This window comes from Euleptes europaea, chromosome 6 (assembly GCF_029931775.1).
Source record: "Euleptes europaea isolate rEulEur1 chromosome 6, rEulEur1.hap1, whole genome shotgun sequence".
NCBI lineage: Eukaryota > Metazoa > Chordata > Lepidosauria > Squamata > Sphaerodactylidae > Euleptes > Euleptes europaea.
Window position 1 is genome coordinate 10564616 of NC_079317.1, and position 142892 is coordinate 10707507.

Consider the following 142892-nt stretch of genomic DNA (forward strand, 5'->3'; position numbering starts at 1 on the left):
TTGAGACATGGAGCCCTTTCCAGGAGATAAATTAATCACGGAGCACTAATTTTCACCTAGCACCTTTATACTAAACTGAACGACAGTAGTATTTTTCTTTTCAATCTCTTCACGGAGCACTAGGAGATGTTTCGCGGAGCACCAGTTTGGGAACCGCTGCAATGAACAATGAAATAGGATTTGGGATGGAGAACCAACCAGAAATAGGATTTGGGATGGAGAACCAACCAGAAACCTAAAAAGCAGAACTGACGCAAAGCATACGTATTAACACACCTTAAATGGTGCAAGATTATATAGTAGGATCCAATTCACAGCAAACTATACAGAGTACAAAGAGGGAAGGCATCTTGGCCATCTTCTGGGCATGGAGTGTGTAGGGGAGGAAGTTGTGAATTTCCTGCATTGTGCAGGGGGTTGGACTAGATGACCCTGGTGATCCCTTCCAACTCTATGATTCTTTGATTCTAGTATAGACCACAGTCCAAGTAACTTTGTGAATTATTTTGTACAGCCCTACCCTATCGCCCTCTTAGAAAAGCCCTCTTGGATTTGATTTTTTTTTTAAAAAAAAGTTTCTAGGGGTTAAGAGCTACCAACCAGCATAGCAGAAAAAAGTCACACGGAGCTTCAGACCATGTGGAGCTGCAAGTATAATGCTTCATTTAAAAATTAACAGTGCCAAGGCAAAGGTTAGGCAGCATGTTGCGGCTTGCATACTCTGAACCGGTTAACTGGCACGAATCCTCTGATCCGGTGCGTCCCAAACATCATGTGAGCAGATTGCACAAATTGAGCTGCTTTGGACTTGTTGTTTCCTGCGCCCAGGGGAATTCTGAGCCCTGCGTAAAACCCGTTCTGCTTTACGAGCACTCTTTGGACAGTCCTTGACCCTGGGGGGAGGTCGGTGTAATTTTTTTTGGTTTTGCATGCTTGTTTTCATTGGGAAACTTTTGGACTACTACACCACCATTCTGAAGGCGGTTGGTTAGCGATTGGTACAGCTATTCGAGAGCATTTTTTGTGTGAAACGATTCCGCAAACTTTTCTGAAACTGGAGAGTGGTTAAGAGTGGTGGTTTGGAGTGGTGGAGTCTGATCGGGGGAACCGGGTTTGATTCCCCACTCCTCCACATGAGCGGTGGAGGCCAATCTGGTGAACTGGATTTGTTTCCCCACTCCTACACAGGAAGCCAGCTGGGTGACCTTGGGCAAGTCACAGCTCTGTTAGAGCTCTCTCAGCCCCACCTACCTCACAGGGTGGGGAGGGGAAGGGAAGGTGATTGTAAGCCGGTCTGAGTCTCCCTTAAGTGGTAGAGAAAGTCGGCATATAAAAACCAACTCTTCTTCTTCTTAACCACTACACCACGCTGGCTCTCCATGAGAACATGATCATGAGAACACAGCTTGTTCCTAGACCCTAAGAAGAGCCATGCTGAATCTCATCAAAGGCCCACCTAGTCCAGCATTCTGTTTACACAGTGGCTGACCGGCTGCCTCTAGGAAGCCCACAAACAGGAGGACCGCAACAGCATCCTTCCGCCCGTGCTCCCCAGCAACAGATATAAAGAGGCATACTGCCTCTGGCACTGGAGGGAGTAGATGGTCATCATGAATAGGAGCCAGTGATAGCCCCCGTCCTCCATGAATTTGTCCACTCCCCTTTTAAAGCTTTCCAAGTAGGCTATCACCGCATCATGGGGCAGCGAGTTCCCCAATTTAACTATGTGCCGTTCGAAGAAGCGCTTCCTTTCTGTTCTGAATCTCCCACCCTACAGCTTCGGCGGATGACCCCCGGCTCAACGCCTAGGCCCACTGAGACCCATCTCTTGACTCCACTTGTCCGACCCTTTTGCGTGTGGCCTGTCGGTGCATTTCAAGAGATGGCAACCCAGGCAGATGCTGTGCCCACAGTTGGGTGAATGCCCATAGCAAGGGGAAGGGCTAGTGGGCTTGACAGGGTTGCCAGCTCCAGTTTGGGAAATACCTGGAGATTTGGGGGGGTGGAGCTTGAGAAGGGCGAGGTTTGGGGAGGGAAAGATTTCATTGAGGTATAATGCCATAGCATCCACCTTCCAAAGCGGCCACTTTCTCTAAGTGAGCTTATATCTGTCGCCTGGAGATCAGATGTAATAGCAGGCGATCTCCAGCCACCACCTGGAGGTTGGCAACCCTTGTGCTGGACCTGCTTTCCCTCTACATACCTGTACACTGCTGTGTCTTGTATACAACCTTATATCTTCCCTCACATGTCTGGCAGATCCTAGTCCACTGCCCCTTTTGGGGAGGGGAGAGAGGAAGGGAAAGAGTTATGTCAGTGTTTGGTTCTCGTGGCCCTTTCTTACATGCCCAAGGTAATGCCGGTCGCCACTTTGGGGTTAGGGAGCAATTTTACTCCAAGCCAGCTTGGCCAGGGATCCTGGAGGGGTTTTGTTGTCTTGTGGGCATGGAGTCAGGGTCACTGGGACTGTGGAGGGAGGTAGTTGTGAATTTCTTGCATTGTGCAGGGGGTTGGACTAGATGACCCTGGGGGTTCCCTTCCAACTCGATTCTATGAAAGTAGCCCTGAGCAAAACCTGCATCCAGAGTCCTTCAAAACGTTCAAGACGAAAAGGATGATGCTTTCTACCTTGCTTCTTCCTGTTGTATTTCCTGCATGTTGACTCTTTGCCCTCTCCGCATAATGAGTCATTCCTTGCTTAAGTCTGATTGCTTAGTCTGGAAGCTCTGCTCCAGAAATATGAAGTAAGAGTGTGAACTTTATGCAGCGACAGAGGTCTGGCAAAGCATGTGAGTCACTGCCTGCTGGGGGTGTAAACCCCCCCCCAAACATACCTCCCCAAGAAGAGGCAGGTCTTAACCCACAAGTGCAACAGGTTATGATGTCTGAAGGTAAATGATATGGAGGAGGAGGAGGAGGAAGAAGAGTTGGTTTTTATATGCCGACTTTCTCTACCACTTAAGGGAGACTCAAACAGGCTTACAATCCCCTTCCCTTCCCCTCCCCACAACAGACACCCTGTGAGGTCGGTGGGACTGAGAGAGTTCAGAGAGAACTGTGACTGGCCCAAGGTCACCCAGCTGGCTTCATGTGTAGAAGTGGGGAATCATACCTGGTTCTCCCGATCAGAATCCATTGCTCCAGACCACCGCTCCTAACCACTACACCACGCTGAAGAAGAAGAGTTGTTTTTTCTATGCCGACTTTCTTAGGGTTGCCAACCTCCAGATACTAGCTGGAGATCTCCTGCTATCACAACTGACCTCCAGCCGATAGAGATCAGTTCACCTGGAGAAAATGGCTGCTTTGGCAATTGGACTCTATGGCATTGATAGTCCCTCCCCTCCCCAAACCCTGCCCTCCTCAGGCTCTGCCGCAAATATCTCCCGCCGGTGGCGAAGAGGGACCTGGCAACCCTAGACTTTCTCTACTTTTTAAGGACAATCAAACCAGTTTACAAACTCCTTCCCTTTTCCACCCCACAACAGACACCTTGTGAGGTAGGTGGGGCTGAGAGAGTTCAGAGAGAACTGTGACTGGCCCCAGGTCACCCAGCTGGCTTCATGTGGAGGAGTGGGAAAACCAACCATAGCATGTGTGTATGCAGGGGGAAGGCTAAACTCATTTCTTCAAATTCACCATGGTTCTTTTTTTAAATATATTTTTTTATTTTCAAAAGAATAAGGAAAAACCTTAAAAGAAAAAAGGGTAAATGAAAATTGGAGATTACAATAATACTTCAATACTGGCTTCATGTGGAGGAGTGGGGACTCAAACCCGGTTCTCTAGATTAGGGTTCGCTGCTCTTAACCACTAGACCACACTGAAAGACTAAGAAGATTGTATTCCAGCCTAAATGTGGTCTTTAAAGCACCACAAGGCCCCTTTGAAATCATAAAGGAGTAACGCTTAATGTTACAGGAAAGAATAGACTGTTAAGACCATAACATAAAGAACTGAAGCATTTATTCTTCAGGAAATTTGCTGATTCTTGATGTGAAATTGGGGATGGGAACACATGAACCCATGAACCTGCCTTATACTGAATCAGACCCTCGGTCCATCAGAGTCAGTATTGTCTACTCGGACCGGCAGCAGCTCTCCAGGGTCTCAGACAGGGGTCTTTCCCATCACCTACTTGCCTAGTCCCTTTAACTGGAGGTGCCGAGGATTGAACCCGGGATCTTCTGCATGCCAAGCAGATGCTCTACCACTGAGCCACAGCCCCTCCCCTTAACTGGGGTCCACAGTATAAGACTCTTAAGTGTGCGTGTCTATGAAGGTACTTCTAGCACTGGCTCACAATGCGCTTTTTTCTCTGTAACCCCCATTTATGAGGCTTGCCCTATGGCAAACTCATCTGTACATGAATAGCTAGGGATTAGACTGCAGTTGCCCTGGAGCAGGTGTTCATACTAGTTAAGCCAGCTGTGGTCTCCTGCCTGCTTGCTGTTTCTCCCTTTCCTCCACTGACAGAACGCAACCCTCCTCTCGGTCTTCCTCTTCCCCGAAGCTGAGTTCCCTTTCGCATAACCCTCCCCTTTGACCGCAGTCCCCATTTGCTAGCCATCCCTGCAAAGCAGCTATATTTTACACTCCGAGGACAGAGATTAAGGGGAGGGGACGGGTCTCTGACTCTAAAAACTCCCGGCCAAAGCAAAATGAGGAAGGGAAGAACTCTGGGTCAGGACTGAGGAGCTGGTGTCTTGGGCTGTTTATGCATGGGAGGTTTTGCCTTGGATTTGCCACTCGCTAGATGCACATTTTTTTCCCATCTGGATTCTCAAAATTCAAAAATGAGCCCCCATGCAGAGTTTTGAGCATTCGGGGAAAATGTGCATCTAGAGCAGGGGTGGGGAACGTCAGGCCCGGGGGCCGTATAAGGCCCGCGTAATCATTTGGTCTGGCCCTTCATGGGTCCCGGCAGATCTCTAGCTCAGAAGTATGCTTCCCTGCCTGAATTTCTTGGGCCCAGCTGGGGACAGCAAAGCTCAAAAGCGAGTCGCTCTATGTGGCAGGCACTTGGAGCCGTCTCCGGTCGTGCCCCTTGGCTAAATGTTTGACCAAATATAGCAGGCTAATTTTTAAGTTGATAATTTTGTATGGCCCGCGAATGATGTTATAAATATCCAAATGGCCCTTGGCAGAAAAAAGGTTCCCCACCCCTGATCTAGAGAGTGGCAAATCCAAGGCAAAACCTCCCATGCATAAATAGCCCATGTATGAGCGCACATCAAGAGCTCCAGTGCGTAAATGCTATTGAGGCGAATCTGTAAAGGACCTGTCTAATCTATATTTTTAATGCTGGGCAAGATTTTTTGAATTAAGTACCCAAAGGTCAAGAAAAAAATATCCAAGGCCCAAAGTTCTACAATCTAAAGGTTATGTCAGTACAAAATGTGTATATATTTATTACAGGCTGACAGGCCGCAGTTAGAACAGAATATGGAGAAACTGAATGGTTTCCATTTGGCAAAGGTGTTAGACAAGGATGTATTTTATCTCCCTATCTCTTCAATCTATATGCAGAACATATAATTAGGAAAGCTGGATTAGATTTAGATGAAGGTGGAGTCAACATTGGCGGGAGATCAGAGAGAACTGTGACTGGCTCAAGGTCACCCAGCTGCCTTCATGTGTAGGAGTGGGGAAACCAACCCGGTTCACCAGATTAGAGTCCCCTGCCCATGTGGAGGAGTGGAGAATCAAACCTGGTTCTCCAGATCAGAGTCCACTGCTCCTAACTACTACACCACGCTGGCCTGATTTGGATTGATACCACAGCACTGGTCAGGGGGGGGGGAGGCCTAGGCCTCTACTCCTATGTCATTTTCTCACCATGTTCCCAGAGACCTGCTGTTTGCTTTTTCTGGGTCTCTGCCAAACTGTTTTTAAAAACGCTGGGGAGCTCTGGACATGAAATTCCCAGCTCACGCTTGGTTTGGCCCTAGCCAAACACTCCAACCCTAGGAATGCTTATTTGGGAGTAAGTTCAAATTAATTCCAACCAGACGTATCAAGTAATCCTCAGCGTATGCATTTGAAAGTAAGTCCCTGTTATAGTTATCATATGTTTCAGATGGTGACCCAGCAGCCAGAACAGGTTCCGAGGCTAAACCATGACTGAGCTCCATGCTCAGTTCTTCCCATTTGTTGAGAAGAAGAAAAGTTGAGGGGGGGTGGTGGTTATACCCCGCTTTTATCTACCTTTAAGGAGTCTAAAAGCAGCTTGCAATCGCCTTCCCTCCCCCTCTCCTGAACAGGCACCTTGTGAGGTAGGCGTGGCTGAGAGAGTTCTGAGAGAACTGTGACTAGCTCAAGGTCGCCCAGCAGGCTTCATGTGTAAAGGTCCCCTGTGCAAGCACCGGGTCATTCCTGACCCATGGGGTGACGTCACATCCCGACGTTTCCTAGGCAGACTTTGTTTACGGGGTGGTTTGCCAGTGCCTTCCCCAGGCATCTTCCCTTTACCCCCAGCAAGCTGGGTCCTCATTTGACCGACCTCGGAAGGATGGAAGGCTGAGTCAACCTTGAGCCGGCTACCTGCAACCAACTTCCGTCGGGATCGAACTCAGGTCGTGAGCAGAGCTTGGACTGCAGTACTGCAGCTTAACACTCTGCGCCATGGGGAATCAAACCTGGTTCTCCAGATTAGAGTCCGCTGCTCTTAACCACTATGCCATGCTGGCATAGGAAATGCAATCTGAATTACAGACAGTAGTAACAGTCAGTAACAACCGTCAGTCAATCAGTCATCTATTGACCACTCTCCTATAGCCCAATAAGGCCAGCCTAACACTGATAGGAAGAAAGTAGATTCCTTTGAAATGTGGTGTTGGAGGAGAGTGTTAAGGATACTCGGTTTGCAAGATCTGAGCAACGCTGTTAAGGATAGTACGTTTTGGAGGACATTGATTCATAAATAGGGTTGCCATGAGTCAGAAGCGACTTGACAGCACTTAACATACACGAAACACATTTTGGAGTCTGAGAAGGAAAATCCAAATGGCATTCTCCCTACCATGCCCTCTTCCCATCAGTTCACAGCTCCTGCTCATTTCAGTGGGGCACGCATATATGCACACAAATATAGCAGCGAACCTCCAGGTGGGGCCAGTAGATATCTAGGAATTACAACTCATCTCCAGGCAACCAAGATCAGTTCCCCTGGAGAAAATGGCTGCTTCGTAGGCTGGGTTATATGGCACTGTACCCTGCTGAGGTCCTTCCCCTCCCCAAACCCTGCTGTCCCCAGGCTCCATCCCCAAATCTCCCGAGATTTCCCAACCCAGATTTGGCAACCTTAACAGCAGTGGATTGCGCTCCCTGGGTCAGATCTCCATCTTTCCCCTCAACAACAGCCAAATCCCACAGCCTAAAGCAGCCACCTTATTGTAGGTCACAGTATGATCACCCCGAACTGCGAAAAAATCAGCTGACCCTGCACATTTGAGACATATGGGGTAGGCTTAAACCAGGCAGTCTCCCGAGCTTAATTTCTGAAGAGAGAGGCGCTACAGTGCAAGGCTTCCTGGAATTTAGATACGTTTCCGACACAGAAGGCATTTATCGCTTCTGACATGTGACCATCTTACCGTTAAGGTTCTTGCTGTATTTAGTACAGACAGTGAGATGCTGAAATGTATTCAGTGTTACGATGTGCCGCGCAGGTTTCCTGTGGTTTCCAGGACCAATGTGACTTTCAGTAGGAAGTCTGTAACAGATGAAGGGGGCTCAGCCTTCACCTAAACCCAGATGCGTGCATCTGGAAGACCTCCTCTGTCCTGAAGGGAAGAAGAAGAGTTGGTTTTTATATGCCGACTTTCTCCACCACTTAAGGGAGACTCAAACCGGCTTACAATCACCTTCCCTTCCCCTCCCCACAACAGACACCCAGTGAGGTAGGTGAGGCTGAGAGAGCTCTAAGAGAGCTGTGACTAGTCCAAGGTCACCCAGCTGGCTTCATGTGGAGGAGTGGGGAATCAAACCCACTTCTACAGATCAGAGTCCACCGCTCCAAACCACTGCTCTTAACCACTACCCTAAGCAGTTTGCACATGCTCAGAAAAACCCTTTGTTATGACCCCACAGGAGGAGCGACTCCTGCATAGGAAATAGGCTAAGTGGCCCTGACTTAGCAAACTTTATACCCAGATTTTGTGTGTGTGTGAGAGATCGTTTGCAGACCATGAAAGCAAGGCAATGTGCACTCTGCACACGTTCAAAAACATGCTTGTATAATAAAAAATAATTGAACCTGGCAGCTTTACCTTCTACCAGGGAAAGTCAACCAAAGTACTTTATTTGCAGGCCATGGCAGTAAGTCAATGTGCATTCTGCACATGCTCAGAAATGCTCTCTTTTAATTAAAAAAAATGACCCTAGCAGATTTACTTTCTTCCTGGGAAAGTCAACCAAAGTACTTTATTTGCAGGCCATGACAGGAAGGCAACGTGCACTCTTCACATGCTCAGAAATGCTCTCTTTTAATTAAAAAAATGACCCTAGCAGATTTACTTTCTTCCTGGGAAAGTCAACCAAAGTACTTTATTTGCAGGCCATGGCAGGAAGGCAATGTGCACTCTGCACATGCTCAGAAATGCTCTCTTTTAATTAAAAAAATGACCCTAGCAGATTTACTTTCTTCCTGGGAAAGTCAACCAAAGTACTTTATTTGCAGGCCATGGCAGGAAGGCAATGTGCACTCTGCACATGCTCAGAAATGCTCTCTTTTAATTAAAAAAATGACCCTAGCAGATTTACTTTCTTCCTGGGAAAGTCAACCAAAGTACTTTATTTGCAGGCCATGGCAGGAAGGCAATGTGCGCTCTGCACATGCCTAGAAATGCTCTTTTTTATTGACCTGGGAGAGCTTCACCTTCTACCAGAGAAAGTCAACTGAAGTAGATTGTTTGCAGGACATGGCAGGAAGGCAAATGTGCGCTCTGCACACACTCAGAAATATGCTTTGAAAAAATGGACCCTGGCAGCTTCACCTACCAGGGAAAGTTAACCGAAGTAGTTTATTTGCAGGTCATGGCAGGAAGGTAACATGTGCGCTCTGCACACGCTCAGAAGCACTATTTTTTATTAAAACAAACTGACCCCTGGCAGCTGCACTTCCTACCTGGGAAAGTCAACAGAAGTGCTCTATTTGCAGGCCACAGCAGGAAAGCAACGTGCGTGCTGCACACGCTCAGAATCGCTCTTTCTTACTGACCCCATACGGAAGGCTATGCTGGATCAGACCAAGGCCCATCAAGTCCAGCAGTCTGTTCCCACAGTGGCCAACCAGGGGCCTCTAGGAAGCCCACAAACAAGAGCCAGCGTGGTGTAGTGGCTAAGAGCAGTGGACTCTGATCTGGAGAACCGGGTTCGATTCCCCACTCCTCCACATGAGCAGTGGAGGCTAATCTGGTGAACTGGACCACTCCTACATGTGATGCCAGCTGGGTGACCTTGGGCTAGTCACAGCTCTCGCTGCCCCACCTACCTCACAGGGTGTCTGTTATGGGGAAGGTAAGGTGATTGTAAGCCGGTTTGAGTCTCCCTTAAGTGGTAGAGAAAGTCGCCATTTAAAAACTATCTCTTCTTCTTCATTCTCCTGCCTGTGTTCCACAGCACCTAGCAGGCCTGCTCACCTGATCCTGGAGAGAATAAGCATGCATCATGACTAGTATTTATTTTTACTAGCAGCCACGGACAGCCCTCTCCTCCATGAACACGTCCACTCCCCTCTTTAAGCCTTCCAAGTCGGCAGCCATCCCCACATCCCGGGGCAGGGAGTTCCACAGCTCAACTGTGCATTGTGTGAAGAAAGAACTCACCTTCTCCCAGCTAAAGAATGGCGTTCCGCTATTATTATTATTATTATAGCAAAAAATTGGAAACAAGTAAAAAAAAACTTCAATTAAAGACTGGAGAGAGAAATTGTGGTTGTATATGTGGATGGCCAAACTTACCGATTCTTTACATGGTAAAGCTATGGAAGAGTTTAAAAAAACATGGCTAAGGCCCATCGCATTTTGGGATGAACTGGCAAAAATGAATTGTACAAGTATCGTTAACGAATCATCGATAAAATATGTCGCTTATCTATAACTAGTATAAGGCAATTCTAAATTCTGTCAGAACACTTCTCAGGACGTCCAGCGGTGGTGGGATACACCTGTAAGGTGGGTGGCGGGTATAGGGGCACTGTTGAGTTCACAATATTATAGCAGGAGATGAAAAGCTGCTGATACGGCAAACGGGGGTTCGTGGGGGGAGAGAGAGACCTGCAGATCGTTATTCAAGAAAACAGTTTATTCTGGCAGCTGCGACCCAGAGCACTCTACCGAGTAAAAATCTCTGAGCCCCGATCATACTGAGGAAGGGATATTTATCCAAATTCAAGATATGACAACCCATCAACATTCAGGGTAGGCTGATAACACTCCAGACATCGAGGCAGCAGTGGAGTAATAGTTTCAGTTCTATCCAGTTTCTCCTATCAATGTTTATAGTTCACTCTGACTCTCCATGACTCTTAACTCACTTCCTTAGCACACAGACATACAGGGATATTCTGCCCAGCAACAAGCTATTCCCTGGCTGCCCTAATACATTTTACAGAAAGGAAAAGAGATTATTACAAATTGCTAAATCAGTGGATCTTCCATAGTCAGGGGAAGTCTACCTTGCTGTCACACTGCCGTTCAAGTGCTCTTTTTGTAATTTTTTTATTCTTTGGAATTTTTTTCCCTCCTTTTAGTTATTGGTTTACGCGATGTATAATTTGTGATGTTTTCTTTTCTGGGGAAAAGCAATAAAAATTTATACCCCCCTCAAAAAAAAGAATGGCGTTCCCTCCTCCCCCTCCCCAGAAAGAAAACAAAACGCCGGGCCGGGGGGGGGGGCTCCACGCGCGCAGCCCCACCTCTTTGGGAGGGAGGGAGGGAGGGGCGGGGGCTCCGGTGACGCGCGGGGGCCGGGCAGCCAGGCGGCCTGGGAGGGGCGCAGGCCGGGCTGGAGACGGGAGAAGCCGCCTGGCCTCGCCCCCTGCCCGCCAGCCCTGTGGCCTCGGCCAGCCCTCCCTCCCTCCCCCAGTCGCCTTCCTGCCGCCCCTGCCCGCCCGAGCGCCTCCACCGCCGCGCCGCGCCAGCTCCATCCCCACCGCGCCGGGCCATGGAGTCCGGCCCGACGGGCGGCGCCGGAGACAAGAAAAGGTGAGGCGGCCCCACCGCTCCTGCGCGCCTCGGCTCCGGCCAGCCGGCCAGCCTGCCCCGCCGCGGCTGGGGGCCGCTGGAAGCGTCGGGGGGCGGCGGGGAGGGAAGGAAGGGCAGGAGGGGACGCGTCTCCATCGCTGCGCCTTTGCGCCCTTGCGGACGCGCGCAGGGGGGAGAAGGGGAGCGCCTCCCCGGGCGCCGGCGAGCGCGCCCACGCCCGGGAGGACGTCAGGACCTAAGGAAGGCCCTGCTGGATCGGACCCGGGCCCATCCAGTCCAGCCGTCTGTTCCCACAGGGGCCAACCGGGTGCCTCCAGGAAGCCCCCAAACAAGACGGCTGCAGCAGCACCGTCCTGCCTGTGCTCCACCGCACCTAATAGAATAGGCATGCTCCTCTGATCCTAGAGAGAATAGGTGTGCAGCATGGCTAGTAGCCATTTTGACTAGTAGCCGTGGATCGCCCTCTCCTCCCTGAACGCGTCCGCTCCCCTCTTCAAGGCTTAACCTGAGAAAGGCCCGGCTGGATCAGATTGAGGCCCATCGAGTCCAGCGGTCTGTTCGCACAGTGGCCCAACCGGGTGCCTCTAGGGAGCCCCCAAACACGACAGCTGCAGCAGCACCCTTCCTGTGCGCCACAGCACCCAGGGTAATGGGCCTGCTCCTCTGATCCTAGAGAGAATAGGTGTGCAGCGTGGCTAGTAGCCATTTTGACTAGTAGCCGTGGATCGCCCTCTCCTCCAGGAACAGGTCCGCTCCCCTCTTCGAGCCTCGCAAGGACATAAGAAGGGCCCTGCTGGATCAGGCCGAGGCCCCTCGAGTCCGGCGGTCTGTTCACACAGCGGCCAACCAGGGGCCTCTAGGGAGCCCCCAAACAAGACGGCTGCAGCAGCACCAGCCTGCCTGGACCGTCCTGCCCGGGAGGTTTCGCCTTGGGTCGGCCGCTCTCCGCAGGGACGTTTCCCCCACCCGGAGTCCCAGAGCTGAAAAATACCCCCCCCCCCGTGCAGAGTTTGGAGGATGCGGATGGGGAAAAGGTGGCTCCGGGCGTCAATGGCCGCAGAAGAGGGACCCGCTTCCTTTGCGCCTTCGCCCCGCGTCCATCTCCCCCCCTTCTCCCTAAAAAAAAGGGGGGGTTGCATTGTGACTCAGTTTCTTCGTCTCGAGGCTATGGATCGCCCGGTTGTGTTCCCCCAAAAAGATGCTTCTCCGTTTTGGGGAGGGGGGGAAGGGTCTGTTGGGGCTTGGGAAGACCCCCCCCCCCAATGGGGCCCGTTTAGACGGGAGTGATTCTGGATAGGATTGCATTGTGGCTCGGCTGCTTCGTTTCGAGGCTGTGTAGGTCGCCCGGTTGTGTTCCCCAAAAAAAGATGCGTCTCCATTTTGGGGGGAGGGGGGGAAGGGTCTGTTGGGGCTTGGGAAGACCCCCCCCCAATGTGGCATCCTTCCTCCAGGTTTCTTTGCCACCTCCCATTTCTCTGTGCCTTTTGTGTTGTGTCTAGTAGCACCCTCTCTCCAGTTTTTTCTTTGGGGGGGGGCAAACTTCTTTAGTATTCCCTCTCTCCTTCTTCCTAAACCTCTTTCTTCCCCACGCCCCCCCTTCACATCCTGACCTTCTCTCCCTCTGCCTCTACCCTTTTCTCCATCCTCCTTTCTCTAGAGAGAGCATTCTCACGGTTTCATTTCTTCCCCTTCCTCCCAACTTGACGCCATTTTGTTGGAGGGGGTGGAAGGGTGAGTGGTGAGAGCTGGGGAGGGGGGAATCAGCGTGAGGATCTAGGGTTTGCAAGAGGAGGGTGTCGGGTGTTATGCATCGTGCAACTTTCTCGACCAGTTAATTTGAATCAAGGCCGAGACGCTTCTTTTTCTTTTTTGCTCACAGGCTGGTAACGTTGATTTTCCAACCTGCTTTGAAACCAGAAAAGCTTGTAGGTGTTCTGATAGAATTGTCTCTGATTTCTTAGGTTTGCCCAGTGTGGAGTTATGTTAATAATGTGTCTGAGCCTTTGTAAGTGGATACGAAATGAAACTCCCCCTTCCTTGATTGTGGCCTGTCTTTCTTTTTGCAATGTGGACAGGCCTGTGTTTGGCTGTATTTGTTTCCAAGTTTCAAGAGGGGTTTTTTTTTTGCAAGCAAACTGAAAGAGAGCGATTGCGTGGAAGAAGGTATGCAAGTTTTGGGCCAGAGAGACAAAAAAAAAATACTCTGCCGTTTAGTGAGCGAAAGTGGGAGACCGCTGAAAAGTAGAGGCTGGTTTTTCAGGTCGTCGTTGTTTTTGTAGTGCAGAAATGGTCTCAGACAAAAGAGAGGAGAATCGAAGTTCCTTTTGTAAGTGGGAGTTTTTATCACAGCTTTAGAGAGAGAAATGTGGTTACAATGTCAGTAAAATGTTTGGGTGCAATATTACAAAGTGACTGTATTGCCCCCCCCCCCAATGTTTCCGTTTTCTTTTAATGTCAAGAAACGGACCTGTGATTTCTCATATTGTACAATTTGGTCTGGGTTGGTTCGGGAACTCCTTGTTGAAAGGTGGGCAGAAGAACAAGGCAAGCCGTTTCAATAATGATAAATTCATCTTGTGACCTGGCCCGGCTCTGGAAGTAGACTCCACCAAAAAGTTCAAATCATGGACGTTGATCTTTGTTCCATATTGCTAATAGCTTTTTCTTTTCCCTTCAAATAATGTGGGAACAAAATTGATTTCTTTAAAAAAGTCCCCTCAGATTTTCCTTTCAGTCAAATGTGATGTTTTCCCATAATGATGTTTCCCACATACTCTCAGAGATGTGGGTGTTTTTCCTACCTTTTGTAACTGTTTATGCTGTAGTTGTGGTAGAAGGGAGGAATGGATGCAAATCGCATGGGAAAGATTGCCCTGCCCTTTGCAATAGGATGAATAATAAAGGAAGGAGGATGCTCGAAGAAGGACAGTAGTCACCATTTCCCTTTTGTGGGGGCAGAAGAGGCTATTTTGAACTCTAGAGTTGCCTCTAGAGACTTTTACTTAAATTACTGGTTCCCTTGGGATGCTGAGAATTTAACGTTGGATCTTCCCAGACTGGTTTCTCTTGGATTTCCCCTCAAACGACTGCTGGGAAATGTGGGTACTACATGTCAGTGGAAGTACCGGTAGTAATTTGTTGATGTGCTGGTGTACTTTGGCTTTTTGCATTTTTGGAGATTGCAAAGCATTGCTTGGTCTGTTCTTTAAATTAGACCTACTCCGCTGTCCGCGTGGTGTAGTGGTTAAGAGTGGTGGTTTGGAGCAGTGGAGTCTGATGTGGAGAACGGGGTTTGATTCCCCGCTCCTCCACATGAGCGGTGGAGGCTAATCTAGTGAACTGGATTTGTTTCCCCACCCCTACACAGGAAGACAGCTGGGTAACCTTAGGCTAGTCACAGCTCTCTCAGCCTCAACTACCTCACAGGGTGTCGGTTGTGGGGAGGGGGAGGGAAGGGGATTGTAAGCTGGTTTGATTCCCCTGTAAGTGGCAGAGAAAATCGGCATATAAAAACTAACTCTTCTTCTTTTTGGGGGGCAATCGGCTTTCTTGATCTCCAAACTGCAGGAGGCAACGTTTATTTATTTATGATTTATTTAGTTCAGTTATACCCTGCTTTTCTCCACAGTGGGTACCCAAAGCAAAACGTCATTCTCCCCTTATCCATTTTGCCCTCACAGTAACCTGTGAAGTAGGCTAAGTTGAGAGTGTTTGACTGGCCCAAGGTCACCCAGCAAGTTTCCATGGTAGAGTGGGGATTCAAACCTGGGTCTCCCAAATCCTAGCCTGACACTCTAACCACTATACTACGCTGGTTCTTATGGTGGTGCAGTTTGAAGAGACTAAACGAGTTTAAGGTATAAAATGTTTTAAGTTTCAAGAGTGTTCCTGGATGTAGGCCAAATAAGTGTTGCGCTGTCATATAGTGACATGGTGTGGAATATTCTGGCTTTATACCACATAAGGGCTGCTTCATGCTTTTAAAATGCATTTTTAAACTAGATTTAAAAAAACCAAATAAAATATGGTACAAGAGTCTAGAACAGAAATTATTAAATACATAAACAACAAAATATACAGGCACCATCTAACTGCACATTCTAGACAAAATAATCTATTTTTCAAACTTTTTGGGATTTTTGGCTCAGACGAATACACTCTGACAGCTTCTCCAGCCATACCTCCTTTTTTGGGATGATATTTTTCTTCCAGTTTTGGGCAAGTATTAACCTTGCCAATGTTACTGCATTAAGAACGAATTCAAGGACTTCTTTCAGAGGAAAATCCACACAATTCAGCAAGAAAACCTTAGGAGATAATGGTAACTCTTTCTTTATACCTTGTGAGATCGCTGTATCACTCATGAACACATGAAGCTGCGTTCAATATGAATCAGACCCTTGGTCCATCAAAGTCAGTAGTGTCTACTCAGACCGGCAGCGGCTCTCCAGGGTCTCAGGCAGGGGTCTTTCACATCACCTACCTGCCTAGTCCCTTTAACTGGGGATGCCGGGGACGGAACCTGGGACCTTCTGCATACCAAGCAGATGCTCTACCACTGAGCCACAGCCCCTCCCCTCATATTCCAGAATTCCACCACTCTCCTGCATTCCCACCATAAATGTATAGAATCATAGAGTTAGAAGGGATCACAAGGGTCATCTAGTCCAACCCCCTGCACAATGCAAATTTGCATTAGCTGCTCCACATATCCAACAATTCCCTTTAGCCCCTTGATAAATTTTTGCCAATTTGGGGGGTGACAATTGACACTGGTATAGCATTTTTATTACATTTTCTTTGATAGCGATGTTTGCAGAATATGCTTAACCCTCTTCTTAACATGAATGCCCAAACCTTTGGATTCACTGGGGCTTTCGGTTCTTTTGTCCAGAGCTGTACAATTTTTTTTCTGTGGTTTACTCTCAACCTGTAGTGGCTAGCTATAAATCTTAGAGAGTACCTTCCTTTTGCCGGCGCATGCAAATTTTTCAAAATCTTGGCAGCTGGGTTCTTTTTTCCCCCTTACTTAGCTGCATTTGTATAAGAAACTTTTGATCTGTAGATACTGGAACCAAGGAATCTACCCATTGCTTAACGATGATACATCTGCAAAGGTTACAATTGTTTGCCTATTAGGGACTCAAAATTTATAATCAGACATTCCCAAATCTTCCCAAACTTTAAAATCCCCTTCCTTTGCGGCCTGACTGAAGTCTTTGGATCTTGTAACAGAAGCTAGTGGTGATATTATGGGAGCTAATTTAGCTCTAATCTTTGGCCAGACTTCATCTAGGGCAGGGGTGTCAAACATAAGGCCCGTGGACCAGCTCTGGCTCCTTGAGAGTTCTCATCCGGCCCGCGAGCCAGCTGAGGCAGCCACCCCCCTCCAGTCCCAATCTGGGCTGGTGAGGCATGGCCCGACCTGACCAAGTGACATTTATGTCATAGCCGGCCCTCGTAACAAATGAGTTCAACACCCCTGATCTAGGGCATTCATTACAGTGTATTTGTTTTAGAAACGTATTCTGTTTCATACACAGTGTGCACCCCCTTTTTCAAGTGTACCGTAAAGATATACATGCATGCTTATCAGGTGGACATGCTAGGGAGGCAGGATGTGGTTTTGTACCACGTGTGCGCGCCACGGTGTGCACATGATTTCCACTGAACATTATGTGGAACCGCTTTCAGAAAATGCGCTAGACTTAGGAAGATTCAGTTACTTGTTTGTGATTTGTTGACCCACCAGAGGGCCTCCTGAGATCATCTAACACAAACGTCTTTGCCGACTCAAGACTGAACGTGCATCAAGCTTAGCACTTTGTCAATAACCACTCAGCTGGATACCCTGAGCTGAAAGTTTATATGATACGGATATGATGGGATATAGTCATCTTTGGCTACTCCAGGAACATCTGGAGAGTCTTCTTTAGTTTGGGCGGAACAATACTTGCATCATGTCTTCTCTCTCAGATGTATGTTGACATAAGAAGCTTCTTGATATGGAATCAGACCGTTGATTCATCTACCTTGGTATTGTCCTCTCTGACTGGAAGCTGCTCTCCAGGGTCTCAGGCGGAGAGAGGTCTTTCCCAACACCTGCTGTCTGAGATTGAAACTGGGAATTTCCGTTCACAGAGCAGGTGTTCCTCCACTGATCCAGGGCCCTTCCCCAATCTTTTGAAACTGGTTTGTGCTTCAATCAACACATAGTTAAATTGTGGAACTCCATGCCCCAGGATGTCCTATCTTTAACAACTTTGTTCAGGTCTTGCAAATTGAGGGCCCTGGCTTCCTTTATTGAGTCAATCCATCTCATGTTGGGTCTTCCTCTTCTCCTTAATTCATAGGGTGGCTATAAGTCGCAAATGACTTGATGGCACTTCAGACACACACAGACGCATACGGCAACAAAAAACCAGGTGAATCATGTAAAACAATTATATCAGTAAAGAAGCACAATAAAAACCAAGTGAGTGTTCTGATGCGTATTCCATAGGTAAAGATAAAGGTAGTCCCCTGTGCAAACACCGGGTCATTATTGACCCATGGGGTGATGTCACATCATGACATTTACTAGGCAGACTATGTTTTTGGGGTGGTTTGCCATAGCCTCCCCCAGTCGTCTACACATACACAGTTAAAAATAAAACCTCCGGGAAGCAGTTTAGTTGTCAGTAGGCCCAAAAGCTCTCTGCAAGAGCAATGTCTTGACCAGACATCTAGAAACAAGCAGAGAGGGGACCAGCCAAGCTTCTTGAAGGAGAGAGGTCTAGCCACCCATGGCTCCACCACCGAAAAAAGCCCTCTCTCGTGCCCATTTCTGACAGAAGGGGACATGGAACAGGGCGTTGAACGAAGACATCAGTGAATGGGCAGGTTCATACAAGGTATTCTTCAGCTGTTTGAGCCCCAGGCAAGATAGAAGAAGAAGAGTTGGTTTTTATATGCCAACTTTCTCTACCACGTAAGGAAGAATCAAAACCGGCTTACAATCACCTTCCCTTCCTCTCCCCACAACAGACACCCTGTGAGGTAGGTGAGGCCGAGAAAGCTCTAAGAGAGCTGTGACTAGTCCAAGGCCACCCAGCTGGCTTCATGTGTAGGAGTGGGGAAACCAACCCGGTTCTCCAGATCAGAGTCCACCACTCCAAACCACTGCTCTTAACCACTACACCACACTGGCTTCAGAGATCGGAACCCATGTTTTGAATGGAGCTCGGAAACAAAGTGGAAGCCAAGAAAGATGGTTCAAGGTCAGAGTTGTAGATTAAAAGTAGGAAATGGTTAAGGGTTCCATAGTCACAAGCTTCCACACTTGTGATTGTTATGATTTCATCCTTGTGAGCTGCTGACTTCTGCATCTTTGGGTTTAGGTAAAGATTTCCATGTGTTGTGGTCAGTTTTTATTAGCTCTTTTGACGCAACTGGAAGTTTACCTAAGTTTACATTAGTCATAACTGGAGAGTGACGTTAATGTCAGTAATTTAGAGCAAATGTATGACTTGTTGAGACTTAATGGGGGAACTCTGGGAATTGAGGTGCTTCTTTTCTCTCAGCAATTACTCCTCTCCTTGAAGCCAGCGGTCCCCCTTCTCTTCACCTTTAATCTGCAGATGAGTGGCTGTTAATCTGGTTTTCCCCCTCAATTAGAACCTGAAACCCTTCAGATTGCTTTTTCAGGTTCTGATTTCAGGGAATGCACATTCCTAAAGATGGCTTCTGATTGATTATTCTGGAGCATTGATAGTGTGTGTTGTGTGTTAAGTGCCGTCAAGTCGCTTCCGACTCATGGCGACCCTGTGAATGAAAGTCCTCCAAAATGTCCTATCTTTGACAGCCTTGCTCAGGTCTTCCAAATTGAGGGCTGTGGCTTCCTTGATTGAGTCCATCCATCTCTTGTTGGGTCTTCCTCTTTCCCTGCTGCCCTCAACTTTTCCTAGCTTTATTGTCTTTTCCAGTGACTCTTGTCTTCTCATAATGTGACCAAAATACGATAGCCTCAGTTTAGTCATTTTAGCTTCTAGAGTCATTTCAGGCTTGATTTGATCTAGAACCCACTGATCTGTTTTTGTTTTTTGGCAGTCCATGGTATCCGTCACACTGTCCTCCAACACCACATTTCAAAGGAATCTACTTTCTTCCTATCAGCTTTCTTCAGTGCCCAGCTTTCACACCCATACATAGTAATAGAGAATACAATGGCATGAATTAGTTAAGCATTGATAGAAGTCTATTCAATTATGCATGGCATGGAGAGAGTGGGCAAGGAGAAGCTTTTCTCCCTCTCCCATAAGACTAGAACGTGGGGTCATCTGCTGAAGCTGGAGGGTGAGAGATTCAAAACAGGTAAAAGGAAGTGTTTCTTCACACAACACATCCCTGCCCCAGGATGTGGTGATGGCTGCCGACTTGGAAAGCTTTAAGAGGGGATAGGATATGTTCATGGAGGAGAGGGCTATTCATGGCTACTAGTCACAATGAATACTAGTCATGATGCATCCCTATTCTCTCCAGGATCAGGGGAGCATGACTATTATATTAGGTGCTGTGGAACACAGGCAGGAGAATGCTGCTGCTGCAGTCTTGTTTGTGGGCTTCCTAGAGGCACCTGGTTGGCCACTTCGTAAACAGACTGCTGGAATTGATGGGCCTTGGTCTGATCCAGCATGGATTTTCTTATATTTTTAAAACTTTGGATATCCTCAACCACAAGTTTCCCCACAATAGGGCTATGGGTAAGGAATGCACATTCCTAAAGCTGACGTCTGAGTGATCATTTTGGAGCATTGGTTCATTATGCACCAATCTGAAGATTACCCTGAAATAGTGGTAGCGTTAAAGCAAAAATTACAGATTTTACGCTCTCATGCCCCAAACGGTCGAAGTTATTTTTAGCACACCGTTCTGTTCTTACAAACGAGCTTTCACAAGAACCTTGTCGAATGTCCCCTTCTCATTTTAGACACTGGATATGAAATTTTATTTGAATTCTATCTTTCGAGGATCTGAGTAACCTCCCTCCCCACAGAAAGCTTTTATGTTATCAAAGGTGTCTGTTTTACGTGTGGTATTTCAAATCCATTAGAACTGAGGGCTTTAATTACCAGTATGAGTTATGCTGATCGCAAAACAAGGACTCCAATGTTCTTAATCCCTGATAAAGACCTGAGATGCTTGAATATGAAGTAGCATGGCACCTTTGAACCCAAAGGGCTCCCAGGTATTCTTCAGAAACATGTGCAAGCATTTGCCCATGACTTTCCATCTAATTTCCACTATGTGTGTGTGTATAAATAGTTGAATAAGAGCTGCAATCTGTAACCTGCTTCCTTTTAACTAATTCAAGCATTTCTTTTGGCATTGTTAAAAATTTGGTAGCTTTTAGATGTTGCTTTTGTTTTAAATTTAACTTAGCTATACCAGGAATTGGACCAGGTGTGATTGGAATCTAGAGAGCTACAAGAAGCAGGGACTTGATTATTGGGATTTTTTACTTTATAATGGCACCCCCCCCCCCAAACACACACCATATAGCAAACTTTTTGGAAGTTTGCCCAATCTGAAAAGGGTTTTTTACTTGTTATGTTGGGGGAAGGGCTGCTGTTTGAGAAATGGACACTTCATTGGATGTATTGGACTAGTTCGACGATTGTTTTGGAAATGGGACCACAGCTTGAGATGAAATATGGACTAAACAGGGACATTTTATTGGATGTATTGGACTAGTTTGATGATTGTTTTGGAAACTGGACTTCAGCTTTAGACGAAGTATGAGCTCTGGTGAACAGGGGGCAGGTGGGGGCACTTAGGGAGGTCAAAGTGAGTGTGGTTTAACAAAAACCTTTAAAGGTGATTCACTTTTGAAAAAACTGGCACAAAAGTACATTTTGAATATAACATAGTTCTTCAAGGCTAGTTTTATCTGTGCAAATTAATCCACCAAAGTCTAGAGCGTGTACCATTTTTTACTGAAGAATTGGTTTTCATATGCCAACTTTCTCTACCACTTAAGGAAGAATCAAACCGGCTTACAATCACCTTCCCTTCCCCTCCCCACAACAGACACCCTGTGAGGTAGGTGGGGCTGAGAGAGCTATAACTAGTCCAAGGTCTAGACAAACTGGTCTAGACTAGGAGTCGGCAAACTGCTCTCGAGCTGCATGCGGCTGTTTGGCCCATTGAGTGCGGCTCTGAACTTGGTTCGGAGCCCCTGCTCTCGCACCCGCAGCCGGGCTGTGGAGCCGGCGCGCCTGAGAGAGCGAGAGAGAGAAAGAGCAGGCGACCGGGCACGCTGTCTCTCTCCCACCCCCCATGGAGAATGGCCGGGTCCCCCTTTCCCTTGCCCTCAATGGTTGGGAGGCTAAAGCCTCCCCTCCCCTCTAGCCGCGCGATTGCTGGGCGGGTGGCTCGTTGGTTCCTGGCCCCCCCTGCCTATCAGCTGTTGGGCGGGGCTGGCTTCCTTTGGCGGCGTGTCCCCGGCAGCGGCGCTGGGCCGCGGCGCCCCGTCTTCTGCGGCGCCGACTCCGTTCCCCCGTCGTCTTCTGGGCCTGCGGGTCCGTGTAGGGAAGAGGCACACTTTGGAGCCAGCAGGGGCTTGTTTGGTAAATGGAGGGTGGCTTTCTTGGTGGTAAACCTGGACTCCCGAGGAGGGGAAAAAGTCCCCCTTCAGAGGCCAGGTCTACCAATTGGCTTCTATGGGCCTCCAGAGGCCAGGTCTACTGCCAAGAAAGCCAATGGGTAGACCTGGCCTCCCAATGGGACTCAGCCGGAGGCCAGGTCTACCAATAGGCTTTTATGGCGGTAGACCAGGCCTCCAGATGAACCACTGGCAAACCACCCCGTAAACAAAGTCTGCCTAGGAAACGTCGGGATGTGACGTCACCCCATGGGTCAGGAATGACCCGGTGCTTGCACAGGGGACCTTTACCTTTTTTAATTGGTTTTGGTGTTTGTACAGGTGTGGAGGAGATCGTTGAGTTATATGTTTTGTGTACGTAAGGCTCCTTTGGGGGAGGGGAAGACTGTTGTTTGCTTTGTGAAATTTGGTTTTGTTAGCCTTCCTGAATGTGGCAATGGACCATGGAGATATGAATCAAATAAAATTGAATTGGTGAAGTTAAAAAAGGGCCGGTCTGCTAGCACGTGCGTTCTCGGTGTCTCTCTTTCATTCTGAATTGGGCCTACAAGCAGACATAGTTTGAATCAGTTGTTCCTCGGAGTTCTGCATGAGTTTTTCTTCCATTAGAGATGACCCGCTGCCAGCCCTCGCAATGTCTGGGTCTTCCCATTCCTCTGTTAACTGGATTCTTCCCTCTCCCCTGAGCTCAGCCTGGGAGAAATCCCCGTGCATAAGGCAAAGTGTGGGGCACACAAGCTTGGTTTCTCTCACAGTCAATTACAAAGCAGCATGTCCAGAGGCGGGGATTGAAATGCTTCCTGCTTCCTCAGATCTCTTTCTGCACACAAGAAAGGCTTTTTGAAACCGAGGCTTGGATTCCCCCCCCTCCTTTCAGATTGCCCCGTTTTTTGTTGTTGTTTTCTTAAAACACATTTTTATGTGGCAGTTGGGGTTTTTTTTGGGGGGGGGGTTATCTCACAGTAAGCACTACAAGTAAGCCGATTAAAAAGCAGCATTTAGAGGGGCGGGGACTTGACTTGAACTTGGAGTGCAGAGATTCCCAACAGGAAAGTGTGGGTCCAGCCAGCAACGAACCTCAGGTGAAACTTCCATGCATAAATGACCATTAACACACCGTGATGGGACAGATCAGAGGAGAAACCTTCTTTCTGTTTCCCCAGGCAGGCAAAAGTGTCACAGCAAGCACACAAAAGCTTTCTCTTTTCCCCCTCATTTTGAGCTGTGGCTGCAGCAACCGGTCCCTTTGTAGCACCAAATGTGAGAAGTTTATTTGCTCCCAAAATGCACCCCTGGGCTCCTTTTGACTCTGTCCTCAAGATGGGGTGATCCAGCGACTGGAAGGAGTGGTTTTGGTGCTGTTTCCTAGGAAGACTCGCTGAGCTAGACGTTTATCACGTTGACGAGAAACGATCTTTGTCATTTGACATAACCCACATCTGTGAGCTTGGACTAGCAGTATGGATATTAGGGGTTGTGGCGAAGCTGCGTTAGAAGTCATGGGAAAACCACACCTGGGTTCTAAAGAATATGATTTTGCTCGTTCTCTTGGGCTTTGGCGTTAGCTTCATTTATAAAGAAAGCCCTAGACCAGGGGCGTCAAACTCAATTGTTACGAAGGCTGGATATGACATAAATGTCACTTGGTCAGGCCGTGCCGTGCCTCGCCAGCCCAGATCGGGGTGGTGGTGGCTGCCTCGGTTGGCTAGCGGGCAGGATTAGAGCTCTCAAGGGGCCCGATCCGGCCCGTGGGCCTTATGTTTGACACCCCCTGCCCTAGACTTTATTTAGAGCAAAGTGGAGGAGGTTAGGTGAATGGGGGGCACTCAAGATCGAAAAGTCTTGAAAGAGACTGAATAGGTTTACCAGAAACTGCTCAGTTTTGAGCTCTGCCACAGATCTTACTTAATCTTTAAGTAACTCATTCTCCCATATGTAGAGAAATGATTAGGACTTTGATGGGGGCAGTCTTCATCTGAATCCATTTCATCTGTTAGTCTTTGGTTTGGTGTAGAGTGGTAAACTGCAGTCAAAAGCTCTGCTCACGGCCTGAGTTCGATCCCGACGGAAGTCAGTTTCAGGTAGCCGGCTCAAGGTTGACTCAGCCTTCCATCCTTCCGAGGTCGGTCAAATGAGTACCCAGCTTGCTGGGGGTAAAGGGAAGATGACTGGGGAAGACACTGGCAAACCACCCCGTAAAACAAAGTCTGCCAAGTAAACGGGATGTGACATCACTCCATGGGTCAATAATGACCCGGTGTGTGCTAGGGTTGCCAGGTCCCTCTTCGCCACTGGCAGAAGGTTTTTTGGGCAGTGTCAGGCATATCAGTGTTGTTCACTTTGTTCACATCCTGCCATCCAGACTCAAGGAATGTTATCCCTACTGAACCGCAGCCAAGGTTGCAAGGACTGTTATGCCTACTGTTATGCCTACCACTTTCTGTTTGATGTTCTGGGAACCTACTTTGTTCTGGGAACTGACTTTTGTTTTCAATATGTAATCTCCCACCCTTTCTGTGCATATATCACCAAGTTTCAGCAAGACAGCCCCATAGCTGTCACCCTTTCCTTTATGCTCTGTTATTCTATTTGACCAGTAAAGACCAGCTTCTTTGGACCTAATTGTCTATGTCGTGGTTTCTGGTTCATTTGGACCAAGGGCTTACAGGCAGAGCCTGAGGAAGGTGGGGTTTGGGGAGGGGCTTCAATGCCATAGAGTCCAGTGGCAAAAGCGGCCATTTTCTCCAGGTGAACTGATCTGTATCAGCTGGAGATCAGTTGTAATAGCAGGAGATCTCCAGCTAATACCTGTAGGTTGGCAACCCTAGTGCTTGCACAGGGGACTACCTTTACTTTTTTAGACCATGGGTGGCCAACTTGTGGTAAAGGTGCCACAAATGACCCTGGAAAGTACCCTGGTAACCAGCCGCTGCCACTCAGGGACTTGCTGAATGATGGCGGCTGGTGACCACAGTGCTTTCCAGGGAACCCTTGGTCTAAGGGAGTTTCCCAGCAAGGAAATGCATCTCCCCCCACCCACTTCCTTCCACCACAGGGGCATGTCATTCCTACACTCCTGCCTGCTTCTCCTGTACTATGCTGCTGTTTGTTCTTCAGCCCAAGAAACTCTTTAGAGGAGAAGACATCTCAAGGCTGCAGTGCTCCTTAAGAGCATGATAAATAAAAAGCAACGATGCTTTTCCAAAAAAAAAACTTAGATTTTTTGAATTTAAATTGGGTTTATAAAAATTTAAATTGAATTTTTTTAATTAAATTCTTTTTGAGGAAAAATATCTGAAGATGGTTTAAATCAGGGGTGGGGAATGTCAGGCCCAGGGGCCGTTTAAGGCCTGCGAAATCATTTGGTCTGGCCCTTCGTGGGTCCTGGCAGGTCTCTAGCTCAGAGGGATCTAAGACTGGTGATCCACCTCGTCCTGCAGACAGGAATAGCCTCTATTCAAGGTAGATGTGAGTTTGTTTTGCCGAGAAAAGGAACATTTTCCCCCCTTGCAAAAGAGTCGTTAGCTATAAAGCTGCTAGGACCACCCAAGAAACTAATTTTTAAGTTGATAATTTTGTATGGCCCGCGAATGATGTTATAAATAACCAAATGGCCCTTGGCGGAAAAAAGGTTCCCCACCCCTGGTTTAAATAGTTTTCTGTTTAAGATACATTATGGATTGTTTGTACTTATGTAGCATGAGACTGTATATTAATGCAATGTTTAATTTTTTTAGTAAATGAATTCCATTAATCCATTAGTAAAACATTTTTTGCAGTGAGAATAGTTCAGCAGAGGAATTGGCTACCTAGGGAGGTGGTGAGCTCCCCTTCTCTGGCAGTCTTCAAGCAGTGGCTGGACGATCACTTGTCAGGGACGCTCCAGGCTGATCTTGCATTGAGCGAAGGGGTTATAGGCTAGATCAGGGGTGTCGAACCCATTTGTTACGAGGGCCAGTTATGATATAAATGTCGCTTGGTTGGGCCCGGCCATGCCTCACCAGCCCAGATCGAGAGTAGGGGGGTGGCTGCCTTGGCTGGCTCATGAGCCAGGTAAGAGCTCTCTAGGGGCTGGATCTGGCCCACGGGCCCTATGTTTGACACCCCTGGGCCTATATGGCCCCTTCCAATTCTATGATTCTGTGATTCTCCTACTTTTATATTTCCAGTCTGTTGTTTGCAGCCTTAAAAGACAGAGTAGCCTTGGATAAAAAGCCAAGAGTCTAAGGAAGCGGAGTATGAGGGAATATGACTGTAATTACCCTTATCTTCTCATGGAGTTTGTCCAGAATCCTGTATGCTTTGTCTGAGAGAACAGGCCAGAGCAGCATACGATATGGCGTTGTCCTCTGACCGGCACATTTCGTACTCGATCAGAAATGTTATTAAGCCCGGGTTTCCCTGAAGGTCAGAACAAAATACCAGAGAGTTGGCTGAGGTCAAATAAAGCCCGTCGAGCTGATAAAGAAAACAGAAGCTATGGCAAGCAAACTGATACCTTTTGGATCAGCGTCTGTCGATGAAAGAGCGTGTGAGGGTATTAAACCTGAGACAACTCATTGTTGGGACGTAGCTGGCAGTCTTTTCCTTCGGCATGGAATTTCCCTGAGCTCAGAAGCTTGCTACTCTTCCAACAACAGGCTGTGGTCCAGTAAAAGATCATCTTACCTCTTTCACGGACTTATTCTCTGCAACTTCAAAGGAATTGCTGTACTATTTGGCACAGCGTGACTGAACTGCCATTAGGCCATGAAAGCTATCTAACCACCTTATTTTCCGAAACCAGCTGGGCAATACCTTTTACTAAGAAACCATTACAGAGAAAAGCAAATAAGATGCAAGTTGCGAGGCTGAGAAATAGACCAGAGTTGGTCCCAGAAACAGGTTTTTTGAAACCTGGTGATAAGAGCCCCGTGGCGCAGAGTGGTAAACTGCAGTACTGCCGTCCAAGCTCTGCTCACGACCTGAGTTCGATCCTGACAGAAGTCTGTTTCAGGTAGCCGGCTCAAGGTTGATTCAGCCTTCCATCTTTCCAAAGTCAGTAAAATGAGTACCCAGCTTGCTGGGGGTAAAGTGTAGATGACTGGGGAAGGCAGTGGGAAACCACCCTGTAAACACTGTCTGCCTAGTAAATGTTGGGATGTGACGTCACCCCATGGGTCAGTAATGACCTGGTGCTTGCACAGGGGACTACCTTTACCTAACGCCCAGGATAAATAGTAGACTTTGCCTCTTTATTCTTTATAGGACATGTGTTTTTTAGAGTCGTGTGTCTATTCTGCACCGTTAGGATTGTAAGAAAGGCTAGATCCACTGTAGTAACCATAGAAAAAAAATGTCTGGCACAAGGAAGGAATCTTGTGAATCTTTTCCTTTATTGCCAGTGTCTCTTCGAAACCATTGGGGCTTAGATCCAATTTCTCCAGTCTTAATTTTGACTGGAGTTAACTGTTCTTTACCAAAGATAATGCATTTGTCTAATGAATATCCAATATGATTTCGTATGTCTCTGATTACTAGGCTCCTTAATCCCTATGACTGACTTCACTGGGACTAATTTGGTATAAGGGGTTTCCGACTTGCAATCAGATTTTTGGTGGGCGGGGAAGAGAAGAATGTGATTTCAGGGTTGAAACGCATTCTAATTCAGAGGTGGGAAAAGGCTTATGAAAATGCAGAACTACACATGTGATTTCAAAAAGCTGATCTGATTTTTTAAAAAAGAAAATGTGTGTACTTTGAGGACTGCATTGAACTCCAGGGAACTTTGGATGAAACAATACGAGTGTGTGAAGTGCTGTCAAGTCGCTTCCGACTCATAGCCACCCTATGAATCAGTGTCCTCCAAAATGTCCTATCCTTAACAGCCTTGCTCAGATCTTACAAATTGAGAGCTGTGGCTTCCTTTGTAGTCAATCCATCTCGTGTTGCATCTTCCTCTTTTCCTGATGCCTTCCACTTTTCCTAGCATGATTGTCTTTTCCAGTGACTCTTTGTCTTCTCATCATGTGACCAAAGTACGACAGCCTCATTTGAGCTTCTAGGGTCAGTTCAGGCTTGATTTGATCTGTAACCCACTGATTTGTTTTTTTGGCAGTCCACGGTATCCGTCACACTCTCCTCCAACACCACATTTCAAAGGAATCTACTGTCTTCCTATCAGCTTTCTTCACTGTCCAGCTTTCACACCCATACATAGTAATAGGGAATACGATGACATGAATTAACTTGATCTCGGTTGCCAGTGACAAATCCTTGGATGAAACAATACAGCCTCTATAAAGGTGCATAATTGGTTCACGTCCTTTGTATTCAGTTTTTCTAAATATCTGTCTTGCAGCTCCACAACCCTTCCCCCTCCCCCTTCTGGTCTGCCCTGGAGCATACCTGAGAGAAGAGAGGATTATTCCCAGGGTTATTTACCTGAAGAGGGTCGGAGAGCCTGGTTAAAATCAGTGTAATCTCAAAACTCCCTAGAATTGCCTATGGCCAATATGGCCCCGGGGAATTTCCCTCTCTGCATTTCCTAGGTCCCTACGTGACCTGAGTCTTTTCATCATAATTTTGTGAGATTCTTTCGAGGTCAACTCTCCCCCCCCACACCAGCTCACTGCATCTCCCAGTAGCCTTTGTACAGGTTTCATAGTCTTTGCCAGTGGCAGATTGCACTTAAATAACCTCCTGAAGATGCCCTTAAATCACCCCCTGAACATGCCATCTGCTGATTAAATGACTAGATACTATGGCAGAACTCTAGAACGGGAAGATGAAAAACCCAGGTTACAGAAAATCGGCTCTTGTTTTACAGTTGGGGATGGGGGGAAAAGTGCTCCAAGCATGCAAAAACAAAACGGCAATCCTATATTTTGTTTTGTTTGTTGCTCAACATACTGTTTGTTATTCAATATACTCGATCTTGGCAACCAAGATCAAGTTAATTCATGCCATCGTATTCCCTATTACTATGTATGGTTGTGAAAGTTGGACAATGAAGAAAGCTAATAGGAAGAAAGTAGATTCCTTTGAAATGTGGTGTTAACCAGATTTGCGTCCGCCGCTCATGTGGAGGAGTGGGGAATCAAACTCGGTTCAGATTAGAGTCCACTGCTCCAAACCACCACTACACCACACTGGCAGGGGCTCCCTAGCCTACATTGTTTTATCATGTCCACAAAATAATATTGCACGAAATAAATATATCAATCCCTGGATAAAACAACTAAAGACTCTTTCTGAGAAGCGGATACTGGGTTATCTGCTGTCAAATAGATCGGTCAATTGCGTGAGAGATGTGGCAACTTTTCTCTTTGTAGTGTCAAGGAAAAATTAAATTTTCATTTCCTCTTTTTAAAGTGTGAACTGGTTGATGGATAGCCAGTGGCTGTTAAATCTAGGGAAAGAAAGAGAAGCTGGGACCTTCTGCATGCAAAGCAGAGGCTTTGCCGCTGAGCCGGAGCTCTATCCAACCTGTGTATTTTAACAACTTCCTCCAAGGAGCTCAGAAACGTTGTACATGGAGAGGGTTTTCCTTTGCAACATGTTGGTGTAGTAAATTAGACAGAGGCCATCTGTGCAGGGGTATTTAGTTTGCAGTCCCTGCTGGACTGCAACGAGGCTTCCTTTGCATTATTCATGATTTTACTGACCTTCAGATGTGAATTTGCTTTGACCTCTTTCGTCCCACCCCAGTTCTAGGGTCCTGTTTTAGGACGAATTTAAATACTGCTTCGAGGAAAGAGCAACACAGATTCCCCCCCCCCCCCGTTTCCATGCATAGCTCTTAACTTTGGGTTTCTCTCCCCATGCCCATTTTGGCTTCTCCCCCCCCCCCCACATGTCTGTTCCTCTGCTCCAACCCCTTCCCTCAAAGCAAAGCACAAAACATGAAATATGCAGTAAGACATCGAAGAGAGGCTGCAAAGTTTGGAAGGCAGCTCCCGGCAGGGAGCTGTTGAAGAAAGGTGGGGAGGAATACCCAGCAGAAGCACACGCAGTCCCTTTAAGAGCTGACCCGCCCCCTCCAAGTAAAGTGCAACAAGGCTGCGTTTTCAGGGGGAGGGACTCAGAAGCTCCGTAATTCACTGGGGATGCATAATTAATCAAAAGGTACCCCTGGAATTTCTTCGGGGAGGAGGAGCCCTCATGCATATAAGTGTTTGAGAATTCGGAACAGAAAACTGCGCAGCAAACCAAACACTAATTTCCCCTGCATAAATGACCAGAGAGATGCTGGCTGGGATGGGGAAGGGAGCAGTGATTTACTAGTAAGCTTTATGGTACAAGCAGGGATCCACTCCTCGGTCTCTCCAGTGTAAGTCGTAACACTCAAACACGACACCGTACGCTGGCACTCTTACTTCCCCCCCCCCCCCCACAGAATCTGGGACACCTGATTGCAGGGTGTTGCATATTTCTCCGGTCCGAGGCAAAACATTGGCACTGCCTTAATACTCTGCCGTCCACATTATAATTTGCCTCAGCTATTAATAACCCTTCCATTTCGCGGTGTGAGTAAGCACACCGCAGGTCCTCTGGTAAATAACCTTGAAGTCATGAGCCGTCTTGACGAGAGGTCTCAGGCTGTAAGATGTTGGGCAGATCTTTTGGGCCTAGTCCTTGGTGCTCTTTGGGAGGAGCTGCCGCCCACACTGTCCTTGTAACACTCAGTACTGTTGCTTCACATCGACTGTTTTGTCTAAAAACACAGCGTGGGAAGGACTCATCTGACTCGCTGCCTGCCAGATAGATAGGCACGTTCTGCCCAAAGTCTTGGCTGGGTGCCCATGGCTTTCTCAGCAATGTCATGCGGGTATTAACCCTTTCAATGTGACGCTTTTAAACCGGTGGAATACACAGTGTCATAAACAGTGAACTGCAGTGAAGGATTTGGTTGACCTCGGGCTAGTCACAGTTCTGTCCAAACTCTCTCAGCCCCACCTACCTCACAAGGTGTCTGTTTTGGGGAGAGGAAGGGAAGGCGATTGTAAGCCACTTTGAGACTCCTTAAAAAAAGATAGCCCTATGTCGCAGAGTGGTACAGCTGCGGTACTCCAGTCCAAGCTCTGCTCATGACCTGAGTTCGATCCCGATGGAAGTTGGTTTCAGGTAGCCCAGCTCAAGGTTGACTCAGCCTTCCATCCTTCCGAGGTCGGTGAAATGAGTACCTAGCTTGCTGCGGGAAAAGTGTAGATGACTGGGGAAGGCAATGGCAAACCACCCCGTAAACATAGTCTGCCTAATAAATGTCGAGATGTGAGGTCACCCCATGGGTCAGGAATGACCCAGTGCTTGCACAGGGGACCTTTACCTTTAAAAAAAAAGGTAGAGAAACTCATGGTATAAAAAACAATTCTTCCTCCTCTTCTTCCTTCAAGACCACCCTGTGAACGTCAATCAATTCTATCTTGTACTGTCTCGTCCTCCTTCCTTTCGGCCCTGTCCTTTTCAATCTTTTCCCCCAGCTCTCCGCACCCTCCTTGGCTTGGTATCTTCTCCAGCCTCTTCTCCTACACCGCCTGCTTCTTCTTGAGCAGCAAGATCGGTTCTCACGAACGGGCATCCTGATGATATGAATTACCAGATATCTGTTCCTCAGAAATGGTGGCATAGTTCACCAGGCTGAATCCAGCTGAAGTGAGTCTGCCAGAGGTAGATCTGGAAATCTTTTGAGGCCTAGAAAGCCTAGTGGTAACATTTTCCCCTCAATTCCATGGGTTTTCCTGCTTATCTCCCTCTCTGGGATCTGGATAGCTCAGCCAACGGCAGCAGGACGTATCTGCCTACCCTTTCCTGTGTGGCATCAGCCACTCGATGTCAAGATCAGCATGTAGGGCTGTGAAAAAAATTCAGTACCTTTTGGGTTTATTGGAGACAATTTTTTTTCAGAAAACCCAAAATAAGGTTGGAGTGTCAGACTGGAAGCTGGGAGACTGTTCTCATGAAGTGTCAAAAAAGCACTCTTCTGGCTAAACTAACACAACTTGTTAATATGAAATCAACAGATGAATTTGAGTTGAGATGGCAGCCTTTTTTACGATTATTATTTAGGTGGTAAATAAATTAGTTACAAGGTTGAACGTGATTTAAAAGAGAATTTCTAGAGGCACATAAGATGTATAAACGTTCAAGATACTTTATAGAAGATATGGTATTAGATTTTTATTAGTTTAGCTGATGTAGAGGCTTAATGGGCGAAATATATTCTTGTTCACCTTAGAGAATCTTGAGACAAAGTAATGTTTCGCATAGTATAATATTTGGGAACTCTTCTTTTTCACTATTTAAACCTCAATTATGTAGATGCTGGGAGCATGCTGTATCTTTTATTTCATGTTTCCTCCTTCCCTTCTTTTCCTTTCTGTACCCCCTATTTTTATCAAATATTTTTTTTAAAAAAAGCAGCCTCCTCTCCCCAGATAGCTTTTCATTGTGAAATTGCAATCTGTGCCTGTCTATTGGTCATTTTAAAGGAGACAAACATAGTCGACTCTGGTCATGCAATTCCCTGAACAACTGTGGAACCAGCCCTGCCCCCCTCTTATTACAAGAGATTTTATGAAAATGGTTCTCCTATTTTCATAGAATCATAGAGTTGGAAGGGACTGCCAGGGTTATCCAACCCCCTGAACAATGCAGGAAATTCACAACTACCTCCCCCCCACACCCCCAGTGGCCCCTACTCCATGCCCAGAAGATGGCCAAGATGCCCTCCCTCTCATGATCTACCCAAGGTCACAGAATCAGCATTGCTGACAGATGGCCAACTAGCCTCTGCTTCAAAACCTCCAGCGAAGGAGAGCTTATCACCTCCCAAGGAAGCCTGTTCCACTGAGGAACCGCTGTAACTTGTTAGAAAATACTTCCTAATGTCTAGATGGAAACTCTTTTAATTTAATTTCAACCCGTTGGTTCTGGTCTGACCTTCTGGGGGAACAGAAAACAACTCGGCACCCTCCTCTATATGACAGCTCTTCAAGTACTTGAACATGGTTATCATATCACCTCTCAGTCTTCTCTTCAGGCTAAACATACCCAGCTCTTTCTACCTTTCCTCATCGGACTTGGTCTCCAGACCCCTCACCATCTTTGTTGCCCTCCTCTGGTCAGGATAGGACTCGCAAGAATGGGTTTAAAGTATGGGCAGAAAGGTACCAGCTGGATATTAGGATTTTTTTTTTTTACAGTAAGAGTTGTTCAACAGTGGAGTTAGCTAGGGAGGTTGTGAGCTCCCCCTCTCTGGCAGTCTTCAAGCAGCGGCTGGACAAACTTATCAGGGGTGCTCTAGGCTGATCCTGCTTTAAGCAGGGGGTTGGACTAGATGGCCTCTATGGCTCCTTCCAACTCTATGATTCTATCCCTGGCCAATCTGTCCCGAAGTTGGGTGTGACTTGATGACAGTTGACACACGTGCACACACATAATTGAGGGAACAATGCAGATAAAGAAGTGTGTTTTCTGTAGTTTGGTTCCCCCCAAGATGTTCATGGTTAGGTTACTGCATTTTTTAATGCACAGTCCAGATAGTATTCATCTTGTCGCACAGCGGTATTTTCTTGGTTTTTCTATCCCATTTCAGTCTTGATAATTTAAAAGACATAATGTACCATTACAGCACCAGGCTGTCCTGTGTGGGGCAAGTCAAGTAGAGATTGAGGCTTCCTTGAAGTAAGTACTGTCCCTTCAAAATGTAATCTTTAACATCTCCTTCCAGCTTAACGAATTACAGAATGTTCTGTCCCTCAGTTATTCATGAATCAGTTGTATAACATTTGCTGTGGTTGGCAGGGCTGTTTTGTACCTTTCAGTAAAACAAAGACACTGATAATCAGTGACTTTTTTTTTTAAGGTGGTTATTTTGCGAGATCCAGCGTGGTATAGTGGTTAAGAGCTGTTGTTTGGAGTGGTGGACTCTGATCTGGAGAACTGGGTTTGATTCCCCACTCCTCCACATGAGTGACAGAGGCTAATCTGGGAAACGGGGTTGGTTTCGCCACGCCTACACATGAAGCCAGCTGGGTGACCTTGGGCTAGTCACACTCTCTCAGCCTCCCCTACCTCCCAGGGTGTCTGTTGTGGGGAAGGGAAGGTGATTGTAAGCCAGTTTGATTCTTCCCTAAGTGGTAGAGAAAGTCATCATATAAAAACCAACTCTCCTCCTCCTTCCTGTTACAGTCTGAAAGAATAAAGATATGGGCAGTATGTATGGGTTGCTACAAAGTAAAAAGTAATATTTAATCCTCCCCCCCATTTTTTTCTTCTGGTGATTGAAGCACAAAAACAAAGCAAAGAAAAACTGCCGTGAGAAACAGGATCTTTCCTAAAGGGAATTTGTTTCTGAATAGGCATGGAATAGAATATTGCCTGTCTGGATGTATTTGTCTAGGGAATATTAAATATTGTGTGAAAGCCTACCAACAACAGTACTGCAGCAGCATCCTGCCTGTGTTCCATGGCACCTCATATAATAAGCATGCCCCTCTGATCCTGGAGAGACTAGGTATGCATCATGACTAGTATCCATTTTTACTAGCTGCCATGGATAGCCCTCTCTTCCATGAACATCTCCACTCCTCTTCAAGCCTTCCAAGTTGGCAGCCAATAGTTGCTATTTTGCCCATTTTCTTTTTTCTTCTCAAAATAGAAATTCCAGAAAAATGGTAGACCAAACTGGAGACTGTGTCTTTCTCTCATTTTCTCCCCAGCACCTAATGTGGTTTTAACAGGGTTGCTTACAACTACCACAGAGTTGGTAGGTGGGCACATGAACAGAAGTGAAACTTCAGAAAGAAGAACCTGCGACCTTTCCATCTTATGTTCAAGGAAGAGAAACAGATGACAAGTTAGGATTGTGTGACAAAAAATATCACTAGATACTTAATTGGGGAGGGGCTGTGGCTCGGTGGTAGATCATCTACTTGGCATGCAGAAGGTCCCAGGTTTAATCCCTGGAATCTCCAGTTAAAGGGACCAGGCAAGTAGGTGATGTGAAAGACCCCTGCCTGAGACCCTGGAGAGCCGCTGCCGGTCTGAGTAGACAGTACTGACTTTGATGGACCAGGGGTCTGGTTCAGTATAAGCCAGCTTCATGTGTTCAATTCCCTGAATTCTTTGAATCAGATTTCTGTTAAGCAACGCATGCATTCAAAAATCATAGCTACTCACTTTCTCCATGAGTGAGTCACAGTTTAAAGAAATGACCAAGGAAGGAAGATTTGAGTACCTGTGAAACACAAACTGTATTGGGCAGGACAGTAACTAGGAAAAAGTAGCTCAGCTTGGCAACTGCTGTGCTCAGAATGCTGCCCGCTGCGCGCTCAGTGGAACAGGCTTCCTCGGGAGGTGGTGGGCTCTCCTTCCCTGGAGGTTTTTAAGCAGAAGCTTAATGGCCATCTGTCAGCAATGCTGATTCTGTGGCCTTAGGCAGATCATGAGAGGGAGGGCACGAAGATTGGCATCAGTGCTTGGCTCTCGTGGCCCTTTCTTGAATGCCCAGGGTTGTGCCGATCACCACTTTGAGGTCAGGAAGCAATTTTCCTCCAGGCCAGATTGGTTAGGGATCCTGGAGAGTTTTTTTGCCATCTCTGGGCATGAAGTAGGGGTCACTGGGAGTGTGGGAGGGAAGTAGTTGTGAGTTTCCTGCATTGTGCAGGGGATTGGACTAGATGGTGGTCATTTCCAACTCTATGATTCTATGATTCTCCTATGCTGTTGCTTCTTGCACCCTTTGTGTCTGGGTGTTGTTGCCGTTTATCTTCTCTCCTCCCACCATTCCTGCAAGGTTGTCCCTGCTGCCTGCCTGGGATGGAGCTGCGTGCACAAACTCCAGGGATAGGACAGCTTTGCTGTATTCAATGTAATTGGGTCCTATTCGTAGGGTTGCCAACCTCCTGGTACTAGCTGGAGATCTGCTATTACAACTGATCTCCAGCCGATATAATTCAGTTCCCCTAGAGAAAATGGCTGCTTTGGCAACTAGACTCTGTGACATTGAAGTCCCTCCTCTCCCCAAACCCCGCCCTCCTCAGGCTCCACCCTAAAAAGCTCCAGGTATTTCCCAGCCCAGAGCTGGCAACCCAACTATTTGTAATGCCGCCAATCAGAATATTGGCAGGTGTTCAGGGGAAGTCGCAGGTAACAGTCAAAATTGGATCACTGATAAGAATCAAGATCGATCACCAATCTTTTTCTCTTTTTTTACTGTTAACCTGCAATTTCCCTGCAATTGAATTGGACTGTTTAAGAAGAAAATTGTTTTTTATGAAAGGCCTAGTTTCCTGAACTTAGTTTTTGTTGTGTTAGTCGTACAACTTGTGTTCTGGAGCTAGATCAGTTGTATTTTTGTTAGAATCATAGAATCATAGAGTTGGAAGGGACCACCAGGGCCATCAAGTCCAACCCCCTGCACAATGCAGGAAATTCACAACTACCTCCCCCCTCCACACCCCTAGTGACCAGAAGATGGCCAAGATGCCCTCCCTCTCTCTCATCATCTGCCTAAGGTCACAGAATCAGTATTGCTGACAGATGGCCATCTAACCTCTTCTTAAAAACCTCCAGGGAAGGAGAGCTTACCACCTCCCGAGGAAACCTGTTCCACTGAGGAACCGCTCTGACTGTTAGAAAATTCTTCCTAATATCTAGACGGAAACTCTTTTGATTTAATTTCAACCCATTGGTTCTGGTCCGACCAACAGAAAACAACTCAGCACCATCCTCTATATGACAGCCCTTCAAGTACTTGAACATGGTTATCATATCCCCTCTTAGTCTTCTCCTCTTCAGGCTAAACATACCCAGCTCATAAGAACATAAGAAAGGCCCTGCTGGATCAGGCCGAGGCCCATCAAGTCCAGCAGTCTGTTTACACAGTGGCCAGCCAGGTGCCTTTAGGAAGCCCATAAGCAAGACGACTGCAGCAGCACCATCCTGCCTGTGTTCCACCACACCCAAAATAATAGGCATGCTCCTCTGATACTAGCTCCTTCAACCTTTCCTCATAGGACTTGGTCTCCAGATCCCTCACCATCTTTGTTGCCCTTCTCTGTTGTTATTTACTTGATGTTATTGAATACATTTTGTGCAAACGATTAATTTTTGTTACATAGCCAGCATGCTGTATTTGCTATTTGGATGATTTCGTATTACAGCAGAGGTTTACTTTTGAGATGGTATTAAACTTAACTAGGACTTTGTGTACGGACATCATGTGTACTTTGTGTGTGAGAGAAGAAGGAGGAATGAAGCAGCAGAGGTGGTTTTTCCATATGAATCTACCCTGACCCTCTGGTCATCTTCAGAGGCCTTGCTATGGGTGCCCGTGCTTTCTTGAGGCTAGACCGGTGGCGACCCAGGACAGGGCCTTCTCGGTTGTGGCACCAAAGCTTTGGCACTTCCTCCCCAGGCAGATTCATTTGTCTTCCTCTGTCATGGTCTTCTGCCAGCAGGGGAAGGCTTTTTCGTTTGGGGGACCCTCAGTAAACTGTTTTTGGTATTCCTCCATATTTCTGTGTGTTTGTATGTCTATACCCATTTCATTGTGTTGTTACATTTACATTTACATTTACATATATATATATATATAATATTTATATATACACACACACACATTTTAAATGCTGTTTTAATGTGTTTTACTGCCTTGATGTTCACTGCCTTGGGGACTCTGTTTGGGTGGCATCTGTCATACAAATGTTCTAAATAAATCAGCATGCATTGTGTGTGTGGTTGTGTGTGTGCGTAAAGTGCTGTCAAGTCACAGCCGACACAACACATAGTCAAATTGTGGAACCTAGTTAAATTGTGGAACACAACGCATAGTTAAATGGTGGAACTCCTTGCTCCAGGATGTGGTGATGGCTGCCAACTTGGAAGGCTTGAAGAGGGGAGTGGACGTGTTCATGGAGAGGGGTATCCATGGCTACTAGTCCAAATGGATACTAGTCATGATGCATACCTACTCTCTCCAGGATCAGAGGAGCATGCCTATTATCTTAGGTGCTGTGGAACACAGGCAGGATGGTGCTGCTGCAGTCGTCTTGTTTGTGGTCTTCCTAGAGGCACCAGGTTGGCCTCTGTGTGAACAGACTGCTGGACTTGATGGGCCTTGGTCTGATCCGGCATGGCTTTTCTTATGGAGGATGGGGCTATCCATGGGTACTAGTCCAAATGGATACTAGTCATGATGCATACCTATTCTCTTCAGGATCAGAGGAGCATGCCTATTATCTTAGGTGCTGTGGAACACAATGCTGCTGCAGTTGTCTTGTTTGTGGGCTTCCTGGAGGCATCTGGTTGGCCACTGTGTGAACAGGCTGCTGGACTTGATGGGCCTTGGTCTGATCCAGCATGCTCTTAGGTTCTTATGTTCTTATAGCGACCCCAGCAAGGGGCTTGCAAGGCAAGTGAGAAGCGGAGCTGGTTTGCCATTGCCTTTCTCTGCAGAGTCTTCCTTGGAGCTCTCCTTTTCAAGTACTGACCACCCTGCTTAGCTTCTGAGATGTGATGAGATCGGGTTATACCACACTGCCTTCTCTCCCTGAGCATGCATTGCACAGTGAAAAAATTTACATTGGTTATCCATTCCTGATTTCCTGTTTACTCCTCTACTTGCTATAGGTAGTGCTAAGGGACTAGCGCTGATCAGTTGCCTACTTGGGCCTCAATGCTGTCGCTTGACTGTTTGCCCTACAGGATCAGTTCAGAACGCAGAAAGGAGAAGTCTAGAGATGCAGCCAGGTGCCGGAGGAGCAAGGAATCTGAGGTCTTCTGCGAACTCGCTCACCAGTTGCCTCTTCCCCATCATGTGAGTGCACATCTCGACAAAGCCTCTATTATGAGGCTAACTATCAGCTACCTGCGCATGAGGAAGCTGCTTGATGCAGGTGAGAGTTTGCAGACGGTTGTACCGGGAGGATGGGTGAAAACTAAACTTGGTGGCCAATGAGTAGACATTTAAGCATCCGCACCATGATTATATGAAACCACATTGCTTACTAGAGGCTGATCTCATCCCAGAGAGCTAGTGCGGTGTAGTGGTTAAGAGCAGCAGATTCTAATCTGGAGAACCAGGTTTGTTTCCCTACTCCTCCACATGAGCTACGGAGGCTAATCTGGTGAACAGGATTTGTTTCCCCACTCCTCCCCATAAAGCCTGCTGGGCGACCTTGGGCTGGTCGCAGTTCTCTCAGAACTCTCTCAGTCCCACCTACCTCACAAGAGCCAGCATGGTGTAGTGGTTAAGAGCAGTGGTTTGGAGCAGTGGACTCTGACCTGGAAAACGGGGTTCGATTCCCCACTCCTCCACATGAGTGGTGGAGGCTAATCTGGTGAACTGGATTTGTTTCCCCACTCCTCCACATGAAGCCAGCTGGGTGACCTTGGGCTAGTCACAGCTCTCTTAGAGCTCTCTCAGCCTCACCAACCTCACAGGGTGTCTGTTGTGGGGAGAGGAAGGGAAGGTGATTGTAAGCTGGTTTGATTCTTCCTTAAGTGGGAGAGAAAGTCGGCATATAAAAACCAGCTCTTCTTCCTCTTCTTCTTCCTCAAGGTGTCTGTTGAGGAAGGGAGGAAGGGAAGGCGATTGTAAGCCAGTTTGAGACTCCTTAAAGGTAGAGAAAAGTGGAATATAAAAACTTTAACTCTTCTTCTAATTTGCGGTTTATTAGTGGGCTAGTCCTAGCATTCTTTTATCCAAGCCTTTTAATTAACAATTTTTAAAAGGTTTTTCCAGAGAATAACACACATTTCTATACTTTAGCCATAGATTAGAAAAAAGATTACTGTCACTGAAATTGGCAAAAAACAAACAAACCCACCCCATTCTCCTGAATGACTTGCTTCTGAGGCCACAACTCCAAAATGGAATATGAATCAATTGGAAAGAAAACAAAATGTTAAAAGAGATAATATCTATTTTTTAAAATAAAAAAGAGAGGGGGAAATCAAAGTTTATACCCTGCCGTCCTGCACAATGACCACCAAGGTGGCCAACAAATTACAACAAACTTAGAAAAAGAAGGAGGAGGTGGGGTTTTTTTGGTTCTTGTAGGTTATCCTACAGGGTTTTTTTTTTTGTTTTGTTTTTATATGCCGACTTTCTCTACCACTCAAGGAAGAATCAAACCGGCTTACAATCACCTTCCCCTTCCCACGACAGACACCCTGTGAGGTAGGTGGGGCTGAGAGAGCTGTGACTAGCCCAAGGTCACCCAGCTAGCTTTGTGTGCAGGAGCGGGGAAACAAATCCAGTTCACCAGATTAGCCATCCTCCGCTCATGTGGAGGAGTGGGGGAATCAAACCCGGTTCTCCAGATCAGAGTCCACTGCTCCAAACCACCGCTCTTAACCACTACACCATGCTGGATCTCATAATACAATTACTCCCCCCAAAACACACACACAGATTGACACTGGGACCTCATTGTCGCTGGAGACATGTTCTGAGGCTGGAAGGGGTTCTGAGGCTGGAATTGTTAATTTCATTGTGTTCTTGTGGGTCTGGAAGGACTTCTAACAATATTATAGATGTGTTTGCTTTTAGCTGTTTTGGTTTTGTTATCATAACCAGCCTGATGAAGCCCTCGGGTTTGAGCGGTGGTATAAGAATCTGCACAAATGCGTAGGTTGTGTGAATTGGGCCACCTTGACCGGCGACAACTTCCTGTTCTTGCCGTATTATTTGTGATGCACATTGGGCGAAAGATACAGGACGACACCTGGAATCCAGCCCGAAATGCAAGCAGCGACGACGACTCAACTTTGTCTAATGCACGCCCTTCTAGGTGACCTGGAGGAAGAAGCTGAAATGGAGACGCAGCTGAATTGCTTCTACTTAAAAGCCCTTGACGGATTCGTCATGGTCCTCTCGGAGGATGGCGACATGGTCTACATGTCTGAAAACGTCAACAAGTGTATGGGACTCACGCAGGTAGGAAACGCGCCTCTCCCCTTTGTTTTTTGTCCCCCGCTGTGATTGTGGCCCGTTGACTCCGAGCCCCACAGACTTAAAAATGGCGGGACTTGGATCATGTCCAGCATTTCCTCTGCCGCCCAGACTGAGCTTCCTCTGTCTCTTACAGTTCGAGCTGACTGGACACAGTGTGTTCGATTTCACTCATCCGTGCGACCACGAAGAGCTGAGAGAAATGCTCACGCACCGGAATGGTGAGAAAGAAGCGCTTGGGGTTTTCTTTTTAATGTTCCTCAGGCCAGATGGCTCCTTTTTAATCTTCTCATTGCTGACTGCCACCAGTAGTTTAAATAAGTGCTTGATTGAACCAGATTAATGGATAACCTGATCAGGATCCCCACATTTGATTTACACCGTAAGCTGCCCTGAGTTCCGCACTGTAGAAAGGCGGCTAACAAATGTTTTAAATAAATAATTCTGCCACAACCAAGTCTACTTTTAGTATTAATATCGATGGCCCAGGCTAGCCTGATCTCATCAGTTCTTGGAAGATGAGCAGGGTTGGCCCTGTTTAGTATTTGGATGGGGGGGCCACCAAGGAAGTCCAGGGTTTCCATGCAGAGGCGGGCAATGGCAAACCACCTCTTGCCTTGAAATCCCTGCGGGTCGCCATAAGTCGGGTGCGATTTGATGACACTTTATAAACACACACACCCAAACAAACAGTGGAGGGTCCAGTTCAGGCTCTCGCTAGGTGTTGTGGTCTAGTTCAGCCTCTTGTTCAGCCAATTTTTTTTTCATGTGGTGGTGCAGAGGGAACAGGGCCCCTGCCTCACTGCAAAGAAGGGATATGATGTACAAGAGGCGCACCCCACTTTGGGTGTACTAGTGTGCCCTGCCTCAAGTCAACAATGCAGTTTCATCAGCGTTAAAGATGGATCTGATTTCCAGATATACTGGCAAGCCACAGAAGTGCGTTAAATGCATCTCTGATATATAAATCAGATCAGCGTTTTGTTTCAGAAATTCTGCAAAACAGCATAGTAGCGATCAGCACAGGAATGGAGGTACATGTGTTTGTGTGTTAAGGGTCATCAAGTTGCTTCCGACTCATGGCGACCCTATGAATCAATGTCCTCCAAAATTTCCCATCTTTGACAGCCTTGCTCAGGTCTTGCAAATAGAGGGCTGTGGCTTCCTTGATTGAGTCCATCCATCTCTTGTTGGGTCTTCCTCTTTTCCTGCTGCCCTCAACTTTCCCTAGCATGACTGTCTTTTCCAGTGACTCTGGTCTTCTCATAATGTGACCAAAATACGATAGCCTCAGTTTAGTCATTTTAGCTTCTAGGGTCAGTTCAGGCTTGATTTGATCTATAACCCACTGATTTGGGTTTTTTTGGTACATCTTACAGAACAGCATTCATACAGATATGCTTCTACTAGTTTGGCGGAATACAGTACTTCTGGAGGTTTCTGTCAGTTCCCTGCAGCCCGTTTAGCCTCCATCTCTAGGTGTTACGAACGGCTCTAGCAATGTTGACAACTCTGCTTTTTCTCCTTGGTCATTATAGTTCTTTTTCAGGCGGGGGGAAGGTGTGTGTTCACAGGCCAATTTGGGTGGGAAACATGAAACGATTTAACACGAAAATATTTCCCAGGAGGGTCTGCGCGCTTGCTGTCTTCTTGGTCCGCTGTTGTGCGACATGTTAAAGGAAACGACTGTTACTCTCGCTTGTCTCAGGCCCCGTGAAGAAGGGAAAGGAGCCAAACACAGAACGTAGCTTTTTCCTCCGAATGAAGTGTACGTTGACCAGCAGAGGACGAACAGTCAATATAAAATCTGCCACGTGGAAGGTAGGTCCGGCTTTTTACTCCGGTGAGTAGTAGCTTTGGGGTCCACACAAGCTGTGACTCAGTGGCAGAGCATCTGCTTGGCACCCGGGAGGCAGGGCCAGACACAAAATGATTGCCACAGCTTAACTTCAGCGACACAATGCAGATCCTTCTGCTGTGGTGGCAGCTGCTGCCAAAGCAACATTTTTTTACAAAATCTGCACAGCCAATCAGAAGCCTTGGCGGGCAAAAACCCTACCTGGCCCCACCCACTTCCTAAAAACATTTGGCAGGCACCAGAAAAGGTGTCAGTGTGCACTTTGGCACCTATAGGCACTACATCTGGGCATGGAGTAGGGGTCACTGGGGGTGCGCGGGGCGGGGAGGTAGTTGTGAATTTCCTGCACTGTTCAGGGGGTTGGACTAGATGACCCTGGTGGTCCCTTCCAACTCTTTGATTCTACATTGGGGTCCCCTGATGTAGATGTTTGCTTTTCTGCCTGTGCCATGAATTCCTTGGTTGCGATCCCTAGTCCAAAATTTCCTAAACTTCCCATTCTTGTGCCATAACGAACCCATAGCAGTGCACATCCTTATGTTTATCAGGGCTTTTCGGGGGGGGGGGGTAGAATGTTGCATGCCAAGTCCATGCGTATGTGGTCCCAAAATTAGTTTTCTCTGTAGCCACTGAGTGAGCCTGGAGTGGGCGGGCAGGAGCCTAGGCCTGGCACATGCGCAGCTGGGCCCTCATCCTTCCCAGAGTTCATGAGCTGCCACTTATGATGCTACCTATGGTACCCATGCCACAGGCTGGCCGACCCTGGTTTACATATGTGCACGTGCCTTCATTCTTACGTACAGCACATCTTCATCTCCGTCCATAACTATTGTTTTCCCCCCTCTCCCCTGCGCCCAGGTACTTCATTGCACGGGGCACATCCGTGTCTACGACAACGGCAGCAGTCAGACCGTCTGCGGGTACCAGAAGCCCCCCATGACGTGTCTGGTGTTGATCTGCGAACCCATCCCTCACCCGTCAAACATCGAAGTCCCCCTGGACAGCAAGACCTTTCTCAGCCGCCACAGCCTTGACATGAAGTTTTCGTACTGTGATGAAAGGTAAAAATTGAGCTGCTCTTTACCTTTTCCAAGGGGTTCCTTGGGATTGCCGGTCGTCGGACCTGTGTATTGCACCTGGCCTTTTCTTGCTCGGAGAAGGAGAAGTCCATCCTTGAATGGCTGGTGCGTTCTCCCTTTTGGAGAGGAGACAGTGTACAGCTTCCACCACTGGATGGCCCCCCGCTCCTCCCTCCTCTTTTGGCAGTTTTCTTCCTGCCTTAGTAAGGGAGTTTTGGCATCTTCCTTCCTTCCTTCCTTCCTTCCTTCCTTCCTTCCTTCCTTCCTTCCTTCCTTCCTTCCTTCCTTCCTTCCTTCCTTCCATCCATCCATCCATCCATCCATCCATCCATTCCTTGGCTTACATTGTGCTCCCATCCTCTATTTTTTCTTTCTTTCTCTCTTTTTTGCTTTTTTCCTTCCTTCCTTCCTTCCTTCCTTCCTTCCTTCCTTCCTTCCTTCCTTCCTTCCTTCCTTCCTTCCTTCCTTTCTTTCTTTCTTTCTTTCTTTCTTTCTTTCTTTCTTTCTTTCTTTCTTTCTTTCTTTCTTTCTTTCTCCCTTCCTTCCATTCCTTGGCTTACATTATGCTCCTGTCCTCTATTTTATCTTTCTTTCTTTCTCTCTTTTTTGCTTGCTTGCTTGCTTCCTTTCTCTCTTTATCTGTTCCTTCCTTCCATTCCTTGGCTTTCTTTCCTTGGCTTACATTGTGCTCCTGTCTTCTATTTTATCTTCACAGCAACCCTGTGAGGTAGGTTAGGCTGAGAGTGTGTGATTGGCCCAAGGTCACCTAGCAAGCTTTCATAGAAAAGTGGGGATTTGAACCTGGGTTTTCCAGATCCCAGTCCGGCACCTTAACCACTACACTGCGCTCTCGCTTTTTCTTTTAACCAGCTCCCAAGTGCTTCTGTTCATTAGCTGCTTAGCAATGTGAAATGCTTTCCACAGTAATAAAGTGACAGGAAATTCATTTTTAAAGACTGGCTTACCCATTGCGTGCGCTTGTAGCCATAATGAGGCAAATATTATTACATTGCATCAGGGATGTGTTTTGTACTGGGGCAGAAATAGATTGCAAGGGGGAACCAAGAAGACCCTGAGGCTTTTTGTCTGGAGAAGAAGCTTCAGTGACGCTCTGTTGTTGTTTCCCCCCCCCCCGGGCAACACTGCCATCAAGTGGTTGAAAGAATTAAGGCTTCTCGCTCAGCTTAGAAAAAAAACTCGTTTAAAGGCAAGATGTGTCCCGGCGTCTCTTATTCAAAGCATTTGCTTGCCACCTTTCCTTGCATTGGCAGCGGCTTCCTCTAAAAATCACATAACTACTAGCATACGGAAAAAACGCTGATTTAAAACCAGGTCATTGGCACAACAGCTTTTAAGCAGAGAATCATGGAGTTGGAAGGGGCCATACAGGCCATCTAGTCCAACCCCTTCGCTCAATGCAGGATCAGCCTAGTGCATCCCTGACGAGTGCTTGTCCAGTCTCTGCTTAAAGACTGCCAGAGAGGAGGAGCTCACCACCTCCCAACTCACTCAGCCTTTCCTCATAGGGCTTGGTCTCCAGGCCCCCGATCATCTTCATCGCTCCCCTCTGCACCCGCTCCATTCTGTCCACATCCTTTTTGAAGTGGGGCCTCCAGAACTGCACCCAATACTCCAGGTCCGGCCTGACCAATGCTGTGTACAGTGGGACTATGACATCTTGTGACTTGGATGTTATGATCTTTACTGTGCGACTGAAGCTAAGCTGTGGCAACCATCTCGTGGCTAGGCCCACCACACTGCATCCGAGAAGCCCTCAGGCTCAAAAAGGTTGGGAACCCCAGAATAGAACCTGGATTCATATCCCCACTTCCTTTGAAACATACTGAGTACCCTTGGACCACTCTTTCTCTGTCAGCCATTCCTATCTCTCTAGTCATGCTGCATACCTATTCTCTCCAGGATCAGAGGAGCATGCCTATTATATTAGGTGCTTTGAAACACAGGCAGGATGGTGCTGTTGCAGTCGTCTTGTTTGTGGCTTCCTAGAGGCACCTGGTTGGCCGCTGTGTGAACGGACTGCTGGACTTGATGGACCTTGGTCTGATCCAGCAGGGCCTTTCTTATGTTCTTATGGTTCCTGTCAGAATAAGATGGAGAAAGGTGGAGCCTTGGAGGTCAGGTGGGATAATGATAACACTAGAAAATGCTATAGATGAATAACCTCTCTTCTGCTTTTGCATCAAGAATTACAGAGCTGATGGGGTACAATCCTGACGAGCTCCTGGGCCACTCCGTATATGAATATTACCACGCCCTGGACTCTGACCATTTGACCAAAACGCATCACGACAGTAAGTCTGGAAAAAATGGGCCTTGTTGCGAGACACAGGCCGTTTATGCTTGGTAATTAGCAGTGCGTTCCAGGCTGAAGTGTCCCGCATATTTTTTTGATTTCTTCATACTGAACCGTCATTCCAGCCATCACTGCAAAGCCGGCACATACCTGCTTCGCATTCTTATGAGCCCCTTTAGTGCGACCTTTTGTATTTGCTCCACCCCCACATCAAAGCATTTACTGAAGGAACCACGAAAAATCGCTGCGGCTTAGCTATGCAAACGACCATTGCTAATGACTATGCAAACAAAGGCACAAAGGAGCAGGTGAGTGGGAGGAAGTGCAATTTGTTTGACTTTCTCTGCTTGCATCGGGACCGTGAATAGTCATTTTAAAGGGCGGATTTTAAAAAAGCAGCTTTGAGCGAGCATCAAAACCGACCCTGTATAAATGGCCGTAGAGTTGGAAGAGACCACCTAGTCCAACCCCCTGTGCGACGCAGGAAATTCACAACTACTTCCCCCCACACCCCCGGTGACCCCTACTTCATGCCCAGAAGATGGCAAAATACAAAACAAAAAAGCCTCCAGGATCCCTGGCCATTCTGGCATGGAGGAAAATCACTTCTTGATGCCAAAGTGGCGATTGGCATTTCCCTGGACATGTAAGAGAAGGCCACGAGAGCCAAACACTGGGAGTTACCGCACTTTGTATTCCCAGCGATGTATTAAGAGTTTGAAAATGTTATAAAAAACATCGCTTTAAAAGGGTTTTTGGATACCAGGGCTTATAAATGGTTGGAAGACGTCGTCACAGCTAAAGGGGCCCAACAAAGTGCAAACAGTATTTTTTATAACCTTTCCAAACTCTTAATACAACGGTGGGAATACATAGAAAGTGCGAACAGTATTTTTTATAACATTTTCAAACTCTTAATACATTGCTGGGAATACAAGTGCGGTAACCCCCACTGACACAACCCTTCCTGCCCTCCCTCTCACAATCTGCCTAAGTTCACAAAATCAATATATAAAGAGGGGAGTGGTACCTGAACATAAACCAATAGAAACCAATACAACTATATTGTATTTCTGTATAAAAGCTTATATGTGTAATGGAGTTAACCATTAATGAACGTGGTATTGGTTTAAGTTCACAGAATCAGCACCACTGACAGGTATTGTGTGTGTTGCACTAGTGCAGTGGTCGGCAAACTCATTAGTCAACAGAGCCAAATATCAACAGTACAACGATTGAGATTTCTTTTGAGAGCCAAATTTCTTAAACTTAAAACTATATAGGTAGGTACACTGTTTATTAACTTAATAAACTTTAATTAAAGTTTTAAGTCTGAATTAAACTATAGGTACACTGGGGGGGATGCTAGTGTTGCCAGGTCTCCAGCCACCACCTGGAGGTTGGCAACCCTAGTAAAGGTAGGAAGGAAGGAACTGGGAAAGGAAAGAGAATGAAGGAACTGGGGAAGGAAGGAAGAAAGGGGGAGGGGTGGAGAAAGGAAGGAAGGAACTGGGAAAGGAAAGAAGGAAGGAACTGGGGAAAAAAGGAACTGGGGAAGAATGGAAGGAAGGAAGAAAGTGGGGGAGGGACAGAAAGAAAGGAAGGAAGGAACTGGGGAAGAAAGGATGAAAGGGAGGATGAAAGAAAGAGTGGGGGAGGGACAGAGAGAAAGAAAGAGGAAAGGAACTGGGAAAGGAAAGAGAAGGAAGGAACTGGGGAAGAAAGGATGAAAGGGAGGAAGGATGGAAGGAAGGAAGAAAGAGAGAGAGAGAGAGAAAGAAAAAGAAAGAAAGAAAGAAAGAAAGAAAGAAAGAGTGGGGGAGGGACAGAAAGGAAGGAACGAAGGAACTGGGAAAGGAAAGAGAAGGAAAGAACTGGGAAAGAAAGGATGAAAGGAAGAAAAGCAGAGGGGGGAGAAAGGAGAGGGGGAGTGGGAGGACGGTGGGGGACAGCAGGCCTTTCTCTGGCGGACGCGTGGCTGTTGAGGGGCCGCCTGGTCCTCCGCGAGCGCCCTGAGGAGGAGGAGGAGGTGAGCGAAAACGGCCAGGGGAGAGGCACCTGAGGAGGAAAACGATGGCGGCGGTAGCCTGGAGCTGGACTTTTGGGAGCCGCCTGAGGAGGAAGGCAGTGAGGAGGAGCTGCTGCTAGAGCCTAGAGGAGGAGGCCCCGCCTCGTTGCTGCTGGCCTCCCCGCCGCCTGCCAGCTGTTGGAGGGACGAGAGGGGGGGAAGAGGAAGAAGCCAGCCGCGTGCGTGCAAGGCAGGAAGCCTTCAGCCCTGCTGACGCGCGCACGGTGGGGGGGGGAGGTGTTGTGTTGGCGCTCTTCCCTGCTGCCCCCCTCGAAGGCCCCTGCCAGTGGCCCAGGGGATGACAGGGGGGCGGTGAGGCCAGCGGCAACAAGGGCGGGCCTCCAGGCTCCAGCAGCAGCTCCTCCTCACTGCCTTCCTCCTCCTCGAGCCCCTCAGGCGGCTCCCAGGCCTTCGAGGGGGGCGGCAGGGAAGAGCGCCAACACAGCACCTTTCTCCCCTCCCACATGAGCACGCGCGGGGCCCAGCAGGGCTGAAAGCTTTGCGCCTCACACAGGCATGCCCGCGGCTGGCTTCTTCCTCTTCCCCCCTCCCTCGACGCCCAACAGCTGACAGGCGGCGAGAGGAGGTTTAAAGGGCGCCGCAGCGTTCCTGCACACTGCGGCTTCTGGAACAGTTTCGGGGAGAGCCGTGCTGGCCTGCATTTCAATGGATGGGCCCTGGAGCTCCCCCCGGCCATTCTCCATGGGGGGGGGGGGGAGAGAGCGCACGCTCTCGCTCTCTCTCAGGCGCACCGGCTCCGAACAGGAAACTCTCCTCCGCTCGCTCTCGCTCTCTACAGCGCAAAGGAAGTAAGCGCAGCCCGGCTGCCGACGCGAGCAGGCGGGAGAGCAGGGGCTCCAAACCAAGTGGCAGAGCCGCACTCAAGGGGCCAAAGAGCCGCATGTGGCTCGCGAGCCGCAGTTTGCCGACCACTGCGCTAGTGTGTTCCACGCTGCTTGCCACTATGTTCTTTTCCTGCCGGCTGCTAGCATCATGCATATAACTGCCCGTGTTTTCATTGTGAAATATTCTCCCGGCCTTGTCTGGCCTCATCAGTGACTCCGATCTGTTTCTGCTTCTAGTGTTCGCCAAAGGGCAGGTGACCACCGGGCAGTACAGGATGCTCGCTAAGCAAGGGGGCTATGTCTGGGTTGAGACGCAGGCAACGGTTATCTACAACACTAAGAATTCCCAGCCCCAGTGCATCGTGTGCGTGAACTACGTCTTGAGGTAAGCGTTGCCGTCATTCAGGAGGTTTTGCGTTTGCTCCGGTTCCAAAGATCTGGAAAGCTCTCTCAAAGTTTCAGATGGGTAACTGAGTTGGGAGAGCCAGCATGGTGTAGTGGTTAAGAGCGGCGGACTCTAATCTGGAGAACCAGGTTGTCTTCCCCACTCCTACACACGAAGCCAGCTGGGTGACCTTGGGTTAGTCACAGTTCTCTGAACTCTCTCAGCCCCATCTACCTCACAGGGTGACTGTTGTGGGGAGGGGAAGGTGATTGGAAGCCGGTCTGAGTCTCCCTTAAGTGATAGAGAAAGTTGGCATGTAAAAACCAACTCTTCTTCTTCTTCTAGGTTCTAGTCCAGAAGCACAAATACCAACAAGATTTCCAGGGTATTAGCTTTTCAAAGCTCTCTTTTTCAGATACGACAAAGAGCGCTTTGACTCTTGAAAGCTTATCCCCTGGAAATCTTGTCGATCTTTAAGGTGCTACTGGACTCAAATCTTGCTGTTTTACTGCAGATCAATGCAGCTACCGATGGAAAACTGTAACAGGTTCTGTTAGAATCATAGAGTCGGAAGGGGCCATACAGGCCATCTAGTCCAACCCCTTTGCTCAATGCAGGATCAGCCTAGAGCATCCCTGACGAGTGTTTGTCCAGCTGCTGCTTGAAGACTATCAGAGAGGAGGGGGAGCTCACCATCCCCCTAGGGAGTTGATTCCACTGCTGAACTACTCTCACTGTAAAAATTGTTTACCAAATGTCCAGCCGGTACCTTTCTGCCTGTAATTTATTCTCATTATTGTTCGTCCTATCCCCTGCTGCCAAGAGGAACAGCTCCCTGCCCTCCTCTAAGTGACAATCTCTCAAATACTTAAGGAGAGCAATCTTGTCCCCCCTCAACCTCCCTCGGGAGCTGATTCTACTGTTCACACAAAGAAGTGGTGTGAAGCTCAATGGGCTGAGTTTTCAATCCCAGTTTTTCTGACAGATGCTTTGGTGTTGTGGGAAATTTTTTTCCCAGAGATCAGAAAATTCTGAGACCAATTTCGTCTACCGAAATAGGCAATTCCGGCTCTCCAGCTGCTCCGCAACATTTCCTTTCTGTCTTCCTGCAGTGGCATCGTCCAGAAGGACCTGATCTTTTCGCTCCAGCAAACGGAGTGTATGTTGAAACCGGTGGATTCGTCGGAGATGAGAATGACCAAACCACTGGGCAAGGATACCCTGGAGGACAGCGACAGCCTCTTTGAAAAACTGAAGGAGGAGCCGGATGCGTTAATCTTCCTGGCTCCCGCCGCAGGGGACACTATTATATCGCTAGATTTCGGCACTGACGGTGGGTGTGCGTTTAGTTCAAGGAACTTGCTCATAAAGTCTGTTAAAGTCAAGTAACGTTATTTGGGCATTGCAGATAATGGGGTGGGGTGGGGGTGGGGGAAGGAAATTAATCCAATCTCTTCTATGGGGCAATATCCCAGCACTCACTCGGTGCAGGATATTCCATCTGTTTCAAGCAGCAGAGTTCAAAACAGCCGAAACTATAAATGTGGAGGAATATGAACAGCACACGTATTAAAATGGAAGAAAACTGTTTTTAATAAATGTTTATAAAGTCTTTTAAAATAAACAACATTTTCCTTTAGCGGTTTCTATAACATTTACCTCATCTTAACTGAAACATTGTTACATCGTGCGAGAGGCAGTTGGCAGCGTCAGTTGATTACAAGTAACTGTCACCAGAAGGGAGGGGCTGATTCTAAAGGAGCGCAGAACCCTCTGTCAGTCAAATTAGGCTCCAAGGTTTAATTCAAGGAACCTGCTAAAAAAACCTTTTAAAGTCAAGTAACGTTATTTGGGCCTTGACGCACCTGACAGTGGTGTTTTTATCATCATCATCATCTTTACTACAGGCAAAGGCCAGCGTAAAATATAAAATATACATCTTATGATAAAACTATGCAGTTCCTGCTTGCAGCATCTCATCTGTGCTGATTAACCTGAAGATTTACCCATAAGACCTTTATTCATCATTAATGTTTTCCATTTCCAGCAGACATAAGACCAAAATTTGGCTACCGAGTACGAAATAAAAGTCACCCTATCTTCCAGTAAATATTCCGCCAAAGAGGCCTCAGAGGTGTAAGCGTGTACAAACTGAGATAGCAGGGGAGTGATTAAACGATTTCTAGCATCATCGTAAGACTCGCAATGAAACAATATATGTACTAGCGCCGTGTTGGCGAACCTATGGCACGTTTGCCGCTGTTGACACGCGGAGCCCTCTGTGGGCACGCACAGGTCTGCCATGGAGTGGCTCGCTGCGGTTGTGTGAGAGGGCCGGGCGCACGGCAGCAACGTCCGCCCCCTCCCGAGCCTCCCGTCTTGCACTTCAGGGGCTCCAAAAGCCCGGTTGGCATCTGGGCCCCTCCCTCTCGCTCAGCTGTTTGTCGGCTCCTGCTTGCCTCTCTGGCCGCCTCGCCCTCCGCCCATGCGCCCTCCGCTGCAGCCGCCGCGTCCTTCGCGCCCGGGTTGACCCGGTTCTCCTTTCTTTCCCTCCTCCCCCCCAACCTCCCATTCATTCTTTCTTTCTTCCTCCCTCCCCACGTTTCTGTCCCTGCGCCATTCCCGGCGGCTGCCCGCGCCCCTCCCCCGCCCGCCAAGATTTCCTTCCCGATCTCCTCCCCCATCTCCTTGCCTGATTCTCGCCCCCCCCATGCATGCATGCACACTCACGTTCAGCCCACAGCCTGCGTTTCTCTGTCTCTCTCTTCCCCCCTCCACCCTTTGCATCCCCCGCCTCCATTCCAGGATTCAGGCACTCGACCCCCTGCCCCTCCCCTCCCCCCACTGCCTTTCTCTGTCTCGCTGCTCCCCTCCCTCTCTGCTCCTCCGGGCCCCTCCGCCATCCATTTTCCTCCTCACCCCTTCCCTCTTCTCCACCCCCCTCCATCTGCCTGCCTCCGCGCTCCCCCCCCCCACATCTGGGTCTCCCAAGATGCGCTCTCATCCAAGCATGCTCCTGGCTCGCCTGGCCTCCCCTGTTCCCTTCCCCCTGGTATACTCCTCCCCCCTTTTCCTTTCTCCCCATCAGCTTCCAGATGCCCATGGGCACTTTCTAGCTGCCCTTCCCCCTGCCCAGTTTCTCCCTCCTGCCTTCCCCCTTTCTCTATAGCAGCTTGGGCAGTTTCCTACTTGGTGTTGAGAGCCGATGCCTCTGGGGCAGCAGGAAGGGAGAGAGGGGAAACAGGCAAAGGCCTGGCCTAGAGGTGCTGAGGCAATGCTTGGGGGGCACGGGGTGAAGCTGGGGAGTTTGGGAGCTCTTTCTCAAAGAAGAGAGGGGCTGGGGCTTTGGGGCTTCTCTTCTGAAGCTGACATGGGGGTGGTGACCCTTGGCGGGCAAGGAGCAAATCCCTTTTGCTGGGAAGATTTGGTGTTTGGGGGATGACCTCTGGTCTGAGCAGAGAAGGGAAAGGGTGCATTCACCCTAGATTGGTTTCAGAAAGGGAAATGCACTTGGGGGGCTCTGGGAGGGGCCATGGCTCAGTGGTAGAGCCTCTGCTTGGCATGCAGAAGGTCCCAGGTTGAATCCCTGGCATCTCCAGTTAAAGGGACTGGGCAAGGAGGCGATGTGAAAGACCTCAGCCTGAGACCCTGGAGAGCCGCTGCCGGTCTGAGTAGACAATACTGACTTTGATGGACCAAGGGTCTGGTTCAGTATCAGGCAGCTTCATGTGTTCCCGGCCGTGATGCTGGGTCCTCCTGGGCTGCTGTGGTCGGCGGGGCATTCGGCTTCGTCCCTTTGGCCGGTGACTGCCAGGGTTCCTGCCCTTCACACTGCTAGCCCTTCAGTGTTGTGTAGGAGGGTCTGTCCAGGGCTGCCAACTTCCAGGTGAGGCCTGGAGATGTCCTGGAAATACAACAGATCTCTTCATGTATACCCTGCCGTTCTCTACTGTGGGGATCAAAGCAGCTTGCGTCATTCTTCTGGCCTCCTTTTTATCCTCACATCAACCCTGTTATCTCATTGCCCAGTGGTTGCTGCCAGGCCTGGCCCCAATGAGTCCTACCTCAAAGGTCAAAACAGCACTGCACTGCAGCAGCCGTCTGCATATCATGCCTCCTAATATAGCACCAATTCCTACAGAAAGTCAAATGTCAGGCTGAGAAAGTAAGAATGCCGAATAAGCAAGTATATTTTTCAAAATGAAAGATTCCTACGGTTCTTGTAGGTTATCCGGGCTGTGTAACCGTGGTCTTGGTATTTTCTTTCCTGACGTTTCACCAGAAGCTGTGGCAGGCATCTTCAGAGGAGTAACACTGAAGGACAGTGTCTCTCAGTGCCAAGTGTGTAGGAAAAGTAATATATACTCAGAAAGGGGTTGGGTTGAGCTGAATCATTGTCCTGCAAAAAGTATCAAAGGTAATGTGCTAATCATTGTCCTGTAAGTATCAAGATAATGTGCTAATGAGGATGTGGTATGTTAATATGGAACCATTGTATCCTGAAGTTATCTGTTAATGTGTGAAATCCAAAGCTAATCCGCATGGCTATTGTTGACTGTAGTCTTTGTTAGTCTGGAGGTTTTCAGGACAGGAAACCAAGCCTTATTCATTCTTAAACTCTCTTCTTTTCTGTTAAAGTTTATGAATGTTTATGAATTTCAATGGCTTCTCTGTGCAATCTGACAAAATAGTTGGTAGAATTGTCCAGTCTTTCAGTGTCTTGGAATAAGACCCTGTGTCCTGTTTGTGTCAGTCCATGTTCAGCCACTGCTGATTTCTCAGGTTGGCCAAGTCTGCAGCATCTTTCATGTTCTTTTATCCTTGTTTGTATGCTGCGTTTTGTGGTCCCTATGTAAACTTGTCCACAGCTGCAAGGTATACGATATACTCCTGCAGAGGTGAGGGGGTCTCTTTTGTCTTTTGCTGATCGTAGCATCTGTTGTATTTTCTTGGTGGGTAACAAACAAGGATAAAAGAACATGAAAGATGCTGCAGACTTGGCCAACCTGAGAAATCAGCAGTGGCTGAACATGGACTGACACAAACAGGACACAGGGTCTTATTCCAAGACACTGAAAGACTGGACAATTCTACCAACTATTTTGTCAGATTGCACAGAGAAGCCATTGAAATTCATAAACATTCATAAACTTTAACAGAAAAGAAGAGAGTTTAAGAATGAATAAGGCTTGGCTTCCTGTCCTGAAAACGTCCAGACTAACAAAGACTACAGTCAACAATAGCCATGCAGATTAGCTTTGGATTTCACACATGAACAGATCACTTCAGGATACTATGGTTCCATATTAACATACCACACCCTCATTAGCACATTATCTTGATACTTACAGGACAATGAGTAGCACATTACCTTTGATACCTTTTGCAGGACAATGATTCAGCTCAACCCAACCCCTTTCTGAGTATATATTACTCTTCCTACACACTTGACACTGAGAGACACTGTCCTTCAGTGTTACTCCTCTAAAGATGCCTGCCACAGCTGCTGGCGAAACGTCAGGAAAGAAAATACCAAGACCACGGTTACACAGCCCGGATAACCTACAAGAACCAATGAACTCTGACCGTGAAAGCCTTCGTCAAAGATTCCTGTATTTATTGAATTGCTGCATGTCAAAATTCATGCTGCTAGTTTAGAAACACTCAAGCGAGTCTCTGCAGAGATAGAGTACAGTCCTAAGGCTAAAGGGGAATTCTGCACGGGGGGGGGGGGAAGATAAGACACACAACAGCAAAAATCACATTAATTATTTAAAAGCATGCCAAATGCAAACTTTTACCTTTCAATAAAAAGTTGTTTGTATCATTGAAAGCTCTGTTATTGTGTTTGTCTTTTAAGGCAAAAGATGTTAATGTATGAGTTGTTTTTTCTAAACTAAAACCTCAGTATTCAGGTTAAATTGCTGTGTTGGCACTTTGCGCTAAATAAGTGGGTTTTGGGATGCAGTTTGGGCACACGGTCTCTAAAAGGTTCGCCATCACTGTACTAGCGTCTCCACCACCTCCTTAGAGCAAGAACATTTGTGCGCCTCTCTCGGGCAATGAAGAAACCTTCCCGAAAGTACAGCTGATCGAAGGGCATCAAATCAGGCTCTAGAAAAGGCCCATCTTAATGTAGGGGAAGTAATTGAAGTTAGGAAAGGAGCTGAATAACTGCCTATCTATGACCTAAGGTTTTTAAAAGAATTAGAGAGAAGAGCATTGTGGTGTTTTTATTTCTTGAAGGAGGGCCTCGACACCCGGTGCGACGCTTCTTAACGCGGCCGATGGTTTTCTTTTGATTTCTGTAGATTCTGACGAGCAACAGCTCGATGACGTTCCTTTGTATAACGATGTCATGCTCCCCTCGTCCAGTGAGAAATTGCAGAGCATACATTTGGCAATGTCCCCGCTGCACGCTTCAGAAGACACAAAGCCGCTGCGGAGCAACGCAGATCCAGCGCTCAACAGGGAAGTGGCGTCCAAGCTGGAGCCCAGCGCGGAGCCGCTCGAACTGGCTTTCTCGATCCGCCAGACGCAAGAGCAGCCGGCCACCCCTTCCGACGGGAGCACCAGCCAAAGCTCACCCGAGGTTAGTTGCCTGGGAATCGGCGCCAGATCTTTCGCTCACCACTGGAACCAGTTGTTTGCCCTGTGAATAAAAGATTTTTATTTTTCAGTGTTAAATCTTTACCAGCTTTGTATCCTGCCATTGTTCCCAAGAGCATCACGGGGGGGGGGAGAGGGGAGGGTCCCACTTACCCCCACAACAGCCTTGTGGAGTAGGTTAGACTGTGATGCAAGTCACAGGCCGAAGGTCGCACCTTATGTTAAGCAGGGCTTCAGAAAAGTCTCTCTGTTCCTGGCGCAGTGGTGCGGCCATGCCACACTGCCTCTGAGTCAAAAGTCAGCTGGGTTTTTCTCTTTCCAATCACTTAGCTTTTTCTTAAAGGGTATAGTACAAAATACAATTACAACATAAGATCTTAAATGAGGACTGGTCATTAGTGTTTAAGGATGTAAATCATAACTGTTCACCTCACTTCTTCCAGAAACCCTTCAACAGAACTTTCTCCTTGCCAGACTATTTCCACTGGTTAGAAATTCGTAAGCTCAGATGAGCTTTCTTATTGGTGAGATGTAATGCCCTAGACTCAGCTGAGACACAAGGACGGTACAATAAAATTGCTGCAGAAGGACAAAAATGCCCATTTGGTCTGGATCAAATAGACTCGCTAGCCTACATTGTTTTAGCATGTCCACAATATGAGATTGCACAAATAAATATATCACTTCTGGGATAAAACAGCTAAAGATACTTTCTGATAAGCGGATACTGCATTATCTGCTGTCAAATAGATCGGTCAATTGCGTGAGAGATGTGGCAACTTTTCTCTTTATAGTGTCAAGGAAAAATTAAACTTCATTTCCCCTTTTTAAAGTGTGAAGTGGTTGATGGATTGCCAGTGGCTGTTAAATCTAGGGAAAGGAAGTTATTTGGGGTCATCATAACAGCCAAAGGCTGATACCAGAGTGGCAGAAAATAACATATTTTGTTGCCTTACTGAATTTTGCCAACTGCATACCCTGCTGTACCAATATAGCAAGCTAGGTTGGAGGTACTGCTAGATACTTCCAGGGTCCTCTGTAAAAGCAAGATTCGAATCCAGTAGCACCTAAAAGAGCAATGGGATTTGGCCTTCAAGGTGCTGCTGGACTCAAATTTACTCCTCTACTGCAGACCAACACAGCTGTGTGTGCCGTCAAGTCACAGCTGACTTATGGTGACCCCGTAGGGTTTTCAAGGCAAGAGACATGGGCTGAGAGTTCTGAGAGAACTGTAACTGGCCCAAGGTCACCCCACAGGCTTCATGTGGAGGAGCGGGAAATCGAACCCGGTTCTCCAGATTAGAGTCCACCACTCTTAACCACTACACCATGCTGGCTCTCCCAACACACCTGAAACTTTAAGAGATTTGCAGCATGATTGGGTGTGATGGTGGCTTGTATCATAGAGCTTCCCGCATCAAAGTTTGAAGCCTTTGTCCAGCCCAAGGAACCTTCTTTCAAGGGGAAGAGGCCCTTCTGCCTGAAGCAGAGAGACTTCCCATTGGCAGAAGGCTCCCGAAGCTGATCGAATGCTTCATAGAATCATAGTGTTGGAATGAATCACCAGGGTCATCGAGTCCAACTACCTGCACAATGCAGGAAACTCACAACTACCTCCCACACCCCCAGCGACCTCCTACTCCATGCCCAGAAGATGGTTAAGGTGCCTCACTCTCATGATCTGCCCAAGGTCATAGAATCAGCATTGCTGACAGATGGCCATCTAGCCTCTTCCTAAAAAAAAACCCCAGCGAAGGAGAGCTTACCACCTCCCGAGGAAGCCTGTTCCACCGAGGGACTGCTCTAACTGTAAGAAAATTCTTCTTAATGTCTAGGCGGAAACTCTTTGGATTTAATTTCAACCCGTTGGTTCTGGTCCGACCTTCTGGGGCAACAGAAAACAACTCGGCACCCTCCTCTATATGACAGCCTTTCAAGTACTTGAAGATAGTTATCATATTACCTCTCAGCCTTCTCTTCTCCAGGCTAAACATAATTAGCTCCTTCAGCCTTTCCTCATAGGACTTGGTCTCACCATCTTTGTTGCACTCCTCTGTTCCAGCTTGTCTATATCGTTCTTAAATTGCGGTGCCCAAACCTTTATAATTTGCCAAGAGGAATAGTAGGATACAAATAGGTATTTCCTCCCAAAGTGGAGTCAAATTAAATTACTTAAATTACTTCTCCTTGGCCTCATCCCCATGGTAGGAAGCTCTGAAATCTGTGAATTTTGGGAAGGGGGAGGAATTCACGGCTGGCGAAATTCACCTTCCTTATTTTGGGTGAGGGCGCTTTCACATGGTACTGACGAGAGATGTCGTGATTTCCTTGACAGCCCAGCAGCCCCGACAACTACTGCTTCAGCGTGGACAACGAAATGGCCAGCGAGTTCAAGCTGGAGCTGGTGGAGAAGCTCTTTGCCATCGACCCGGACTCGAAGAACCCTTTCTCCATGCAGGTGGGCGCGGGAGCAAATGTGGTTGATTGTGGGGAGGGGCCGTGGCTCAGTGGTAGAGCATCTGCTTGTCATACAGAAGGTTCCAGGTTCAATCCCCGCCATCTCCAGTTAAAGAGACTAGGCAAGTAGGTGATGGGAAAGACCCCTGCCTGAGACCCTGGAGAGCCACTGCCGGTCTGAGTAAACAATACTGACTTTGATGGACTGAGGGTCTGATTCCTGTGTTCATGTGCTGTTGCAGGCGGTTTATGATTTACCCCGTGTACTTCCTGTTGCTGTGAAGTCGGGTGTTTGGGGTCAAAACTCTTTTTATACCAAGCTAGAACATGCTTTCAGTTCTGCGTAAGTCTCAGTGGGGCGAGGGTGGCAAATGCCATGGCTGTGCTGTGGGAATGCAGATGACACGCTCCCAGTGCTCATGTTGAATCTTAGAATCATAAGAGCTGAAAGGGGCCATAAAGGCCATCTAGTCCAACCCCCTGCTCAATGCAGAATCAGCCTAGAACATCCCTGACAAATGCTTGTCCAGCCTCTACTTAAAGACTGCTGGTGAGGGGGAGCTCACCACCTCCCTAGAAAGCTGATTCCACTGTCAAACAACTCTTACTGTAAAAATATTTTTGTAATATCCAGCCAATACCTTTCTGCCCACAATTTAAACTCATTATTGCGAGTCCTATCCTCTGCTGCCAACAGAAACAGCTCCCTGCCCTCCTCTAAGTGACAGCCCTTCAAATACTTAAAGAGAGCAATCATGTCCCCCCCTCAACCTCCTCTTCTCCAGACTGAACATTCCCAATTCCCTCAGCCTTTCCTCTTAGGACTTGGTGTCTAGAATGCCCTACTTCTCCTTTAAATTAATCCCGTAGTTTTTTTAAAAAAAAAATAGTGGTGCAGGAGTGACTAAATTTAACCCCTTGCCTTAGAATCATATAGTTGGAAGGGGTTAACCAGGGTTATCTAGTCCAACCCCCTGCACAATGCAGGAAATTCACAACTACCTCCCCCCTACACCCCCAGTGACCCTTACTCTATGCCCAGAAGATGGCCAAGATGCCCTCCCTCTCATGAACTGCCTTCATGGAGCCCTCAGTGTGGCTAGCGACATGTTACGCAAAATGTCACTAAAGACATTTTTTGACATTTGCGTATGTTGCTCTGGTAAGTAGCAGCCCAGATCTTCAAGCCCTGGACAGCTCCTGCTGCTCTCCTTCTCCACTCCCTTCAGTGGGGCTTCCTTATATTAGTTGCCTTATAACTGCAAACTTTATAAGAACAGCTGTGGCTTAGTGGTAGAGCCTCTGCTTTGCATGCAGAAGGTCCCAGGTTCAATTCCCAGCATCTCCAGTTAAAAGGACCAGGCAGTAGGTGATGGGAAAAACCTCTGCCTGAGACCCTTGAGAGCTGCTGCCAGTCAGAATAGACAGTACTGACCTTGATGGATCGATGGTCTGATTCAGTATAAGGCAGTTTCAAAAGTGTTCAACAACCATCAGTGCCCTATGAGGAGCGGTGAAAACGTTTAGGGCTCTTTAGCTTGGAAAGAAGGCGGTTAAGGGGAGATATTATAGAAGTCTATAAAATTATGCATGGTATGGAGAGAGCAGACAGGGAGAAGCTTTTCTCCCTCTCTCATAATACTAGAACACAGGATCATCTGCTGAAATGGTGAGAGATTCAAAACAGATAAAAGGAAGTATTTCTTCACACAATGCATAGTTAAATTGTGGAACTCCCTGCCCCAGGATGTGGTGATGGATGCCAACTTGGACGGTTTTAAGAGGGGAGTGGACATGTTCATGGAGGAGAGGGCTATCCATGGAGGAGGAGAGGGCTATCCATGGAGGAGAGGGCTACTAGTCAAACTGGATACTAGCCATGACGCATACCTATTCTCTCCAGGATCAGAGGAATGGGGCTGTTATATTAGGTGCTGTGGAACACAGGCAGGATAATGCTGCAGCAGTCTTCTTGTGTGTGGGCTTCCTAGAGGCACCTGGTTGGCCACTGTGTGAACAGACTGTTGGAATTGGTAGGCCTTGATCTGATCCAGCAGGGCTTTTCTTATGTTCTTATCACTACAACTGTTACTTCCGTGTCGCTGACCTGTTGTTGTTTTGCCTTTCAGGAAACAGATTTAGACTTGGAAATGTTAGCGCCCTACATCCCCATGGACGATGACTTCCAGTTACGTTCCTTCGACCAGCTCTCTCCGCTGGAGAGCAGTTCGTCAAACCCTCCTTCCAACGTTGCCAACCCTGCCCTATTGACGTCTGCTCCGATGCCATCCGCTGCCACAGACGAGATAAAGCCCGCGCCCGGCAAACATCCGGACGACTCAAAGATGCTCGCCGTTCCCGTTCAGATCACTTTAGAAAAGATCAGCCCTCCAGCCTCACCGTATGTGGAGAGTCCGAGCCGAACCGCGTCGCCCGTCAGAACGGGGAAGGGCATGGTGGAGCAGAAAGGGAAATCAAGTCCGGGAACCCCAAACATATTAACAGTCACGTTGGGTAAAAGGTAGCTTCAAAAAATTGCTTCTTTTTAATTTTAAAAACATGTCGAAACAAAGCGTGTAAGGGAGGAATTAAATTTTTGTGTGCGTGTTTAAAGGTCTCGTTAAGAACTAACTCTGTACAGCAAGGAACGATGGCTTTTTACTGGTGTTGTAGATCTGCTAACGTATGTTTTTTTAGCACATTTTATGTACGCGGTGCTGTATCATTCCTCTAGAGATGACCGTTGTACCCAATTTACAGATGGGGAATGATAACTGATGAGTTGAGTGTCACTTTCCTAAACGCCCCACCAAAATTCAGGGTAAATGAGTCTTGGAGACCAGGCCTAGTTAAATTGTGGAACTCCCTGCCCCAGGATATGGGGAAGGCTGCCAACTTGGAAGGCTTGAAGAGGGGAGTGGACATGTTCATGGAGGATGGGGCTATTCATGGCTGCAAGTCAAAATGAATACAAGTCATGCACACCTATTCTCTCCAGGATCAGAGGAGCATACCCATTGTATTAGGTCATGTGGAACACAGGCAGGATGGTGCTGCTGCTGTCGTCTTGTTTGTGGGCTTCCTAGAGGCACCTGGTTGGCCACTGTGTGAACAGACTGCTGGACTTGCTGGGCTGATCCAGCATGGCTTTTCTTACCTTCTAATTCTAGATCCAAATTTCATGCTCTTAATATGTGGCTAACTGCCATCCCTGCTTTTCCTTTCATTGCAGTTTATTCTAAAAGCCCAAAGTTAAACATTTCTTTTTGTCAGTTTCATAACATGGTGCACAGATTGTTGTTCGTCTTTGATATATATGCAAAGATTCTGATTTGCATGGTTTGAAATTCCATTGTGCATAGGGTTGCCAGCACCGCCTTGGCAATAAGGGGCGATTTTGAGGGTAGCGCCTGGGAAGGGTGGAGTTTGGGGAGTACGTGGTATCATTTCTGGATAACATTCTAGGAATTTTCCCCAGTCTCTATGGTAAAGACCATAGAGGCATGGGGAAATTTGTAGAGTGTCATTGTGGATGCCATTTGCTGTCTATTTCTCCCCACATACTCTTCAGTTTCTCAAGGGTGCAGGATTGGGGCTGAGAGAAGGGTTTACCCTCTGTGGGCGGGCAGATGGCAAGCCAAGTTGTGCACCCATAGCAGGCTGGTACTAAGATGATGGCTACCACATAAATTCATGCAGTCTTTAAATACACCTAGCCTGATAAGGGTCATGGACAGTTGGCATGTTGGACTCTGGTCCCACTAAACGGGCACGGGAGCATTAATATAATTGGTCTGTCCTGTATTTTGTGACAGTCAGTTTACCGTATTACACCGTAACTCTGTCCAACTTTTACAGCTTTCCACCAGCTTCTTGATACACCCATCGAGAATGGAGGGTCAGTTCTGGATAACATTCTAGAGCCAGCATGGTGTAGTGCTTAAGAGCGTTGGACTCTGGAGAATCAGGTTTGATTCCCCACTCCTCTACATGAGTGGCGGAGTCTAATCTGGTGAACTGGGTTGGTTTCCCCACTCCTCCACACGAAGCCAGCTGGGTGATCTTGGGCTAGTCACAGTTCTCTTAAAGCTCTCTCAGCCCCACCTACCTCACAGGGTGTCTGTTGTGGGGAAGGGAAGGGGATTGCAAGCCGGTTTGATTCTCCCTTAGAGAAAGTCGGCATGTAAAAACCAGCTCTTCTTCTTCTTGCTGTTGTTGGGGTAAGTGGTGAAACCCACCTTTATTGTTCTGCCAGCGAACAACGTTAACTGCAGAAGGTCAGCCTATTACTTTGAAAAGGGGGATTGGGGAAGAGGAGAGGAGATTCAGTCTGTTTTGCAGTACCCTTAATTAGTTGCACCTCCCCCTAGAGAAATCGAGCCACACATTGGAACTGGTGGGATAGTTCAGGGTCTGATAGGGCTGGCATTACGTTGAGCAAGCTGTTCTCTAGGGGACGTCTTGCCTTTAGAATGCCAAGCGACTCCCAGATGATGCGCTGGGACCGTCACATCTTTGTGAGATTCCGTATTCAGGTACAGAAGGGTGTATGTGTGTGTTTGTGCTGAGACACCTTCTGCTAACACATGTAGGAGATTTGTACCTTTTGCTAGCAAGACTTCCAATCCTCCGGTTCAAAAAGCTTGTCAACGTATCTGTTTCCTGTAACTCCGCCTTGGCCAATGTTGCTGTCTTTTAACCGCAGTCCGATCAGAAGGAAACACGGCAATAGTTTGGTGTTCCATGGCAGAAACAGGAGCGGTCCTCAGATGTTTTCAGAGAGCCAGAATGGTGTAATGGTTAAGAGCGGTGGTTTGGAGAGGTGGCCTCTGATCTGGCGAACCGGGTTTGATTCCCCACTCCTCCACATGAGCAGCGGAGGCTAATCTGGTGAACTGGATTTGTTTCCCCGCTCCTACCCGCGAAGCCAGCTGGGTGGCCTTGGGCTATTCACACTCTCTCAGCCCCACCTACCTCACAGGGTGTCTGTTGTGGGGAGGGGAAGGGAAGGTGATTGTAAGCTGGTTTGATTGTACCTTAAGTGGTAGAGAAAGTCGGCATATAAAAACCAACTCTTCTTCTTCTGTAGTATTTTCTTCAGTCCTCTAGTGATTTTGCCCCCTCATCAATGCCACTCAGATATCCCTACCACACAGACCCAGTAGTTGGCTCCCTGTAGACCATGGCTTGCAACCTGAAACATACACCACAACCCTCCAAGAGCAAATTCCTCTCTTCTCCTGATAAGGTGTGTCTATGGTTTAGTGTAATGGCTAGGAGCAGTGGAGTCTAATCTGGAGAACTGGGTTTGATTCCCCACTCCTCCACATGAGCAGTGGACTCTAATCTGGTGAACCAGGTTGGTTTCCACGCTCCTCCACATGAAGCCTGCTGGGTGACCTTGGGCTAGTCACAGTTCTCTCCAAACTCTTTCAGGCCCACCGATGCACAAGGTGTCTGCTGTAGGGAGAGGAAGGGAAGGAGATTGTAAGCCGGTTTGATTCTCCTTAAAAGTTGGAGAAAACTGGCGTATAAAAACCAACTCTTCATCATCATCATCATCATTGTGTCTGGTTGATACTAACCAAAGTACCCTCATAAACTACCTTTTTCCTGAATTCAGAAAGGAACTAAGGAATGCTTTCTTGATGCATGAAATGATTCTAACAAAGGAAAGTTGGCTCTTCCAAAATAACTTATGTGGATAAGGTCTCATTTTCTTTCTTTACTGGTACAAACAGAGCTGAAAAGAAAAAGTTAAGCCAAAAGGTTTTGAACAGGCTGTAAGGGGAAGGTTGGGCATTCACAAATCAGAATGTGATGAAACCCTGCTTTTGAGATGGATTTAGAATCACCATAACAGTTCCTATGGTTGGTGGTAATGGTAGAATACAAAAATATTGTAATAAACTTAATCCATATTAACCACGGTGTTTGTGTAATGATAAACCGTGGTTAATTCTGACAAGGAAAGGAAGAGAGGAAACTTGCTCTGGAGAAAGAGCCAGTTCCTTTGGGGAGGGGCCGTGGCTCAGTGGTAGAGCATCTGCTTGGCATGCAGAAGGTCCCAGGTTCAATCCCTGGTATCTCCTGTTAAAGGGATGAGGTGAGTAGGTGATGGGAAAGACCTCTCTGCCTGAGACCCTGGAGAGCTGCTGCCGGTCTGAGTAGACCAGTCATGTCCAAAGTCCGGCCCGGGGGCCAATTGCGGCCCCTGGGCCGGTTTAATACGGCCCCCCAGCCTGTTTTGCAGAGAGAGAAAAGGGGGCGCGTGGGGGCTGTGCCTGTGCTTTGCATCCCCAAACGAGGGGGCGACGCTTGGGCGGAGGGTCGCCTCGATTGGCTGTCTCAGCCCCACCCCCCGGAATGAAGGCCAGCGAGTCTGAAACCCTAGAGAGGCCACTTCCTTCTTACCCAGAGCCCGCGTGTGGGGACGCGGCCTTTGTTGTTCTGACGCGTGGAAAAGCAGCAGCAGCTCCTCCCGAGTGGGTCAAGGGGGATCCTGAGGATGGGTTGGGGGGGACCTGAGAGTGGGAAAGGTGGCGGGGGGGAAGGGAAATGCAAGGGAGGTCGGAGGCTGGCCCCAATCCGGGAGAGGAAAGACACACACACACACACACACACACACACACACAGAAAAGCCTGGGAGTGGGGGGGCTGCTCCGTCTGGCTCTCCTTTTTCCTCCTTCCTCTCTGCAGGCCCTTCCCTGCATTGCGGAGGCCTCGCGAAGGATCCAGATTTGTAGGGTGGGAGGAGGGGAGAGACTGGGTGGGTCTTGAATGGGGGGATTGTGAGTCAAGGAAAGGCAGGGGGGAGGGGGCTGCATTTGGGGGCGGGAAGTGTTTGGAGTCAGACCCCCCAGCAGGTTCTCTCCAAGGCAAGTGGCTGCTTCAAAAGAAGGGATGGGGTGGGGGAAATAAATGATTCCTGGCATGTATCGTGTTTGGAAACGAGGCGCGTTCAGATGGGGCCGAGTCTGCAGAGGACACCCGTGTTCATTCTGGAGGTCAAAGCCCCGAGCAGAGAGCAAAGAGGTCAGAAGGAAAGAAGAAGAGAAGGGTTGGTTTTTATATGCCCACTTTCTCTACCACTTAAGAGTGGCTTACAATCGCCCTCCCCTTCCCCTCCCCACAACAGATACCCTGTGAGGTAGGTAAGGCTAAGAGAGCTGTGACTAGCTCAAGGTCACCCAGCTGGCTTCGTGTGTAGGAGTGGGGAAACAAATCCAGCTCACCAGATTAGCCTCCACCGCTCATGTGGAGGAGTGGGGGAATCAGACCCGGTTCTCCAGATCAGACTCCACCGCTCCAAACCACCGCTCTTAACCACTACACCACTCTGGCTCTCATGGGGAGAAAAACTCCACATTCCTCCCTGCACGGGAGATGTCAGAGTGATTGAATCTTGGACTCCATGAAAATAAAAACCAGTTTATTTCCTGGCTCAGATGAGGGGAGGACAGAATACCCCCGGCATGGTTGAAGGGAGAGAGTTGACAGTCCCAGAGAGGCACATGAGCGGGGTGGGGGGGCGGAGGGGGGAGGAGAGTTCCTGCTCCCTCCCTACAGAAGGAAGGTTGGAGATTTAGAAGCTGGGGGGCGTCCGGTGAGCTTAAAGGGGTTTTGGGGAAAGGAAGGAATGTAGCCATGGTTTTTGTGGTGCAGTCTGTGGTTATGGGCATAATAAGTATGCCGTTTGCAATAAACTTTGCATAAAATAGTTAATTTGCATTTAATTAATTTAATTAAGAATGTCAGGCAAAATGGTCGGCCCTCACGCATGTTCACTTCATCAAATCTGGCTCTCTTTGAAAAACGTTTGGACACCCCTGGAGTAGACAATACTCACTTCGATGGACTGAGGGTCTGGTTCAGTATAAGGCAGCTTCATGTGTTCATGTGTATTATTGATTTGCGGCTGCTGTTTTTCAGGAAGCCAACATAATAGCTGCACCAAATAATGGCTGAAATAATGTAAGTCTGTAAGCTGCTGTTGGACTTCTTATTTTGCTACAACAGCCTAACTCAGCTATCACTTTGCAACAAACCCAGTCAGCCAGATTTGTGTAATGGCAGAACTAACCAGCTCAAACCCAAATGACGCCCTCCTCACTCCTCCCCCAACTGAAGGAAAATAGGCTCACCTGGAGAGATGGTGACTTTTTCCTGCTGAGAGGAATGGATGAAAGCAGCAGACGGTGTGTCTGAACACTGAACATGAGTCAGCAGTGTGATGCGGTCGCTAAAAAGACAAATGCGGTCTTGGGCTGCATCAACAGAAGTATAGTTTCCAGATCACACGAAGCGATGGTATCGCTTTACTCTGCTCTGGTTAGACCTCACCTAGAGTACTGTGTTCAGTTTTGGGCACCGCAATTTAAGAAAGATGTAGACAAGCTGGAACGTGTCCAGAGGAGTGCAACGAAGATGGTGAGGAGTCTGGAGACCAAGTCCTATGAGGAAAGGTTGAAGGAGCTGGGTATGTTTAGCCTGAAGAGGAGAAGACCGAGAGGTGACAGGATAACCCATCTTCAAGTACTTGAAGGGCTGTCATATAGAGGATGGTGCTGAGTTGTTTTCCGTTGCCCAAGAAGGCCGGACCAGAACCAACGGGTTGAAATTAAATCAAAAGAGTTTCTGTCTAGACATTAGGAAGAATTTTCTAACAGAGTGGTTCCTCAGTGGAACAGACTTCCTCAGGAGGTGGTAAGCTCTCCTTCCCTGGAGGTTTTTAAGAAGAGGTTAGATGGCCATCTGTCAGCAATGCTGATTCTGTGACCTTGGGCAGATGATGAGAGGCAGTGCATCTTGGCCATCTCCTGGTCACTAGGGGTGTGTGGGGGAGGTAGCTGTGAATTTCCTGCATTGTGCAGGGGGTTGGACTTGATGACACTGTTGGTGTCTTCCAACTCTATGATTCTATTATTCTAAGTTCTTTGTTCATCAAGCACTTCAGTATTATGTTGGGTTAAGCAGGGGTCGTAAGTCCTAGAAAGCAGGGCAATTTGAACCACGTCAGCAAAATTTCCCCAAAGCTTTCTCCAGTTTTCAAATATCTTAATATTGTCGTGTCGACGGTGGACTAAACTGGGTTGCATTTAGAAGGAATTGGCCACGAATGGAGGTGCCAATAATGTTTCTGGCAGTCGCAATGGAGAATTTCACAGGTCACCTTTAAAAGAAAGTAGTGTTAATCTTTAGAGCCTGGTGACTGATGTTTGTGATTTGATGGGGAGGGCTGTGTGCAGATCAGGTTTTAGAACAGGCTTGTCCAAACTGCGGCCCCTGGGCCGCACGTGGCCCAGGACAGCTATGAATGCGGCCCAACACAAAATCGTAAACTTACTTAAAACATTATGAATCAGCTATCATTCGTGTATTTTATGTGCAGCCCAAGACAATTCTTCTTCTTTCAATGTAGCCCAGGGAAGCCAAAAGATTGGACACCCCTGTTTTAGAATGTTTGGCAGCTTCAGAAAAGAGACAACTAAGGGGTGACATGATAGAGATTCATAAAATTATACACTGAGTAGAGAGAGTTGATGGAGAGAACTTTTTCTCCCTCTCCCAAAGTGCTAGAACTCAAGAACATCCGATGAAGTTGATGGAAAGGTAGGCTTAGGACGCCCTGACCTGGATGGCCCAGGCTAGCCTGATCTCGTCAGAAGCTAAGCAGGGTCAGCCCTGGTTAGTATTTGGATGGGAGACCACCAAGGAAGTCCAGGGCTGCTGTGCAGAGGAAGGCACTGGCAAACCACCTCTGTTAGTCTGTTGCCTTGAAAACCCCATAAAGGGGTCGCCATACGTTGGCTGCGACTTGACGGCACTTTACATACACACAGATTTAGGACAGTCAGAAGGAAATAATTCTTGTTGGCAACCCTAAACACTGTACACTTTCCACCAGAGGGAAGCCCTGAAGAGCAGTGCTTGATTTCTAAAGCAAGAAATCTCTGGACTTGGATGTGCATGAAATTAAGGTGTATCTTCTGCCCTCCCCAATCCTAGTTACATAGAGGCTAGTAGCAGAGAAGAAGAGGAACCCTTTCTTTTGGTATTGCTTCATGTGGATCAGGGTTCCATCCTGACATAAATGCAGGTTGCGGATCTGTTGAGCTCAGACTCACTTACTGGGGAACCCACGTTCGTTTGTTTATTTCTAAGCAAGGGAGCTTTGTGATCTCAAAACCACGATTCGGGTGGGGTGGCTTTTAATATGACAATGGTCTTCTTGAAGGGAGTCGAACTGAACAGTGTGAATCTGTCTTCCTCAGTAAATCGACCGCAACAAATGAAGACCTCAATCCAAAGATCATAGCTCTGCATAATATCCAGAGAAAACGGAAGATGGAGCAGGACAGCTTGCTTTTCCAAGCGGTGGGAATTGTAAGTTTTCAGATATTCTTTGGTTACTATTGCCATTAGAACAATAAAGGTGTTATGTCTTTTTTTTTTTTTTTTGCTTTAATTTTTCTGAACGGGTCACACAAAGGCTGTTAATGCAGAGCTGTTTCCCCACGTGTTTCCGCATGCTTTGCCCATGTTTTCCGGATACTGTTTTAGCCAGAATCCGGAAAACATGGGCAAAACATGCGGAAACAGGTGGCGAGCGTGAGGCTTTGCATGGTATGGAGAGAGTGGACAGGGAGAAGCTTTTCTCCCTCTCTCATAATACTAGAACGCGGGGTCATCTGCTGAAGCTGGAGGGTGAGAGATTCAAAACTGATAAAGGAAATATTTCTTCACCCAACGCATAGTTAAATGGTGGAACTCCCTGCCTCAGGATGTGGTGATGGCTGCCAACTTGGAAGGCTTTAAGAGGGGAGTGGACATGTTCATGGAGGAGAGGGGTATTCATGGCTACTAGTTAAAATGGACACTAGTCATGATACATACCTATTCTCTCCAGGATCAGAGGAGTAGGCCTGTTATATTAATTACTGCGGAACCCCAAGCAGGATAATGCTGCTGCAGTTGTCTTGTTTGTGGGCTTCCTAGAGGCACCTGGTTGGCCGCCGTGTGAACAGACTGCTGGACTTGATGGGCCTTGGTCTGATCCAGCAGGGCCTTTCTTATGTTCAGTCAATCTCGCCCCCCCCCCAAGATTTGTTGAAACAAACTGTATATTAATTGTACATTTATTGGACATGTACAATTAATATGATTGCATTGAGGGCCACGTTTAGTTAAAAATATGTAAAATCAACTCCGAAGCAGTCTGGGAGTTTGCATAGTAGCGATTTCCGGGTGGCTCATGCCCTGCTTTCAACGTTTCACATTCAGACTTCTGTACAGACAGAGTATACAGACTTGCTTTAAAACGAGTCCTCCTGACCATGAGCAGTTGGTTAACTTTGACTCAATAGCAATGACTACCTGTAACAAATTTTCCTATATGTGTCTCTCTCTTTCTGTGGTTTTTAAGGGTGCTTTGTTGGCGCAGTCGGGGGGTCCCGGAGCAAACGTCTCGCTGGCTTGGAAGCGCGTAAAAGGGTGCAGGACGAACGGACAGAATGAGGTGGCCGAGAAGACCGTCATTTTGCTGCCGTCCGGTGAGTATCTGTGGGCACTAATTTAATCAACAGCAACAGCCAAGTGGTGCCGGTAAAACAGGGCCGTTGAGGGTTTCTTCCTTTTGGGCTTCCCATGGAATCTCCACCCGGGGTCGCCTGGTGCTAAAACAAACGGGGAAACCTGCGCATTTGAAGCTTCTATAAATCTGGCGATCAGACCCCCTGTCTATAGGGAATGTGGCAGGTAGAACGTTCATATGCTCCATAAAAGGGATCCGCGGCTTACCTCTTCCCCGTACAAAGTGGGGGGAGTTTTTTTTTTAAGTATCAAGAAGGGGGCGGGGTGATGGAGCAAACCATTGTGGCTGGGTGGGGGGGGACAGCTACAGAGGGACCTTGGTTTTTGTCGGACAAACAAAAGGTGTGTTTGGCCTTGAAAAAGGAATGGACTTCACCATGGGTGTTTGCGAGTGAAGGGGCTGGGTGCGAGTTAGGAGGTTTTCCATTGAATCAGATAGGGCTTACTTTTGAGGAGACCTGTGTGGGATTGCTCCAGATGTCCCAAGTGCCATTCCTGACCTGATTAGCCACTAATCGGCAGGGCTGTATTTGCTTCATGTAACGGGAGGGGCTGTGGCTCAGCGAAAGAGCCTCTGCTTGGCATGCAGAAGGTCCCAGGTTCAATCCCCGGCATCTCTGGTTAAAAAGTCCAGGCAGTAGGTGACGTGAAAGTCCTCTGCCAAAGACCCCAGAAAGCTGCTGCCAGTCTGAGTAGACAGTATTGACTTTGGTGGACCGATGGTCTGATTCAGTATGAGGCAGCTCCATGCGTCTTCTTATTGTGGGGGAGAGAATTAAAATGCTGTCCGTAGCAATTTAGATTCTCTGCTATGAAAATCTGGATTTTGCAACCTTTAGTGGACATGTTCATTTGCTTAATTTCTTTGTTTTGTATCAGTCTAATTTGGTTAGTTTATGGATGGGGCACTGGAGTAAGCAGGGCACCAAATCCCTGCCCTTCTGGCTGCTGTAAACCTTAATCACCCACCCCTTCTGAGATATTACCTGGCACACACAGCTTCAATCCATAAGAGCTGGAAACTTTGCTTTAATAAATAAACAAACAGGAAGTGGTTCTTCTCCCTCCCCCCAAACCCACTTTGCCTCCCCCCCCCCACTTGTCACCGAATTGCAATTCAGTTATTGGTTAGGACCCCAGCTATATCTGTAGCAGAGCACCGAATAATAAAACCATAAAAGTTGGAAGGGACCCCAGGGTCATCTAGTCCAACCCCCTGCACAATGCAGGACACTCACAACTACGTTCCTTCCCCCCACACCCCAGTGACCCCTACTCCAGTGTGAGAGCCAGTGTGGCGTAGTGGTTAAGAGCAATGGTTTGGAGCGGTGGAGAAGCGGGTTTGATTCCCCTCGCTTCCACAGGAGTGGCGGAGGCTACTCTGGTGAACTGGATTTGTTTCCCCACTCCTATACACGAAGCCAGCTGGGTGTCCTTTGGCTAGTCACACTCTCTCACTCCCACCATACCTTGATCGCGGGGAGGGGAAGGGAAGGTGATTGTAAGCCGGTTTGATTCTTCCTGAAGTGGTAGAGAAAGTCGGCACATAAAACCCACCTCTTCTCCTCGTCCACGGCCAGAAGATATCATCAAAAACCCTCCTGGATCCCTGGCCAATCTGGCCTGGAGGAAAATTGCTTCCTGAGCCCAAAGTTGCAAATGGCATTACCCTGGGCATGTAAAAAAGGGCCACGAGAAGCCAAACACTGACACAAGCTTATGCTGCTTGGGTTGTTCCTTGTTCGTTTTTGGTGAGATCAGTTTAGGACTGGTGCTCCCCACCCCCCACCCCTTCCCTCGTTTCTGCGAGAGTGACGAGCTGTTTTTTTCCCTTCCAGATATAGCCAGCAAGCTCCTAGGGCAGTCAATGGACGAGAAGGGGCTCCCGCAGCTGACCAGCTACGACTGTGAGGTGAACGCGCCCATCCAAGGCAACCGAAACCTGCTGCAGGGCGAAGAGCTGTTGAAAGCCCTGGATCAAGTCAACTGAGCCCCCCCCCTTCCCCGGCCTCGCACTGTCGTCGTTCCGTTTTATTGGACACGGGTGATTCACCACCTAAAAAAAAGCAGCCTATTTATATTTTCTATATCTGATTTTAGAAGCCTGGCTACAAAATACTGCACTAATTCAGTTAGTTTGGTTCGGATCCCCTTTCTACTTTGGAGTTTTTTCTCTTCCTCTCTCTTTTTTTTTTAAAATAAAATGCATTCTTTACATAAAAGAGCAGTAGCTCCGCAAACTGCGTTTTCGTAAATCGTAACTTTGGTACTGGAGCGTTGGAAACTTGGGACAGTTTTTAGAACACGCTTGCAATTTTTTGCAGCTTTTTACGTAGGCACCTTTTTAATTATTATTTATTTTTTTATTTTTTGACCAGGAGTTTGTTACTGAGAAGATGTTCCATTGGTGAAGCAGGCTCGGCCTTTTTAACCTGTGGGGGTCCGTAGGCAAGTTGAAAAAACCGACTTGTGATTTGTAGCTCTACGACGTCTGGATAAATTTTTTACTTCTTTTACTTTTTTTAAAGAAGGAGAAAAATTATTACTAAACGTTGCTTTGCTGCAGTGCATTTGTAGCCACAATCGCACAATATATTTTCTTAAGAAAATAAAAAAATAAAATAACCAGCAAGTTCCTCATGCAATATATTCTGCATTTGTAAAGCTAGTTTTTAAAGGAGAACAATCTTTTGAATTTGTTTTCTCTCTTCCCTTTCTGTTCTTTCTCATTGCGTTTATGGCCTGTGAAATCACGTTGCAATTTTTGGAGTAGCACTATCATTTTAGTCAACGTTGTACTACGAAAGAGTTCTTAAATGCTGTGTTTAATGTCCGAGTGTGGTTGGGAGAAAAATAAAAGGAAGGGCTTGATCTTGAGAAGCTAGCAGTGTTTGCGGATTTTTAGTTCATAATTATATAAAAAAAAAGATGTCTCAAAGTGTTTAAATGTGGTGCGGAGAAAGAAATGATAATCCTAGGATTCTCGGACACACCCAATGAAATCAGTTGTCAGGAAGGAGGCGAATGAAAGGACCTCTTTACGCAAGGCATTAAGTAACGGCCACTGGCAAAGGGTTAGACACACGGCTGTAGCAATCGGCAACAACAGCTAATAAATGCCTCAATTTTCAGAGGCAGCGTTCTTCTGCCTAAGCTGTTTGCCAGGGGACAGAATAACAAGGGAGGGATTTCCCTTCATGTCCTGCTAGGCTTCGTTGAAGCATTGGGCTAGTCACTGGGGGGAAAGAGGATTCCGGATGTTCCCCTTTCACTAAAAGAAAAGTGCATTTTAAAATGATTTTTGAATTACCCATTTTGCCAGTGCGGAGAGACCTCCCCATCCCCCGGCTTATAGCTGTGAAAGTTCATGCTGAAAATTGTGTACCTGATAACTGACTCTTAAATGTTTCCCGTTACCTTGTCTGGTAGAGGTGATGTTTCGAGCCGATTGTAAAACATGCTTTTTTCCCCTTGCTAGCGGAGTTGCCTAGTCCAACATTGAGTCGTTCAGTGATTTATGATGTTTTGGGTTTTATGCACCTTGTTGCTATTAATATCTGTATATTTTATTTTTATTTTTTTTGTTAACCGTAGATTTCAGTAATGCTGAATATATTTTAGGAACCTTTTTTTAAAAAAAATAAGGGAATATGTCACAAAACATCTTATTTTCCTTCTTTGTGCTGGACAATATTCCCTCCCCCATTCTCTCTTTTTTTGTGGTTGGGTCTAACACTAACTGTATTGTTTTATTACATCAATAAACTATATGTGGACCAGGCTTGCAACACTGTGTTGTAGCTGCACGTGACAGTGTGCTTCCAGGTGCCTCCAGATTGTGACTTAGATCCTCCTGTAGCCCACGGAGTTGTTGAAAAGTTGTGCTAGACAGTGATACAGGGTTAGCTTTCACCAAGCCGTCACTATCAATGCTCTTGCTTTAATACTATGGAGAAGAAGAAGAGTTGGTTTTTATATCCCGCTTTTCTCTACCTTTAAGGAGTCTCAAAGCGGCTTACGATCGCCTTCCCCCTCCCCACAACAGACACCTTGTGAGGTCGGTGGGGCTCAGAGAGTTGGAGAGAACTGTGACTAGCCCAAGGTCACCCAGCAGGCTTCGTGTTGAGGAGAGGGGAATCAAACCCAATTCTCCAGATTAGAGTCCACCACTCTCAACCACTACGGCATGCTGGAATTATCAAGACTAAATAGAAGAAGAAGAGTTGGTTTTTATATGCCGATTTTTTCCTACCTTTTAAAGGGAATCAAACCGGCTTACAATCTCCTTCCCTTCCTCTCCCCACAAAAGACACCTTGTGAGGTAGGTGGGGCTGAGAGAGTTCGGAGAGAACTGTGACTAGCCCAAGGTCACCCAGCTGTGATTCCCCACTCCTCGATATGAAGCCTGCTGGGTGACCCTGGGCTAGTCACAGTTCTCTCTGAACTGTCTCAGCCCCACACACCTTATAAGGTGTCTGTTTTGGGGAGAGGAAGATGAAGGAGATTGTAAACCAGTAGAGAAAGTTGGCATATAAAAACCAAACCCCCCTCCACCTCGGACTAATGACCTGATACTGTATAAGGCAGTTTCATATCATAGAATATAGAGTTAGAAGGGACCACCAGGGTCTCTAGTCCAACCCACTGCAAAATTCAGGAAATTCACAACTACTTCCCCCTCACACCCCCAGTGACCCCTACTCCATGCCCAAAAGATGGCCAAGATTCCCTCCTTCTCATGAACTGCCTAAGGTCATAGAATCAGCATTGCTGATAGATGGCCATCTAGCCTCTGCTTCAAAACCTCCAGGGAAGGAGAGCTCACCACCTCCCGAGGAAGCCTGTTCCACCGAGGAACCGCACTAACTGTTAGAAAATTCTTCCTAATGTCTAGTCAGAAACTCTTTTGATTTAATTTCAACCCGTTGGTTCTGGTCTGACCTTCTGGGCAACAGAGAACAACTCGGCACCCTCCTCTATGGGACAGCCCTTCAGGTACTTGAAGATTGTTATCATATCACCCCTCAGTCTTCTCCTGTTCAGGCTAAACACACCCAGCTCCTTCAACCTTTCCTCATAGGACTTGGTCTCCAGACCCCTCGCCATCTTCGTTGCTCTCCTCTGGACACGTTCCAGCTTGTCTACATCTACATATGTACCGTCAGACAATGAGCGAAGTCTCTAGAGGGTACTGATGCCCGGAGGCTCTGAAGTCACCTACTGTTCCATCACCAGATTCTAACGCAACTCTTCAGGTTGTCCGAGAATGAGCATTCGTGAAATCAGTACAGTAAAATGATCCAGGCAGATTTCAAAGAAACTGCTGCACGGTTTAGCACAGCGTGGATTGCTGCCACTGATCAGTCACTCGATATTCTGGCTGCTACACTATATACACTGGGACAAGGAGAGGAGATGTCTTGCTCCTCTGCTTTATTGGGGCTAAGCACATTGTGCAGCATCACATGACCATATACCATACTCCCCAGAGGTCTGCTCTCCCTAGATTTGTTATGTGCCAGTCTGATGATATGAATTGTTCCCAAAACATATTTTCAAGTACAGTCTTTGCTGGTTGGGTACTGAGGCCATTTTCCTCTCTACCCCAGTCTCCTTGCAGGCTCTCTTATTCAGCTACCTATATGGCTTCTGCAGCTTCAAAAAAAGTACTGTAAAATAGTACAGTGGTTTGCCATGGAACTGTGTGTGTTAAGTGCCGTCAAGTCGCTTCCAACTCATGGCGACCCTATGAATCAATGTCCTCCAAAACATCCTATCTGAGCCTTGCTCAGGTCTTGCAAATTGAGGGCCGGGGCTTCCTTTATAGAGTCAACCCATCTCTTGTTGGGTCTTCCTCTTTTCCTGTTGCCCTCAACTTGTCCTAGCATGATTGCCTTTTCCAGTGACTTCTCATAATGTGACAAAGTACGACAGCCTCAGTTGAGTCATTTTAGCTTCTAGGGTCAGTTCAGGCTTGATTTGATCTAGAGCCCACTGATTTTTGGGGTGTTTTTTTTTGGCAGTCCAGGGTATCAGTAACACTCTCCTCCAACACCACATTTTGAAGGAATCTACTTTCTATCAGCTTTCTTCATTGTCCAGCTTTCACACCCATACATAGTACTAGGGAACATGATGGCATGAATTAACTTGATCTTGGATTCCAGCGACACATCCTTACTCTTAAGACTCTTTTCTAGCTCCTTCATGGCTGCCCTTCCCAGTCTCAATCTCCTTCTATATTGAACTGTAAGCATTCATTTTCAGGTTCAGTCTTTTAAAAAAACAGGATTCCTCATCCCACCCAACAGCTTACTCCAGTTTTAGTCTTGTACACTTAGAAACCACCTCTATACCCAGCTCAGTGGGGTAGAATAGGAAGTGGCCACTGAAAAGGCAAAATATTTTTCTCTCTTCTGCATGCCACTTAACAAGATTTCCACAACTACTACCTGAAGTAAAATGTATGCAAGAATTGAAAATACTGGGGCATGCACAGTGTATGCCCATCTGAATGGTTTTTTCAGCTTTCAATAAGCATGATCAACACAAACAGTACTGAAAAGAAGACCTATACGTGGTTCCATATTAACTCCATACTATCCTGTTAAGTTTTTTAGGAAACAGAGATTCAGTAGTCTGTAACTCAACTGAAATAATCTAGCATTTTATAGTATGAACACACGAAGCTGCCTTCTACTGAATCAGACCCTTGGTCCATCAAAGTCAGTATTGTCTACTCAGGCCGGCAGTGGCTCTCACGTCACCTACTTGCCTAGTCCCTTTAACTCGAGATGCCGGGGATTGAACCTAGGACTTTCAGTTTGCCAAGCAGATACTCTACCACTGAGCCACAGCCCCTCCCCATAAATGAATACACTTTTCCATGATGTCATTCTTTAGAAAAACTAACTGCCTTGATGACGCCATAGGTGGGCCACTCCTAGTGTTTTCTTGCCTGATCTATTTTTCAAACCAGTCCCTTTTTTTGCCCTTTCTTTTCTTCTCCAGATCCACAGGTATGTCCTTCACAAGCCTTTAATTTAACCTGTGATCAAAGTGCCTCAAAACCCAGGTGATATAAGAATAAAAGCACAACTTTTCCTACTTTTAACTTAGATCCTTGTATTAAGGAAGCAGTCAATCTGTCTCATTTTGCCAACCAGGCTTTGAGCGGCAGGTCAAGTCTAACTCCTCGGGCTTCGATCTGCTTGCGGTGCTCATATAGGGCTGAGCGGGGCAAGAGGCAACATACCAAGAACCGTCCGCAAACTGTCTGAAAAATTACCCTTCCATCAAATCATATGCCTAAACAAAGTGACAAAATGCACACAGTCTTTAACGTCAGTTGAGAAGAGAGAATTTTGGCAGCTGCAGCTTTTCTTGTCACTACATGCCAACGGGTTGGTTGAAACCTATTTTTCCCTCCCTGTAATCCACCTTAAGCTCTCTTTTGGAGAGAAAGGCATGATGTAAATATTGAACACATGAAGCTGCCTTATACTGAATCAGACCCTTGGTCCGTCAAAGTATTGTTGACTCTGACTATCAGCGGCTCTCCAGGGTCTCAGGCAGAGGTCTTTCACATCAACTACTTGCCTAGTCCCTTTAACTGGAGATGCCAGGAATTGAACCTGGGACCTTCTGCATGCCAAGCAGATGCTGTACCACTGAGCCACAGCCCTTCCCCTATTCTAAATCAAAGTTGCATATTTTAAAACCAGCTAGATTCAAGTCTGGTAGCACCCTGGAGACCCACAAGCTTAGTGGGGTATAAGCTTTTGAGAGTCAAAGCCCCCTTCCTCAGAAGTGTTGATTTTCGAAAGCTTATACCCCTCAAATCTGTTGGGCTCTAAGGCGCTACTGGACTCGAATCTACCTGTTCCGCTGCAGACCAACACAGCTATCCTCTGAAACATTTCAGAACCCATACATTTTATTCAAACATTTTTATGCCACCTATCCACCCAATCAGGGTCCACAAGTCGGCAAACAGAAGAAGCACTACAACAATTAAAAATACAGTTAAAATGATAAAGGTCAATTAAAACACACTAACAACTCGAGAAGGAGAGCCAATCACCGTTATTGTGCTTGCCCACAATCTGTAAAGTAGTTTAGCATCCCCTTGTTGGCATCTTAATTATATGAATCCAGACTTTTGTACTCACCTGGGAGGAAGCCAGTTTGCTTTGGGCTGGGCAGGAAAATCCAGTAGTATGCGGTGGACAGAAGGGGTCCCCCACTCTTTAACTTCCCGTGAACTGCTGTGGTCCAAAGAGGCTGCCGCTGTCGGAATTGAAGATGCTTCCCCGGGATGCAGGAGGGAGATGCAAATGAGTGGAACGTCTGGGCCGCCGCTGGCCAATCCGATCCGCCCGGCCACGCCCCCCATACGTGCGGCTCGGCACCCCAGCGCTCTATCGGTGAAGATGCTGCCTGGCTTGGCTAACCTACGTGTGTTTTCGCATGTTTGAATTGGCCTGCCTGGGATTGCCCAGGACGACAGAGCCTGCTCAAGCTGACCTTTCCTCGGAGGGACAGCTCGGGATTTTTCCATCCCTGGACGCAGCTGTTTTTGTAGAGGGTGTCTGCTGGCTGCAGGAACCCAAGCCAACACACACACAAACACACAAAGTTGAAAATGAGTTCAGGTGGGAAAGCTTGGTGGGGGCCCTGTAAGGAAGGGGGAATTTGCACATCTGAATGCTCAACCTTGGATTGTACTGCTTAGATGAGGGTAGGGTTTGTAGCAGATATCGTTGGGTATGATTAAAATGCTGGGCTCGACCAGAACGGATAGTGCTTAAGTAATTGGTTTGCATTGTGGCCATGGTGGCTGTTTATGTTTGATCGTCTACAATTTATTCAGCACGATTTATATTTTGGTTAACCTCCAGGTAGTGGCTGGAGAGCCAGCGTGGTGTAGTGTTCAGGAGAGACTGACTCTACTCTGGAAAATGGGGGTTTGATTCCCCACTTCTCTGCATGAATCCTGCTGGGTGACTTTGGGCCAGGAAGAGTCAGTTTTTGGGGAAGGGAAGGTGATTCTAAGCCCCTTTGAGACTCCTTAAGGTGGAGAAAAGTGGGATATAAAAACTAACTCTTCTTCCTGCTATTACAACTGATCTCCAAGAGACAGAGATCCGTTCACTTGGGAGGAAATGGCCTCTTTGGAAGGTGGACTCTGAGGCAGTATACCCCAATGGAAATCCCTCTCCAAACCCTGCCCTCCTCAGGCTCCACTCCCAAAATCTCTAGGCATTTTCCTGGAGAGAGGCCTCAGCCATAGAGTCAGCCCTCCAAATCAGTCATTTTCTCCAGGGGGCAGATCTCTGTGGTTTAGAGTTCTGTTGTAATTCTGGGCGATCTCCAGGTCCTATCTGGAGGTTGGCAGCCCGACAAACAGGAACTGTTTTCATGAAACACAGGTCTCAGGAAAGGAGGGATGTCGTTGGTAAAGGATGGGAAGACAGCAGGAGTGCAATACTTTTTCCTTTATTGTGACTAGCCAAAATATCACAAAATATAAGCTGCTGTCAGAGAAAGGAGGGATAGAAATGTTTTAAAATAAATAAAATGAGTGCAAGCTTTCATGTCCCTCAGAACTGACTCTTGCCCATTTTTTTAACCATACAATATGGACTGTAATTAAAACCTTATCCATTTAGAAGTGGGAAAGAGGAAGACCCAACATTAGATGGATTGAAGGAAGGAAGGAAGGAAGCCCCGACTCCGCTTAACAGAGACATAGGCCATTTATGCAGGGCCAATTTTGATGCTCGCTCAAAGCTCCTTTTTAAAATCTGACCTTTAAAATGCCTATTCACGGTCCCAATGCAAGAGGAGAAAGTCAAACAAATTCCACCCCCCACTCGCCTGTTCCTTCATTTGCATAGCCATTAGCAATCGTGGTTAGCATTGCTAACCTGCCGGCTGTGATTCTTCATGCTTCCTTGAGTGGCTGCTTGGAGGCGGGGATGGAACAGAAAAAAAAGGTCGCGTTAAAGGGGCTCTTAAGTAATGCGAAGCAGGTATGCGCTGGCTTCGCAGTGGCTGTTTATGCTTGGTAATTAGCAGAGCGTTCCAGGCTGAAGTGCCCCACATATTTTTTCAGTTCTTCACACTGAACCATCATTCTAGGAGTCACTGCGAAGCCAGTGCATACCAGCTTTAAATTTTCAAGCGCCCCTTTAACGCAACCTTTTGTGTTTGCTCCGCCCCCGCCTCCAAGTATCTACTCAAGCAAGCATGAAGAATCATAGCGGAGGGGTTAGCTATGCAAAGGATGATTGCTAAGTGCTATGCAAATAGAACGCAGGAGCAGGCGACTTGGGTGGGTGGAATTTATTTGACTCTATCCTCTTGCATCGGACCCTGAATAGCATTCTAGAAGAAGAAGAAGAGTTGGTTTTTATATGCCGACTTTTTCTGCGGCCACTGATGCTTGGTAATTAGCAGCGCGCTCCAGGCTGAAGTGCCCCGCATATTTTTTTTTTAGTTTTGCATGCTGAACTGTCATTCAGGAAGTGACTGCGAAGCCGGTGCACATCTGCTTCACATATCTTAAGAGCCCCTTTAACACGACCTTTTGTGTTTGCTCCGCACCCGCAGCAAAGAATCCCCTCAAGGAAGCATGCAAAACGACAGCGGCCCGTTAGCTATGCAAACGGCGGTTGGCTAATGGAAGGAACAAAAGAGCAGGCTGTGTGTGTGGGGGGGTGGACTTTCTCCTTTTGCATCGGGACCGTGAATAGGCATTTTTAAGGTCGCATTTAAAAAAAGTGTTGAGCGAGCATCAAAATTGACGTTGCATAAACAGCCTGCCATTTAAGGGAGAATCAATTACCTTCCCTTCCCAAAACAGTCATTCTAAAGGTCGGATTTTAAAAAATCAGCATTGAGCCAGGAGCAGATTCAAATGGCCGGGGCACTTCAGGCTGGACCTGTGCTGCTAATTACCAAGCATAAACAGCCCTAAAAACAATGGCCATTTATGCATGGTCAATTTTGATGCTCACTCAAAGCCCTTTTTTAAAATGTGACTTTAAAAATGCCTATTCACGGTCCCGACAGAAAAGGAGAAATTCCACCCCCCTGCTCCTTGGTTCCCGTTTGCATTGCTATTAGCATGTGAATAGGTAACGCGCCTCTGTTGTTTTGCATGGTTCCTTGAGGGGGATTGTCCGCGGCAAATAAGAAATGTGGCGTTAAATGGGCTCTGCGGCAATGCAAAGCGCAGAGAAAATAGCCACGGAAAAGGGAAAAGAGAAACAGTAAAGAAGCATTGGTTCTTGTAGGTTATCCGGGCTGTGTAACCGTGGTCTTGGAATTTTCTTTCCTGACGTTTCGCCAGCAACTGTGGCAGGCATCTTCAGAGTAGTAACACTGAAGGACAGTGTCTCTCAGTGTCAAGGGTGTAGAAAGAGTAATATATAGTCAGAAAGGGGTTGGGTTTGAGCTGAGTATTGTCCTGCAAAAGTATTGTCCTGTAAGTATCAAGATAATGTGCTAATGAGGGTATGGTATGTTAATATGGAACCATTGTATCCTGAAGTGATCTGTTAATGTGTGTAATCCAAAACTAATCTGTATGGCTATTGTTGAATGTTAGTTTTGGATTAGTTTTGGATTACACACATTAACAGATCACTTCAGGATACAATGGTTCCATATTAACATACCATACCCTCATTAGCACATTATCTTGATACTTACAGGACAATACCTTTGCAGGACAATACTCAGCTCAAACCCAACCCCTTTCTGACTATATATTACTCTTTCTACACCCTTGACACTGAGAGACACTGTCCTTCAGTGTTACTACTCTGAAGATGCCTGCCACAGTTGCTGGCGAAACGTCAGGAAAGAAAATTCCAAGACCACGGTTACACAGCCCGGATAACCTACAAGAACCAATGAACTCTGACCGTGAAAGCCTTCGACAGTAAAGAAGCAGTTTATTCTGGTTTTGAACCAGGATAATCAAGGGAAAGCGCGAACGCAGTCCCCCACTACCACAAATTATGCAGTCGAGTTTCCCGCATTTGGGGAAATCGCAGGGGTCAGCACACCCGCAGTGCAATGGATGAACCTCATCCTGGGAAAACCACCTTCGTGATCATGGTGTCTCCCCTGCCAGGTAAGTATGAGTGGGGAAAGCACGGCACCCCCTCGCCTCTCCTGATCCCTGACCCGCGAGTCACAGTGGCTACGGCCGCACCCCCCTCCCAGTGATCTCATCCGAACACGCGTCAGTAACGCTGCTGCGCTCCAAATTGCAGGATGTGTCCTGGAAGGGGGGGGGCTAGGGGAACCCCGCTCTGCGCCCCTTTTTGTGTCCCCACAATGCTCTGCGTGGACGTTAATCTGCATACCAGGCCCGCCTCTCCCTGCTTCCTTTTGATGCAATACGCAGATCGCTGCGTCCGTTTTACTGGCTTTTTTAGGGCTGCGCAAGAGCTCATCTTTGTTATGAGCTCGTATGCAACATATTAAGCAGGGAAATCATCAGAGAAACAATACGTTTTATAGTATTTAAGTATTTCAGTATTTAAGCTCATTTTTGTTATGAGCTCGTATGCAACATATTAAGTAGGAAAATCATCAGAGAAACAATACTTTTTATAGTATTTAAGTATATAAGTATTTAAGCTCATCTTTGTTGAGCTCGTATGCAACATCTTAAGCAGGGACATCAGAGAAACAATACTTTTTATAGTATTTAAGTATATAAGTATTTCAGTATTTAAGCTCATCTTTGTTATGAGCTCGTATGCAACATATTAAGTAGGAAAATCATCAGAGAAACAATACTTTTTTTAGTATTTAAGTATATAGTATTTAAGATTATAATCTGCCTTTCTTTCTGAGACTCCGGGCAGTGCAAATCTATACGATCAACAGGATGGGACTATATTACAAAAACAAACTTCCAAGCATCTAAAACGAGTAGGGAAAAGAATCTACATCTCCTGAAAGTACGGAAAAACGGCTAGATCGGCTCATACAGGCAAAGGTTTCCCCCCTCTTAATTGCCTTTTTAAACCATGTTTCCAAAGCGGGTACAAACGAGCCTTCCGATAGGAGGAAAACTCAGTTAGGGCGGAGCGAACAACCAAACTGGGGACGTTGGTTGGTTGAAATCGCCTGCTCCCGCCCCTCTTCTAGCCATCACTAGATCGGCTCATAGGGTTAAAAGCCTCCCCCCCCAAATTGCCTTTTAAAAACATTTTCCAAACGAAGAACCAAACAAGCCTTCCGATAGGAGGAAAGCTCAGTTAGGGCGGAACGAACAGCCGAACCGTCACTTTGAATGAAAAGGGCAAGAGTCCAGTCGCACCTTAAAGACTAACAAAAATATTTTCTGGTAGGGTGGGAGCTTTCGAGAGCCACAGCTCACTTCTTCAGATAGAGCTAGAATTCTACAGCTAGAATTCTACAGATTCTAGCTCTATCTGAAGAAGTGAGCTGTGGCTCTCGAAAGCTCCCACCCTACCAGAAAATATTTTTGTTAGTCTTTAAGGTGCGACTGGACTCTTGCCCTTTTCATTCAAAGTGACGGTTCGGCTGTTCGTTCCGCCCTAACTGAGCTTTCCTCCTATCGGAAGGCTTGTTTGGTTCTTCGTTTGGAAAATGTTTTTAAAAGGCAATTTGGGGGGGGAGGCTTTTAACCCTATGAGCCGATCTAGTGATGGCTAGAAGAGGGGCGGGAGCAGGCGATTTCAACCAACCAACGTCCCCAGTTTGGTTGTTCGCTCCGCCCTAACTGAGTTTTCCTCCTATCGGAAGGCTCGTTTGTACCCGCTTTGGAAACATGGTTTAAAAAGGCAATTAAGAGGGGGGAAACCTTTGCCTGTATGAGCCGATCTAGCCGTTTTTCCGTACTTTCAGGAGATGTAGATTCTTTTCCCTACTCGTTTTAGATGCTTGGAAGTTTGTTTTTGTAATATAGTCCCATCCTGTTGATCGTATAGATTTGCACTGCCCGGAGTCTCAGAAAGAAAGGCAGATTATAATCTTAAATACTATATACTTAAATACTAAAAAAAGTATTGTTTCTCTGATGATTTTCCTACTTAATATGTTGCATACGAGCTCATAACAAAGATGAGCTTAAATACTGAAATACTTATATACTTAAATACTATATTTTTTGTTAGTCTTTAAGGTGCGACTGGACTCTTGCCCTTTTCTACTACTGAAGACAAACACGGCTACCCACTTTGATTGGGTGAAATCGCTTGCTCTCGCCCATGATCCACCCACCATGATCCATTGGCTCATAGGGTCAAAGGTCCCCCCTCCCCACTTAATTGCCCCGTGGCGCAGAGTGGTAAGCAGCAGTTCTGCAGTCAAAAGCTCTGCTCACGACCTGAGTTCGATCCCGACAGAAGTCGGTTTCTGGTAGCCGGCTCAAGGTCGACTCAGCCTTCCGAGATCAGTAAAATGAATACCCCGCTTGCTGGGGGTAAAGGGAAGACGACTGGGGAAGGCACTGGCCAACCACCTTGTAAAACAAGAGTCTGCCTAGGAAACGTCGGGATGTGACGTCGCCCCATGGGTCAGGAATGACCCGGTGCTTGCACAGGGGGACCTTTACCTTTCGTTGCCTTTTTAAAACATTTTCCAAAAAAAAGCAGAACCCAACAAGCCTTCCGATAGGAGAAAAACCTATTTAAGGCGGAGCGAACGACCAAACTGTGGCTTTGATTGGTGGGAGCCGCCTGCTCCCGCCTCTCTCCAAGCCGCGACGGAGTCTCTCTTAAAAGGGCATTTCCGCAAAGGGAGGGCGTGTCTTTCAGGTTTCGGTCCCAGCTGCCGCCCTTGGCGCTGGCGTTTCATGGGTTAATGCGCCTCTCGCGCTTTTCCTTCGCCGTCTCGTGCGCAGGCGCAGCCGGGGGGGGGCGTGTGCGGAGGGGGCCCCGGGAGCGGAGGAGGGCGGGCGGCTGCCCGGGCCTGAGGACGGACTGCGAGGCGCTGCTGAGCGCCTTCCGGGAGGCCGACAGCGTCCGCTTCGAGGACTTCGCCTCGCTGTGGCGGCAGCGCCGCTTCCACACCCTCTTCTAGTGAGCCCGGCGGGGGTGGCGTTGCCAATCTCCAGCTGGGGCCGGGAGATCTCCCGGAATTGCCACTCCAGGCGGCAGAGATCAGTTCCCCTGGGGGAAGTCGGACTCTAGGGCGCTATACGCTACTGAAGCCCCGCCCCTCCCAAGCCCCGCCCCTCGATAGGCTCCAGGGATTTCCCAACCCAGAGTTAAGAACGTAAGAAGATAAGAAAAGCCCTGCTGGATCAGACCCAGGCCCATCCAGTCCAGCAGTCTGTTCACACGGCGGCCAACCAGGGGCCTCTAGGAAGCCCACAATCTAGACAAGTGCAGCAGCACCATCCTGCCTGTGCTCCACCGCACCCAAAATAATGGGCATGCTCCTCTGATCCTAGAGAGAATAGGTATGCAGTATGACCAGTATCCATTCTGACGAACAGCCATGAATACCCCTCTCCTCCATGAATATGTCCATTCCCCTCTTAAAGCCCTCCAAGCTGGCAGACATCACCACATCCTGGGGCAGGGAGTTCCACAATTTAACTATGCGTTGTGTGAAAAAAATGCTTCCTTTTATCTGTTTTGAATCTCTCCCCCTCCAGCTTCAGCAGATGACCCCACGTTCTAGTGTTATGAGAGAGGGAGAAAAGCCGCTCCCTGCCCACTCTCTCCAAACCAGGCATAATTTTATAGACCTCTATCATGTCTCCCCTCAGCCGCCTTCTTTCCAAGCTAAACAGCCCTAAGCGTCTTAACGGCCCCCCCCCGTAGGACAGTTGCTCTAGTCCCCTAATCATTTTATTTGGCAACTCTAGAACCTCTTGGCTTTGCATACTGGGGCTACAAAGCTGGGGAGGCATCTGGCTCTGAAGCATGTGCAGAGTATTCTCTCTTTGGGGAACAGAACCTTGCTTAACGCAAGGGACATAGTTACATGGGGGAACTCCCTGCCCCAGGATGTGGTGATGGCTGCCAACTTGGAAGGCTTGAAGAGGGGAGCGGACAAGTTCATGGAGGAGAGGGCTATCCATGGCTACTAGTCCAAATGAATACTAGTCATGATGTATACCTTTTTTTTCAGGATCGGAGGAGTAGGCCTATTATATCAGGTACTGTGGAAGACAGGCAGGATGGTGCTGCTGCAGCTGTCTTGTTTGTGGGCTTCCTAGAGGTACCTGGTTGGCTGCTGTGTGAACAGGCTGCTGGACTTGGTGGACCTTGGTATGGTCCAGCATGGCCTTTCTTATTTTCTTATATACAGGCTTCCAGGTCAGAGGATGCACCTGTCCATAATAAGGGAGTGTGGTGTACTGGTCAGGGTGGTGGGCTTCAGATCTCCCTCTTGTCATGAAGGCTTCTTGAGGGGGTAGTCCTTGGGACAGCCACCGTTAATAGGCCTGGCCTGCCTTGCAGGGTGGTTGTGTGGAACAGAGAACTGCGTTGCCCCATTCTGAATTTCTTCAGGATTTTCTGGAGCATTTCCCGAGTCTCTGCTCAAGGGAGGCAACAGTTGGGCCCGACCCCTCTCCTGCATTTTTTATTTTTAGATTTAGGATGTTTATTAAACACTTTTCCTTCCTTCCCCTTGAGCATCGCGGGGCCAGTTTGCCCTTGTTTTTTCTGTTGTTAGTCTTCAGAGTTTTGTTGTATATTATCTATGAGCTCAATCCATGATGTGCCTTCTTTTTTGCCTAGTGGGAAAATAAGACCCCTGGAGCGGAATAAATTCACCAGAGAGGCCCTGGCTCTCGTCTGGCCGTATTTCCTGCCTCCCTGCAGTTTCCAAATCCAAGTCGGTGCTCTTTATATGCTCTATGGGTTGTACAACGTGCAGCTTTGTCAGCCGAAGCAAAAGGTAAATTCAACCAGAACCTGTTTGCCTCCCATCCATTTTCTCTTCCCATACCCCCCCCCCCAAATACCTGTGATTTTATTCTGTTGTATCTTAACTACAGCAGTCTTGGGGATTTTAAATAAGGCTAGTTTAGTACAGTAGTTAGTAGGTGGTGAGTTCAGGAAGTCCTGGGTTCAAATCTTGCCGTTGTTACAAGTGTGCGTACAAGTGTCACAACGTTGTACACACACACCAGCTTCTAATTTGGGCCAGTGAGCATGCTGCAGGCTTGCCAGCCAAGGCAGGCAGCCCCCCTAAACTGATCTGGGCTGGCGAGCCTGCTGCAAGCAGGTACACATGGCAGATCTGGGCTGGTACACATGGCCCGGCCCGACCAAATGACGTTTATGTTATATCCGGCCCTTGTAACAAAGGAGTTCGACACCCCTGCTTTATTTTCTACTGAGAAGGCTTCCTCTTGGCAGTCTACAGTTTATTTCTTAAACTTAAGATCCTTTTACATGGTGTTTCTTTTCTCGTGGGGGCGAGGAACCTTAACACACTTCCCCCAGTTTCTTTCTTAAACTGCCCTGAGGTCACTCATTTCACCAGAGCTATCTCCCAGTAATCTCTTAGGAATCACTGTATAAACTTTAGGGCTGTTTTCCTTATAAAACTGGTTGTGGATCCTGTCCTGATCAAAAAACAAACAAACCCAAAATGTGTTTCTTTTTACTCCTGAGGAGAAGATCCTCCACCAGACAGCTCACACTGCTGTTTCTAAGCTCTGTCTGTTCACTTCTCTCCCAGACAACTCTCAGATCTTAACTGTCCGAGTTCTGATTGCCACTCTCCGAATTCTTTTCCAACTCCCTGTCAATCACGGGGGTTCTATGACCGGGACAACTCTTCGGAATGCAGCTGTCCGTCAACAGCCCCACCGACAGAACTGGTCTGCAATAAATCTGTATCAAGGATGGGGAACGTTTTCTTCCAGCAAGCGAAGTGAGCCAGTTGTCTGCTCCCATTCCCTGAACAACTTTGGAATCCGTCATGCTTCAGTGCCCATGTGGCGCTTATGTGTATACACATGCACACCTACTGATGCTAGTCACTTAGACCTAGATGTGCTGGCACAAATGTTTGTGGCTGTGGAAATTTTCCCATTTTGTAGTGGAGTTTCAGTGGCTGCTTTACTTATTTTCCTTTAAAGAATCATCGGCAATGTGTAGTTCTGCGTAGATATGAAACTTTTTGTGAAAAACTGAAATTCTGTACATGCAGTACTTACTTCCTTGTCAAGCCTATACTTATTTTGCTGCTTTAACAACGTTAAATGTGTCATCTGTAATGCATATAGTATTATAGTATATGCAGTTGTACTAATGGGTATATTTGTGGAATTTAAAAGTATAAATGCCTTAACATATTTTCTTAATGTAACACACACACACACCCATATTTCCCACTTTTCCGTTTTTGGGGGAAAGCCCTTGTTCTCTTTTTGTTTTGATTTTTTGGGTTTTTTCCGTTCTGGTCCTTCATTGGGTAAGATAAAATTAATTTTTTAACACTTATGATGGCTGAATATTTCTAATTTTATATAAATTATAATAAAGGTTTATATTTTTATATATTTTCTATATTTATTGATATGAACTTATTGTATTAGCATTGCTTATTTATTCTACAATATACAGATACATGTATCTGTAGCTGATGAGGCCATATGCGAAACGTGATCTTGATCTAGACGACACGTCCTGATATCTTCTCGCTGTGGCCTTTGCCTCAGACCTCTTCCGTCCAGCTACCTATAAACACAGGAAAAAGTCTGTCACGGACAATATATATATTGATTTACCTGAATTACAGGACATTTATATCCTCTATTGAATTTTCGTACCATGCTGGATTGATATTGTAATTTTGTGTTGTGAAATTTTGTACGTGTATCTTATTGTACTTACTTATTGCACTTACCTGCACCTTTATAAATAATTTCCCATTCATATTTTGTGAGTGGTGTTTGGATCTCTTCCAACCTCCAGGTACTAGCTGGAAATCTCCTGCTTTTACAACTGATCTCCAGCCGATAGAGATCAGTTCACCTGGAGAAAATGGCCGCTTTGGCAATTGGACTCTATGGCATTGAAGTCCCTCCTCAAACCCCACCCTCCTTAGGCTCCGCCCCAAAAACCTCCTTCTGGTGGCGAAGAGGGACCTGGCAACCCTAGCTGCACCTTAGAGTCTCACTTGCCTCTCTTCCCAGCACCAGGAGACAGTAGTTTATTAGTTCTTAGCACTGGCGAAGGTTTCCAGCTCTGGGCTGGAAAATCCCTGGAGATTTGGGGGTGGAGAGGACAGGGCTTGGGGAGGAGAAGGACCTATGCCATAGAGGTCACCCTACAAACCCGTCAGGGAGGGACTTCAGTGGGGTATAATGCCCTAGAGTCCAATTGCCAAAGCGACCATTTTCTCCAGGTGAACTGACCTCTGTCATCTCGAGATCAGTTGTAATAGTGGGAGATCTCCAGCCACCACCTGGAGGCTGGCAACCCTAATGGGAGACCACCTCCTGTCTAGAGCCCTGTATGAGGGAGGGCTGTTGTTCAGAGATAGAGCATCCAGAAGGTCCCAGGTTCAATCCCCAGCATCTCCAGTTAAAAGGAGGAGGAGGAAGAGGAGTTGGTTTTTATATGCTGACTTTCTCTACCACTTAAGGAAGAATCAAACCGGCTCCCAATCACCTTCACCTCCCCACAACAGACACCCTGTGAGGTAGGTGAGGCTGAGAGAGCTCTAAGAGAGCTGTGACTAGCTCGAGGTCACCCAGCTGGCTTCACGTGTAGGAGTGGGGAAACCAACCCAGTTTACCAGATTAGCGTTCACCGCTCATGTGGAGGAGTGGGGAATCAAACCCGGTTCTCCAGATTAGAGTCCACTGCTCCACGCCACCGCTCTTAACCACTACACCACGCTGGCTCTAGTAGGCGATGTGAAAGACCCTTCTCGCCTGAGACTCTGGACAGCCGCTGCTAGTCTGAGTAGGCAATGTAGACCGATGTCTGATTCAGTAGAAGGCAGCTTTATGTGTTCATGATGTGGGAGAAAGCAGGAAATGAAGAAATGGCTTCCATGCGGTGTCCTGAATCTGCTTCTTGGATTCTGAGCGTTACTTGAAGGGGCAGGTTGCCCTGCTCCCATCAGCCCTAGTTTCCAAGGCCTATACGAGCACGCTACTACCTTTACCCTGTCCTTAGCAGGGTTGAATTCATTCCCAGGACAGCAGCTGCCATTTGTTTTATTTCTGTGCCGGGCAGTTCTCCTGCCAACCTCTGTTCCACACAAGCATTTCCATGCCTTGCAAATAGAAACGAAGCACATCCCATACAGGAGAAATTCTAAACGGCTCTCCTGTACAAATATGCACTCATGCTTCCCGATTTCGTCCCTACTCTTTTGTAGAGGGGAGAATGGTCGTTCTTAATATTACCAGCAGCAGAGTTGGATGAGACAAATCATCTGTTGTCCCTAAAAGAAACTTCCTATTGTTTTGAGGGAAGGGAGGGGCTGTGACTCAGTGGAAAAGCCTCTGCTTTGCATGCAGAAGGTCCCAGGTTCAATGCTCGGCATCTCCGGTTAAAGGGACTAGGCAAGTAGGTGAAGTTAAACACCTCTGCCTGAGACCCTGGGAGCCGCTACCAGTCTGAGTAGACAATACTGACTTTGATGGACCAAGGGTATGATTCAGTATAAAGCAGCGTCATATGTTCATCTACAACGCCATCTCATTTCCTGCAATGGTCAACCAGATTCCCCCGTTAGGGACACAGAGACAATAACTTAATCTTTTTGCTGCCCAGACGAGCAACTGACAGAGGTATACCTACAATCTTTTCACATGGATGTTCCATTCCGTCATCATGCCCAACTAGAGTGGGAGATTGTGCTGAACAATTATAGAGGAAGAAGAGTTGGTTTTTATACCTTGATTTTCTCTACTTTTTTAAGGAGAACTCAAGCCCCACCTGCCTCACAGGGTGTCTGTTGTGGGGAGGGGAATGGAAGGTGATTGTATATGATGACTACCACTTAAGGGAGAATCAAACCAGCTTACAATCTCCTTCCCTTCCCCACAACAGACACCCTGTGAGGTGGGTGGAGCTGAGAGGGCTGTGACTAGCCCAAGGTCACCCAGCTGGCTTCATGTGTAGGAACGGGGAAACAAATCCAGTTCATCAGATTAGCATCTGTCGCTCAGCTGTTAAGAAGTGAGCAAGAGTCCAGTAGCACCTTAAAGACTACAAAATTTCTGGCAGGGTTTGAGCTTCCAAGAGCTTCCGCAACTCACTTCTTCAGTATCTGAAGAAGTGAGCTGTGGAACCTCACACCCTGCCAGAAATTTTGTAAAGTCTTTAAGGTGCTACTGGACTCTTGCCCTTTTCTACTGCTAGTGACAGACTAACACAGCTACCCATCATGAGCTGTTAAGACTGTTTCCCTGTTCACTTTTACCAGAATAAGCCTCATGGAATCCAGCAGGCCTCTTAGCCTCCAGCAAACTCGCCTAAGGGATTGGTCCATAAGCATATGCAAGGAATTAAGAGTCCCTTGCTGTGCACAGTAAGCAATTTTCAGAAAGTTATTACTTTGCAAGAATTCTGGGTGTTCATATAATTGCCCTAAAGTTATTCCCTCATAATTAAAATCACCCTAAAAGATATTTTCTTTCCCCTGGTAATGTTTGGGTTTGCTTATGCTGATCACACGGTGCTTGCATCACCAGGTAAAGACACCACACCAGGATGCTGACATCCGCCCTGCCCTCCCCGAGGTGTGTTTATGCTGGTGTCAGCGAGAGAACTGGTTCAGTTACACAGCCTCCCTAATTACAAAGGAAAGCCACTAGCTGAAATCCTGTTGCTAATGGCATTATTTGGCTCCCCTGCCTTTTTGAATCGAGTTCCAGACTTGGAAACAAAAGCAGGATTCAGATCATTTCTGGGATCTTGTGTGGTTTAGAACAGTCATAGCAATATTCTATCTAAAGAGCCTGATTTTAAAGATGGTTGACTAAGGAGGCTGAAAGTAAAGAGCCAAACAAGACACCATGTGGAACAGCTATGATTAGGATCAATGACATGCTTCAAATTAGTTGTTTTCTGCTGTGCCCTTCTTCCCTAAGGTCACCAACAGTCCTGGAGGGGGGAAAAGGGCTGGTCTTTTTTAACAAGATGCTTCTCCCTTGCTTAACGGAGTGTTATTTACCTCCACGCCATGAAAAGATTCAGCTGCCCATTTCCACGCATGAAGTCTTTGTTGAAGGGCCAGAGATTCTTTCTCCAGGCCGGTTGGCTACCCCACCACCATCAAGCCTAGCCACCTCCAGCAGGACTCCAGAGAGACAGCATACAGATCTATGGAATAAATTGTAGCTGAGCCTCCACCCCACCCTTCCTCGCAGGTACCCTTTTAAAGCCTGAGCTGGCCCAGGGTGATGGGCAGGATCACTCTCTTTTTGTTTTTGGGAGCACCCCGGATCTTCTGTGAAATGCTTCTTTCAGGGTTGCCAGCAGGGCTAGAGACTAGTGTCCCACCACTTTAATACAGGCTCAATGCAGCAAACATGGGCAGCTGATACTTTTCGGGGCAGAGAGGTAAACATACTATTAAGCCTCTATTAAAGAGGCAGGAATTTTTTTCTCCAGGCCTGTTGGCAAGCCTACTTCTCTCCCCCCCTTCCCATGCTGCATCTGTCTCTGCACCACCCACAGCAAAGCTAATTGCAGCTTGGGAGGGATCTGGCCATTTTTAAATTGGAAACCCTCCTCTAGTCCTAATTGCTTTCAAGACTGCTACCTTGCTTTTTAAAAACCCAGTGGCAGAGTCTACTCCCAATTTAAGGTCGCTGGCAAAAACAGCCCTGCCACCTTTTTTGGGGGAGCACTCTTCTGCCCTGAAGTGAGCGAGAGTCCAGTAGCACCTTAAAGACTTTACAAAATTTCTGGCAGGGTGTTAGCTTCCACAGCTCACTTCTTCAGTATCTGAAGAAGTGAGCTGTGGCTCTTGAAAGCTCACACCCTGCCAGAAATTGTGTTAGTCTTTCAGGTGCTACTGGACTCTTGCTCTTTTCTACTGCTAGTGACAGACTAATACGGCTACCCATCGTTGGCAATTAATTTCTATACTGGAACTTCAGAAACTGGAGCCTATTTTCCTTTCACACTAAAGCCATACTCTCTACCCATCCATCTCATTAACAGCAAACTTAGTTCTAAAAATAAGAGAATCATATTCAACTTCAAATAACTTTTATTACCAAAATTTCAAAATAACCAGACTAAGAGTTTTAAACATTTTAAAAATAGTTTTGGTACTTTTGTTACATTTTCCATGCTCTCTTGAAATGTTTCTGTCAGAGGCTGCCTGACAACAGATTCAGACTCTGACGGAGGCCAGACCCAGGGACAGAGTCCTCCTTCCTCACCCACACTGACAAACAGCTGATGACGATGTATTGCCAAGATATACCTTAAAGTCACCGGCTACAGAGCAGCCTAAAGAAGACCAGACGCCGGCCGACCCAGGAACATCAAGGAAGCTGCCCAGGGAGCCTGGAGACCATGAGGAACAGATGTCTCCTGGGACTCGTCGAAGGAAAATGGGCCGGGTCCTGGCAGAACAACGCCGGCGTTCAGCCAGGTTGGAACAACAAAGAAGGAACCGGGACAGCCATGAAGATAGTGAGTGAGTCTTTACAGAAGCTGCAAGTATTTAGGAGGGCTGAGTCAGCAGAAGCTGTGGAAGCAACGCGTGGCGAACCTGCGGCACTCCACTCTGGCTGGCGGTGTATCAACTCGGACTGCTTTCTCAACCCTGAATTCTTCTGGACTCCCTGCCTGACCTTGGACCGGCCCGACCTTGACTCTGCCTTTTGCTCTGACAGATTGCCCTTCACCCTGACTGACCTTTGGACTGTTACTGGACTGCGTCTATTACTCCCATTCCCAATTAATACAGCTTCCAGCTGTAGAAGCCTCAGCTTCAGAAACCCCAGCCTGTTGCCCTGCCTGCTGCAGGCCTCTTCATAGCACTGTGCTGCTACAGGAGCACCCCGCCCTGGTGGGCCAGCACAGTTTCTCTCTCTTTTTTTGCTCTGAAACAATGAACAGAAGAAACAGAAACCCACCGAAAAGCACAGGTATCTGAACAGCAAAACAAACGCTCTCTCGGCAGATGTGCACTTGAACATTTTGATTGAGCAAAAAAAGAAACATTTCAAGAGAGCATGGAAAATGTGCATTCCCAGGTACAGCTGAGAGCAAACCAAGACCTCCTCCCCACAGGAAGACCCCTCCAGTAATGGCACTGACTGAACGGAGGCAACAGAAGAGCAGGCTGAAATTGCTCCCATAGTCCAGTCCAAAGATAGTTAGTCCGCTTGTTCAATGGTGGGGCCACCGCCTGGGGCCCCAGCAGCCATGGCCCCCTGGTATAATTTGGTAACAAAGGGGTTGCAGAGCCTCTCCAGTTCCTTTTGCTTGTGCTCAAACTCCTCCTTCTCCGCCATCTGGTTGCAATCCATCCAGCTGATGACTTCTTGGCACTTCTCTAGGACCTTCTGCTTGTCCTGGTCTGCAATCTTGCCTTTCAGCTTCTCGTCCTCCACCGTCTGCTTGATGATGTACACGTAGGATTCGAGGGCGTTCTTGGACACCACCTGCTCCCGGTTGGCCTCGTCCTCGGCCTTGTAGTGCTCCGCTTCGTGCACCATGCGCTCGATGTCATCTTTGCTGAGGCGGCCCTTGTCGTTGGTGATGGTGATCTTGTTCTCTTTGCCGGTGCTCTTGTCCACGGCCGTGACGTTGAGGATGCCGTTGGCGTCGATGTCAAACGTCACCTCGATCTGGGGCACGCCGCGAGGGGATCCCCGTCAGGTCAAACTTGCCCAGCAGGTTGTTGTCCTTGGCCATGGCCCGCTCGCCCTCGTACACCTGCACCAGCACACTGCTCTGGTTGTCTGAATAGGCGGTGAAGGTCTGCGTCTGCTTGGTGGGGATAGTGGTGTTGCGCTTGATCAACGCCATCATCACCCCGCCCGCCGTCTCGATGCCCAGCGACAGAGGCGCCGCGTCCAGCAGCAGGAGGTCCTGCACGTTCTCCGACTTGTCGCCAATCAGGATGGCGGCCTGCACGGCAGCCCCGTAGGCCACGGCTTCATCGGGGTTGACGCTCCTTGCCGTTAAAAAAGTCCTGCAGCAGCTTCTGGATCTTGGGGGTGCGGGTGGAGCCTCCCACCAGCACGATCTCATTGATCTGCCCTTTGTCCAGCTTGGCATCTCGCGGGGCCTTCTCCACGGGCTCCAGAGTGCCACGGAAGAGGTCGGCGTTGAGCTCCCGGGTGATGGAGGTGTAGAGCGCCGTCATCACTGTGCACGCCTACTTCAACGACTCCCAGCGCCAGGCCAAGGACGCCGGCACCATCACGGGCCTCAAGCTCCTGCGCATCATCAACGAGGCCACATAGCTGGGGGTGGTGCGGTTGCCCTGGTCGTTGGCGATGATCTCCACCTTGCCGTGCTGGAAGACCCCCACGCAGGAGTAGGTGGTGCCCAGGTCGATGCCGATGGCCGGCGCCTTGCCCGACATGGTCGCTGCTGGCTCTCGCTCTCTCTCTCTCTCGGGGGAGCCGCGCCTCTCAACCGCCTCTCTCGCGCTCGTCAGCCGCGCTCTGCGCCGCCGCCTCAGAAAGCCGCGCGCGCTCTGCCGCTGCCGTCGCCTCAGGCCGCCTCAGAAAGCCGCGTGCGCTTCTGGGCCCTGCCTGCGCGCCTCTTCTCCCGGTCCGGGCCAGAAACCTCCAGAGGAGACGAGGGAGGCGGAGGACTGACGTCGTCGGCAGCCAATGGGGTTGGCGGGCGGGCGGGCGCGAGACGCCTTCTGGGCGGCCGTTATGCAAAATAGCCCAGCGGGCGAGGGGATTTGCTTTGAAGCGCGCGCGCCGCCTACTGGCTTCCAACGGCAGCCGGAGGGTTCGAGGCGGTTGGCTGAGGCGAGGGCGGGATTCGTTCTTACCTCAGCCGCCCTTGACCATGTGCAAAGTGTCTCGCCACGAAAGCACTGCTTGGAAATAAACTATCTCCTTCATATAACCCCCCCCCCATCTTTCCCCCCAAAGCGGCTTGTCTTCGGTCCCGTTTTTTTTATCCTCACAACAACCCTGCGAGGTAGGCAGAGTGCGTGCCTGTCTGGCCCAAGGTCATTCATCCACTGGCTTACGTCCTGTCCCGTTTTTTATCCTCACAACAACCCTGCGAGGTAGGCAGAGTGTGTGCCTGGCGGGGCCTTACGTATAAGCTAAGCAAGCTATAGATTAGGGGCCCACTCTCTTGGGGGCCCCCAAAAAAATTAAAGGAAAAACAACAACTGTTTGCATTATTAAGTTGGTTATGAATAAAAAATCATTTAAAGTTAGAGCTTAATAATTATTTCACTATTAATATACTTCTTCTTAATTGTATTTCAGTGCAACAATTACGTGTGGAGGTCGTGCATCAGATAACTTCCCTCTGGACTTCTCTTTGCAAATAAGGTTGCCAACTCGGTTGGGAAATTCCTGGAGATGTTGAGGGGTGGGAGCTGGGGAAGGCCGGGTGTGGGAAGGGGAGGGACTAGGGTTGCCAACCTCCAGGTGGCATGTGGGGATTTGAACCCCAGGTCTCTCCTGTCCTAGTTTGGTGCTGTAACCAACACACCACACTAGCTCTTTGTGGCATGGCTTCATGGCCACTTAAATAGTGTTGCCAACCTCCAGGTGGTGACTGGAGATCTTCCGCTATTACAGTTGATCTCCCAGCGACAGAGGTCAGTTCTCCTGGAGAAAATGGGTGCTTTGAAAGGTGGACTCCACAGCATTATACCCCATTGAAGTCCCACCCCTCCCCAAACCCTGCCCTCCTCAGGCCCCACCCTCAAAATCTCCAAGTGTTTCCCAACCTGGAGCTGGCAACCCTAGCAGGGACCTCAGTGGGGTATAATGTCATTGTGTCCGCCCTCAAAGCAGCCATTATCAGGGGAACTGATGTCTGTAATCTGGAGATCAGCTGTAATTCCAGGAGACCTCCAAGGCTGCCCCACCTGGATGCTGGCAACCCTAAATTTGTCCTTCATATATGGTTTCTCAGAAAGGAAAGTCTCTAAAGGTTGAATAAATTAACCTGCTGAAGGTTTTATAAACAGGTGGCAATGGAGGCACCTCTATTAAATAAATTTGCACCCCACAACAAGGGGTTGCCAGAGTAGCTTCCGACACCATAGTTGTTAGAATGCCAGACTAGGGAGATGTGGGTTCAAATCTCCACTCAGTCATAATGCTGACTGGATAATGTGGGTCAATAGCATGGGTTGCCAACCTCTAGAAATGTACAACAGGCCAAAGGTGAATGTATGACTGTCAGTATCACTCTTGCCCAATGTAATGGGACTCTTTGATGTGTAATGAGTAATTGTGAATAACTGCTGAATTTGCAATATTTGGAATATATTTGATTGTACTTCACTATATACTTGGAAAATATTTGATTTGTACTTTATTATACAGCCTGAGCTGCCATATTTGTTGTATAACCTCCAGGTGGTGGTTGGAGATCTCCTGGGATTACATATGATCTCCAAGTGACAGAGATCAGTTTCCCTGGAGAAAATGGCTGCTTTGGAAGGTGGATTCTATGGCATTAGAAAAAGGAGGAGGGTTGGTTTTGATATGCCGACTTTCTCTACCACTTAAGGAAGAATCAAACTGGCTTACAGTCACCTTCCTTTCCCCTCTCCACAACAGACACCCTGTGAGGTAGGTGGGGCTGAGAGAGTTCAGAGAGAACTGTGACTGGCCCAAGGTCACCCAGCTGGCTTCATGTGTAAGAGTGGGGAAACAAATCCAGTTCATCAGATGAGCCTCCACCGCTCATGTGGAGGAGTGGGGAATCAAACCCGGTTCTCCGGATCAGACTCCACCCCTCTTAACCACTACAACATGCTGGATCTCAATGAAATAACTGTGGGAGGGTGTCTTCGGGACAGTGAAACAAATGTAGTCGATGACAGGCCTTTGTAAATCTAGGAGCCAGACATTTACAATTTATTTTAAAGTATGTTTTGTAGATGCCGAAGTATACGAGTGGATGTGTTTCGTAGCTGCAAGTTTCAAAAGCAGCACTCCCTTTTGGAGAAAAGTGGCATGGGTCCGTGAAGCCTTGTGGTTATGTATTTTTATACACTGCCCATTCTTGAATCGTTCCAGATGGTTGTCTGTTCTGCTAATAAGAAAAGCAACACACAGCATCATCTTAAACCCAGTTGCACCCTACCCCCTAGGACTTCAATGGGCTTAGAAGGGTGTAACCCCGCCTAAGTCGGCACTATTATTTATGTTCAAGCAAAAAATGTAAACAAATACTTCAGCAGAAAAATGTGTGGGTGAAAACCTGGTATCAATTTACATATTTACTCTAACCGAAACACTCCATTGTGACAGAAAATTGGGATAAAGCCATGTGCGTTGACGTCTCCCAGTGACTGCTGACGGCTTTTAATCAGGATTTTCAAATCAGCGCTGGTTATACTTTTCACAACTAACTAGTTCCTTCCCCAAGTCGCTCAAGCATTGACTAGCGTGGTGCTTTGCAAACAAAATCACCACACAGCCATACCATGCCGTTCCTCACAGCAGATGAAGAGATTAAAAATGCTTCCCCCTAACTAAAATTTGTTCCATTCTGAAACAAATAACAGTTCCTGCTCCAATAATCTTAATTCATTCCAAGAAGTTTTCTCCAGACTCCCAAGTAGTAGAATTCCTGAATTAGAATTAGTCCTGGCAATAAGCACTAGTTTAGATGGATTTTTTCCCCAAAGAAAGGGAGTTTGGCACAAATATATGGAGGATATCAACAGCTACTGACCATGATGACTGAACAGAGCCTCCATGTTTAGAAGCAGTATACCTCTGAATAACAGATGGTGGGGATAAACGTGAGATTTTCATGCCTTGTTTGTGAGCTTAACAAGAGCATCTAGTTTCCTGCTGGAATCAGAATGCTGCCCTAAATAGATCTTGCTCTGACCCAGCAAGGCAATTATTATGTTCATATATTCTCAGTTTAATACCCATGATTCTTGCTGAATTATAGAATCATAGAGTTGGAAGGGATCACCAGGGTCATCTAGTCCAACCCCCTGCACAGTGCAGGGAATTCCAAACTACCTCCCCTCCCCATACCCCTAGTGACTCATACTTTATGCCCAGAAGATGGCCAAGGTGCCCTCCCTCTCATGATCTGCCTAAGGTCACAGAATCAGCATTGCTGACAGATGGCCATCCAGCCTATGCTTAAAAACCTCTAGGGAAGGAGAGCTTACCACCTCCCGAGGAAGCCTGTTCCACTGAGGGACCGCTCTAAATATGGGACTGCTCTAATATATTCTTCTTATTGGTCTTGTTTATAAAGCCCTAGCTGTGATTTTTTTTTTGTTCCAATGATGTGCAGAGGGCGCTTTTTTCAATGGGCTTATTGTGCATTGTCCAAAGAAAAAGAAAAAAACCCTTGGTTCTTGTAGGTTATCCGGGCTGTGTGACCGTGGTCTTGGTATTTTCTTTCCTGACATTTCGCCAGCAGCTGTGGCAGGCATCTTCAGAGGAGTAACACTGAAGGACAGTGTCTTTCCTTCAGTGTTACTCCTCTGAAGATGCCTGCCACAGCTGCTGGCAAAACGTCAGGAAAGAAAATACCAAGACCACGGTCACACAGCCTGGATAACCTACAAGAACCAATGAACTCTGACCGTGAAAGCCTTCGACAAAAAATACCCTTGTCCATAATTTTGCTTGTGGACCATCCCTATCAAGGGATTGGCACCAAAACATGTTATGATAGACCACAGATGCATTTTGTGAATAACCATATGCCAGTCACCCCTTATGAAACGTTGCTGGCACCATGCTAGTTATGAAACTACAGAAGGGCTGTGGGAACAATCCTCAGCAGGTCTGTTGAGAATTAAGTCCCATTATATTCTGTGGGGCTAGTTCTCAGGAAAGCGTTCTTAGGGTTGCAGTCGTAGACTTTCAAAGGTTCCTTAATAACTACGTTTTTGTTACGATGGTCATTCCATCATGTGGAGTAAGGGCAGATAAAAAAAAATTGGTAGAAAACCTTGAAAGGTAAAAATAAAGCAAGAGTGAGGAGGAAGATTATTTATTATTAATAATACCATTAATATTTATTATTATGTATTAATATTTATTATGTATTAGTATTATTAATAATATTCTTATTATGGCTTGTTGATGGCAGCAGGAAAAAAGGAAGACCCAACATGCGATGGATTGACTCAAGAAAGGAAGACACGGCCTGCCATTAGCAAGACCTGAGCAAGGCTGTCAATGGTAGGATGTTTTGGAGGACATTAATTCATAGGGTCACCATAAGTCAGAAGCGACCTGATGGTACTTAACACGCACACACACAAATTAACAATGTCTCATGCGATCCTACGCCAAGTTCCTCCGGCCTGTGACTGGAGTAACTTTGCATAGGATTGCATTGTTAATGAGAGTTGTATATGAGCAAGGATGACCCCATGTGGTAGCAATGGGAATATGGCAGGAGTTTCTCCAAGCATGAAAAGAAGTTCTTACACTGGGTTACAAGAGAAATCAAATGCAATAAACATTAGATTTAGCCTAGGCAATTTGAATTCATGGGTGTTCGGGCTGCCAACCTCCAGGTCCCAGCTGGAGATCTTCTGCTATTACAACTGATCTCCAGCCAATAGAGATCAGTTCCCCTGGAGAAAATGGCATCTTTGGCAATTGGACTCTATGGCATTGAAGTCCCTCCCTGCCCCAAACCCCTCCCTCCTCAGGTTCCACCCCCAAAGCCTCCCGTCTGTGGTGAAGAGGGACCTGGCAACCTTAAAAAAAAATTTATATTGGCAGTTTCAGGTGGGTAGCCAAGTTGGTCTGCAACAGAAGAGTGAGATTCACATCCAGTAGCACCTTTATTGGCAGTATATTTCCCCTTTCTTTTGAAACAGCACCCTGACCTAGATGGCCCAGACTAGCCTGACCTCATCAGCTCTCAGAAGCCAAGAAGGATCGGCCCTGGTTAGGGCTTGGATGGGAGACCACCAAGGAATACCAGGGCCGTTATGCAGAGGAAGGCAATGGTAAACCAACTCTGTTAGTCTCTTGCCTTGAAAGCCCTACTGGGTTGGCATAAGTCTGCTGTGTATTTACAGGTACTTTACACACACATCTAGGCAGCAATTTATTTATTTATTTATTGAATCATACTTCTACCCTGCCCTCCCCCAGCCAAGGCCGGGCTCAGGGCGGGTTACAACATTTAAAAACCTTACAATATGACTATAAAATATATAAAACCATTAAAACCATTCCCTTAATTATAAAAAGATGGCTGTCATATAAGTAAAGTGCCCACTGTCCCAGATGATGCTGACCATAAATTAATAGCTAAAACTAGGTCGGCTACCCCCCACAATACATTGACTGTAAGTTAAAAAGAAGTGGGGGAGGGGGGAGGGAGGCCAGCACTGATCTCCCTTGGTCTCACCTGTGGCTGTCCTCAACCATAGGCCTGGTGGAACAGCTGTGTCTTACAGGCCCTGCGGAACTCTTTCAGGCAATCCCATACTGCCCCTGAATCCAGGAAATACACAACAGAATAAAAGTGTAGCAAACATCACCAGTCATTATTTTCATAATACTTCCTCCTCCATAACTGAACATGAGAACATAAGAAGAGCCCTGCCTGGATCAGACCAGTAGTCCATCTAGTCCAGCATCCTGTCCCACACAATGCCCAAGCAGTTCCTCTGGAGGCCAAAACAGACAGGGCACAGAGGCTGAGGCCTTCCCCTGATGTTGGCTCCTGGCATTAGGATTCAGAGGCTTACTGCCTCTGAACGAGAAGGTTCTCTTTAGTCACCATGGCTAGCAGCCACTGATAAACCTATCCTCCATAAATGTGTCTAATCCCCTTTTAAAGCCATCTGCGCCTGTGGCCATCACTACATCCTCTGGCAGTGAATCCCACATTTTAATCTGGAGTGGTGTGTTCCAATCTTGCCCTTGCTTCTAAGGCATTCTTTAATTAGGGTTGCCAACTGGCCTAGAGAAAAATATCCTATGCCTTTCATAGGTGCTTAATGGGCTGTTATTTACCTCCGTGCCATGAACGGCCACCTGCCCATTTCCATACGTGACGCCTCTATTAAAGGGACAGGAGTGTTTTTTTTCCTCTGGGCCTTCTAGCAACCCTGTCTTTAATCATTCTGAACTAATGCACATGCCTGCCTACATGCTTTGGGGTGGAAATGAATTGCAGTGCTTTGTTTTAAGTGTCATTACTTCTGTGAACATGTGGACACATGAAGCTGCCTTATACTGAATCAGACCCTTGGTCCATCAAAGTCAGTATTGTCTACTCAGACCAGCAGCAGCTCTCCAGGGTCTCAGGTAGAGGTCTTTCACATCACCTACTTGCCTAGTCCCTTTAACTGGAGATATCAGAGATTGAACCTGGCACCTTCTGCATGCCAAGCAGATGCTCTACCACAGAGCCACAGCCCCTCCCCTTTATTGTGCTTTATTTTGTGATGCTGCAAAGGTGTCGTTTAGTCTTTAGGGCAGACAAAAAGCAGTACTTCTTCACACATACATTCTTGAGGGCAGCATCTCCCATTAGAAGGACCAGGTAGAACATAATGCAAAAGATCTTGAACACCCTGGAGAGCTGCTGCCAGTCAGAGTAGACAATGATGACTTTGACAAAGGATCTGACTCAGTATAAAGCTGTTTTATGTATTCATCTTATGGAACTCACTGCCACAAGATGAGTGAGGGCCATTACGGCTAATAGCCAGTGTACAGCGGCACTATATGTTTGAACACCAATTGCTGGGGGATGGTAGGAAGAGGCTTTTCTACTTGTGGGCTTGTGTGGTGGGGAGATACTTGGAGAGCTGCCGTGGAAAACCAGGGTGCTGGACCAGCTAGGCTTTTGGTCTGATCTAGTAGAGCTTTTCTTATCTTTTGGGATATAAGCTTCCGTGAACATTTGCCAGCAGGGGTGCCGGGATCACATCCCAGAAGACACACATTTACCTTTGCAAATGCCAGTAAGTGGAAGAAAAGGCCGACGTAGCCGCTCTCTGACTTCCTCTCTGACTGCAAAAACAAGCAAGACTCCGTTTTCCAACTGCAGGACCAAGATGATGAAAGAACCAGGGGAAGGAGCTTCCTTTGGCAGAGTGGACTTGAAAGCGTACTCTTCCAGCTGCAAGCAGGCAGCTCTACCATGAAAACAGGGTGAGGAGCTTTAAAGCAGTCATCAAAGTGCTTCCAATTTTATCTTGAGCGCGATCAAAGGGCTCCGCTGGCAGAAACAAATGTCATTTGTTTCAATGAAGTTCACAGTACTTCACATCGGAAGAAAAACTCTGTTTAAAAACAGGCTTAGGATAAGCCGGGACTAAGGTTGTTAGCTTTTCTCTAGACATTTAATAGTTTCATGGCAGCATTTCAATATGTGCTAGGATTGCCAGCTTCCCCCTGGCCACCGGCGGGGGATGGAGGGGGTAGAGTTGCCAGATCCAGGTTGGGAAACTCCTGGAGATTTGGGGATGGAGCCTAGAGAGGACAGGGAACTCAGTGGGGTACAATGCCACAGAATCTACCCTCCAAAGCATCCAGTTTCTGCAGGGGAACTGATCCTTGTAGTCTGCAGATGAGCTGTAATTCCAGGGAATCCCCAGGTCGTCCCACCTGGAGGCTGGCAACCCTAGTCTAAAGCAATGTCCCAATACCATTTGCAAAACTGCCCTTTATCGCTGAGAAGTAAGGTTGCCAGCTGGAGAGCTCCCTCTATTACAACTGACCTCCAGGCAACAGAGATCAGTTCATCTGGAGGAAATGGCTGCTTTGGCAATTGGACTCTATGGCACTGAAGATCCTCCCCTCTCCAAACCCCGTCATCCTCAGGCTCCACCCCCATAATCTCCAGGTATTTCCCAACTTGGATCTGGCAACCCTACCAAGTAAGATTGCCAACCTCCAGGTAGTAGCTGGAGATCTCCTGCTATTACAACTGATCTCCAGCTTAAAGAGATCAGTTCCCCTGGAGAAAATGGCCGCTTTGGCAACTGAACTCTATGGCATTAAAGTCCCTCCCCTCCCCAAACCCCGCCCTCCTCAGGCTCCGCCCCAAAAACCTCCCGCTGGTGGTGAAGAGGGACCTGGCAACCCTACTTATTCAAGGAAGACGCTTTACCTTTCCTTAGGAGCTGAGTTTGCAGTCCCCAAACCCGTCCTGTTTTGGTGGAAGCCACAGTAGGCCTCGCCTGTTTCCAATTAGCTGCCAGGTGGGGCTCGTCCACCAAAACATTGTAATGCTGGAGGCTTTAACACAACACAGGCTTCTGTGACAAATAAAATCAACGTCTGTTTGTCATCTGTTTTACTCCTTAAAGACCAAAGAGAGTCTTGCTGGTACAGAAAGAACTTACTTTGCTTCCCTGACTCTCAGGCTGCCTCACACTGGGGTCAGGGCTGTAGCCACTCTTCCCTGGGAGATCGATGGACCTGTCCTATTTCCAGGGGGCTCCCCTCCCCATGATGAAAATCAGTTATTTCTGCTTAACGAATGGAAACTTCTTTTGGCCCGCAATCACAAGCTTGGGAAATTCTGGGATAGTCAACAAATGGTAAACAGAAGATACAAAGGATAGTCCGGGAGTGTGAGAACCATAAAGGAAATGTGACCCCTACATCTGTCTTAGATGGGTTTGCATCCGTTGTCTTATTTTGTGTGTGTTGCTAGATATAAGGGCAGGCCTTGAGCGGCTCCTGGCTGCAATTCCGTACATCCCTACAAGACAGCAAGTCTCACAGAATTTTGCTCAACATCCTTCCAGCTAAATATGCCCTGCTCGAAAAGTTAAATGATATAACCCCTCTTGGGCTTCATACCAGTGTGGGATACAGCAGTCAACAAATTTTAAATTGTGGTCACCCTACTTTCTTGTAAAGGTTGGGAGGAAAAAATGATCCTGTCAATTTAAGGGGCTGTTAATTACCAGGACGGGGGGGAGGGATAAAAGTTCTGTCCCTTTCATAGAGACATAATATCTGCAAATGGGTTGCTCAGGCTTTTCACGGCATTAGGGTTGCCAACTGCCAGGTGGTGGGTGGAGAACTCCTGGGATCACAACTGATCTCCATACCCTGAAAGGACTTGTCCTTGCTCTTCTGGCTCTATTGATTCATTAGCTCATGCCCTTTTGGAATGCCGCTTTTATGAGGAACTCCGATCATATTATATCTCTCCCCTTTTAAAATATAAATCTAATGCCTCTGTATCTGACATAATGCCTTTTTTATTCAGTGACAGGGATCCCAAGGCTACATTGTCAGTGGCAAGATTTCAGTCCTTATGTCCCACAAACATTAGATTTAAAATTACGCTGCTCAAGATCAATAGATCAAGGAGCTTCTAAGGGATAAAGGAAAGGACAACTGATCTCCAGGTGACAGAGACCAGTTCACCTGGAGAAAATGGCCACTTTGGAAGGCAGATTCTATGGGATTATACCCCATTGAAGTCCCTCCCCTCCCCAAACCCCACCCTCCCCAGGCTGTACCCCCAAAATCCCAACCCGGAGCTGGCAACCCTACATGGCATGGAGATAAATAACATCCCATTAAACGCCTCTTAAAAGGCCAGAGTATTTTTCTCTAGTCCTGAGTTGTTATCCCAGCACCTTTTTGCTGCGACCACGCCAAATTTTCTCCTGCACCATGTTTTAAGACAAGGTGACCCTTGTCTTAAAACAAGACCAAATAGGGACCCTCAACACAATGTTGCAGATAGTTTTCTACTTTGCTCCTTGTTAGCTTCCTAAATTCATCCATCTATGGAGACAGCCCTGAGGGACTGGAATCATGGGCTAAATGAAAAGCAAGCTAAAAAAGGGCAATCTGCAAGATATCGTTGTGGGTCCCCATGGTTGTAAGGGCCTGAGGCAGAATTTTGGAGTTACTGTTTCTGAAATCAGGGAATAGGAACATGGCAGACAGTTCTTGGAACCCGAGAATTCTGAAATGTATTCCTATAGGGAACCTGTTCTATGGAGCACAGGGGTTGGAGGATATGGAAGGGGCTTGGTCTCTGCCCTCCTCTCCCCCGACCTTCCCCCCCGCCCATTAGTTTGTTTGCTGAGTGGGGACTAGCTTGCCAACAGACAGAATAAGAGACTCTGCCTGCATTCATCAGGTAGCTAAAATACATGAGGGGTAAATGACATAAGAACATAAGAAAAGCCATGCTGGATCAGACCAAGGCCCATCAAGTATTCCAGGTGTTGTCTCACCATAGATTTGTGCAAGGGCAGTATGATAGCAGCAGTTTTATTCTCTATTCCTTGTCTAATTATGGCCAGCATGGAATTTGCCTTTTTCCCAGAAGCCGCACACTGGATTGGCATCGTCATCGAGCTATCCACTACCACCCCAAGATCCCTTTCTTGGTCTGTCGCCGCCAGCACACATCCCATCAGTATATATGAGAAGTTGGGATTTTTTTCCCCAACATGCATCACTTCACACTTACTCACACTGAATCTAATTTGCCATATTGATGCCCACTCCACCAGTTTGGAGAGATCCCTTTGGAGCTCTTCACAGTTCGATTTTGTTTTAACCACCCTAAATAATTTGGTGTCATCTGCAAACTTGGCTCACTGGAAAAGACAATAAGGCTAGGAAAAGTTGAAGGCAGCAGGAAAAGAGGAAGACCCAACATGAGATGCACTGACTCAATCAAGATATCTACACAGGGGCCAGACAGTTTACTATTAGATATAGTGATGCTTCATAACATTACACTGGAAACCATGTCTAATGGCAATGTAGTCTGAGATCCCCACAGATGTATAGTTTCCTTCCTGCTCCTCGTGTTCTTCCCAAGTTAGCCTTGCAGAATTAAATGGAGTCATGCACTGTTCTCTAAAAAGGTAGATGTGAATGATATCAAGATGGCAATATGTACAAGATAAATAAAAATAAACAAACCGACACTGATTTCAAAAGGCCAGAGAGCCAAACTACATGTACAGGAGGGCACGGGACAATCCACGGCTGCAGATGCCATTTTAGATGCGAATTTAGCAGTTTAAAAATTGCCGCAAGGGCCCTTTTCTGATCAGGCCTGCGTTGCAGCGGCACCATGAGATCCTGTTCCCAACCTCTTTTCAAGCGCCAAAACAGCCTCCCACAACTATTTTGGCACTTGAAAAGGCACTGGGGGGGGGGGGCGGGAACCATAAGATTTCATGGTCCACTGTGCCACTGGCCCGATCAGGAACAGGCCCTTGTAGCAATTTTCAAACTGTTAAATTCTCATCTAAAAAGGTGCCGGCAGCCGCGGATTGTCCCATGGGCACCCCACCCATAATGGGTAGAGTTTGGTTCTAAGCATCTGGGATTGTGGACAACGGTTGTTTCTTAGCACGCTGCTACCCCTGCGCTTTAATTAGAGCCGAATTTTCCTATGAAGAAAAAGACACATGGAGAGATGAAAGCAAGCGTCCTATGTCAGTGGAACTGAAAACCTGTTTAATAGAAGCCAGTGAAGGAGTAACACTACAGTGAGGCCTTTAAAATCTAGAGTTTAAAAAAATGCTTTGATTCAAAAGCAGGAAGGGGGGGAAATAAACTGACATGAGGCAAAAAATGCAATACTTTAAAAAAAATTGGCAATTTTCAATGTCAAGTACTTTAAAGGTGCTAAATGAAGGTGCACATGGTGTGTTTTTTTTTTTTTAAATCAGGCGCTTTCAAATGGGGGGGCATTTAATTTCATTTCCATGCTATTGGTGGCTTGCTTTGGTGCTCTCTTTTGCGTTCACCAATTTGTTCTGCGCTCATGTTCGTTTCAAATGCTTGGCATTATAGTGAGATCTCATATCTTTCCTCAGGTTAAATTTGGCTCCGCAAACACCACAGGTATATAGGTGAACATCAAGGTGCTGCTCCAGCTGTTCGTTATTGGGGAAAATCTGAAAGCAGACCTGGCAGATAGTCTCTCCGGCTGACAGGTGGGATATCATGTGCCGTACGTGATCATGTTTCCGGAAGTTTCCTTGGTCGCAAATGGAGCAGACGTACCTGGCCATGCCTTTGTGCATGTCGTTGTGAAGGCGCAGCTGGCGTTCCCGTAGAAACTGCTTCCCGCACGTCTGGCAGACAAACTGTTTTTCCTTGGTGTGCACGGTATAGTGTTCCCGCAAGTGACAGCGCTGATAAAACCCTTTCCCGCAAAGGCTGCAGAAATGTTTGCGGCGATGATCCCTCTCGTTCTCTTCCATCATGGTGTTCTTGAACAGATCGTGCTCTAGGCAGCTGGACATGTGCTCAACCACTAAGTTTTCTGTTTCAAACCGCAGGCTGCAGTTAGGACACCGGAAAGGGCAGGCCGAATCTCTGTACAGCTGTTTCTTCGGAAGGCTGTTCATCTGGAAATGGCCGTCCCCAAACTCGTCCAGCATTTCCACATACATCATCTCTTGCATTTCGGATTGTTCCTCTGAGGTCTCTTCCAAGTCCAGTTTCTCCTCGTCGTTTCTTAAGCCATTAGTTGACAGGTCTTGGGGCTCTCCGCACGTCTGCGCATGGTCCTGCAATTGTCGGCCTTTGACCAATATCTGGCCACACTTCCCACACGCGCATATATTCTCTATGTGTTTGGATAAGTAATGCGAAGAGAGGTCTTCTTCTGTTATTGTCAGCCCGCACAGTTCGCAGGACGCGTTTTCAGAATCCTCCTTATCAGGGCTGACTTTGTTGTTCAGGGCTCTCGTGTTTCTCAGATATTTCCTGTCATCTTCGTCCATAGGCACTTGGGCTTTCAAGAGAGCTTTTCTGACCCTCCTGCTTTCGTTGACCTCTTCCTCAATGTAGTACCTGTAAACTGTCTCATCATCGTCTAGCTCATCATTGTCAGTGGACTCGTTTCCATCTGTCACTTTAATGATGTTAAACTCTTTCAGGTTGTCTATGTGGTTGTCGGCGGGCTCCATCTTGACGATAATCCTCTTCCTCTCGGAGGCTCTGCTTCGCTCTTCGCCCAACGGCTCCGATGAGACAGCGCTGCCTTTTCGGCTTGTTACGGTGGAGACGGGCGATGAAGACCCCTCCTCGGCTTGGCTTGTGTTTCCTTTATGTTTGTCCGATTGAGACGATGGCATTTTAGAAGTGGGTTCTCCCTCTTTAAAGTCATTCTTTTCGGCCTCGTAATATTTGGCGTTCTGATAGGAATGCCTGTTAGTGCACAACATGATGTGCTCGTCCAACAGCCTCTCGCAGCTGAAACTGAACCCGCAGCCATCGCAGGTGAAGCTCCTTCCAAAGCGCCGCGAGTTTGACACCCGGTCTTTGGTGCTCAACAGCTTGGGCACAGCACTCCTTTTCCAACCATCCAAGAGTTGCTCGGGGAAATTGCTCAGCTGCATAGCTTCCTCGTCGACCTCCCTGCTATGGGACGTGCTCACCGTCGAACTCGGCGGCTCCACACCCCACCTGTTCGCTTCGCTCCCGTTCCTAGTTGGCGTGTCTTCGTACATCCGCACGCCGAAGATCATCTTACTATTTTGAGAGCTGGAAGCGGACGAGGAACACCGCAAGCCCGACGAGTGGGTGTCTTGGATGTCTTCTAAACATTCCGGCACATTGTACAGCTGCAGAGAGCTCATCGCCAGTTTGAACTGCTCGAAGTTGGCCGGGGCTGTCAGGATCTTCCCTAAGTACATAAACTGTAAAATGAGATCGAAGCATTCGGCTGTGATCTTCATGTTGCTCAGGTTCAACTGGGCCATGCTGTGCTGATGGCTCATAAAGAACATCCGGAAGTAAGAGCTGCAAGCGGCCAGGACCGCTTTGTGAGCCTGGAAGTAGATGTCATCGATAGCGATGCAACAGTCGCACAGGAATCCCCACTCTCTTTGGTTGTTGAGCTGCTGCAGGACATAGTTGCTGTGGCTAGTTCTTGCCATCTTGAGCTTGTATCACTGCCCTGCATAAAAAGAAGGGGGATGAGGGGGGGGGGGAACAACAACCAGCCATCAGCTTTGTTTGGAGAGCTGAAACAACCAGAACCACACTCTGGTACAATGCGACTCCCAACAATTACCTGTCCTTGCTAGGTTCTATGACCACAAGTTCACAAGGTTGGAAGACACCACAAGGGCCATCCAGTCCAACCCCCTGCCATGCAGGACCCCACAATCAAAGCACTCTCGACAGATGGCCATCCAGCCTCTGCTTAAAGACCTCCAAAGGCGGGGACTCCACAACCCTCCGAGGGCAGCGCATTCCACCGTCAAACAGCCCTCACCATCAAAATGTTCTTCCTAATGTTTAGGTGGAATCGCTTTTCTCTTAGTTTGAATCCATTACTCCGTGTCCTAGTCTCTGGAGCAACAGAGAACAAGCTAGTTCCCTCATCAACATGACATGACATCCCTTCAAATATTTAAACATGGCTATCATGTCACCCCTTAACCTTCTCCAGACTAAACAAACCCAGCTCCTTAAGTCTCTCCTCACAGGGCATGGATTCCAGACCTTTGACCATTCTGGTCACCCTCCTCTGGACACGCTCCAGCTTTTCAACATCCTTCATAAACTGTGGAGCCCAAAACTGGACACAGTATTCCAAGTGAGGTCTGACCAATGCAGAATACAGTGGTAGTATTACTTCCTTCCACTTTTATCTAAGGGCCAAATTAAACATGAGGACGACGCCACCATTTTAAACGTTGTAATGTGCTGCAAGGGCCCGATCCTGACCAGTCCCGCAGTACAGCACTCTTGCTTGCCCCACCCAATGCCTTTTCAAGCGTCGAAACATCCATGGGTAGGCAACAAGCCCCCTGCGTGGCTGTTTTGGCACCTGAAAAAGCACTTGGGGGAGGAACAAGAGCGCCTGCTGCAGTCTCAATGATTGGCCCCTCGCAGCGTTTAAAACGTCATTAAAATGGTGGCAGCATCCTCATGGTGGCCACAAGGACACTGTGCCATTTAGAAGAAGAGTTGGTTTTTATATGTCAACTTTCTCTACTTTTTAAGGAGAATCAAACCGGCTTACAATCTCCTTTCCTTCCTTTCCCAACAGACCCCTGTGAAGTAGGTGGGTCTGAAAGAGTTCGAAGAGAACTGTGACTAGCCCAAGGTCACCTAGCAGGCTGCATGTGGAGGAGTGGGGAAACAGAGTCTGAAGGGGCCATACAGGCCATCAAGTCCAACCCCCTGCTCAATGCAGGCTGCTTAAAGACTGCCAGTGAGGGGGAGCTCACCACCACCCTAGGTAGCTGATTTAGGGTTGCCAGGTCCCTTTCACCACCAGCGGGAGGTTTTTGGGGGGCAGAGCCTAAGGAGGGCGGGGTTTGGGGAGGGACTTCAATGCCATAGAGTCCAATTGCCAAAGCGGCCATTTTCTCCAGGGGAACTGATCTCTATCAGCTGGAGATCAGTTGTAATAGCAGGAGATCTCCAGCTAGTACCCGAAGGTTGGCCACCCTAAGCTGATTCCACTGTCGAACAAGTCTTACTGTAAAAAACATTTTTCCTAATGTCCAGCCGGTACCTTTCTGACAATAATTTATGCCTATTGTCGTGAGCCCTATCCTCTGCATCCAACAGAAACAGCTCCCTCCCCTCCTCTAAGTAATAGCCCTTCAAATACTTCTGAGGAAACATGCTCAGAATTAAAATGTGCTAAAGAATTATTATAGGCCAGAGCCAGGGCGGGCAACAGATCATGCCCAGCAAATTTTGCAATGTCTGGCCCGGCCAATGCGAAGGTCTTGTGTTGCCTCCTGGCCTTGAGGCTGAACGTTCTGCATCTCTGTCCCTTCCTCTGGCTTGAACACACACACACACAGCCCGGGGCATTCTCAGGCGTGTATGCGCTGACCATCTGTGACCATCTGTACTGGTGTGTGCTTAATTTACATACAAGCCCCTAAAGCAACAGAGACACTTCTGGAGATAATTCGCGCAGTAAAACTAGGGCAAAACGGCTAATGCCAATTCATCTCGAGGGAGGTAGGCTCGCGTACTTGAAATCCGGGGTTATGACAGAGATTTGAGACCAGCCTGCTCTTCTTGCTAAACAGCCTGCTGGTTTTGTTTTTAATTACCCCATCGCTGGGAATGCGGCCACCGCTCCCATTATCACGTGGCCGCAGAACAAGCCCTTTGCCGTGGAGGGGGTGGGTGGGAAACATGTTTCCTATTACGCAGGATCTCCAAATCCACAAGACAGCGAGGGCCTCCTACTGCAGCGAATTTAGGATAATAACTAATTCAGCTGTGCATATGACGGACAATCACTCAAGCAACATTTGTACACACCAACACTGCAGACTCTGGTATGAGTAGATTCTTTGGAAATAGGTGTTAGCTCGGCTACTTGATCCAGAAATCTTTAGAAGTCAGGCAGAGGACTAAAAGTGGTGATTCTAACTAGTTATTGCTTTTCCCTGCTGTGAACCCTCTTTGCCACTGGTGGGAGATTTTTGGGGTGGAGCCTGAGGAAGGCGGGGTTTGGGGAGGGGAGGGACTTCAATGCTATAGAGTCCAATTGCCAAAGTGGCTATTTTCTCCAGGGGAACTGATCTATATTGGCTGGAGATCAGTTGTAATAGCAGATCTCCGGCTAGTACCGTAGTGGCAACCGTAGTGAACACACACATGAGACTGTCTTATTCCGAATCAGACCATCTGTCCATCCAGGTCAGTATTGTCTGCTCTGACTGGCAGCGGCTCTCCAGGGTTTCAGCTAGAGGTATTTCACATCACCTACTGTCTGGTCCTTTTAACTGAAGATGCTGAGGATTGAACCCGGGACCTCCTGCCTGCCAAACAGATGTTCTATCGCTGAGCCACAGGCCCTCCTTCTTGCCAGGGATGACGGCAAAAAAACAGAAGGTTCTATTACTACTGTGTTGTTTATATAATTCCTTATGGGGAGACTAGGCCTGTGAGCCACAGAAGACCTCTGGTTATCTGGGGAGGAATTTATACCTATTAAGTCTTCCACAGCACCTATTGGGTGCTGTGGAACACAGGCAGGATGCTGCTGCTGCAGTCGTCTTGTTTGTGGGCTTCCTAGAGGCACCTGGATGGCCACTCTGTGAACAGCCTGCTGGCTTTGATGGACCTTGGTCTGATCCAGCAGGGCTTTTTCTATGTTCTCATGTTCTTACGTTTCAGCCACACCCTTCCTCCAAGAACATTGGGATAGCATAGATCAGTGGTTCCCAAACTGTGCTCCACGGAGCACTTGGTGCTCCGCAAAACATTTCCTAGTGCTCCGTGAAGAGATTGGAAAGAAAAATACTACTGTCATAAAGGTAAAAAGGAAAAGGTCCCCTGTGCAAGCACTGGGTCATTCCTGACCCATGGGGTGACGTCCCATCCCAACGTTTACTTGGCAGTGTTTACTGGGTGGTTTGCCAGTGCCTTCCCCGGTCATCTTCCCTTTACCCCCAGCAAGCTGGGTACTCATTTTACCGACCTCGGAAGGATGGAAGGCTGAGTCAACCTTGAGCCGGCTACCTGAAACCGACTTCCGTCGGGATCGAACTCAGGTCGTGAGCAGAGCTTTTGACCGAAGTACTGCAGCTTACCACTCTGTGCCACGGGGCTCCTACTGTCATACTGTTTAGTACATAGGTGCTAGGTGGAAATTAGTGCTCCGTGATGAATTTCCCTCCGGAAAGTGCTGCATGACTCAAAATGTTTGGGAACCACTGGCATAGATCATTCTCTCCTCCTCCGTTTTATCCTCCCAACACCACAGTGAGGTAGATCAGGATGAGGTTAGCGACTGGCTAAAAGTCGCTCGGCACCCTTTGTAGCAGAGTGAGGATCTGAACATGGGTATTCCAGATCTTAGTACAACACTCTAACCACGACACCAACTTCAGGGATTCCTGAAGAAAGCAGATTATTTAAAGCCTGTCCAGTCTGGTTTCAGGCCTGGTTATGGGACTGAAACATCCTTGGCCACCCTGGCAAATGACCTGTGCCAGGAGATGGACACGGGGAGTGTGACCTTGTTAATTCTCCTGGACATCTCGGTGGTGTAGTGGTTAAGAGCGGTGGTTTGGAGCGGTGGAGTCTGATCTGGAGAACCGGGTTTGATTCTGCACTCCTCCACATGAGTGGTGGAGGCTAATCTGGTGAACTGGATTTGTTCCCCCACTCCTACACACGAAGCCAGCTGGGTGACCTTGGGCAAGTCACAGCTCTCTCAGCCTCACCCACCTCACAGGGTGTCTGTTGTGGGGAGGGGAAGGCGGTTGTAAGCCGGTTTGATTCTGCCTTAAGTGGTAGAGAAAGTCGGCATATAAAAACCAACTCTTCCAATAGCATCGGTCGTGGTATCCTTCTGGATCGCCTTTCGGGACTCAGGTTGGGAGGCACTGTTCTGCGGTGGTTACCTTACAGGGCAGTTGTAAAGATGACTGTGATAACATACATGGAGCGTTTTGAGCAATGCCCGTCCTATACAAATGCTCATTACCATCACTATATCGAATAGTAAATTAGCTGGCCCTTATATGGGTCAGGAAAGCAACAAAGTAAGGATCTCTACCAACCTGGGGAATCTACCCAGGTATGCAGAAAATTAGAAATTAACTCAGGGGAGGGGGGATGGGAAAAGTCCTTAAAAAGCCACCTGAGAACTTGATCATACTTTAGGAGGGATAGACGGCTGAGGAGCCGGGGAGGTAGAACAGGGAGGGCGATTAAATCCTATAAGGAGAATTTTGGAGGATGGGGTGGGATTTCCATATTGTCCCCACTCTCCCCACAATCCCCCACATGTGCCCAACTTGTAACTGGCTACGCTAACAAATAAGTTATTTCTTCTTAACCCACTGCTGGGAATTCTATCTAAATTTTGGGAACGGATTAGTATGGAGCCAACGTGGTGTAGTGGTTAACAGTGGTGGTTTGGAGTGGTGGACTCTGATCTGGAGAACCAGGTTTGATTCCCCCCACTCCTCCACATGAGCGGGGAAGGCTAATCTGGTGAACTGGTTTGTTTCCCCACTCCTCCACACGAAGCCAGCTGGGTGACCTTGGGCTAGTCACAGCTCTCTGCCAGCTCTCTCAGTCTCACCTACCTCACAGGGCGTCTGTTGTGGGGAGGGGGAGGGAAGGTGATTGTAAGCTGGTTTGAGTCTCCCTTAAGTGGTAGAGAAAGTCGGCATATAAAAACCAACTCTTCTTCTATGTGCAAGAGGTACCTCTAACCTACCGGTCAGACTTCTGTTAGTCCTGTTACAAGGGGGGGGTGTTCAGTCTTGCTCCAATGCAGAAACACTTTGCCTACTTACAACGTTACAAAAACAATCTTTGTTTGACCCTCAATTAAGAGTTGGGCCTCGGAGAATTCAGCAGCTCCGCCGGGCTCGGACAGCCGGAGAAGCCTCCATGTGGCCGCCGTCATCTTGAAACCCCCAGAACCATTTTGTGGTATCGGCAAGGGCTCAAAGCCCTGTCTGAGGCACTTTCCCCCTCTTATTCAATCAGACCTCAGCACTCCGGGCTCCAGCAGGTTCTCCTCGCAAGCGGCTCTTAGGTTTCCAGAAGAGCCTGCAAATTGTAACATGATGGCGATGCCGTCATTAATATTTTAACAGCCAGCAGATTTAGACTTCCTGCAGCTTTGAACAACCTATGCTTACCGGCAAGAGTGGCTTGCGTTGCTTCTGATCACAAAGTCCTGCCCTGGCAATCCTTTGCCTGAGATCAGAAGTCCCCCCCACCCACCCTCTGCAAATAACTATTTGGGCTTCCGTTGCACCCAGGACTAGGGTCGCCAGGTACCTCTTTGCCACCGGCAGGAGGTTTTTGGGGCGGAGGGGAGGGACTTCGATGCCATAGAGTCCAGTTGCCAAAGCAGCCATTTTCCCCAGGTGAACTGATCTCTATCGGCTGGAGATAAGTTGTAATAGCAGGAGATCTCCAGCTAGTACCTAGAGGTTGGCAACCCTACCCAGGACTGACTGGCAGAGGTCAGCCACTTAGGGTCACCAATCTCCAGGTGGTGGCTGGAGATCTCTCAGAATTACAACTGAGCTCCAGATGACAGAGATCAGTTCTCCTGGAGTAACGGGCTGCTTTCGAAGGTAGACTGTGTGGGAGGGGTGTCAGACATAAGGCCCGCGGGCCGGATTCAGCCCCTTGAGAGCTCTTATCCGGCCCGCGAGCCAGCCAAGGTAGCAACCCCCTCAATCTGGGCTGGCGAGGCATGGCCTGGCCCAACCAAGTGACATTTATATCTGGCCTGCGTAACAATTGACACCCCTGTTTGACACCCCTGCTCTATGGCATTATACCCCCTGAACTGCTTCCCCTCTGTAGGGTTGCCTGCTCTCCTCAGGCTCCATCCCCAAAATCCCCAACCCAGAGCTGGAAACCCTACAGCCACTAGACAACTCAAGAGTTTGTTAGCTAGGTACCGTTTCCCTTGGTGAAGCTACTTGTCTGAACCTCTCTGGCTTGGTAATGATGAATTTCATACTTGGCTCTTAGAAAGAGTTATCAAGTTCAAATCCAGCCCTTTCTCCAAAGAGTTCAGGGATTCCCTGCTTTGATGCACGGCCGTTTCCTCACTGTCAGCCCGCCGACTACTTCGGGGCTTTGCTTTGATTATGCTTGCGTTTCCAACCGTCAGAGGTCACCTCGCTCTCCCTGCATGTTTCCCCCCGCGTTTTTCTGGATGCTGGCTAAACACGAATCCAGAAAATGCACGCAAAACGTGCGGGGAGAGCGAGGAGACCTCGGACGGTCGGAAAATGCAAGCATAATCAAAGTCAAGCCCTGAAGTAGTCGGTGGGGTGACCATGAGGAAATGGCCTATAGAAACCTGGGGGCTGGGTTAAGCTGAGAAAGAGCGGCTTCCCCAAGACAACTCTGGGAATTTCAAGGCTGAGAGGGGATTTGAACTCAGGTTTGACAAAGAGAACTTTTTCTCCCTCTCCCAAAACGCTAGAACTTGAGAGTTTCCAATTAACCTGATGGGCAGTAGATTCAGGATGGACAAAAGGAAATGTAGAATTCGCTGCCAGTGGATTTAACGACAGCCACAGCATAGTCATCTTTAAAAGGGGATTAGACAGATTCATGGAAGAGAAGTCTATCAGTGGCTTCTAGGCATGGTGACTAAAAGGAACCTCCACATTCTTAGGCAGTAAACCTCTGGATACCAGTGCCAGGAGGTAACATCAGGGGAAGGCCTGACGGACCTCCAGAGGAACTGGTTGGCCACTGTGTGACACAGGATGCTGGACTAGATGGACCACTGGTCTGATCCAGCGGGACTCTTCTTAGGTTCTTAGGTTCCTTTTGCCCAAATCCCACACTGGTCTCCACATCAAACATCTATGTAAAGAGATGCATGAGTTGGTTAGGCCAGGTAAGAGAGATGACAGAGGCCAATCGAGTGAGCTTCCAAGCAGAATGGGAATTTGGACATGGAGTTCCTTTAGCCACATCCCACAATCTAACAACCACAACGGCTCTCCTAGATTCCCACCACCTGTCAGACATCTCCACCTGGAGTTATCAGCACCCACAGCGCCTGGAGATTCGTGACAATACCCCTCCTGATTTCAGTGGGTCTTCCCCCTTGGCTTTGAGAGCATCGTCATAGCAATTAGAGCTGCAATTTTTAGTAAATTCATTATCTAAACGAATCACTTCCAGGTTCAGACTTGGGTCCCATTCCCAAGATATCTCATTATATATATATGCAAAAATTCCAAAATATTCCAAAATACTGAAAGTTCTGAAATACGCACAACTTCTGGTCCCAAGCAGTCTGGATAAGGGATACTCTCTCACACATACCCACGAAGCTGCCTTATACTGAATCAGACCCTTGGTCCATCAAGGTCAGTATTGTCTACGACTGGCAGCAGCTCTCCGGGGTCTCAGGCAGGGGTCTTTCCCATCACCTACTTGCCTAGTCCCTTGAACTGGAGATGGTGGGGATTGAACCTGGGACCTTCTGCATGCCAAGCAGATGCTCTACCACTGAGCCCCAGCCCCCCCTTACTCAACCTGTATCTCTGTCAAGCAGTTACTTCCTATATGCTTATCATGCTTCGCTTCGTACAACAACCCTGTAATTCAGGCCAGTATTATTAGCTGCATACTACAAAGGGGGTGCACTGCAGAATGAGAAAGACAGAGAGAGGATTGCTTAGCACCACTGAGTTAGTGAGCAGATGTGAGATTCCCAGTTCACACTCCGCTCTCTTATTCACTGCGCCATGGCAGATGAGCATCTAATTCACCCTCCGCCGGAATCCTGCATGCGTTGACCTGAATCCACACTCCTCGCGATTAACTCCCATCTCACTGGTGTGTGCCTCAAGCACAGCAATGCACCAAGCTGCCCCGTGCCACACACCCACAGGGCCATTCCAGAAAACAACTCACCTGAGCCACGTACCTCTTTCTCGCCACCTTGCCTCATGCAACCCTCTCTCTAAACTGGGGTATCATCCTCACTGGTCTTTCCTGAATCCTTTGCAACCTGTCAGCATTTCCGCATGCACGAGCTGAGCAGCTCTGCGGCTTCAGTTTCGCGAGCATCACATTCGATGCTCTGGTTAACAGTGAGGAGAAGAGCTCGAGGACGCAGTTCTGGGAAGCAACGAAGATACCCTCCTGTCCACGGCAGTTGCCAAAGCAGTGGCTTCCCTTCCCGGGCTGTTCATGACATCACCAGCTATATTGGTCGGCAAGAGTTCAGCGAAGCAGCCACCGTTGAGCACCTCACACAAACTGTGCACAAACACACACAGGAGCCAAATTTGGGGAGCAGGGTGAAACAAAAACTGGCCGGGCAAAACTTCTCCAGGGATCTTTGTGCAAGATCTTCCAGCTCAGCCCTGCCTGCAGTCGGGCGCTCTCTTCCCGCGCCTGCCACCCCGGCTCGTTCCCGCCCACTTACGCAAGACCTTTTCAGAAAGGGCACCGTGCCAGGCTATTTACAGAATTCCCTCTCGGCGGCGTTACGGCTCCGATTGGCCTCATGCACTAAGGCAGGCGTGGAAAGCAGTTCCCAGGCTTCATATTTCCCCAAAGACTAAAAGAAGGGCCAGAGGCCAACCTCTACAAAAATGTTAGGGAAATGAAGTCATGAGTAATTCTGAAGGGAAAGTGCATAGATTCAATAGCCGAGGAGGAAAGGTTGTGGGGGGAAGGGGGGCTCTGTGGCTTTATTTTATTTTTTATTAATTTTTATTTCATAAAAAAGAAGTACAGAAAGGGAAGGGGGAAAAATAAGATAGCAGAAACATCCTCCTCCAAGCTTCTACATAGTTTAGGTTTAAAAGGTAAAAAAAGAAGTGTTCCCAAATATTATATTATTCGAAACATTGCTTCATCTCAAGATTTTCTAAGGTGAACAGAAATATATTTCATCCGATAAGCCTCTACACCAGCTACACTTATAAAAATCTAATACCGTATCTTCTGTTAAGTGTCTTAAACATATGTACATCTTCTATACCTCTGAAAATTCTCTTTTAAATTTCGTTCAACCTTGTTAACTAATTTATTTACCTCTTAGATAGTAATCATAGAGAGGCTGCCATCTCAACACAAATTCATCTATCGATTTCAGATTAACAAGTTGTGTTAGTTTAGCCATCAATGCAAAATTGGCAAGTTTGCTGTTCCACTCTCTAATTTCGAGAATTGTATTAGATTTCCAGTATCTGGTATATACAATTCTGGCGGCTGAAGTCACATACTGGTAGAGCTCTTTATAGGTAGGGTTCAATTGAGGGGGGGGGGTCATAAGGGCTCTGTTGCTAATGCCCCAGGCTAGCCCAATCTTGTCTGAACTAAGAAGTTAATCGGGGTTGGTACTTGGGTGGGAGACCACCAAGAATTATTGGGGCTGCTCTGCGGAGGAAGGCAGTGGCAAACCACCTCTGCTCATCTCTTGCCTTGAAAATCCCATGAAGCGGAACTTCATGGGGGTGCCATGAGTCGGTTGCAACTCAAAACTGACCTCGGGTCAGTTTCATTCTCTCAACCTAACCGACCTCACAAGGTTGTTGTGAGGATAAAAACACAAAAGGGAGAGTCATGTACCCCTCCCTGAATGTTTCTTGGGCAAAGGGAATGATAAACAGCTAAAAAACCTATTTGTCCCCAGAGGAGCCGTTTTTCTGCGTGAATCACTGTTCTGGGCATGTCGCCTTTTAGGGAATGAAATTCTGCAGCCTCTCTGCTTCGGGACTTAATGAACCCATTCACACTTACTGCAGAAGCATTGCAAAGCGACAGCCCACATGAGAGGCTGACTGTAAAGAGGCAAGGCCAAAGCTGTGAATCATGCAGAGGTGCAACAGGCAGCCTCCTCTGAGTTGACATGTGGGCTCCCGGGAAACTTTATCCGTTTCCCAATGAATTAAGTTCCACATGACACAGCAGCAGTTCTCTCATAGCATGTTACCAGAGGAGCTCCCCTAACACCCTTTCCCCTGGTGCCTTTGGGCTGGTTCCCACTTCCTTGCATAGATTCATGTGATGAGATGTGCGCATAAGGACACGCACCCTCCTTGACTGCAACATGACGTGATTTGGCTGGAGACACAATTGGCACACAAGCACAATTGGCACAACTTTCAAAGAAGAGTGGGTTTTATATGCCGACTTTCTCCACCACTTAAGGGAGAATCAAACTGGCTTACAATCACCTTCCCCTCCCCACAACAGTTATGCATGGTCGGTTTAGCCTCCTTCATTCCCTGTTTCAGCCAGGATCAAAGTAACCCGGGTCGGGTCAAACTGTATGCATTGGCTGGAATGATCAGGGATAAAACCCTGTGCTAATAGAGGGATGCATACAAGAAATTATGGGAGGAGTGAGCTCCTCTTTCCTGGTTGGTTGAAGGATCCGGCCACACACCCCTCCCCCTGATTGGTCCAGTGAATTGAGCAGCGTGATTGGTCCATCCACATTGAGCAATGTGATTGGTCTACCAAAGTTTGCAATTTCCCCCCTCCACCGTGGTTTTTTTTAAATTTATAATATCTTTTCAATAGTTCAATATTTCGATATATCAAGTCAGCGACATTTCAAATTAAAAACATTTCTAAGCACACGAAACAGACTGCGGGCGGTAGAATTCAAGTGATTTGCACAGTCCTCAAGAGGCGGGCTTGACTTTTCCCGCCCTGTCCAAGGCCTCCAGGACCTTGGCCTCCCCCCAAAAAGCAATTAAGTCGAGGGTCTCCCTCTCCCTCCAAGAGACCCTGCGAACCCCGGCAGCACGGCTTTGAGAGGCCCTCACCGTCAAGCAAGGGATGTCAAATGAAAAGGGCGCCCAAAAAAGCCGAGCGGGAAAATGCAAAACGGCTCCTGCATCCCAACACCCCCCCCGCCCGTCGGTTAAAAATTAATAAATAAGTACACAAGACACCGAGGGAGGAATAAAACAGCACCACATTTTAATTTCGGCCACTGACAAATCTCTTGACAGTTTGGAATTTCGATATCGCGATATAGTGAAATAGCGAAGTAGCAAAAATACAAATTTAAACACACACACACAAAAAGGCGGAAAGTCCATGCAAATGACAGAGGGATGGGGAGGGGTTCGGAAAAGGGTGGGTCGAGTCTCAACCCGAGAACGATGCATGCATGTGCTGTGAATTTGGGATGAGCCACGATCCAGGATTTGACTCCGGTAAGAACAGGAATGGGAAAAGCCAGGTTCGTTTAAGGTTGAAACGGGGTTGAGCCGAAAAGGAATGAGGTAACGTGCATTTTCAAAAACTTGATCCTGGCTGAAACAGGGAATGAAGGAGGCTAAACCTACCATGCATAAGTGACCAGGGGTCACCTTCCCTTCTCCTCCCTGTGAGGCAGGTGGGGCTGGGTAAACAAATTCCAGGGCTTGAGCCAGGAGCCTTGCATCTTGAGGCTGGGTAAACCTCGAAACTATCTCCTTCGCCGGTCTATCCATCTGCAGTTGGGAGTGGTCCTCCACCAATCCGAGTAGATCGATTACTCTTTCGATTAGATCTTGTCTTATCTGTGCCGTGCTATCTAATGCCACACACCCTTGCAATGAGAAACTGGGTTTTCTGGCCTCTCTTATGCAACACTTTCCTCTTCTTGTGCCCTTCTGCCGTTGGCAACTTTGGGTGATAAATGTTGGCCAGATTAGTTTTACATCCTCTTTGGGTGCCCAGAGGGGAGAAAGGTGGGGTATAAATGAAGTAAATAATACACCGTTAATAAATAAACTTGCCAATCTATCTACACTTTTAGCAGTCTGACCAGCCCAGGCTAGCCAGATCTCAGAGCTTGCTGGATCTCAGAAGCTAAGCAAGGTCTGCCCGGGTTAGGACTTGGATGGGAGACCACCAAGAAGAGTTGGTTTTTATACGCCGACTTTCTCTACCACTTAAGGCAGAATCAAACTGGCTTACAATCACCTTCCCTTCCACAACAGACACCCTGCAAGGTAGGTGGGGCTGAGAGAGCGTGACTGGCCCAAGGTCACCCAGCTGGCTTCGTGTGTAGGAGAGGGGAAACAAATCCAGTTCGCCAGATTAGCCTCCGCTGCTCATGTGGAGGAGTGGGGAATCAAACCCGGTTCTCCAGATCAGAGTCCACCAAACCACTGCTCTTAACCACGTCTCCAGATCAGAGTCCACCACTCCAAACCACCGCTCTTAACCACAACACCAGGGTTGCTATGCAGAGGCAGGCAATGGCAAACCACCTGTTTGTCTCTTGCCTTGAAAACCCCATGAGGGGTCGCCAGAAGCTGGTTGCATCTTGATGGCACTAATTTATTTATTATTATCTACAATTGGGAGTGGTCCTCAACCCCTCTGAGTGGACTGTCTGGGTTTCGTTTTTTATCTCATCGTAATAACTCCCCCGCTCTCGTCATTCACAGCTTTGGCTATTAATGACCTGGCCAAATGATACACTTCCCACATCTGACTAAGGTCTTCTATGCATGGCTGTTTCACTCGCCTTCACCCCGCTGACGACTTTGGGTCTTCGTTGTGATTATGCACGGCGTTTCCGATCATCAGAGGTCGCCCTTGCTCTCCCCCTGAGTTTCCCTGCATTTTGCCCACGTTTCCAGGGACCGATTTTATCTCAAATTTGAAAATGCGGGAAGTTATCCTGTCCCACTAAAGTGACGTTGTAAAACTGTTATTCAATCTAAAACTTCGCTTATGCTTCTTTCAATCTTGGTCATTCAACTTTAAAGCATACCCTTGGAGTCCTCGCTCGGTCAGGGAAGTTAACCAGGTGACCCTGGACGCATCACACTCTCCTAGCCTACCTCACAAGGTTGCTGTGAGAATAAAATGGAAGTAGGGCGAATGATGTGAAAATGATCCTGCTTTGGATCCCAATCAAGGAGAAAAGCAGGATATAAATTTAATTTAAAAAAATACTTGTGTGAATGCTCACAACCGCCACCAACAGTCCAATCTATCTACAAACTCAGACTTTGCAAAGGAAGAGTTCTCGAGGCAGACTGGCTGGCTGGTGGAGATCACAAGCATTCACACAATTTCATGGTCTGCCAAAAACAAAAAACGCTGGCTAAAACTTGCAACCAAGAAATCAGAAGGAGATTGAGACTGGGAAGGGCAGCCATGAAGGAGCTAGAAAAGTTTCTGAAGTGTAAGGATGTGTCACTGGCCACCAAGATCAAGTTAATTCATACCATCGTACTCCCAATTACTATGTATGGGTGTGAAAGTTAGACAATGAAGAAAGCTGATAGGAAGAAAGTAGATTCCTTTGAAATGTGCTGTTGGAGGAGAGTGTGGACTGCTAAAAAAAACAAACCAGTGGGTCATAGATCAAATCAAGCCTGACCTGACCCTGGAAGCTAAAATGACTAAACTGAGGCTGTCGTATTTTGGTCACATTATGAGAAGACAAGAGGCACTGGAAAAGACAATCATGCTAGGAAACGTTGAGGGCAGCAGGAAAAGAGGAAGACCCAACAAGAGATGGATTGACTCAATAAAGGAAGCCACAGCCCTCAATTTGCAGGATCTGAGAAAGGCTGTCAAAGACAGGACATTTTGGAGGACTTTCATTCATAGGGTCGCCATGAGTCGGAAGCGACTTGACGGCACTTACACACACAGCAAAACTTGCAAAAAAAAAGATCACCGGCAAAGTCACGGAAGAATTCTGCCTTACGCAACAAAAACTCCCACGTTGCCACAGTTTTGCTTCAGAAACCACCATTTGGTAACAGCTCAAAAGAAAAGAAGGATGAAGTTACTGCCACCTACCACTCTCTATTTGAATGCAAACAAACCACAGACTGTCACGCTTCAACGCGTTACCCAAGAAGCAAACAGTCGTTACAGTAAGATGGCCCTGAATGTTGCCTGACCAGGGAGGTGGAGCACACGTGGTAAAAAACAATCGAGACTCCAGAGAGCATGAAGAGCGAGACAAAATGAATGATACATGGAAAGAGAAGGTTGAGGCTGAAATCACAAAGTCAGAAGAAGAAGAGTTGGTTTTTTATATGCCGACTTTCTCTACCACTTAAGGAAGAATCAAACCGGCTTAAACCTTCCCTTCCCCACTACAGACACCCTGTGAGGTAGGTGGGGCTGAGAGAGCGGTGACTAGCCCAAGGTCACCCAGCTGGCTTCATGTGGAGGAGCGGGGAAATCAAACCCATTTCTCCAGATCAGAGTCCACCGCTCTTAACCAGAGGATGCATAGTTTGCCAACTTGGAAGAGAGAAAGCATAGTTTGCCAACTTGGAAGGCTTTAAGAGGGGAGTGGACACGTTCATGGAGGAGAAGGCTACCCATGGCTACTAGTCAATATGGACACTGGTCATGATGCATACCTATTCTCTCCAGGATCAGAGGAGCATGCCTATTGCGTTAGGTGCCATGGAACACAGGCAGGGTAATGCTGCTGTAGTTGCCTTGTTTGCGGGCTTCCCGGAGGCACCTAGTTGGCCACTGTGGGAACAGACTGCTGGACTTGATGGTCCTTGGCCTGATCCAGCAGGGCTTTTCTTATGTTCGTATAGTTTGCCGCATATGTTCTGAAGGCCACACTACGGCTCTCTCTCGTCTGCTAGTTCCTTACCGACGTGTGGCATTCCTGAGGCTTCTGTCACGCCCGCAATGCGCTCCAAACTGGAGCCTCTTGGCCTATTTCAAAATCTAATATTGACTCCCAGCCGGGGCAGTGTCTTTTTGGCACAGGGTCGCTTCTACATGTGTAAACAGCAGGGTTGTTTTGAACTGAGCTGCTGTCCAAAGGGTAGTTGCTGGAGATGCCAAAATTCGGCCCCAGCCGAACTAAAAAGGGACCTCTATCATCTTTCTTTCGCCTCCTTCCCTCCCATGAGAGCTGTTGCCCGAACTACATAAATCTGAGCTGGAGCCAGAGTGGTGTAGTGGTTAAGAGCGGTGGACTCTAATCTGGAGAACCGGGTTCGATTCCCCACTCCTCCACATGAAGCCAGCTGGGTGGCCTGGGGCCAGTCACAGTTTTCTCCGAGCTCTCTCAGCCCCACCTACCTCACAAGGTGCCTGTTGTGGAAAGAAGAAGGGAAGGTGATTATAAGCCTCTTTGAGACTTCTGAAAAAAAGGTAGAGAAAATTGGCATATAAACAATTCTTCTTCTGATTGACAGTAAAATCCTGAAACCGAGTTATACCCTTCCAAGCCTATTGATTTCAGTGGACTTAGTCTATTGCCACTCTGTTTAGGTCTGCACTGTCAAGGCATTACTGTTAGCTGCTTGAATAAATACTGCATGGGTTTGCATCAGGGTGGATAAAAATCAATGATTTTTTTTTAAACTCTTGCAGCAGCCATTTTACAGCTGGCTCTGCTTTCTAGAGTAGCCACTGCGTGGCCACCATTCGCCCACCATGCTTCTCCCGAATACAAAGGTGCCCGCAGGCTCAGAAAGGTTGGGTACCCCTGTCCTATCCTAAGAGTTTTAATCAGTTGACCTGGTGTAGTGGTTAAGAGCGGTGGACCTAATCTGGAGAACCGGGTTTGATTCCCCACTCCTCCACATGAAGCCAGCTGGGTGACCTGGGGCCAGTCACAGTTCTCTCTGAACTCTCTCAGCCCCACCTACCTCACAAGGTGGTTGTTGTGAGGAGGGGAAGGGAAGGCGATTGTAAGCTGCTTTGAGACTCCTTCCTGTAGAGAAAAGCGGGGTATAAAAACCAACTCTTCTTCTTCTAACTGGTGGCTGCAATCACCCTGTTATCCTTACAAAAGACATTCTGGCAGGATCCAGAGAAACAACAAATTCAATGTTATTTTGCTGTACTTCTATCTCAGTCACGTTGCACTGGACACTGTGGGTCCATTCTGCTATCGGCAGCAAACTCACTAGGGGAAAAATCCAGCTTGATCTGCTCTTACACCATGAAAGGTCACGTGAAGCGCATGAGTCACCAGCACAGCTACAGCGATCAGCTGCAAAGTTGGCAACCCTATAACATAACATTGTCACAACTCTCCATGTGAGCGTTACTGCACAAGGCAGGCACGGCAAAATGTTTATTACGCTGAACTTCTGGGGAAAGCAGCCAGCCCATTAATTTATAAGGGCATTTTTTTTAGAACACGTTTTTCCTTATGGCTCTGTTTGTTTTGCAACAAACTTTGGATAGCAAAGCCATGCTTTATGTCTGGATTAAAAGCGGAGGAGCGTCTGAACCAGTCCAAAGAAAGATTGGCCTTAGAAGGAACACATGGAGCTGCCTTATACTGAACCAGACCCCTGGTCCATCAAAGTCAGTATTGTCTACTTAGACCGGCAGCAGCTCTCCAGGGTCTCAGGCAGGGGTCTTTCATATCACCTACTTGCCTAGTCCCTTTAACTGGGGATGCCGGGGATTGAACCTGGGACCCTTTGCATGCCAAGCAGATAATCTACCACTGAGCCACAGCCCCTCCCCAATACACCTGAACACATGAAGCTGCCTCATACTGAATCAGACCCTGGGTCCACCAAAGTCAGTATTGTCTATCCTGACCAGCAGCGACTCTCCAGAGTCTAAGGCAGAAGGTCTTTCACATTACCTACCTGTCTGGTCCCTTTAACTGGAGATGCCGGGAATTGAACCTGGGACCTTCATGCATGCCAAGCAGATGCTCTACCACTGAGCCACAGTCCCTCCCCACGTTGTTTTAGCCATTGGGCAGGAAAGTGGTGTAGATGTAAATGAAGCAAATAAATAGGTAAACAACTGGGGCAACAAATATTGAAACTTTGGATCGAACCTGGGTTTATAAATCACAGCTGGTTGTGCTGACTCACATGAACACATGAAGCTGCTCTACCACTGAGCCACAGCACTTCCCCTAGGTGGTGTGGTACAGGAGGGACCACAGTTCAATGGCAGAGCACTGGGATCGAATGCAGTTAAGCAGAGAATGTGCTATAACACAACACCCCAAGGTTCGCTTGCCTCTCACACAGTTCTGGTTAACACAAAAGTTTGCATGAGGTTTTGACTGGACCTAATCAAAGGAACTGCACAGATTTTGGTCTCGTTCTTCATTAGAAAGAGCTGAGGTCAGAGCAACAAATCTTGCAGAAAAGCAGCTTTATCTGCGGCTGAGAATTTCAGGCTGAGAGCATTCTTTAGGTGTATTTCTCACTGCAGCATTAGCAGTTCTCTTGTGGTACACGATTGTGTCCCAGCATGGTGGTGGAAAGTGCGGTCAAGTCCCAGCCAACTTATGACAACCCCATAGGGGTTTCAAGGCAAGAGACGAACAGAGGTGGTTTGCCATTGCCGGCCTCTGCATAGCGACCCTGGACTTCCTTGCGGGTCTCCCATCAAAGTACCAAGCAGGGCCGGCCCTGCTTAGCTTCCAAGATCTGATGAGATCGGACTAGTCTGGGCCTATAGCCCTGACCTGGATGGTTCAGGCTAACCCAATCTCATCAGATCTGAGAAGCTAAGCAGGGTCAGCCCTGGTTAGTACTTGGATGGGAGACCACCAAGGAAGTCCAGGGTTGCTATGAAGAGGCAGGCAATGGCAAACCACCTATGAATGTTTCTCGCCTTGAAAACCCTACTTGGTCGCTGTGTAAGTCAGCTTTGAGTTGATGGCACTAGAAATCCCCATCCGACTTAACCCACCCCAAGGCTACAAAAGTCAGCCTTTTCATAAAGATGTCCCTTCCGAGAAGCATTTTCCTTTGCTTTGGGAACATGGGCATGCTCCTCTGATCCTGGAGAGGCATGCATCATGACTAGTATCCATTTTGACTAGTAGCCATGGATAGCCCTCTCCTCCATGAACATGTCCACTCCCCTCTTCAAGCCTTCCAAGTTGGCAGCCGTCACCACATCCTGGGGCAGGGAGCTCTTTAAGGTTATCCGGGACTCAAATCTAGCTCCACCTCTGGGGACTGATTTTTTCTCGTTAATATATGTCAATCTCTCCTCTCTGCACAGAACTACGAGGGTCAAGCATTGCTAATTTCACCAGTTCCCCATTTCCTTCCCTTTCCACGCCGCTCTGGTGAAACAGACTGGGTAAAAAGCAGCCTCGGTTTCACCGGTCCCAGGAAAACATTGTACATTTGTCGGTTCTTGTAGGCTATCCGGGCTGTGTGACCGTGGTCTTGGTATTTTCTTTTGCTTTGGGAGAAAGAAAGAAAGAAAGAAAGAAAGAAAGAAAGAAAGAAAGAAAGAAAGAAAGAAAGAAAGAGAGAGAAAGAGAGAAAGAGAGAAAGAGAGAAAGAGAGAAAGAGAGAAAGAGAGAGAGAAAGAAAGAGAGAAAGAGAGAGAAAGAGAGAGAAAGAGAGAAGAGAGAAGAGAGAGAAAGAGAGAGAGAAAGAGAGAGAGAAAGAGAGAGAGAAAGAGAGAAAGAAAGAGAGAAAGAAAGAGAGAAAGAAAGAGAGAAAGAGAGAAAGAGAGAAAGAGAGAAAGAAAGAGAGAAAGAGGAAAGAGAGAAAGAAAGAAAGAAAGAAAGAAAGAAAGAAAGAAAGAAAGAAAGAAAGAAAGAAAGAAAATACCAAGACCACGGTCACACAGCCCGGATAGCCTACAAGAACCGATGAACTCTGATCGTGAAAGCCTTCGACAATATATTGTACATTTGGTTCTTTTCCTTGCTTCTGCTCTGAGAAAAGGGAGGCGTGCCGGCTTCTTTCAAAAGGGCACGGAGGGGTACCTACGGTGAAACCACAAGAACACTTAAACTGATAAGGCATTGCTAAAACTGACAAATCCTTCCGGGACCACGTTTCACTAGAGAGTAGGTCAAATGGGACTGGATCTGGCTGGAAGGATATCTGTGGGGTTGCACTGCAACCTAGGGAGAGGGCATTAGGGGAAAGCCTCCAAGTCCAAAGCACCAGCAACCCTATGGCCGTTTATGCTTGGTAATTAGCAGCATGTTCCAGGCTGAAGTGCCCCGCATATTTTTTTAATTTCTTCACACTTAACTGTCATGCCAGATGACACTGTAAAGACGGTACATACCAGCTTTGCATTTTTAAGAGCCCCTTTAACGCCATCTTTTGTATTTGCTCTTGCCTCAAAGCATTCACTGAAGGAAGCATGAAGAATCACAGCCGAGGCTTAGCTATGCAAACAACAACTGCTAATGTCTATCCAAATAAAAGAACAAGGAGCAGGCGAGTGGTGGGTGGAATTTGTTTGACTTTCTCCTTTCGCATCGGGACCATGAATAGTCATTTCAAAGGTCGGATTTTAAAAAGGAGCTTTGAGCGAGCATCAAAATCAACCCTGCATAAATGGTAGGGTTGCCAGGTCCATCTTCGCCACCGGCGGGAGGTTTTTGGGGCGGAGCCTGAGGGGGGCAGGGTTTGGGGAGGGACTTCAATGCCATAGAGTCCAATGGCAAAAGCAGCCATTTTCTCCAGGTGAACTGATCTCTATCGGCTGGAGATCAGTTGTAATAGCAGGAGGTCTCCAGCTAGTACCTGGAGGTTGGCAACCCTGATAAATGGCCTATGATTCTATGATACCCAGTGTGGCGTAGAGTGTCGGAAAAAGATCCAGGACACTCAGGTTCGATTCCCCCCTCGTGCCATGAAAGTTTGCTGGGGGACCCTGGGCCAGTCACATCCCCTTAGCCTACGGATGCCAGCCTCCAAGTGAGACCTGGGGATCCCCCCAAAACACAGCTCATCTCCAGACTACAGAGATCAGTTCCCCTGGAGAAAACGGCTGCTTTGGAGGGCGGGCTCCATGGCCTCGTACCCCACTGAGGTCCCTGTCCCCCCAGACTCCACCCCCCCAATCTCCAGGAGCTTCCTAACCTGGATCTGGCAACCCCACCCCCACATCCCCTGCCAGTGGCCAGGGGAGACCTGGCAACCTTACCTCAGCCTAACCTAACTTGCAAGGTCGTTGTGAGGATGAAATGCAAAGAAAAGAGCAACGTGAGCTGCTTTGGTTCCCCACTGGGGAGAAAGATGGGTATTAATACTAACACTAATAATAATACTGCTAATAATAGTTCTAATGCTGCTAATAATCTAGGCTGTGGAACTCCAGGTAACACTTTGGGACGTACCCATTTCATGATACATCACAGCCTGGGATCAGAAGAGGCATGTCAAAAGAAGAAGAGTTAGTCTTTATATGCCGACTTTCTCCACCACTTAAGGAAGACTCAAACTGGCTTACGATCACTTTCCCTCCCCCTCCCCACAACAGAAAGCCAGTGAGGTAGGTGGGGCTGAGGGAGCTCTAAAAGAGCTGTGACTAGCCCAAGGTCACCCAGCTGGCTTCGTGTGGAGGAGTGGGCAATCAAACCCATTTCTCCAGATCAGAGTCCATGGGCAGTGGCTCTCCGGGGTCTCCGGCAGGGGTCTTTCCCATCACCTACCTACCTAGTCCCTTGAACTGGAGATGCTGGGGATTGAACCCAGGACCTTCCGCATGCCAAGCAGAGCTGCCACTGAGCCATGGCCCCTCCCTACATGTGAAGCTGCCTTATACTGAATCAGACCCTCTGGTCCATCAAGGTCAGTACTGTCTACTCAGACTGGCAGCAGCTCTCCAGGGTCTCAGGCAGAGGCCTTTCCCATCACCTACTTGCCTGGAGTCCCTCTTTAACTGGAGATCCCGAGGATTGAACCTGGGACCCTCTGCATGCCAAGCAGATGCTCTGCCACTGAGCCACGGCCACGGCCCTTCTACCGAATCAGACCCTGGGTCCATCCAAGTCAGTCTTGTCTTAGATGGGGCAGCGGCTCCCGGGGGTCTCCGGCAGGGGTCTTCCCCGTCACCTACCTACCTGCCTGCCTAGCCCCTTGAACCGGAGACGCCGGGGATCGAACCCGGGACCTTCCGCGCGCCGAGCGGAGCCTCTCCCTCCGAGCCACCGCCTCTCCCGCAGAGCACGCCGGCGAGAGGCGGGGTTGTTTCCGAACCCCCAGTCCCGAGACCCAGCCCGCGCAGGCCCCGAAGGGGAAGGGGGAAGTGCGCCGCCAGGGGGCGCCCAGCCCGCAGCCCGCCCTCCTCCTCCCCCGGAGAACGGCTGGCGGCCACATGGCTGCAGCCAGGCGAGGGAGGGGAGAGCCCGCCGCTGCTGCAGCAGCAGAAACAGCAGCAGCAGCAGCAGCAGCAGCCCCGGCTGGCAGCGAGGAGGGGCCTCGGCCGGGAAGCCCAACCACCAGGCCGGCCGGGCTGGCGCCGCCTTCCTCGCCCGCGCGCACGGCCGGGGCCGCCTCTCCAAGCGCGCACGGGGCCGAGGAGGCGCAGCCGGGGATGGGGGGGGACCTCCTCCCAACCTCCCCGGGCAGCCTGTCCGCTTCCCTCGGCCTCTCCACGGCCGGAGGCCTCGGCGGCGTCCCCCCACCCACCCACCCTCTCCACCGCCGCGCCTCCGAGGCCCCGCCGGCGGATCCCGCTCACCCGGGCAGGGCGCGCCGTGCCAGGGCCGCGCAGGGGTCCCCCGGCCGCTCAGCTCGGCGCCGCCGCCGCGTCCTCCTCCTGCTGCTGCTGCTGCTGCAACAAAGGACTTCCGCCCCCGGCCGCGCCTGCTGCTCTCGCCCGCAGAAGCAGCTCCGGCTCCGCCGCGACCGCACTCAGCCGGACCCCTCCCCCCGGCGGGCGGCCAGCCAGCCAGCCAGAGAGAGAGCGGCGCCTGGCCTGGCTGGCTGGCTGGCGGCGGCCGGGGCGGCCAATGCCCGGGCATGGCGCGGCCGGCGCCTCCCTCCCAGCCCCGGGCAGAGCTGGCGGCTCAGATCTCCTTCCCGCAACCCCCGCCGCCCCGGGCTTGGGGGTCCCGGGCGGGAGGGGCGCGTGCGTTCTCACGCGGCGGGCCGGGCTGGATCGGGGCCTGCCCGCGGTTGGGGCTGCAGGCGTCCGGGGAGCGAGAGCGGCAGGCGCCGGGTGGCGCTTAGGATCAGAGTGGGAAGGGGCCGCCAGGGTCATCTGGTCCAACCCCCTGAACAATGCAGGAAAGTCACAACCACCTCCCCCCCACTGACCCCCTACTCCATGCCCTGAAGATGACCAAGATGCCCTCCCTCTAATCATCGGCCTAAGGTCATAGAATCAGCGTTGCTGACAGATGGCCATCTAGCCTCTGCTTAAAAACCTCCAGGGAAGGAGCGCTTACCACCTCCCGAGGAAGCCTGTTCCACTGAGGGACCTCTCTAACTGTTAGAAAATACTTCCTAATGTCTAGGCGGAAACTCTTTGGATTTAATTTCAACCAGTTGGTTCTGGTCCCACCTTCTGGGGCAACAGAAAACAACTCGGCACCCTCCTCCATATGACAGCCCTTCATGGCTCCTCTCAGTCTTTTCCTGCTAAACATACCTTCAAGACTTTATTGGGGCAAGAGGGTTTCTTGCCAGCCAGCGCCCATTTAGTCAGAGGCATGCCTGGGCTTCGTTCATGGCGCAGAGTTGCCAACTCCGCTCTGGGAAATCCCTGGAGGTTTGGGGATGGAGCCTGGGAGGGACCTCAGCGGGATATAATGCCACGGGGTCCCCGCCCCAAAGCTGCCGTTTTCTCCAGGGGAGATTGTAGTCTGGAGATCAGTTTTAATTCTGGGTGAGTTAAAACTGGTCAGGGGCCTGGAGACCAAGCCCTACGAGGAAAGGGAGTTGGGAATGTTCAGTCTGGAGAAGAGGAGGTTGAAGGGGGACATGATTGCTCTTTAAGTATTTGAAGGGCTGTCACTTAGAGGAGGGCAGGGAGCTGTTCCTGTTGGCATCAGAGGATAGGACTCTCAATAATGGTTTTAAATTGTGGGTGGAAAGCTACTGGCTGGATATAAAGAATTTTTTTTTACAGTGAGAGTTGTTCGACAGTGGATTCAGCTACTTAGGGATTCAGCTTCTGGTCACTAGGGGTGTGGAGGGGGGAGGTAGTTGTGAATTTCCTGCATTGTGCAAGGGGTTGGACTTGATGGCCCTGGTGGTCCCTTCCAACTCTATGATTCTATTCTATGGAGGTGGTGAGCTCCCCCTCACTGGCAGTCTTTAAGCAGAGGCTGGACAAACACTTGTTAGGGATGCTCTAGGCTGATCCTGCATTAAACGGGGTTGGAGTAGATGGCCTGTATGGCCCCTTCCAACTCTGTGATTCTATCTCCAGGCTCCGCCTGGAGGTTGGCAACCCTTAACAGTAATGGGTATAAGGCCGGCGGTCTCCCTAACAGTGCGATTCTAAACCGTGTTGCATCTTTCACTTCTGGAAATAACTCGGTTTAGGATCCTACTGCATATGTGTTTGTCTCGAAAGTGGCGCGGGATCTTTGGCTGCTGCAGGCTCAAAGGGCCATCTGAACCTTCCTGGAAGTTAGCTCAATTGAATAATGTGGGCCTTACCTCTGAGTAGACCTGTTTAGGATTGCTTTTGTAATGCAGTGGCCCCTCTGGATTTTGTCACAATGGGAGTGAGATACTGCACACCTATGCCTTCTGTGTGTACATCATCATTACCTTTATTAGGCATTTACATCAGTATACCATAAACAGAATTACGAAATCGGATGAAACAGATTACATTAAAAGGACATTACTTAGAAGTACGTACAAACTGCTTGCGAATCCTTTGTGCAGACAGGAGAAAACTAGCTACTTGTTGGGTATCACCGACTGCTGATCTGAAAGACTGTTCACTAGGCAGTAGGGGTTTAATGTAAGTATTCCTCGGCCTCATGTAAAGCTGGCAGTACAACAGCACGTGGGTTAAGTGTTCAGGATCCCCAGTCTTACATGGACAATACCTATCAATAAAAAGGATTCCTTTGTATCTTCCTTGTAGGATAGCTGAGGGAAGAATGGTAAGTCTAGCAAGCATGAAAGCTCTGCGAATGTCCAGTGACTCCAAATAAGACAAGTAGGAAACTGCAGCTCCATAAGCCGGAGTAATACCATGAAACATGGGGGAACCGTGTCTATTAGCTAGGGAGGTTAGGGTCTGCATTTCTATATCTAGTAGGCGCTGACGTATCAATCTCAATGCTTGCTCTTTCCCAAGCATCAAAAGAGAAACGGGATACCGACAGACTTGATTTTCCTGATAATTAATTTTGACCACTGGCTTATGTAAGAATCTCCCAGCAATGCAGGAATATAGCCAGGATATTCAGTTAGAAAGTGCAGACGTAACCAGAACTTAATGGTCTGGATCCAAGCTCTGTGTGTGTACATTTGTGCCAATTCAATGTGCAGACAATAAAATCAATAAAAACCCTTAGAATATAAAGCTTGCACAGTTGTATCTTGAACCCAGAGCATGTGGTTTTCTCTATGAATATGCAGAACTCGTATTGACCTTAGTGGGGCAGGATTGGAGCCAAAACTGTTATCCACATCATTCTTTTCAGTTCTTTAAACTAAAAAAGCACCCTAGTATGATGAAAATCCCTGATGCTGATTATGCGATCCTTTCCCCAGAATCATTTAAAGTTGCACTAGAAACCTTAACCTGTTCCAGAGATCAATACCTGCACACATAGTATATGAGAGACATATACTAACCAGTATTACAACTAGAACCTATCTGACCAGATGGTTGAGTAATTGGGAATAGATTTTACAACCTATGCACATGCCTGGTTGGGTTTGAACTGTTTGTATATGTATTTATTAATTTATTTATGTAAATATGTGCAGTCTTAACAAGGGTTTTAATTAACCACTGATGAAGGCCCTATAGGCTGAAACGCGTTTGGTATGGGGTTACAGTTATCAACCTCAGGAAATGCCATTGTGCTATTTTAATGCTTCCCAGTTCAGTCATTTTAGCTTCTAGGGACAGTTCAGCCTGATTTGTCTTTTTGGCAGTCCACAGTATCTGAGCTAGCATGGTATAGTGGTTAAGAGCGGTGGTTTGGAGCAGTGGAATCTCATCTGGAGAACCAGGTTTGATTCCTCACTCCTCCACATGAGCGGCAGAGGCTAATCTGGTGAACCGGGTTGGTTCCCCACTCCTACAAGTGAAGCCAGCTGGGTGACCTTGGGCTAGTCACAGCTCTCTCTGAACTCTGAGCTCCACCTACCTCACAGGGTGTCTGTTGTGGGGAAGGGAAGGTGATTGTAAGCTGGTTTGATTCTTTAAGTGGTAGAGAAAGTTGGCTTATACAAACCAACTCTTCTTCTAAAATTCTCCTCCAACACATTTCAAAGGAATGAGTGTAGCTGCTTGAATTCCAGCAAATAAGAGCTTGTGGGATCCTAATGCGTGTGAGCATGTATCAATTAAGCCTGCTTTGTACTTGTAATAAAACTGGCTGATGTTCTTCTGTACAAAAGCTCCCGCATTTCCCATCCCGGCCAGTTAGATCCAACCGGAGCATGTCCAGAGAGGCCTAATGGTAGATACCAGGAGTCTTTTCAGCCGTTCTGGTCCCTGCAGGCCTGATCCATGTGGTCTTGACAGCATATGTTGGTCCCCACCAAGCCCCATAGAGAACAATGGCAGTTAGTAGTGCACGGCATAATTTCAAAGGCTTCCTGTGCTCCAGACAAAAGACATCTGCAACCTGCCTTTCCTCCAGATGCTTCCTGCAGTGCCGGTTGACTCAAAAATGCTCACAGTGAGTTGTGGTTTGGTTTACAGTTCTCTCACCTGGGCCCCAAAGCAGCCTTTCTTGTCTGCACGAGATGCTGGTTGTTTTATTTATTTACCTTTTTTTATTGGCCTCATTTATACCCTGCTTAATTCGCATGCAGACCTCCAGTTTATCCTCACAACAACCCTGTGAGGCAGGTTAGTCTGAGAACATGTAAGTGGCCTCAGGTGAGCTTCCATGGCAGAGCGGGGATTCAAACCTGGGTCTCCCCAACTATTACTCCAAACGGTGTCACCAGGCAAGATTATCAGCGTTTCCCATCCTGCAGTTCGTGAGTTTGGGTTAGCGGATCGTACCATCAGCAATATAATGCACAATACAGTCACTTTGAACCACAAGGAAAGGGACTGTAAATGTTTAAATAAATAAATAAATAAGCAGAGCTGCACCCTGCTAAAGTTACGGTCTTCAATGGATTTGGGAGGGTATAACGGGGACACATCAGCAGGTTCTAGATCAAATCAAGCCTGAACTCTCCCTAGAATGACTAAATTGAGGCTGTCGTATTTTGGACAGTGAAGAAAGCGGATAGGAAAAAAATAGTTTCCTTTGAAATGTGGTGTTGGAGGAGAGTCTGACGGATTCCGTGGACTGCCAAAAAAATCAGTGGGTTCTAGATCAAATCAAGCCTGAACTGACCCTGGAAGCTAAAATGACTAAACTGAGCCTGTCGTATTTTGGTCACGTCATGAGATGACAAGAGTCACTGGAAAAGACAGTCATGCTAGGAAAAGTTGAGGGCAACAGGAAAAGAGGAAGACCCAACAAGAGATGGATGGACTCAAGAAAGGAAGCCACGGCCTTCAATTTGCAGAATCTGAGCAAGGCTGTCAAAGACAGGACATTTTGGAGGACTTTCATTCATAGGGTCGCCGTGAGTCGGAAGCGACTTGACGGCACTTAACACACACACACACGTACTTTTGGTCACATGAGAAGATGAGTCATTGGAAAAGACAATAAGGCTAGGAAAAGTGGAAGGCAGCAGGAAAAGAGGAAGACCTTTTTGTGTGTGTGTGTGTGGGGGGGTTTAAGTGCCTAGAACTAATTCTTTCCCTGTGTGGGAAACTCCCTGAGAGCAGAGAATCAAGTCTCTTGGCTGTGCAGGTTTTCTAATGGTGGGGAGTTTTATATAAAAAAAATGGCGAAGGCTCTACCCCCGCGCACGTGTGAACCCACTCTGACCTCAAGATCTCGCCGCTGGCCTGCTTAAGGAAAAAATATATATCTCTCTTGCAATCCCTCCCACCTCAACTCCTCTCATGAGGTTTGCTGTCCAAAAAGATGCTGGAATTGACTGATGGCGAAATTTACAGCTGTGATAAATCAGCATGATAACGAACAATTTTGGGGGGAATGGGAGGCTTGGAGAATATACTGTGAAAAGTACTTTTTAACGGGACCATTTAAAGGATACTCATTGATCTAACCCCTTATCCATATTTTGTAAACTTTTATATTAGATATTGGTTTTATAAAGTTGGATATGATAAGAATAGATAAATTAAAATAATACTGGGATTAGTCCTGTTAGCAAAAGATTATACAATTTAATTTTAGATGGGGAGGGGGGAAGTCATTTAATTGTTAAACTAGATTGATAGTTGTTTTTTACTCTTTATCATTACTATGTTTTTTTATGGATATATTAAATGAAGAAAAATAAAAAAATATATATTTTTTTTAAAAAGAGTTTTGCCGTCCGGAAGTCAGTTAAGCAAAAGATTATACAATTTAATTTTAGAGGGGGAGGGGGGGGGTCATTTAATTGTTAAACTAGATTGATATTTGTTTTTTTATTCTTTATCATGACTATATTGTTTTTTTATGGATATATTAAATGAAGAAAAATAAAATATATATTTTTTTTAAAAAAAAGAGGTTTGCCGTCCGGAAGTCAGTTAAGCAAAAGATTATACAATTTAATTTTAGAGGGGGAGGGGGGAAGTCATTTAATTGTTAAACTAGATTGATATTTGTTTTTTATTCTTTATCATTACTATATTGTTTTTTTATGGATATATGAAATGAAGAAATATATATATATATATATATATATATATATATATATATATATATATATATATATATATATATATATATATATATATATATATATATTTTAAAGAGGTTTGCCGTCCGGAAGTCAGTTAAGCAAAAGATTATACAATTTAATTTTAGAGGGGGAGGGGGGGGAAGTCATTTAATTGTTAAACTAGATTGATATTTGTTTTTTATTCTTTATCATTACTATATTGTTTTTTTATGGATATATGAAATGAAGAAAATATATATATATATATATATATTTAAAAGAGGTTTGCCGTCCGGAAGTCAGTTAAGCAAAAGATTATACAATTTAATTTTAGAGGGGGAGGGGGGAAAGTCATTTAATTGTTAAACTAGATTGATATTTGTTTTTTATTCTTTATCATTACTATATTGTTTTTTTACGGATATATGAAATGAAGAAAAATAAAAATTTTTTTTTTTAAAAAAAAGAGGTTTGCCGTCCGGAAGTCAGTTAAGCAAAAGATTATACAATTTAATTTTAGAGGGGGGGGGGAGTCATTTAATTGTTAAACTAGATTGATATTTGTTTTTTATTCTTTATCATGACTATATTGTTTTTTTATGGATATATGAAATGAAGAAAAATAAAAAAAAAATTTTTTTTTTTAAAAAGAGGTTTGCCGTCCGGAAGTCAGTTAAGCAAAAGATTATACAATTTAATTTTAGAGGGGGAGGGGGGGGAAGTCATTTAATTGTTAAACTAGATGGATATGTTTTTTATTCTTTATCATTACTATATTGTTTTTTTACGGATATATGAAATGAAGAAAAATAAAAAAAATTTTTTTTTAAAAAAAAAAAGAGGTTTGCCGTCCGGAAGTCAGTTAAGCAAAAGATTATACAATTTAATTTTAGAGGGGGAGGGGGGGGAAGTCATTTAATTGTTAAACTAGATTGATATTTGTTTTTTATTCTTTATCATGACTATATTGTTTTTTTACGGATATATGAAATGAAGAAAAATAAATATATATATATATATATATATATATATATATATATATATATATATATATATATATATATATATATATTTTTTTTAAAGAGGTTTGCCGTCCGGAAGTCAGTTCAGCAGCCGAGAGAGACCTTTGCACGCGTGCTCGCTCGCAGCGCTCCGATGGGCTGGGGAGAAGCGGGTTCCGCGGCCGCAGGGAGCGCCTTCCGTGACGTCACGGAGCTTACAGCGCCGCCGCCTCGCCCCCCCCCCCGCGAGGGCCCTCCGCTCTCCCGGCCGGGGAGGCCAGTGCGCACGCGCGCCTTTCCCAGCCCGCGGATGCTTGCAAGGGGCGAGAGGCCTGCCGCTTAGGTAAGGAGCGTCAGCAGCCGTGGCAGGAGCCCCCCCCCCGGGGGAAAGGGGGCGTCAGGTCGGCCGTGCACGGGTCTCCGTGCTAGGCGAAGGAAGCCTGGGCCGAGGGGACCTCGGAGCAAACCCCAGCTTTGCATTGGAGCCGGGGGAGGAAATGGGGCGGAAGGGGGGAGGAGAGCGTTGCTGGGCCTTTCTCTGCTGGGGCGGGGGGGGGGTGCAATTGCACGGCCGTTCCTGCGCACCCAGAAGCCCCTGGGATTGCCCCCCCCCTCCTCCTCCTCCTCCTCCTCCTCCTCCTCCTCCTCCTCCCCACCGGGAGCCGGTTTAAAGGATGGTTGTCCTTGCATGTGTCTAGCTCTGTGGCTTGTGGGCATGCGCGCGCCTGGGGGGGGGGTGTTGCAAACCGGTGGGGTTTGCAAGCTGCAGAATGCTCCAGAAGCAGCGGGGGGTGGGGGGTTAGGGTTCCCAACAGACCGAGGGGGAACAGGCCTGGAATCATAGAGTTGGAAGGGTAGAAAAGGGCAAGAGTCCAGTAGCACCTTAAAGACTAACACAATTTCTGGCAGGGTGTGAGCTTTCGTGAGCCGCAGCTCCCTTCTTCAGATACAGCTAGAATGTGAATCCATCGGTCTTTAAGTAGAGGAGAGTGAATCCAGACAAGCATTCGTATGTAAATGTTCACAGTATGTCAGTGTGGATATCAGGCGTGATGGGATGAGGTGTGGGATGCAGAAGAGTCTGAGATGTCCAGGGGAGAGATGGGCGTGGAGAAATCAGCATTGGTAACGAGCCATGAATGCAAGGTCAATGCATTGACTTTAGTTTGAATATCAACTGTAATTCAGCAGTCAAAAAGGGCAAGAGTCCAGTAGCACCTTAAAGACTAACAAAAATATTTTCTGGTAGGGTACCCTACCAGAAAATATTTTTGTTAGTCTTTAAGGTGCTACTGGACTCTTGCCCTTTTTGACTGCTGCAAACAGACTAACACGGCTACCCACTGTGTAATTCAGCAGTTTCTCTTTCCAATCTCCCTTTGTAAGAGAACTGCTACTCTTAAATCTGCAACCGAATGTCGTGGAAGGTTGAAATGTTCTCCCACTGGTTTTTGAATATTGTGGTTTCTGATGTCAGACTTATGTCCATTTAATCTTTGTCTTAAGAGACTGACCTGTTTGTCCAATGTAGATTGTAGAGTTGGAAGGGACCACCAGGGTCATCTGGTCCACCCCCCTGCACAATGCAGGGAATTCACAACCGCCTCCCCCCCCCCCACATCCCCAGTGACCCCTACTTGTCCCTTTAAAGAGGTTTGACGGGATGTGATTTACAAGGGGATGCTATTTACTTCATAGAATCCTAGAGTTCGGAGGGACCACCAGGGTCATCTAGTAGTCCAACTCCCTGCACAATGCAGGAATTTCACAACTACCTTCCCCCCCACACACCCCTAGTAACCAGAAGATGGCCAAGGTGCCCTCCCTCTCATCATCTGCCTAAGTTCACAGAATCAGCATTGTTGACCGATGGCCATCTACCCTCTTCTTAAAAACCTCCAGGGAAGGAGAGCTCGCCACCTCTCGAGGAAGCCTGTTCCACTTTCCTGCCATGAAAAACTACAACCGCTCATTTCCACACATTAGGCCCCTGTTAAAAGGAAACGACATTTTCTCTGGCCCTGTTGGCAACCCTACAAGGGAGGCCATCCTTATTGCCAGCATGTCGTGGTTAAGAGTGGCGGACTCTAATCTGGAGAACCAAGTTCGATTCCCCGCTCTTCTACATGAAGTCTCCTAAGTGATCTTGGGCTAGTCACAGTTCTTTCTGGACTCTCTCAGCCCCCCCTTCCCCACAAGGTGTCTGTTGTGGGGAAGGTGATTGTAAGCTGCTTTGAGACTCCATGAAGGTAGAGAAAAGCAGGGAATAAAACCCAACTCTTCATCTTCTTGCTTGGCAGTAGGTCGGTGATTTAACTGGGCTCCTCAGCATTTTTGCTCACAAGTAAGCCCCTGTGAGTTCAGTGGGGCTGACTCCCTAGTAAGGGTGCTCAGGGTAGCAAGTCTGGCAAGCATCCAGTGGAAGATCCATCAGACTCCCAGTGTGTAAGGGATCTAGTGGGGTAGAACATCCTTTTCAAGGCAAGAAGAAGAGTTGGTTTTTATATGCCGACTTGCTCTACCACTTAAGGAAGAATCAAACCGGCTTACCATCACCTTCCCTTCTCCTCCCCACAACAGATAACCTGTGAGGTAGGTGAGGCTGAGAGAGCTCACAGAGAACTGAGTAGACCAAGGTCACCCAGCTGGCTTCATGGAAAGGAGTGGGGAAACCAACCCAGTTCACCAGATTAGCATCTGCAGCTCACGTGGAGGAGTGGGGAAGCAAACCCGGTTCTCCAGATTAGAGTCCACCACTCCAAACCACTGCTCTTAACCACTGCACCCCACTGGCTCCCTTCTGTATACAAACCCCTTATTTTTCCAGTGGGTGGAACTACAGCCTAATTTTCATTGAGCCTTTTAGTTTCTGTCTGGGCTATAGTGCATCAGATTGCAGGTCTGATCACGTGATGAAATTCTCTGGCGGACAAAAGCAATTCCTCCGTGCAGAAAGCTAGATGTTCTGGATTGTAGCCTAGCCTTCTCCTTGACATGCTGATTTTCTGTTTGCAGTGTGTTTTGTGTGTGTGTGTGCTTTTCTTGACTGGGAGAGCAATCCCTTATGTCAGGGCTCCCCAACCTTTTTGAGCCGGCAGGCACCTTTGGAATTCTGACCCAGCACGGTGGGCGGAGCAGCAGAACGGCTGCCACAAAATGGCTGCTGCAGGAGGCGGAGCTGGCCACAGAACGATTGCCACAGCTTAACTTCAGTAACGCAGTGCAGATCCTTGTGCTATGGTGGCCGTTGCAGCCGAAGCAACATTTCAAAAAACCTGCACAGCCAGTCAGAAGCCGTGCTGGGCAAAAGCACTACCTGGATCCAACCACTTCCTAAAAACTTTTGGCAGGCACCAAAAAAAGGTGTTGGCTGGTGTCATGGGGCCCACAAGCACCACATTGGGGACCCCTGCGTTATGTGATATTTCTACCAGCTGCCAGATGTGGCACATTACTGGCAGAGAGTTACCCTGTACGTGACAGCAGTTGCTAGTTGGCCCCTAGCAAAATTCCAGAAACAAAATATAAAATATTCCACTGAAGAATCTACAAAGTGCAGGCAAGGTGATTCTATATCATGACTTGAAATGTCTTTTTTCTAATCCCCCCACCCTGGTGCTGTCTCTTTTGTCTCTGTGCTCTGAACATCCAGCCTCATGAAGAGTTCTGAAGAACGGGAACGCTCTCTGTTCTGTGATATTTCAGTTGGTCCTAACAAAA

The 142892-nt window shown here is 47.7% G+C and overlaps 3 protein-coding genes, 1 non-coding gene and 1 pseudogene across 5 annotated transcripts in view; 2 read left to right on the forward strand and 3 right to left on the reverse strand.

Moving 5' to 3' along the window:
• The first annotated feature begins 11171 nt into the window (after window positions 1–11171).
• On the forward strand, window positions 11172–71990 carry HIF1A (hypoxia inducible factor 1 subunit alpha). 2 transcript variants are annotated; one of them, XM_056851508.1, is made up of 15 exons: window positions 11172–11207; window positions 38539–38729; window positions 40629–40774; window positions 40926–41010; window positions 42498–42610; window positions 43506–43708; window positions 45932–46038; window positions 49191–49338; window positions 50451–50671; window positions 55650–55930; window positions 58283–58405; window positions 60534–60925; window positions 68679–68790; window positions 69830–69956; window positions 71835–71990. In XM_056851508.1, exons 2-15 carry the CDS (start codon window positions 38681–38683, stop codon window positions 71984–71986), a joined length of 2259 nt encoding a protein of 752 aa, XP_056707486.1. In that variant the 5' UTR covers window positions 11172–11207; window positions 38539–38680; the 3' UTR covers window positions 71987–71990. The 2 variants fall into 2 exon arrangements, with proteins under 2 accessions (XP_056707486.1, XP_056707485.1); XM_056851507.1 differs by lacking the exons at window positions 11172–11207; window positions 69830–69956 and having other exon boundaries at window positions 38545–38729; window positions 71835–71879.
• Window positions 71991–81985: 9995 nt separating this feature from the next.
• LOC130479826 (U1 spliceosomal RNA) lies at window positions 81986–82149 on the reverse strand. The gene has a single exon (XR_008933380.1). It is a non-coding gene; the product is annotated as a U1 spliceosomal RNA (small nuclear RNA).
• A 12166-nt stretch (window positions 82150–94315) lies between these two features.
• On the reverse strand, window positions 94316–95537 carry LOC130479164 (heat shock 70 kDa protein-like; annotated as a pseudogene).
• A 12270-nt stretch (window positions 95538–107807) lies between these two features.
• On the reverse strand, window positions 107808–110022 carry ZBTB1 (zinc finger and BTB domain containing 1). Its single transcript, XM_056851504.1, has one exon. The coding sequence runs from the start codon at window positions 110005–110007 to the stop codon at window positions 107881–107883; it is 2127 nt and encodes a 708-aa protein (XP_056707482.1). The 5' UTR covers window positions 110008–110022; the 3' UTR covers window positions 107808–107880.
• A 32847-nt stretch (window positions 110023–142869) lies between these two features.
• Window positions 142870–142892, forward strand: part of ZBTB25 (zinc finger and BTB domain containing 25) — a 4632-nt gene continuing 4609 nt past the window's right edge. Inside the window, exon 1 of the mRNA XM_056851509.1 lies at window positions 142870–142892. This exon is cut by the window's right edge and continues 47 nt beyond it. The gene's annotated coding sequence lies outside the window, so the exon portion shown is untranslated.

Excerpts from the sequence above, each read along its gene's own strand:
- HIF1A (XM_056851508.1), top strand. The coding sequence starts at position 38,681 with ATGAGGCTAACTATCAGCTACCTGCGCATGAGGAAGCTGCTTGATGCA. Across the intron at positions 40,775-40,925 it reads AGTGTATGGGACTCACGCAG|TTCGAGCTGACTGGACACAG; the intron begins GTAGGAAACGCG and ends TGTCTCTTACAG. Across the intron at positions 41,011-42,497 it reads AATGCTCACGCACCGGAATG|GCCCCGTGAAGAAGGGAAAG; the intron begins GTGAGAAAGAAG and ends CGCTTGTCTCAG.
- ZBTB1 (XM_056851504.1), bottom strand. The coding sequence starts at position 110,007 with ATGGCAAGAACTAGCCACAGCAACTATGTCCTGCAGCAGCTCAACAAC.